We start from the raw sequence: 119,725 nt of genomic DNA on the forward strand, positions 1-119,725 counted from the left end.
CTAAAACAACTGTAGTTCCCCCAAAATATAATGTCTGTTTGTAACAATGGAAACAATGAACAAATTTGATTGGTTGGGCAAAACACATTCACTGTCAGCTGACAATGATGGGATACTTGAGGAACTCCCTAATCTCCGAGCTCTGATTGGTAAAAATTATAACTGTAACTTGGCCTAGGGCCTTGCAGTTTATATGCTTATAAACCCTGCTCAGGGCTGCTAGAAGAAATGAAGTTCCCAAGTCCCTGTTTGGCAGTTCTGCTCTATTAGGGACTTCACTTGTGGGGTGTGAATAATACAAGATTTTGTTATTTCACAAGCCCACTGGTGTATCCTCTCCTCTTCCTCACGGTATATGGACTGAGAATTGCACTTGTGTCTCAGGATTGATCCTGGGACAATCAGAAGAGGACACTAGTGTAGGGTGTTCTGGTTTGCCCTGGAGCTATCTGTATTTTGATGCTAATTCCGCTGCCCCAAGGACAGCTGCCTAGTCCTGTACTCAGAACTCAGGTGACTTCACCAGAACCTCCTCCCCATTTAATTTGTAAAATACAGGTGAGGGCAGGTACAGGCTAGAAGGAGGCCTGTCATTGGATGAGAAGGAAGGATGGGCGGGAGAGAAGTTTGAAGGAAGAGGAGGAGACAGGAATGGAAAGGGGAAGAGACAAGAGGGATAGAGAGAGAAGCTGCAGCAGGACAATGTGGAAGCTGACGTTAAGATTCCATGCTATAGGGGCTGGGGATTTGGCTCAGTGGTAGAGCGCTTGCCTAGGAAGCGCAAGGCCCTGGGTTCGGTCCCCAGCTCCGAAAAAAAGAACCAAAAAAAAAAAAATTTCCATGCTGTACTTTTATGAATGTTCTTAAGGGATGGATGTGTACAGCTTTGAATGTTTAGGTGGGCAATTATATCTTATCAATTGGATCAAAGGTTATTGTGTTGTGTGTTCTTTCATGTGTAGATTTAAGTGTAAGAAACTGTGTGGCAGCTAGAGACACTGGGCTACTGCAGAATTGGGATGTGTGCTTCTGGCAAGGTATCTACCAGATACCTTGGGGCACTGCGGTGACAGACCTAGTGGGGCATAAAAAGACTGGTTTAGGGCTGGGGATTTAGCTCAGTGGTAGAGCGCTTGCCTAGTAAGCGCAAGGCCCTGGGTTCAGTCCCCAGCTCCGAAGAAAAGAAAAAAAAAGACTGGTTTATTTTTTATATTTTTACAACAACAGTAGGGTTCTATTCTGAGAGAGGGTAATTAAATGCATTTTGGAAGCACTTATCATATTTCAGAAACACAATTTTTCCTCCAAAAATTGTTGTGAACTCCTTGTCCTCCTTGGAATCTAGTCATCCATAGTACTATTTTCCATGATACACAGAGGAGTCAGCCATACTGGGATTAAAGGCACATGCCGCCACTCCTGGCCCAGAAGGGTTTTAGAAAGAATTATTGCAAATCCTAAAAGACCACAATTGCCAATGACGTTTAGTACACCCAACAAAGCAATTTGTCATAATTAAAGGAGAACGAAATTTTTTGGCAAAGAGAAGAAGCATGAGTCTGGAGAGGTGGCTCAGTGGGGAAAGATACTTGTTATTCTTGAAGAAGACTTGGGTCCACTTCCTAGCCCATGTCGTGGGGCTGTCTCTGCAAACATCACAGGCAGCAGAGTGTCCATCTGTGAGGGCCAAGAAGTCAGTGCAATTTGACACTCCTCAGTAGCCAGTGTTTGTTCAAACACACACACACACACACACACACACACACACACACACACACACACATATGTGTGTGTGTGTGTGTGTGTGTGTGTCCAAAACACTCAGAAACTTTTTCCTTTTTTCTTTTTTTTTTTTCTTGTTTTTTCTTGGAGCTGGGGACTGAACCCAGGGCCTTGCACTTGCTAGGCAAGCGCTCTACCACTGAGCTAAATCCCCAACCCCCTGAGCTAAATCCCCAACCCCTCAGAAACTTTTTAAAAGGAGAAAATGCAAGTATGTAAATTAGACATGATGCAGACATGAACAAAATTCAGAAAATTGTGAGAGCATGTGTAGCTTGTCTTGGGTTACTTCGTGGGTTCTTCTTTCTTCCACCCTTCTCCAGTTTTCTTCCATTTCAACCCCTAACACTAGATAAGAGAAAGGAAAAAGGATAGAGAAGAACGGAAAGAGACCCCTCCCAATGAAGTCAGGGGTCAGAAAGGGGCAACATTGTAGCTAGAATACTCCCTGCTGATTAGGGGCAAGTCTAATCTTTGCTCTCAGGTTATCTAGTTTCTGCCTGTTGTTTCGCCTTTGAACATGAATCCTTAACGAAACCCACCGAAAACCAGACAGCAACCTACCACCTCTTGGGACCCTAGCGTTTTTTAGACCCTCTAAAAAGTCTCCACAATTCCAAATGTCAATTGCAGAAACTATCTGCAGCTACCAAAATACCCCCTGCTAGAGAAGGACACGAACTACAGTCATCTACAGTGGAAAATCTGAAGCAGCCTCAAATCCCAAACACGGCATGAAAATAACAGCACGTTCTTATATTTCTGTGTTTCTTTTTTTAAGATTTATTCATTTATTTTATATATAAGTACACTGTAGCTGTCTTCAGACACACCAGAAGAGGGCATCGGATCTCTTTACAGATGGTTGTGAGCCACCATGTGGTTGCTGGGAATTGACCTCAGGACCTCTGGAAGAGTAGTTGGGTGCTCTTAACTGCTGAGCCATCTCTCCAGCCACTATTTCTGTGTTTCTTAATGAACCCAAAATTACAAAATTTTCACTACATTTCCCCTTTTCTGTTTTAGGCCGCTAATTGTGCTGGGTGTAGCAAGAATTATGAACAGCGACATTTTCAACGAAGTAAGTGCTTGGAAAAGTCTAAGCAGGGAGGTGATGGGAGAATAGGGAAGAGGAAGAGGGAGGATGAAGGGTTAATCAAAACCAAGGATATATAGAAATGACATATGGAAATCCACTGTTTTATAAACTTACCAAACAATGTAACCAAAAAGACAGAGGGTGAGTGTGGCGATTTGAATGAAATTGTTTCCCATAAGCTCAGAGAGAGTGGCAGTATTAGGAGGTGTGGCCTTGTGGGAGTGGGTGTGGCCTTGTTGGAGTAGGTGTGGCTTTGTTGGATGAAGTGTGACACAGGGAGTGAGCTTTGAGGTTTCAAATGCTCAAACCAGGCCCAATGTTGCTTTCTATCCCTGTGGCTTCTGATATGAACGTAGATCTTTCAGCTACCTCTCACCATATCTGCCTGTGTGCCACCATGCTTCTCTCCATGAATATAATAGACTAAACCTGTGAAATGTAAGCCAGCTCTAATTAAGTGCTTTCCTTTATAAGAATTGCTGTGGTTACCAAAGGGCTCTCCTCTGGGCCCAAGCATGCCAAACATTGCTGACAGGTTTTGCCCCTTAAACTTGTCCCCTTGCTAAAAGCCATTAGATTACATTCCTAAAGCCAGTCTCCAAAGTCTATTCCCTTATTTGGTGACTGACTCATTCCTGAGACTAAGCACCAAGGCTCAACAGACAAAATTCCTTGTTTGGGTAACATGTTCAGTCAGGATTTACCAACTCACCCTAGCACTGACCCTCCTCCCTTTTTCTACATAAAACCCCATTCCTGCAGGGAAACTCTATGCTGCTGCTCCTGCTGCTGCTGCTGCTGCTGCTTGCTGTCTGCCTTTGCAGCGTCCCTGTGCCCCCTCCTTGCCTGTCTGTGAACTCTCCTTTGTGCTTCGGTATTTGGATGTGTCACGTACCAACTCCAGTGTCAGGATCGTGGTAGCAGGGATGGGGTGGGGTCTCCCTTACAGTCATAGTTTCTCTTCACAGCAATAGAACATCGAATAAGACAGTGGGGTAGAGAGAGTTTGAAGATATCCTCCCTGGATAGATTCTCCTCCCAGAAGCCATAGGTCATTCAACAAACATCCTAGTATCAGCTGTGAACAACTCCGTATGAGTTGGTCACAGAGGTCCTCTGGGTCCCCCCAAACAACACAAGCTATCCCACCATTTGTTTGCCTGGCAGAACTTGATGGGAAGAGCCCGTCTTTTACTGAAGATATCACACATACTCAGGTCATAGAGCATGGAGAAATCCAACTGGCACTGGACTGGACAATTCTCACTTGCTTTTCATAGTGCCTGAGAATACAGACGGGGCTGCTGTGGAGGAGGGAATAATCGGCAGGATTGCTCATCTGTGAATATGCCTCAGGATTGTGGCATGGCTGTTAAGGGGGTAAAAAACTACTCTCAGGTCAGATGGGAGGCTCTCCCAAGACAGGAGGGCGTTCCTGTTTCTATTACTCAAATCAAGATTGTTCCCTGACCTTAAAAAAAAAAAAACAAACCTCAAGATCAATTAAGAGTGTGTTTCTCTGAACTTTAAATTGTCCCATAACATCTACATCAGAGCCACTACCAAAAACATCTTAACCTCGTTTCACTAACAATTTATTTTTCCAAATTCTTTGTAAGCATGCTGGTCATTGCTGACAATCTACGTCTCTAAGTTCTTTCCTAGGACGGGAATTGAATCATTAATCTGCGATGATTAGTCTGCAATCTCCCGCGGCAATGCCTGATCAGGCACCACTGTTGTGAGTGCCAGAGATACTGCCCAGAGTAGACACTTCCCTGCAGTACCAGTGGCAGTCAGCGGTTGCTCTGGAAGAGGGTGTGATGCCTTGAATGAGGGTGTCCCCCATAGGCTCCAGAATTTAAACATTTGATCTTCAGTTTCTGGCAATGTTTGGGGAGATCCACAAAGTGTGGCCTTGCTGGAGAAGTATGCCTCTGGGAGCAGGCTTTGCGAGTTTAAAGACTCAGGTCACTTTTTTAATCTGCTTACTCTGCTTTGTACTTACAATTCAAGGTGTGACCTTTCAATTCCCTGTCCCTGCCATTATGCCTGACACTTGTTGCCATGTCTCTGCTCCCTCATCATAGAATCTTCTCCTCTGGAACTGCAAGCTCAAAGAAACTTCCTTCCGTAAATTGCCTTGTGTGTGTGGTGTTTTATTGCAGCCACAGAAAAGTAGCTAATGTAAACACAAGGTTACATTGTATTCCGTGGTGTAGCCACTGACAAATGAAATCAGCTACAAAGTCTAGTACATTTCTTAAAAATCACCTTTTTTTTTTTGATAGTAGGATTTTCCTTCAAAAGAAAATCATACAATCGGGATTAAGTAGCAGTTTCAGATGTAACATTGATAGGTCCAAAATAGAACCAGTGTGGTTTTTTCCATAGAATGACGAATAAATGCATCATATCAGATATAGATCCTTGGAAAAACCATTAATGACTCATAACTTCTAAAACAATCTTTGGAATCCTATTCTTAGAACCTCAATACTCCATCGTCGCTTCCACTTCAATCTGGAGGGAACTCCCATTGGAGGTCTCCATACAAGGCTGTTTAGGTTTCAAATACCAACTTCCCCCTTAATAGCCATATCACTCCATGCTGTGCAGTGTGGCTATGTGGTGAACAGCAGAGGCAGTGAGAGAAGTCGCAGCACACATTCCAAGGAATCCTGGAGCTTTTCATTGCCATCCCTGAACCCTCTCCTCCCTCCCGGGGTAAGAGACACCTTAATGTATTCTCTGAATTACCCATGGGAAAGACCTTGTGTGCAGACTGAACAAGAACGCAACAGAGGCCACCCCTCGCGTTATTCGACGGGCACAAGAAGATGGCCTGCACATAAATCTCAGCCTAGGATTGACAAAATGAAATCCTACCAAACCCAAACGAAGTCAAAAGGGTTGGGCGCTACATCGGTCCCATTAGTATTAATGCATAGTGCTGTTACAAGATCAGTTGGTCGCAGTAAGGGATGGCAAACCGCCTGGTCCTGTTCAGTCACCAAAACCTAATCAGAGTCAGTTTCAGAGCTCTCCTCTGGGCACACCCCATACTGACGCAGCCACGCACTCTGGCGCGCGGCCACAGACCCTCGCGAGCAGCTGACTCCCACCGGCGGCAGCCAAGGGGACGCTGGTGCAAGCGCAGGGACGAGGGAGAGGCGCGCAACAACTAACGGGTCGCCCCGGAGGCTCCTGGGAGAGCGAGCCCCTGGCGAGTGTGCGCAGGCGCAGACGGCTGAGCCGCGGCTGGGCGGTGAGAGGCGTTAGGAGAAGCTGAGGACCGCAGTGGATGCTCCCCATCTCCGGGGCGACGGAGAGAGCGAATCCAGATGGGGAGACCTGGAAGGAAACCGAAAGGCCGATTCGGGCCTGGTAATTTTAAGAGGCTGGGCGGACGGAGAGGGGAGAAGAATGTTAAAGAAGCAGGATCTGGACACTCTATGGTAGCACCGGGCCTCAGGCGTGGCCCGTAGGCGTGACCCTGACGACGACTGCCGGTGACCTGAGGGCACAAGGGTAGTTTTCATGCTAAGTGCGAGGAAGCTCTGTGGCTGGGAGCAGGTCCCTGGTCATCACAGCGTTGCTTGTGAGAATGTGGGGTGCATGTTGGGATTTGGCCCCCTCAACTCATCCTGATTATTTGGGGGGGAGGGGGCAGATCGATAACTGGATTGCTATCTCCTTGGATGTGAAAGACGGATGGTGGGGTTTTGCTTAGGGTTACTGCGGCATGGGTCTATTTTTAGATAAGGTGTGACTCCACTATTGGAGACAGGAGAATTGAAAGTGATTTGTGGATGTGATGGTGAGTGACTTTGCCTGGAATTCTGTCTTTTTCTGTCGTCGTGAATGACATGAAGCAATAGGTTGGTTTTCTGAAGGATGTTTGAAAGATTATGGCTAAGCACATGTGGTTGTTCTGTTATTCCTCATGATTTTGTGTCTGTATGTTTTTGGATCCCTCCCCCCAAAACAGGGTTTCTCTGTGTAGCCCTGGCTGTCCTGGAACTCGATTTGTAGACCAGGCTGGCCTCGAACTTAGAGATCTGCCTGTCCTTGCCCCTTGCCCTCTGGCCATGCCCTCTGCCCCCTGCCCCCTGCTGTGATTAAAGGCGCGTACCATGACCACCTGGCTTGTAGTACGGGTAATATTTAAATGACTGAGGTATGCTGCATGATCACGTCTGTGTAATTTTTTTAGACAGGTTCAAGTTGCCTCTGAACTCATTCATGGCCCAGGATGGCCTAAAACTTGTCAGTGATCCCCATGCTTTAACCTCCCAACTGCTGGGATTCCATGTGGTGTGTGCACATTTGATTATCAGATTAGTACCAGCAAGCCTACTTGGAAAAAAAAAGATACTAATGTTGAAATGGAGTAGATAATGTTTTCATAATTCCCAATGGTGAGGCCAATAACCTCGAAGCAGGATGTTAAATAAAAAGTTTGGAAATGAAAGGCGTTGCATGGGAGCCTGCAGGAAGAGTAGCACTTGCAACCCATAAATATCATGTTCACATCTACGGAAGTGGATTTTTCTGTTCCTAAAATTATGAAAAAGAGGGTGCTGGAGAGATGGCTCAACGGTTAAGAGCACTGACTGCTCTTCCAGAGGTCCTGAGTTCAAATCCCAGCAACCAATGGTGGCTCACAACCATCTGTAAAGAGATCCAATGCCCTCTTCTGGTGTGTATATATAATAAATAAATAAATCTTTAAAAAAAATTATGAAAAAGAAAAGTACACTTTCACTTCTTTTTTTTTTTTTTTTTCTTTTTTTTCGGAGCTGGGGACCGAACCCAGGGCCTTGCGCTTGCTAGGCAAGCGCTCTACCACTGAGCTAAATCCCCAACCCCACACTTTCACTTCTAAGACCAGTCTCATTCTTGGTAATTAAAATAACCATGGCAACCAGAATATCCACTGTAGCAGTCAGCACTTCATTTGTACGTAACCAAATGGGAATCCCTCAATGTACATCGGGTGACGGTGTGAGTCAGTGGAAAGAGCACGAAGAAGCCCTGGTTTGGGCAGTGCTAAGCACAGTGCCCAGAGTCTTGCTTATGCTAGCAAATGCTGTGCCCCTGAGTCACATGCTCAGAACTGTCCTGTCAACTTGAACCCATGGGGAATTTAAGAGAGCAAAACAAAATGTTGCGTTTGCAAGCTACAGCAGGTTCCACGGAATCCATCCTAGCTCAGCAAGGCACTGGGCCTCTGGTTTTTGTCTTGTTTCCACACAAACTCTCGCCCTGGGTGTAGGCATGTGCAGAAAGGGAGGGAGGGTCTGCAGATCTAATTGAGCTATCCAAGAGACCTGATTTGAGCATGTTCTTCCTGGCTCCTTCTGTCCTCCGTCTCTCCCTTTATAGGACTCTTCCCGTTTCCAGAAGAGGAGCCCAGACGACGACGAGGCTCGTCTCTCGCACATGTCAGAGCCATGTCTAAGGTGAGGTACTATTCGATGTCTTTCCTTTCAGGAAACAGGAATGTTTGCTTAGCAGTGTTCCTTCAGAGGCCTGGATAGTGGGATCTGCTTCCACGATACGGTTTTCAGATCAGGGCCAGGGTCTCTAAGCCAGGCTGGACCAGTGACACTGAGCTATAATATTAAGGGAGGCTCCGCCCCAGTTTTTCTCTCATATAAGGCGCCTGCCTCACTGATTGCAGCCCCAGTACCTAACAGACAGATTGCAGCCTTCCCCAGCTTTGCCTTCTACTTATGGCCATTTTCACACAGTGACCTCTTACATTGTTCGTCGTCTTCTCTCCTCTTCTTCCGGGATTACTGCTGTATTGGAAATGCTTTGTCTTGATTCAAAGAGAAATAAATTATTGATTGCACTTCAATGAATCCAGTTTGTCTTGACACTGATTTGAGATCTAAGTTGTGAGTGCTCAAGGAGCAGACATGGGTAGGAGCGTAAATTACTAGGTCCTGGGATTAGCTTGTGGGAAGCATCGTCCAGGCTGTGAGGTTCTCATTTGAATACGAACTAGTACAGAAAACTGAGGTTGTGGAGCTGGCCCTGGTGGCGATGCACACCTGGAATCCCAGAGTCTGGGGGACGGGGAAAAGGATCCTGATTTGATGCGAGGGTTACAAAGTGAGACCTTGTCTCAGAAACAATAGGAAACAGATTGTGTGTGCCTCCTCTCTGATTCTTAAAGTTTTTTTTTGTTTTGTTTTGTTTAGATTTATTTATGTGTGTGGATGGTGTGTGTGTGGAGGGGTGGCATCTGTTGAAGCCAGACGAGGTCAGCAAATTCCCTGGACCTGATGCTCATGGCTGACTATAGTCTTGTGCAAGAGAAGCGAACGCCCTTAGCTGCTGACCCCAGATAGCAGTGAATAAATTGGAAATGTAATCAGTTCGTTTTTAATTATTAAAATTTTTTGTTAGATTTGTTTTTGAGCCAGGATCTTTCTATGTAGCCGCGGCTGTGCTGGAACTCACTATGTAGACCAGACTGGCTTACACACACACATCCACCTACCTTGGCCTGCCAGTGCTAGGATTAAAGGCGTGTGCCACAATGCCCCACCCGGTCCATTTTTTAAACTGTGTTATTTTTATTATTTATGTATATGTGTATGTGCATGTTTGAGCGGCACATGTGTGCGCCGTATGGGTATGGGTACTGTTGGAGGAAGAGAAAGGTATTGTAGGTCAGGAACTATAGTTAGGCAGCCGTGCACGGGAGCTGGGAACCAAGCCCAGCACTTCTGAAACAGCACTGAGTACTCTTCACCCCTAAGCCGACCTTCTCTCCAGGCCCTGTCAGTTCATCTGTAAGAGCAGTGCTTCAAGGGGAAACGTTCAGAGTTTAGAGTCCGTGCCGCGCTCACTGGCTGCCTTTGTAGCCCTTGCTTCTTTGCTCTCAGAGAGCATTTCCCAGCATGCTCTGCCTTTGGCTGTTTCTTGAATTTACTAAGTGGTTTTCCTCCCATGAACTTTTACTTACTTGAATTTTATTTACTTTTTTATTTTATTGAGACAGTCTGACGATGTAGCCTTGGCTGGCTTGGCGCTCACTCTGTAGACCAGGCTGACTTTGAACTCACAGACCCATCTGCCTCTGCCTTCTGAGTGCTAAGATTAAAGATGGCCCACGAGGGGCTGGAGAGATAAGGGCACTGACTGCTCTTCCAGAGGTCCTGAGTTCAATTCCTAGGAACACATGGTGGGATCCGATGCCCTCTTCCGGTGTGTCTGAAGACAGAGGCAGTGTGCTCATAGAAATAAAATAAATAAGTAAATCTTTGAAAAAAGAACAAGCTGTCCCATGAATTTTTAAAAGCCAGTGCCCTTTCTTCCTACTGTGCAGATTTATTCTAAGTTCAAAGCCTTGTATCTTCAATGACGCTTCAGGCTACAGAATGAAAGTGGTCTTTGTTTCGTGATGCATTTCCTGCACATCCGTCCCTCACTGTGTCCATGGTCCATGCAGTGAATACTTCCATATGCCTCTCCCCAGAACTGCTCATGAGAACAGTCTTTCACTTTGGCCCAGCAGTCAACCGTCTGCATTCAGGACAGAACTGTGTGCTCTAAGATCATTTAGCATGAGATTACAGAGTAAATGCTCCTGGGTGTACTTTTAGAATGTGTGTGTGTGTGTGTGTGTGTGTGTGTGTGTGTGTGTGTAGCAGAAATAGCACAGTTAAGGGACTGGAGACGTGGCTCGGTGATAGTACTAGTTGCTAATGTCACAGTAGTGACATTAATCCTTTAATCCCAATGACCTTTAATTCCAATGCTCAGAGGCAGAGGCAGGGCCAGCCTGGTCTACATGGTGAGTTCCAAGACAGCCAGAGCTACATAGAGACCCAGCCTCAACCCTCCTCCCTGGCAGAAAGACCACTGGCTGCTCTTGCAGAGGACTTAGTTTAGTTCCCAGCACCCACATCGGGGCTCCCAACTGCCTACAACTGGAGTTCCAGGGGACCTGACACCCTCTTCTGGCCTCAGACACTGCATCCATGTGGTGCACAGACTCTCCAGGTGAATCCTTACCCACATAAAATATTTTTTAAAAATCTTTTTAAGGGTTCGGTCCCCGGGGCTGGAGAGATGGCTCAGAAGTTAAGAGCACTGACTGCTCTTCCAGAGGTCCTGAGTTCAATTCCCAGCAACCACATGGTGGCTCACAACCATCTGTAATGGGCTCCGATGCCCTCTTCTGGTGTGTCTGAAGACAGTGACAGTGTATTCATATATATAAATAAATAAATCTTTAAAAAAAAAAAAAAGGGTTCGGTCCCCGGCTCCAAAAAAAAAATCTTTTTAAAAGACAAAATTATAAAAGTATAAAAGTTAGTTCAGTCACTGATCGTTGCCAGATTCGTCTCCAACATTTAGTTCTAACCCGTTTCCAATAACTTCAGGATGAACTGCCACAGTGTGCCCTTACAGGGACCAGTGTCATTCAAGGACGTGACTGTGGACTTCACCCAGGAGGAGTGGCAGCGATTGGACCCTGCCCAGAAGGCCCTCTACAGGGACGTGATGCTGGAAAACTACTGTCATTTCATCTCGGTGGGTAAGTGTCACTATGCCCTCCCGAGGGTCCTGGAACCAGCCTCTCGTGTTTGTCCAGTGTTACATATGACAGGGTCTTTCTATGTTAACCTATCTATGCCGGGGCTTGCTATGTAGACCAGGCTAGCCTTGAACTCATGTAGATGTTCCTGCCTCTGTCTCAAGAGTGCTAGGATTAAAGGTGTGCACTATTGACCCTGGTCCAGTATGAGTTTTTAAAGATTTATTTAATATATATGGGTGTTTTGCCTGTACATATGTATATATGTACGTGTGTGTGTGTGTGTGTGTGTGTGTGTGTGTGTGTGTATGAATCACATGTGTGTTTGATGTCTGCAGAGGCCAGAGTGGGTATTGGATCCCTAGAACTGGAGTTACAGATGGTTGTGCATGGCCATGTGATGCTAGGAATTGAACCTGGGTCCTCTGGAAGAGCAACGTGTTTTTAACTGCTGTGCTCTCTCTCCAGCCCCAGAGTGTGTGATTATTGGCATTAATTTGTCCCATCTACCACAGTGAAGTTGTGTCTATCTCAGTACTTTGGAGTCCCAGCATCTTAAAACAAGTCTCTCCTTCCTCTCCCTCCCTCCCTCCTTCCTTCCTTCCTTCTCTCCTTCCTTCCTTCCTTCCTCATTTTCTTTATCAGGATTTCACATAACAAAACCTGACATGATCCGCAAGTTGGAGCAAGGAGAGGAGCTGTGGACAGAGCGAATGTTCCCAAGTCAGAGCTATCTGGGTAAGTCATAGCTATAAAGGTGGGGGAGGCTGGGGACGGCTCAGGGATGGAGCACATGACACAGGCAAGGGCTCTACTGCTTCATAAGAAGACGAAAGTCCAATGGGGCTGCGGAGTGGGTAGCTCACAGCCGTTAAAGCCCAAAGTAAAAAAATCCTCTGGGTGTTGGGTCTCAGGTGTCTGACAGTGTTGAATATTTAGGGCATGTTTTTTAGAATTGGCGTAAAGTAATTTACCGGCTTTAATGTTTAGAGTTCAGTGTATAGTTCAGAGGTCACATTTTTGTGCAGCCATCACCGCTGTCCAGGCTCCAAAACACTTCACATTTCAAATCTGAATCCCTGCCTGGTGAGGGGACCCACGCCTTTGATCCCAGCACTCAGAGCAGAAGCAGGCAGATGTCTGTGAGTTCGAGGTCTGCCTAGTCTACATGGAGAGTTCCAGGATAGCCAGGGCTACACAGAGGAAACCCTATCTCAAAAGGAAAACAAACAAACACCCTTGCACCCTTTTAACAGCAACGTGAAATTACCCACGCTCCCCGGCATCCGTCATTGTAGCTTCTCTCTCTGTGATTTATCTCATTAGGACTTGTGTGGCAATGGATCACATGGTGTGTATCCCTCTTGTGTCTGTGGTATTTCATCTCATGCCTGTTCTCTGTGCTCATGTATGTTGCAGCATCTCAGAGTTCCTTGTTTTAAGGCCGATTAATACGATACGAGTCCGTTTTGGCTCCTCCTCAGACTCCTCCTTGGGCTCCTGCTTTGGTCTTTGGGTTATTGGCATCTTTGGCTTCTGTGAGTGACGCTGCCGTGTGCACGGCTGCACACACATCAGCTTTTGACTGCTTTGGGTGTACTCAGTTAGACTTGCTGGCTCGTGTAGTAACTTCACATTTAGTTTCTGAGAGATCTGTCGCCAAGCTGTTGTCACACAGCAGCACCGTTTGCCATTCCCTCCACAGTGCACAGTGCTTCCGGGTTCTGCGTGCTTTTACTAGGACGTATTGTGGTCTGCATTTTCCCGTAGTGTATACAAACTTCTGTTTGCTTGTTTGTTAGCTTGGCGAGACAGTGTCTCACTGTGTAGCCCTGGCTGTCCTAGAACTCACTATATAGGCCAGACTGGTCTCCGACTCCCAGAGGTCCGCCTGCCTCTGCCTCCAGAATGCTGGGTCAAAGGCCTGAACAGCACAGCTGGCTCACAAGTGAATATTTAAAAGTCTGAGATCTGTGGTTGCGTTTCATACATTTAAAATCTGAATCTTCGTTTTGAGTATCACTTTCCAGTCAGTCTTTTCCTTGTTTGCCCAGTGTTTATAGAGATGCTGCCTTCTATTACCTTACTGTGAACCTCCTTCAGGCTTTCTGGATATGGGGGACATAGAGGTCTGACACACTGCGCTCAGATTCTGACAACTGTATAAACCCATGCCTTCCTCATCCCAGTCAAGACAAAGAGCATGTCCATAACTCAGTTCCCCTAAGTCTCTTCCAAGACATCGCCTCCCACTAGGTGACCGACTGTTACTGGGATTACCATTGTCATGTGTCCCGCGCGCGACTTTTCGCTGGCAAGAAGCACGCGGACATTTAGAAATCCTTACTGTGACCACTTTATTAATCTTAGAAGAGGAAAAGCCACGCCGCGCCAACATGGCGCGCTTATAAAACCCTAGTGTGGCGCACCCACACCTGATTGGTTGTTACCCATGATCTCATAGGGCACGCCCCGGAGTGGGCAAAGACCTGGCACGAAGGCACTCTTGTACATGTGCACAGTTAACTTCCTGAAAGGGGGGCCGGCTGGCGCGGCGAAGGCTGGCGCCATCTAGTAATGGCGGAGGCTATCCTAGCCTACCACGTGGGGCGCAGTGGAAGCCAGCGCCATCTAGTGGTGGCAAATGTTATTGCGGCCCTCTACAGTCATGATTTTTTTCTTCCACCCAACTTCGTAGTCAAGAGATCCATACATGGTTTTAGATGCTGAAGTCATTTGCGGGTTTGTTTTGTTTTGTTTTGTCTGTCTTACAAAATGAGGTGGAGGGCAGTTCAGAAGGGCACCTCTGGCCTCCACCACCCTCGGGTGCATGGCTGTAACACACCCCCACCCCACCCCCATAAAATGTACTTGTGAAGTAGAAAAATTTTACGTCTATATTTGAAATGTGTTTTCATTTCTTCTTGAGTTTGTGTGTCTGTGTGTGCATGTTCATGCATGTGGGCATGATACAGACACAGGCAATCATAGACATACAGACTGGAAACACATCTCTCACAACTTTCATTCTAAGGATGTTAGCCAGGACTCAGTAAAATACAGTAGAACACCCACTTTTCCTGCACAGTGCGTATCTGCTTTGTTATGCGAAAACACTTCTGATGCTATGGATGGAACCCAGAGCACTTTATGTGTGCCAGTGCGTTACCGCTGAAGTTCCTCCTCTGTGTGATCTAGCCAGGTGGATGGATGTCTGAAGAGGCATCTGGTAACCATCAGTTAAAACTGTTCCCTTCCAAAGAGCTTTTTGTTTCTTCACAGCACAGGCGACTCTTTTGGTTCCTGAGTTCTTTAAGTGTCCCCGGTAGGGTCTGGGAGACCTAAGTTACCTGTAGGAGTTGGAGAGGAATGGGAACTTTGTAGCATAGGTGGACAGTGGGATGAAGAGACTGAGAATGGAGGCAGGATACAGCAGCAGGCTCAAGGGAATGGAGGACAAGACAGATGGGGGCAAAGGAAGAAGTGAAATGATGGGGTGGGAGAGGCCCTGCAGGCCAGTGTGCAGTAAAGGGATGGGACGGTGGAGTGCTTCCTTTCACAGCCAAAGTTCCTATGGGAGGAACAGCACCAAAGAGAACAGAGAGAGGCCCGTGACCCCAGCCCGTGAGAGGTGGACCCAGGAGGATCAGTAAATAAAACTCTGGCTGCCAGGCTGCCAGGGCTCCAGGGTGGGAGGAGAGAACCAGTTCCCACACATTGTCCTCTGACCTCTCTATACACATGCGTGTGCACATGTGACGCGTGTGTGTGTGCACACACATATAATTTAAGGCTGTGCTAGATAATCTTGTGTCAGCATGACACAAGCTAGAGTTATGGGGGGGTGGGGATGGGGGACTCAAATAAGAAAATTCCTCTGTAAGATCATGTTGTAGAGAGGCCTGTGAAACATGTTAACTAGTGATTGCTGGGGGAGGGCCTGGCCCATTGTGGTCATTTATTGTTGGCCTGAGAGACTGGGAACTTTTCTGACATTTATATAATGTATCATTATAGAACATAAGATTCAATCTATCCTTTTGGAAACCATAATAATGAGACATCATAGGTTCCTTCAATATCTATATCTACTGCATTTATGTATATATACATCATACACATATATATACTTGGACTATTGCCAGCTAATTATATATATCTAACTTCTCTTCTAGAAGATGAAGAGGTTTTGGTGAAGTTCAGAGACTACCAAGACAAGCCTCCTACATCAATTGTGATCATCAACCACAAGAAGCTAATTAAGGAGAGGAACAATGTTTATGAGAAAACACTAGGCAATAACCATATTATTTCCAAAACACTGTTTGAGTATAAATCTGATGGGAAAGTTTTGAAAAACATCTCAGACTTCATCAGTAGAGATATAAACCCTGTAATGGGGACGCTGGGTGACAGCAGTGAGTGGGAGGAATCAGTCCTGACTTCAGAGCAGGAGAAAACTCATCCTGTCCCAACTCTCTATAAACAAATCGGAAGGAATCTGAGCTCCAGCCTGGAGCTCGCTCAGCACCAGAAGACCCAGATTCCGGAGCAGAGGTTTGAATGTGATGAATGTGACAGCTCCTTCCTCATGACAGAAGTGGCATTTCCACATGACAGAGCTCACAGAGGGGTCAGGGACTTCAACTGCAGTAAAGATGAAATTGCTTTTTTTGAGAAGTCAGACCTTGGTATTCACCCACATAATCTTATGGAAAAGAAATGTTCTACATACAACAAATATGGGAAACTCCTTTGCAGAAAGTCAGTTTTTGTTATGCACCCCAGATCTCAGGTGGACGAGAGGCCCTTCCAGTGTCCTTACTGTGGGAACAGTTTTAGAAGGAAGTCCTACCTTATCGAGCATCAGAGGATCCACACAGGTGAGAAGCCCTATATTTGCAGTCAGTGCGGGAAAGCTTTCCGTCAGAAGACGGCTCTGACGCTCCATGAAAAAACACACACAGACGGGAAGCCCTACCTCTGTGTGGACTGTGGGAAGTCCTTCCGCCAGAAGGCCACCCTCACCAGGCACCACAAAACGCACACGGGGGAGAAAGCCTACGAATGCACTCAGTGTGGAAGTGCCTTTGGGAAAAAGTCCTACCTCATCGACCATCAGAGGACTCACACAGGGGAGAAACCCTATCAGTGCGCTGAGTGTGGGAAGGCGTTTATCCAGAAGACAACGCTCACAGTGCACCAGAGGACTCACACAGGGGAGAAGCCCTACATGTGCAGCGAGTGTGGGAAGTCCTTCTGCCAGAAGACGACCCTGACCCTCCATCAGCGGATCCACACTGGCGAGAAGCCCTACGTCTGCAGTGACTGTGGGAAGTCCTTCCGCCAGAAGGCTATCCTCACTGTGCACTACAGAATACACACAGGGGAAAAGTCCAACGGCTGTCCCCAGTGTGGTAAAGCCTTCAGTAGGAAGTCAAACCTCATCCGCCACCAGAAAACTCACACGGGAGAAAAACCCTATGAATGTCATGAGTGTGGAAAATTCTTTAGTTGTAAATCGAACCTCGTCGCCCACCAGAAAACTCACAAGGCAGAGACGGTGAGATTTCAGTGAGTGGAGTGCTTTCATTTATTTATTTATTTATTTATTTATTTATTTATTTATTTATTTATATTTTTGAGGCAGGGGTCTCATTATGTAGACTTGGCTGGCCCAGAACTTGGTGCATAGACCAGGCTGGTCTCAAACTTACAGAGATCCACCTGCCTTTGCCTCCCAAGTGCTGGGATTAAAGATACCGGCCACCACAGCTGGCAGATTTGGGGTGGTTTTCTGGTTTTTGGGTTTTTTGATACTGAGTGCTTTCAGGTTCCATTCCTTTCCAGTTCTATTCCTTCCGTTTACTACTTGGTAACACACACACACACACACACACACACACACACACACGCGCGCGCGCGCGCACACGCTCACGCGCACACACACACTACTGCATAAACTCAATGACAACCAAGTATTTGAAAATGAAGGCTTCATGTTTTAATCACTAGATTCAGGAGACTACACTGACCTCTGATTTATGCTGTAAATGTTCAGGTTTGCCTTTCAGTCTCAGGACATAGATTCCTCTGGAATCAGTAATAGACCATTGACCGAATGCAGCTTGTCCATGTGGCATAAAAGTCAGTTGTTGGGCTGGAGAGATGGCTCAGAGGTTAAGAGCACCCGACTGCTCTTCCAGAGGTCATGAGTTCAAGTCCCAGCAACCACATGGTGGCTCACAACCATCTGTAAAGAGATTCGATACCCTCTTCTGGTGTATCTGAAGACAGCTACAGTGTACTTATATATAATAAATAAATAAATCTTTAAAAAAAAAAAGTCAGTTGTTGCCCCCTCAAGTTTAACCACAGCTCCGACTTCTAAAAGTATAAGCCAGGTTCTACACGTTATTATTACCATTGTATTATTAGAAGATTGGAGTGTTTAGCCTATGTCCTTTCATACATAGCTTGTTCCACTCATCGTCTCTGGGACAGTCATGAGTGCGTGGGCAAAAGCCCATTTATCTTCATTTATATAGAATTCCATACAGTCGTATATCTCTCTTACCCATTCTGCTATTATTGGTAGACGTTTACACTGTTTATTGCTTACGGCCATAATAAAAAGGTACATATATACACTTTCCTGTGTATCTTCAAGGAGTGAAGTCACTGAGTGTTAGGGCACATGTGTATTCAGTCAGCTTTAGTAGGTAGAACCACGTAACTCAGAACTTCACATCATGAGATAAGTGTATTCCAAAGAGAAACCACTACAAATATTCCCAGCACGACAGTGTTCAAATGACAGAATTCTGGAGTGGATCAAGAGATGGTTCAGCAGTCAAAGGGAACTCACTGCTCTTGCAGAGGACTTGGGTTTAGTCCCCAACACCCACTTGGTGGCTTACAGCTGGCTGTAATGGCAGTTCCAGGGGACCTAGTCCTGTCCTGTCCTCTGCAAGAACTAGGCATGCATGAGGTTGTGCATACAAACAGTCAAGACTCATTGGCAGACCCGCACAGAAATCCCGTTAGAAGGGACCTCGAGCAATGCTACTGGGGAGATGGGACTGAGAAGAGAATGAATAAACAGGGGTGTTTAGCCACAGCCCAGGTCTTCATATCGTCATGTGACAAACTTGGGACGGCCTTCAGCTGCAGTTAACACCTTATTTGAAAACTATGAGAGAAACAGAAGCACTCAGCAGTTCCTTTGCTCAACACTGGAAAACCTGTAAGATTGTTGAAATTAGAGGTGGGTGGGGAAAATACAACTTTATCCAAGGCCTATAGATCTGACTACTCATACTCAAATGATTGTGTGTGTGTGTGTGTGTGTGTGTGTGTGTGTGTGTGTGTGTGTGTGAGAGAGAGAGGGAGAGAGAGAGAGAGAGGGAGGGAGAGAGATTTGTTTGTATGGTGTGTGTGAGAGTTTGTGCGGTATGTATGAGTATGAATGAGTATGTCAGTGTGTGTGTGTGTGTGTGTGTGTGTGTGTGAGAGAGAGAGAGAGAGAGAGAGAGAGAGAGAGAGAGTTGTTTGTATGGTGTGTGTGAGAGAGTTTGTGCGGTGTGTATGAGTATGAATGAGTATGTCAGTGTGTGTGTGTGTGTGTGTGTGTGTGTGTGTGTGTGTGTGTGTGTGTGAGAGAGAGAGAGAGAGAGTTGTTTGTATGGTGTGTGTGAGAGAGAGTTTGTGCGGTGTGTATGAATATGAATGAGTATGTCAGTGTGAGTGTGAGTGGGTGTGATATGTATCCCAGAGAACAACCTCAGTTCTCAGAAGTTGTCCATCTTGTTTTCTACCGATTGAAGTTCAGCAAGTGTCTGGCTGCCTGTCCAGTGAACCCTATCTTCTGCCTCTGCCTCCCTACCAGTGGGGATATCAGCTTGTGACACCACACTGGGATCTCATATGGTTTCTGGGAGGGAACGAAGGTCCTTAAACCTACCTGCATGGCAAGCACTTTACCAACTGAACTGTCTCCCCAACCCTCAGTATCCCAACTTTGTACAAAGTAAAGCTGGCTACTAAAGCCATGCCATGGTTAACGCAGAGGGAACAAGGCTGTCATGGAGTCCGTGAAGGGAAGCCAGATCAAATGACACAGTCCAGGGGCAGAGAGCACAAACCCGTCCTTCTCAGACACACTTTTGAATGTGTTAGAGAAAGTCTGGGTGGACTTTATAAGGCCGTCATAACTGTTAGCGCGCAGGCTGCTTGGGAGAGCTGATGCCGGTTTTGAGTCCCACCGTGAGGCGATGCTGTAGTTTGAATCTAAAGTGTCTGCCAAAGGCTCATGTGGTAAAGGTGTGGCTGCCAGCTAATGAGCTTTTGGGAAGTGATTAGCGCCTGGGGCACTCTAGCCTCATCAGTGGGTTACAAGCCTTGATGAAACCAATAGTAGGGTCATATTTGGAGGAAGTAGGCCACTGGAGGTTGATAGGAGAAGGCGTCGAGATGGGTGCTTTCCATAGGCCTATAGCATGGCATGCTGCTAAGAAATTATGCCAAGTAACACATCTAGTGTACGAGGTTGAGAGAGAGAGAGAGAATGAACAAGACAGATGGAGGGAGGCAGAGCAATCAGGTGGCACCTGGTGATGACAGTGGCAGATAATGACATAAGCTGTTGCTAGGCCCCTGAGGACAGTCCCTGGTAAAACACCTTGACTCTGGCCCCTTCTTCTGTCCGCCATCTTTCTACTCTGTCCACTGTGCGATGCGGAGCTGTCAGAGAGGTCTGTCCAGAAGCAGTGGAACCGCATGGCCCTCACCTGAAACTGTCAGCCAAAGTGTTCCCCCCAAAGTGTTCCTTTGTGCATTTTCTTTCTTTTTAAAATTGGATTTGTTGACGTCATTAAAAATACCTCAAAGTATGCCAGGCTGTGTGCCACGCACAGCCTGGCAGTGCTCTGCTTGGGGATTGATGATGGCCTGTGCAGTTGAGAGCGCTACTTATTTATTTATTTATTTATTTTTGCATTGATTTTTAGAGATTTTCGCCTTAAATAAATGCAAGGAGATTTTTTACTTGGATTAGTTGCTCCATTGTGTTGGTTGGGCAGCGGTGATATATGAAGCTGGTTCTAGAACCCATGCCCACTTCCCTACAGTCTTTGCAGGTTTTAGACACCTAACAGAGTGTTTGTGTGTCGCAGGACAATGAGCAGGGCATGAGATGGCCGAGATTTTATAACCAGGAAGTAGTTGTTCTTCCGTAGGTTAGAACCTGAAAGCTAGAGGGACCTCGATATCACAAGGCTGAGACTTTTATACGTTTCTGGCCTTCGTGCTGTGTCTGGTTTCATTCATTGTGATTGAGTATATAGAACTACTGATCAGTGATGGTTCCAGTGAGAGGGAGGGGAAGGCAGGTCTTCACACTCGAAGGCATGTAGCTTATGTAAATACCTAGCTGGACATTGGCCAGCCTACATGGTCATGCCTGATTTTTCTTTCAGTCCTCTAGCCCCGACCCCCAACATGCTGTTTCAAACAGGATGTCATATAGCCCAGGCTGGCTTCCATCTCACTATGTCATATAGTTCAGGGTGTTCTCGAACTCCTAATTCTCCTGCTGTCTCTCCCAAGTCTTGTGATTACAGATGTGTCACCATACTCAGCTTATAAGGTCATTCAGCCTTCGTGAGGATCTGCTCCATGGTGGCTGGAATAGGAACGGCCCCCATAGACTCCTGTGTTTGAATGCTTGGCCACGGGGAGGTGCACTACAAGAGGGGTGGCCTTGTCGGAGGAAATGTGTCACTGTGGAGGCATCTTTGAGGTCCCTCGTGCTCAAGCTACACGTCTTGTGGCACACGGTCTCCTGCTGCCTGCAGATGAAGATGCAGCTCGATCTCCAGCACCACGTGTGCATGGACACGCACGCCGTGCTTCCCGCATGACGGCAACGGACTGAAGCTCTGAACCGTAAGCCAGCCCTAATTCAGCGTTTCCTTTATCAGAGTCATGGCGTCTGCTCACAGCAGTAAACTCTAAGACAGGCTGCTATCATTTGAAGACTCATAAGACCCCCACCGAACACACCCTCATCACACTTATGGGGAGGGAGCTGCATATCATGCGGACGCAAGCTGCCTGCCGTCCTTAGCACTCAGGACAGCTCCACATGCTGCTGTCTCCAGTGCGAATGCGCAGGAAGTTTTGCTTGGTGAATGCTCCAAGCAGAAGCTCTCTGCAAGAACCCTCAGCCCACGAATCCATGTCAAGCCAGGCTAGTGGTGGTGATTTGAGATGCACCGATAAGCAGACTGGTTTGGGTGGTGGTGGGCCTTCCAGCCTGAAGATATGAGAGCTTTGCAGCCCAACTATACATTAACTCCATCTTTGATTATGGGTTCCTGGTGATATGTGTGAACAGATGTGCCCCTTTACTCTGTGTCCCCGTCTGTTAATGAACAGTGCGTCTTAGGCGTGACCTGTCTTGTGAGATGTTCTCCCAGTACTATCTGAGGTAACCAGGCTTCCACTGCCACACTTCACAAGAAATAAGAAACAGCACATATTTCTGGCCTCAGCTTTTGTCTCCAACATCTACCTCTGGGATGTTCAACCACTTGAAATAGTTAGCAGTTGATGGTCCTGAACTTTCCACCACCCTGGTGTATGAACAAGAGGAGATGCTCACTGGCTCTGCACAACCTCCTCCATATTGCTAAACGAGCTGCAAAGTGCCTCAGCCACCCTGGAAAACAAGTCGTCAATCTCTTAAAAAGTTAAAACAGTCATGGGCACTGTAGAGCCATGGCAGCTTCTAGGTAGGGGAGGAGCAAAACTTCTCCGGCCTCGTCACAGCCTAGGACAGCTGATCATTAAGAGAACAGATGGGACAGAAGAAATGGCTCAGCGGTTAAGAGCACTAACTGTTCTTCCAGAGGACCTGAGTTCAAATCTCAGTGATCACATAGTGGTTCCAGGACAGCCAGGGCTACACAGAGAAGCCCTGTCTTTGGAAAAAAAAAAAACTTTAAAAGTAAAAATTTCAATGGAAAAAACCAACCAAAGGATAAAACACACACTTCCCATGTGACCTGAAATTTCACTTGTATTTTCCATCCCTTGGATAAGTGAAAACATCTTCACCAGAGAGAATGCTAATGGGCAATGCCACAGATAGTTCCTCAAAATCTGAAAGGAGCCAAGAGCTCTTCGAGGGGTAAGTGTGCATACTGTGTCACACGAGCAAGATGGGCTGGCACCGCGAGACTATTGGAGTTCTCCAGTGTTCAACTCTGCTAATAAACTTCAAATGAATTAAGCTACAAGCAGAAGCTGTCTAAAGGTTACAAGTTGTGTGATTCCACTTACATGACATTCTGAAAACGGCAAAAACATCACAGGATTGGTGAGAGTTCACTGAGTATTTGGTGTGGGGAGGATCTTGGGGCAGAAGCAATGCATGAGGGTGTCCTTTGAGGTGTTGGAGTGCTTTCATGTTCTCACTGTGGTCAGATACAAAAATTTACACATGTATAAAATTACAAATAGAAGTGCAAAAATAAATTGCATTGTTTGTAAGTTTTCTAAAACAAATTCGAGATCTTTCCTATAGCCCCACAGCCACAGGACCTTGTGTCCCCACACACTCATGCTCTGCCAAAAAAAAAAAAGTAATTTCTGAATGGTTTGTTGTTTTCTCTGAAACAAGTTCTCTGTGAAGCCTTGGGTGAGCTGGGATTTTCCATGTAGCCCAAGCTAGACTTGAACTTGTGGTGATTGATCCTCCTGCCATGGCCTTGGGAGGATTGGGATATGGGTATGGGCACAATGGGCCTTGGACTCATGAATTATACATGCTGTGCATGCATGAAACATACTAGCCTTACCCATGTGATCTGATAGTCACTTTTTGTCTTAGTCACTATTCTGTTGCTGTGAAGACACACCAGACCTGAGAAACCCTGGAAAGGATTGGGGCTGGCTTACAGTTTCAGAGTGAGTCCATTTTCATCATGGTGGGGAGCATGGCAGCAGGCCACGATGCTGTGGAACTAGCAAAGAGCTACATCTGGGATCTGCAAGCAGAGAGTGGGGGAAGGTAGGGAAAGAGAGAGAGACAGACAGACACCTGGCTTCAAAAGCCCACCACCAATGACACACTTTCTCCAACAAGGCCATACCTCCTAATCCTCAAATAGCACCACTATGTGGTGACAAGAGAAATTGTGAACTATGCAAGTATTCTAATTCAAACCTCCACATTTTTCTTTGAATCAATTCAATCACACTGCAAGGAAGACATTGCATTTGGCCCTAGCTGCAACACCTGTCCATCTAATACGCCTTGAATGGTGGGCTTCATATCTGGGTTAGAGAGCACACCTGTGTGAGGTCATATACTAGGCCGTGGGGCAGTCTTTAAAAGAGAGCAGAGTGGTTGACCAAAGGCGTGCTCATTAGTGTACATGCAATCATTGGGAATGACATTGGGGGACAACCTGGTTTTGCCCTTGGTTTTGAGCAGTATTACTTGTGACATGAGTTACATGAATGAATTTGGGGGACAGGGAGATGGTTTTACTATCAAGCCTGAAGACCTGAGTTGGATTCCTGGGAACTGTACGATGGATGGAGAGAGCTGATCCATGCATGTTGTCCTCTTGACTTCCAGGAACATGCCCACACGCACATGCACCCACATACACAAGTATAGTTAAAATTCTTTTTTTTTTAAAAAGTCTGGTTAGTCAGGCATGGTGGCATACACAGCCCCCAGCACTCAGGAAGCAGAGGCAGGTGGATCTTAGTCAATTCAAGGCCAGCCTGGTCTACAAAGTGAGTTCCAGGACAGAGAAACCCCATCTTGGAACAAGAAAAAGTGTAGGGGTATTCTGCATTCTTGAGGATCATATTCTCTCCTGCAGCACATATCTTCTGAGAGTCTTTTAATGTACTTTGAGGCAAGGGCTCTCTCAGCAGCCCAGGCTGCCTTCAAAATAGTTATCCTTTTGCCTCAGGGTCTCAAGTTATGGTTTGAATATAAATGTCCTGACAGGTCCCTGGGTCTGCACACTAAGTTTCCACCATTTGCTGCATTTGGGACAGGGGGTTGTGGAACACTGAAGAGGGAACTAAGGAGAAGAGAGAAACGGTCTTCAGGGAGCATGCCACCATTTCTCAGCAAGAGTGAGACTAAACAGATCCACCACATCTCTCATTCTACAAAAGTTTACCGTTGCAGCTAGCCAAGGAACATTCACAGAGCCAGGGTTCAAGACTGCAGGACAAAGAAGGAAGGCAGCAAAAGACTAGGTTTCTGTGTGGCCCTCGGGATCCTGTTACGAACTCAGTAGACCAAGCCAGACTTACTGGCAGCCTTTTAAAAAATGCACAGGTAGACAATAAAAGGCCAGGTGTGGTGATTCATTTAATCCCGGTACTTCAGAGGCAGAGGGGTGTGCATCTCTATGAGTCTGAGTCCTGTTTGGTCTCCATAGGGAGTTCCAGGACAACCAGAACTATATAATTAAGAGACCAGTCTCAAAACCAAACAAAAATCAAGAATCAGTGTCTAGCCTGGCATTCATTCTACTGATACCTGGCGCATTTACTCAGGCACCGCAGACCAGGAGTCCCGAGGAAGACAAGCAATCCGTGTTCATTGGAAGTTGACTGTTTAGGCACCATTTTTAGTCTTCAGAGGCAAAAGCTGACTCCCCAACAGACTCCAAGCAAACTGGAAGTGCAGAAGTTCTGCCCCATGAACCCAGGCAGTATAAATACTAAGTCAAGGCAGCAGCATCCTATGTCGGAGGATCTCAAATCCATCACAGCCCACTTCACAAGTCATCGCGTCACTCCAAAGGCCCCTCATCAGAGCAGGTACCCAAGCCCAGCCACGCACTTAATCATGGTCTCGCCACACAATCGCACGCAAGTAGGCACACACAAACGCGAACTCCAGAATGGCGTTCCACTCTGGTAAGACCTCTGGGAACTCACGCCAGACTCAGACCCAAAATCAGCAGTTTGAACGTGGCCCTGTGGTCTGTGGGAAATGTAGTGCAAGGTCCGCAAAACCCGGCTGTCGGGAAGACGCGTATGGCCAGCGGTCCCGGGGACATTGCAGAGCCCCCTGGGATAGGTCGAACGCGCCACAACGCGCAGGCGCGCACATTAAATCAGGCTTCGAAGGTGAACCCGCGGGTCTTGTGCTTGTGAAGTGGGCCGGTAATGGAGCCTGGCTGGGAAAGCTGAAGGGGAAGGCTGGGTTAGGACAGACAAGGAAGGAAAACCCCGGGAGTATAGCGAGAGAGAGCCCAGGCCGTAGAGACAGCGAGCAGGGAGAATGTAGCGAGGGCGGGAGCCAAGGGCGCGTCTCCGGGAGGGAGGGAGGCGATCCCTGGGAGCGCTGGACTTAAGGTTTTTTGTTTTGTTTTGTTTTTTCTGGATTCTTCCCAAGGAGATTCCACTGTGTGTCTTTTTGAGCCTGTCCTTTATAGACAGTGTTTTAGAAAACGATTGTTAACCAAAATGGTAAGGGGGAAATGCGTGCGCCTCCGTTTTAAAGTGAGTCGATTTGTTTGACTGTTGTAGAGCTCTGAAGAAAAAGAGGGCTGGAGAAATGACTCAGCAGTGAAGAGCACTGACTGCTCTTCCAGAGATCCTGAGTTCAATTCCCAGCAACCACATGGTGGCTCACAACCATCTGTAATGGAATTTGATGCCCTCTTCTGGTGTGTCTGAAGATAGCTACAGTGTACTTATATAAATAAAATAAATAAATCTTTGGGGGGGGGGCGCGGCAGTTGGCATCTGGAGAGTTGGCTCCACTGTTAAGGGTACATACATGTTGCTCTTGCAGAGGACCTGGGTTCTGTTCCTGGAATCTACATGGCAGGTCACAGCTGTCTTTAATCTTCTGTCCTCTAAAGGTAATAATGCGAGGGCTTGCGTACATAGAGCACACAAACTACTCATGCGCATAATGTAAATAAATTTTAAAAGGAGGCAGTTGGATCAGGGCAAGTCATCCTCATCTACATAACAATTTTGAGGCTATCTTGGGCTGTATAAAACTATAACTCAAAAAGCAAAGAACTAATACCCATCTAGAAAATAAAATTAACCCCTACAGTAGGCAAATATAATAAATATAAAAGCTTATTTACAGACAAGAAACTAGGTGTTTTTTGTTTGTTTGTTTGTTTGTTTGTTTAAGATTATCTTCTCTGGGACATAGTGAACTAAAAACTAGAATCAGAATCGATGCCTCTTAAGAGATTATCACCAGATGTTCCCATATATTGTCATATATGGTGTGGTCTAATTAGGGAGCAGTCTGGAGGCTTATATTTTTTTAAAACCTACTTTAATAAGGGTTCTTAAACACTTCAACCTCCCTTACAGACCATTGGCCAAAGGTAGAGGAGGAAAATGGCTAAAAGGGCAAGAGGGATGTGGACCTGTTTAGAAGTAGTTCCTTGGGGCCATTCCAATTTTCTTCACCTGCAGTCGAGTCTATAAGCAAAACACCAGCAGCGTGAGGCTCAGCTAATTGGCATGAGTCCGCCAAATCGGCAAGAACCAGCTGGAACACCACCAGAAGTTCTGTGGTTTGTTTCTCTCTATGAAGTCACGACAGGTGAAGATCAGTGAGGAAAGCAGTGTAAACCAATGTAATATCATTGTCGTCATCAGTTTAGACCAGTGTCAGTGAAGACCAGCACGGAGTCGCAAGGTGAACCAATGCCAGACTGTTGACCATTGTCTATTGGGTTATTCTCTCTCCAAACATCACGTCCTTCACAAGTGTCTGCTCCAGAAGAATATCACATGACACAACTTGAGTCTCCAGTGAAACCAGAAATTCTCACTTCAGCTTCATAATCACAGTTTGTTTGGAGAGGGGGTGCAGCTTACCCTAGATCCATCAGGTTCTAAAAGCCTGCATCCTTGGATGTGGGAATGAAATAGCTCATGAGCACCCATTATTATACTTCTTTGGGATGTAAAAAGGAGACAAGAACTGTGGCCTTTAGTTCAGCTGTGAGCCGTGGAAGTTAGCCGTAAAGTGAGTGAGTTCTCACACACCCGCCTTCGCCCCTTCTTGGCTTTGCGGTTGTAGGTACTACCCTCCCCCTTTGCTGAAGACAGACTGGTTGTCTCTAGTTGCTCATTATATCCTGGTTTTAGATAGAGCATGATGGAAAGCAATGTGTGGCTTCCTGTTGTCGTCTGCTGTAGGCTTTTTCTTTTTCTTTATTTTGCTTTGTAACTGGGAAGTGGTTGGCTCTCGGTCTGCATGGCACACTGTTTTATAATTTTTGTTATTCTTTCCTAGAAGAAAAATGGAACTCAAGAGAGCTATTAATGAAGTTGAAGGAACAGGAAGATAGGTATTCGAGATCATCTGTACGCATTAACCACAGACAAGACATTTACCCTAGTGAACAGTCCTGTTAATTCCAAAGATCTACCCCCTAAACACGACACTCATGGAAATGTTGTAGAAAATGTCTCAGAATTAATCAACTGTAATCTAAACCCCGCAAGAAAGAGATTCGGTGAGTATGACGACTATGGGAAGTCACACCCGAATTCCATGCAAGACGTGGGACATCCTGACGTCAAACCCCACACTCAGATGGCGAGTGCTGCAGTCACCACGATGCACTTGTGCAGCCTAAGGAGCCTGTGACTGCAGCACAGGCATCTGAGCATAAGGTCTGCGAGAAGTAGACAGGGAAGCTCAGTGACACTCAGTAGACTGTACAGAGAAGAAAAGCCATCGATATATAACAAAGAGAAAATGGTGGCAAGTACTGAAAAACACATAATGCACTGAATGTGGGAAATCCTTCTGCAGGAAGTCAGTGTTGACTCTGCATGTGGCGGGTACACAGAGGAAAAGCCCTACCAATGTCATCAGTGTGGAAACGCATTTAGAAGGAAGTCCTATCTCATCAGCCATCAGAAAACTCACACGGGAGAAAAGCCCTTTGTTTGTAATGAGTGTGTCAAGTCCTTCTGCCTAATGACAGCCCTCACAGATCATCAGAGAACACACACAGGGGAAAAGTCGTATGAATGTCCACAGTGTCAGAATGCATTCCGACCGAAATCACCTTATTCGTCATCAGAGAACTCACACAGGAGAACAACCTGATGGCTATAATCACTGTGGCAAACCTTTCTGCCAAAAGACAATTATCTCCCTCTATCAGAGAATTCATACATGGGAGAAACCCTACATTTGTAAAGCATGTGGGAAATCTTTCCACCAAAAAGCGAACCTCAGTGTCCACCAGAGGACTCATACAGGGGAGAAGCCCTATGTGTGTAATGAATGTGGGACGTCCTTCTGCCAGAAAACAACTCTTGTGACACATCAGAGGACACATACAGGGGAGAAGTCTTACAAATGTCCTCATTGTGGGAAGGCCTTTAGGAACAAATCCTACCTCGCTGATCACCACAGAACCCACACAGGAAAGAAACCATATGAATGTAGTAAGTGTGGGAAATCATTCAGCCAGGAAAGAAAACCAAACAAACAAACACCTCTCAGTCTACACCAGAGGATTCATACTGGGGAGAAACCCTGTGTGTAACAAGTGTGGGAAGTCCTTTTGCCAAAAGGCAGCCCTCACTGTCCATTAGAAAATCCACACAGGGTGGAAGTCCTACAAGTGTCCTCAGTGTGGGAAAGCTCTTAGGAAGAAGTCCTACATCATCTGTCATCAGAGAACTCACACAGAGAGAAACCCTGTAAATGCAGTGAGTGTGCAAAGTGCTTCGGCCAGAGGACCAGTCTCATTGCTCATCCGAGAACTCACACTGGAGAGAAGCCCTATGCATGTAACAACTGTGGCAAGCCCTTTAGTTATAAGAGGAACCTCATTATCCTGAAAGGATTCATAGATAAAATATGGAAATACAATAAAAGAGAAAAGTGGTGTCTTTGTGAAGCCTTTACAATTACTGTAAATCTTTAGTATCATAAGAACATGCTTCCACACGTCGTAAGTTATTAAAGCCCCATGCCACTGCTTCCTAGTATCTGAAATAGTCATGGTCATTGCTGTTTTTGACTCTTCTGCCAGCTCTGCATATTTATTTACAAATGCTTCCAACTGGGCAGGATAGAGCAGACTTAACGCCAGCACTTGGACGGCAAAGACAGGAGGGTCACAAGGGTCACAGTTACAGAGCAGCTGACCTACATACCAGCTTTCAGGCCAGTTCAGACCTCATACATGAGCGAGACGTACGCAGAACAACAACAACAAAAAGGTATAACACATGTAGGAACAAGCTACAAAATGATTACCTGCATTACTTTCCATAAGAGAATAAAAGTGAACCTTGAGGCTCATTGCAGTCTATATTAGTAAGAGAAACTTGTTACTTTCCCTCTAAGTGCTTTTGCATACTCTTATATCTTAAGCATGTTTTATCATACATCCTGGTTTTTAACATTGTTTCACATTTTAAAGATGTGTCAGGGCATTCTTTTTAACATTCCATTTTAAGAATACATTTCAATCTTCTCTAATGGTGGATATGTTTAATGATATTGTCATAAAAATACCACTCTGCTCTGGTATATGCCTTTTGGTGTTTGTATATATGTATGCATTTCTGATTATTTAATACCAAACACTGAAATTTTTCTTCCCAATATATAGGCCTTTTTAGTTATGGGACATTTTGCAATGTATATCAGACCTTTCCCAAAATGATTTCATTCTTTTTTTTTTTTTTTCCGGTTCTTTTTTTCGGAGCTGGGGACCGAACCCAGGGCCTTGCGCTTCCTAGGCAAGCGCTCTACCACTGAGCTAAATCCCCAACCCCAAATGATTTCATTCTTAAGAGAGCTAAATATAAATCAATGTGAATCAAACCAAATCCAAACAGAAAAAAAATATTTTTGAGACAAAAAAAGAAATCTCATTACATGGTGCTGGCTGCCCTGGAGCTCTGTAGATCAAGCTGGCCTCAAACTCAGATCTGCCTGTCTCTGCCTCCCGAGTGCCGGGATTAAGAGTATATAGATCACAGGTTAAGAACACTGGGCTGCTCTTCAGAAGTCTTCAATTCCCAGCAACTGCATGGTGGCTTATAACCATCTGTCATGTTTGGTGCTGTCTTCTGGCCTGTAGGCACACATGCAGGCAGAACTCTAAATACATAATAAATCTTTACCAAAAAAAAAAAAAAAAAAAAGAGTGTATCCGTATGCCTAGCTCCAAACAGAATTCATTAACATCCATTCAAACTGGAAAATGTTCCATCCCAGCTCCCTCCCCTCCATCCCTTCCCCCACCCCCCACTTCCCCTCAGAAAATAGTAGTGCCACTGACACTGTCCAAAACGACATGTGTTCAGCTTCGGCTGCACCGCAGATTTATTGAGCTGGGGTATAAAAAAGCTACATCCCTGATTTTTTGCTACCTTAGGCAAATGAGGCATCTGACTACACATCACAGCCCTGTTCTGTCTTCCGGGCTTCTTCAGTCCCTTTTTTTTTTTTTTTTTTTTTTTTTTTTGGTTCTTTTTTTCGGAGCTGGGGACAGAAAGCAGGGCCTTGCGCTTCCTAGGTAAGCGCTCTACCACTGAGCTAAATCCCCAGCCCCCTCTTCAGTCCCTTTTAGCACATATCAAGGCGCTGGGCTCTTCTGGCCCAAAATTTCCAGACTGTTCCAGCACAGCTGCCTCCCTCCAACTCTGTAGCTACTTTGTTTTCTTAAAAGCAGCCCCGACCCCACCCCTTCGGTGTCTCTCTCTGCTCCAGCATCTTTGGGCATTCCCAATCATATCTGGCTGCTCTCGCTCTACCCTGAGAGACTTGACAGTTTCATATTTTCAGTAAACTTTCCTTCTTTATATCCATGGAGTGATGCATGAGTGGCTTCACCATACCTTCTTGTCGAGATAACATTTGCTGAAAATAAACTTTACAGGCGAGTCATGGTGGCACAAGCCTGAGGTTCCAAAAGTTGAGAAGTTGATGCAAAAGACTGCCCTGAGCTGGCCAGTTACATAGTATCTTGGTTTTGAGGCCCAGCTCAGAGGCTATTTTTGGTCTATGTAAATGCATAGTTTTGTTCAAGACCAGCATGGTCTTCAGAGTGAGTTCTAGAACAGTCAGGGCTATTCAAGAAAACCCTGTCTCAAACAAAACAAGAAAAAGTAAAAAACAAAAAGATGAAAAGATTTACAGTATTGTCTAGTTGTTTACAATTTCAAAAACAAAATCTGTGTCAGAACCTAACAATGAAAACTGCCTTGCAGATTTATACTTTCTAGTGAATTTAACTGTTTATATAATTGAATTAAACGCAGGTCTTCTAGGTGAAAGACGGTTTATGAATACAAAGTTACAAATCATAACAGCTTTGCCCATGAGACTGCAGTTATAGCAGGCTACACCAAGGCAAACCCTCTCTGCATTCCAACACACTTGGCTAAACGGTCCTGGGGACAGTGGAAATACATATCCTTGATCTTTTAAATTCAAGACAAAACTGTGAAAACATTGTAAGATTTCTGGGAAAGCCATACTTAGGTATATTTGGAACTCCATTTGCAGTTGACATTTATGTTACCTGCCAGTTTTCAAGTGTGACAGCCGCAACCTGACACTTCTCCTTAAAATATTTTGTATCTCTTCCCTCCTTACCTGAATGGAAGGAAATGTGTATGTGTGTGCCCATTCTTTCCTGAGTGTATATAGAGGCCTGATAGCCGTGAATGCTATATACATAGTTTTATCAGGATTGTTCCCAGAGCCTGGGCTGGCCAGTGAGCACTGAAATCCTGCCACCTTGACCTCCCAGTGTTGGGATCAGAAGTGTGTTCTACCACAAGCAGGCTTTTCTGTGAGTTCTGGGGATCTGGTCGCCAGGCTCGCACAGCTAACCTTTACCCTCCAGGCCAAACCAGAAATGGATATATTACACAAATGATATCAAATAGCCCACTAAACTTACATTCTCTTACAAATACTTTCTCCAATTATATCCGTATATATGTACATATACATGTACCAGTGTCTGCAACGGTCAAAGGCCTTTGACTTCCCTGGAGCTATAGTTAGAGGAGGCTGTGAGCTCCCAATGTGGGTGCCCAATATGGAGGCAGGTAACCAACCTCCATCCCGACTTCTGGAAGAGCAAAGCACTCTTTCTTTCTTTCTTTCCTTCCTTCTTTCTTTCTTTCTTTCTTTCTTTATTTGGAGCTGGGGACCGAACCCAGGGCCTTGCGCTTGCTAGAGCAAAGCACTCTTTATTTATTTATTTATTTATTTATTTATTTATTTATTTATTTATTTATTTATTTATTTGGAGCTGGGGACCGAACCCAGGGCCTTGCGCTTGCTAGGCAAGCATTCTACCACTGAGCTAAATCCCCAACCCCTGAGCAAAGCACTCTTAACCACCCAGCAATCCTACCACTGCTTTCTCTACCAGCAACTGCACACGAGGATCCTGTCCAACAATTTAAAAAGATTCTGTTTCTCTAGACCCAGTGACAGGCCACTGTTGGGAGATCACAGGCCTTGACAGGAAAGCCACTGTTGTTTTGTTGATGGACATGTGTCTGTCAAATACCCATACCGCTATCAGCTGTGGTCTGAGAAGCCTCTTTCTACAATAGTGCTGACTTCAGAGACTTAATAACTACTCGAAAATCTTAGACCAAATGCTGAATGCAAGATTCAGGGAGTGTTGTGTAACAGGGAGAACGTATGAGTTAAATTCCTACCCAATTCTATACTCGGCTCACCTCATCCACACAGAATCAACTGCTGGCCAGAGAACCAGCAAGACGGCTTAGCAAGCACCAGTTCTGGGTGCTAAGCAGGAAGCTCTCAATTCCCAGAGACCCATACGGTGGCAGGTAAGACCCCACCCCTCCAAGTTGTCCTCTAATCTCTACAAGGGCCATGTGTCCATACACATGCACACGAATGGTAAATGTGCTTTTAAATGTGTTTTTTTTTCTTCCCCCAATTTGGGGGGAGGCTGAAGAGACAGCTAAGCAGTCAAAGTGCCAATGTAGACCGTTCCCAGCTGCCGAAAACTCCAGCTCAATGTCTTCCCAACTCTCTGGGCACATGCACACAGAGGCACATTTCTACCAGACATATACACACAATACATGTGTAATTAGGAAATTTCAAAAAGTATTAAATTGTAGTGGCCGGAAGAAACACAGTCATGCAAACTCAGTGGCAGGTGTGAGATCACATGACCTTTCATAATAACCCCATGTCACCCAAGTGGCACATCACATATACATCCTCCAAACCCTGTCCCAACCCTGTTCCCTCGCTGTCTTCCTGATTCATGTCCAGTAGATCATGTCTTAGCCAAACATTTAAGTCCAAACTTCATGCTGGGTCACCTCTAGGCTTCTAGCAAAGTATTTCTCTTATCTTTTTTTTTTTTTTTTTCCGGAGCTGAGGACCGAACCCAGGGCCTTGCACTTGCTAGGCAAGTGCTCTACCACTGAGCTAAATCCCCAACCCCCTTCTCTTATCTTTAATATCAATTTATATTTTTAAAAAGTATGTGTGTCTGTGTGTGGACATTTGCAACTTGGGTATAGACACCAGAAGAGGGCATTGGAGGCCGCATTAACATTTAGTCGCGTGCTGATCAGCTGATATGCAGTGTTTCATCCTTCCATTTTAACAGACACTTTCTTTTGCCAAGTCTTGGTGGGGTCAGTGCCTCAGACCTTCTGGGCCTTCCTGAAGGTTTTAAAATTCATCTTTCATTACAATGTTGATTTGCCTGATTCGGGTCCTCTTCAGGAGCCTTAACTAGGCCAGAGCCTTCCCATCTTGAATTCACTTTTTCAACAGCTGCAAATGTTTCCTGAACAGTGACTGTGTAATATACAGCCAAACACTGCTTAAGACTTACATACTCGGGGCTGGGGATTTAGCTCAGTGGTAGAGCGCTTACCTAGGAAGCACAAGGCCCTGGGTTCGGTCCCCAGCTCCGAAAAAAAGAACCAAAAAAAAAAAAAGACTTACATACTCAACCAGGCCTTTGGATTGAGGTACCGGAGACAGAAAAGGTGACACTGGGCACTCATCTTCTGAGTCCATCTAAGTAGCACTGGTATCCTGGAACTTGCTATGTAGACCACGATGGCCTTGAACACACTTTTCAGCTCTTCGACAGTGTAATCATACAGCTATGATTACACATTTTTGTCCTCTTGGTTTCTCTGCAAACTATAAATCTCCAGCCTCTTTAACACTGGAGACACCCGCTTCTTCCTCACGCACTCACACAGCACAATGGACCACCTTTTTTACAATATGCTTGCCTGAACCTCTTCCCGGCCTCTAGTTTCAACTTAATCTCAGACGAGAGCCTCAAAGTTCTTACCAGGGCAATGATTCCTTTTGGATTCTTAGTTTTGTTGATAAAATTATTTAGAAACCAGACAAGTGAGGTAGCTCAGCAGGTAAAGGCCTTTGCCACGAGTCTTGGTGGCTTAAATTGGATCTCTAGGATCTCCCGTGGTGGAGTAGAACCAATCCGCACAAGTTGTCAGCTCCACCTAAGACCTCGTGTGCTGGTCAGGGACTCTGCCGCAGTTCCTCAGTACTACACTCACTTCCTCGGTACTACACTCACTTCCTCAGTCCTACACTCACTTCCACAGTCCTACACTCACTTCCTCAGTCCTACACTCACTTCCTCAGTACTACACTCACTTCCTCGGTACTACACTCACTTCCTCAGTCCTACACTCACTTCCACAGTCCTACACTCACTTCCTCAGTCCTACACTCACTTCCACAGTACTACACTCACTTCCACAGTACTACACTCACTTCCTCAGTACTACACTTCCACAGTACTACACTCACTTCCACAGTACTACACTCACTTCCACAGTACTACACTCACTTCCTCAGTCCTACACTCACTTCCACAGTACTACACTCACTTCCACAGTACTACACTCACTTCCTCAGTCCTACACTCACTTCCACAGTACTACACTCACTTCCACAGTACTACACTCACTTCCTGGGTACTACACTCACTTCCTCAGTACTACACTCACTTCCTCAGTACTACACTCACTTCCACAGTACTACACTCACTTCCTCAGTACTACACTCACTTCCTCAGTCCTACACTCACTTCCACAGTACTACACTCACTTCCACAGTACTACACTCACTTCCTCAGTCCTACACTCACTTCCACAGTACTACACTCACTTCCACAGTACTACACTCACTTCCTGGGTACTACACTCACTTCCTCAGTACTACACTCACTTCCTCAGTACTACACTCACTTCCACAGTACTACACTCACTTCCTCAGTACTACACTCACTTCCTCAGTACTACACTCACTTCCTCGGTACTACACTCACTTCCTCAGTCCTACACTCACTTCCACAGTCCTACACTCACTTCCTCAGTCCTACACTCACTTCCACAGTACTACACTCACTTCCACAGTACTACACTCACTTCCTCAGTACTACACTTCCACAGTACTACACTCACTTCCACAGTACTACACTCACTTCCACAGTACTACACTCACTTCCTCAGTCCTACACTCACTTCCACAGTACTACACTCACTTCCACAGTACTACACTCACTTCCTCAGTCCTACACTCACTTCCACAGTACTACACTCACTTCCACAGTACTACACTCACTTCCTGGGTACTACACTCACTTCCTCAGTACTACACTCACTTCCTCAGTACTACACTCACTTCCACAGTACTACACTCACTTCCTCAGTACTACACTCACTTCCTCAGTCCTACACTCACTTCCACAGTACTACACTCACTTCCACAGTACTACACTCACTTCCTCAGTACTACACTCACTTCCACAGTACTACACTCACTTCCTCAGTCCTACACTCACTTCCACAGTACTACACTCACTTCCACAGTACTACACTCACTTCCTGGGTACTACACTCACTTCCTCAGTACTACACTCACTTCCTCAGTACTACACTCACTTCCACAGTACTACACTCACTTCCTCAGTACTACACTCACTTCCTCAGTACTACACTCACTTCCTCGGTACTACACTCACTTCCTCAGTCCTACACTCACTTCCACAGTCCTACACTCACTTCCTCAGTCCTACACTCACTTCCACAGTACTACACTCACTTCCACAGTACTACACTCACTTCCTCAGTACTACACTTCCACAGTACTACACTCACTTCCACAGTACTACACTCACTTCCACAGTACTACACTCACTTCCTCAGTCCTACACTCACTTCCACAGTACTACACTCACTTCCACAGTACTACACTCACTTCCTCAGTCCTACACTCACTTCCACAGTACTACACTCACTTCCACAGTACTACACTCACTTCCTGGGTACTACACTCACTTCCTCAGTACTACACTCACTTCCTCAGTACTACACTCACTTCCACAGTACTACACTCACTTCCTCAGTACTACACTCACTTCCTCAGTACTACACTCACTTCCTCAGTACTACACTCACTTCCTCAGTACTACACTCACTTCCTCAGTACTACACTCACTTCCTCAGTACTACACTCACTTCCTCAGTACTACACTCACTTCCTCAGTACTACACTCACTTCCTCAGTACTACACTCACTTCCTCAGTACTACACTCACTTCCTCAGTACTACACTCACTTCCTCAGTACTACACTCACTTCCTCAGTACTACACTCACTTCCTCAGTACTACACTCACTTCCACAGTACTACACTCACTTCCTCAGTACTACACTCACTTCCACAGTACTACACTCACTTCCACAGTACTACACTCACTTCCTCAGTACTACACTCACTTCCTCAGTACTACACTCACTTCCTGGGTACTACACTCACTTCCTGGGTACTACACTCACTTCCTGGGTACTACACTCACTTCCTCAGTACTACACTCACTTCCTGGGTACTACACTCACTTCCTGGGTACTACACTCACTTCCTCAGTACTACACTCACTTCCACAGTACTACACTCACTTCCACAGTACTACACTCACTTCCACAGTACTACACTCACTTTCTCAGTACTACACTCACTTCCCCGGTACTACACTCACTTCCTCGGTACTACACTCACTGCAGGTAGACGCGGAGAACTGAACTCAAGACGTCCCCCTCACCTGACACCCACCACACCAACTCCCACCACAAAATGTAAAAAGCTCCAACAGCTATGCCTGGCTGAGGAGGCTGAGACAGGAAGACCCCTAGGGCCTGCTGTCAGTCAGGCATAGTTCCAGGTCGGTGAGATGTGCAGAGCCCAAGCAACACTATATGAGGTTGTGTTCTGGCTTCCATAATACACACATCTGCATGTAATCACACACACACACACACACACACACACACACACACACACACACACAACTTAATATTCTATAACAAATCACATCATAATGAAATACTAATTTTAAAAATCTTCAGGAAGGCCTGCCTTGGGAAAAGGAAACAGCGTCTGTAAAAAACGGGGGAAGAGTGAAACACTGCATGTCAACTGATCCCCATGCAACTGAACTTTAAGCTCTTTAAAGTTCCTACATTTACACGATCTTGCAAAATATTAGAACTATAAGAACGAGACCATATGCAACATAGTATAAAATAAAGTTGAAAGATTTAAGAATATGCTGTCATTTTAAACTTTAATAAAATAGATAATTTCATTACACAGAGTGCCAAGTCCATCCACTCACTGTCATGTTAAAGTTTTAGAAATATCTCTATAAAAGCTCAGTATTTGATTGGGAATTAAACAACTATAACAGCTCTACAGGTGCAGAGTTCCCACCATTACCTCCATTCTTATTTTGAAAAATACAGAAAAGTACAAAAAATAAGACATGATATTCATATAACACAACTGAAAATTAGCCAATATCTTCATATATTTACCTGCGTCTTTAAGAGAATGAATGCTTGTATGAAAGCTGAAGCCTGCCCTCCCCCTCCCGCTTCCCTTCCTCACTCTCAGCAGTTGGTCCGCATCCTTCTGATGCATCTCATTTACATACATGTGCATATATGCCGTGACAGGAGCTCAGAGGAGGAGATTTAACTTGGGAGTCACTGTACTGTATGCATCCTCCTGTAAACTGAGTCTCCCCACAGCACTTTCCGTCCCTCCAGTCACTCACACCCCATCTCCTGCACCTGCCAATGTCTGCGAAGGAGTCCCGAGTGCTTCCTCATCCAGGCCAAACCGGCAGTTGAGTGCTAACACTGGGCTGCTCTAAACTAAAGTCATGGTAAATTTCCTGGTGCCTCACCTCCGGAGCATAAATACTCATGAGACTTCCCAAGTATTTTCAAATGTTACAAGGAATGTTTTCCCTCTCCAAAGTCAACCTTGTATGATGTACAGCATTTCTATATTTCTACTTTCAATATCCATATATTTTACTTTTACTATCAGGTTATAGTTTGTGGTGTGCAGGTTTGCTCCTCAGAGAATAATTTACCTCCAAACATAGTCTTGGTGTTCAGCTGAAGCAATTATTTTCATATTCTAAGTCCTGGTAAATGTAGTTAGCATTCTCTAATGTCTGTCCTCACTAACTGTGAAGACCTGCAGATCTACGCTGACAGCCGTCAGCAGGACCTGTTTGCCAGTCTCCATTGTAGACGACCGTGTTCACGGTTCAGCACTGCTTTTCTTTTCTGCTGCTTTGCCGAGTGCAGGCTTTTGATCACACACACTTCTTTCCCTTCAGTAGGAGTTCTCCGGTGTTCACAGCATCGTACATTAAATGTTTGGCTAATTTATGGTGCTCAGCCTCAGAATGACCAAATGATGTACCATGAGGTGTAGACTGCTAATGAACACTTCCCCGTACTGAAGACATTCACAGAGCGTTTAGTGAGTATGGATTTTCTGGTGTCTGATGTGATGGGACTTCTGGCTGAAGGCCTTCCCACACTCACTGCACTGATAAGGCTTCTTACCTGTGTGGATTCTCAGATGCAGGGCCAGGGTTGAGAACTGAGAAAAGGCCTTCCCACATTCATTGCAGCCATAGGGTTTCTCACCCGTGTGGCTCCTCACATGCACGGTTAGAGATGAACTCTGAGAGAAGGCTTTCCCACATACATTGCATTCGTACGGCTTATCGCCTGAATGAATTCTCACGTGCACAATGAGTGACGTTCGCTGAGAGAAGGCCTTTCCGCACTCATTGCACTCATACGGTTTCTCTCCGGTGTGGATGTTCTGATGCTTTATCAGGTACTTCTTCTGGCCGAACGCTGTTCCACACTCACTACACTTAAAGGGTTTCTCACCAATATGAATCTTCTCGTGCTCAGTAAGATTTGATTTGCCGCTAAAGGTTTTCCCACACTCCTTACATATGAAGGGCTTCTCTCCCGTGTGAGTTCTCTGATGTCTGATGAGGTTTGACTTCTGAATGAAAGCTTTCCCACAGTCTTTGCACTCAAAAGGCTTCTCTCCAGTGTGAATCTTCTGATGGGTAAGCAAGTTTTCCTTCTGGCTAAAGGATTTCCCACAATCATTACACTCGAAGAGCTTCTCTCCGGTGTGAGTGTTCTGATGCTTAATGACATACTGCTTCTGGCTAAAGGCTTTCCCACACTCGTTACATTCAAAAGGCTTCTCTCTATTATGAAAATGCTCGTGCTCTGTAAGATTCGACTTGTGGCTAAAGAGTTTTCCACATACCTTACAGGCAAAGGGGCTTCCCCCACTTAAAATCCTCTGCTGACTGAGGTGTGACATCTGAATAGAAGCTTTATCACATTCACAGCGTTTATCTCCAATACGAAAGTTTGGATGAAGGAGGGTTTGCTCCTGACTGAGGATGTCTCCACATTTCTTACAGTTCTAAGGCTTCTCTCTGGGTCTGACTATTCATTCAAATGCGGAGCAGGGGAGAAAGTTTAAGAGAACTTTATTGGTATAAACCTTTCTTCCAAGGGTAAGTTTTACTAATAGTCAATGGTGTTTTTGCAAAGTTCACTTGTTTTCCTCCAGCAAGGCTGAGAAAGCCGTCATCTAGCTAAAGGCTTTTCAATATTTCTTAGAGACACAGGGCTTCCTCTCAGCATGACTTCTCTGTCCAGGGCGGAGGACACTTAGGCAAATGCTTCCCTTAGGTAAATGCTTCCGGCCTTCAGGAAACTCAGAGGCTTTCCTCTGGTCTGTGCAGTCCACTAACAAAGTGCAGGCATCTCCACGCTGCTCTCTTATAAGAGGCTCCTACCAGCAGGAGGTCGTCATAGAGGATTCCCAAACCATATGTAGCAGAGGATTCATCCCATACAACTCTCTGTTTAAATCTAAATTATGTTTCAAGCGCAAAGCTTTAAGCTTTAAAAAATGTTTCGCCTTTTAAAACTTGATGTCTGTTCCGAAAGAAAAGAAATGAAGTCTGTGAGCACAGGAAGCAGTGTTCCAATTCTTGCCTTCCACTCTCCTTGGTGGATAAACTGCTGTCCCAGTGTCGGCGTTGCTCTATGTGCTTGGCATTCCTCAGCCGCTTCTACAACAGATCACGAAGAACCATTTAAAGGAACATGGCTGAAATACAGTAAGCACTCAACAAACACTACCATTAATATTACTTAAATATTCCCTGCTACCTGAGGACTCGCTTTCATAGTATTAGAATGTGTTGTGGGCTGGAGAGATGGCTCAGCGGTTAAGAGCGTCCGACCGCTCTTCCAGAGGTCATGAGTTCAATTCCCAGCAACCACATGGTGGCTCACAACCATCTGTAAAGAGATCTGATGCCCTCTTCTGGTGTATCTGAAGACAGCTACAGTGTACTTATATATAATAAATAAATAAATCTAAAAAAAAAAAAAAAGAAAGAAAAGAATGTGTTGTACAAGTTTCCTAGAGAGGGAAGCAACCAGCATGACACCTATGAAGCATAGCAGCAGCACATGCGAGCTCTGAGGGCGCACGCATACCTTGGTGGTGACCATCAGCTGTCTAATTGCACTTAAGGCATGCGCAACAGGAGGGAAATCATGTCTGGTCCGGGAAACCTAGGCCACTACCTGGGGCTAGTGAGGTTATGGACCTAAAAGGAATCCATACCACTGCCACCTTACTAAACCAGCCCAATTTCTAACTACACTTTAAATACGTGTATATATCCTTATATCCAGTTAATTGTGGCTCTCACCCCTCATCGAAAAAGCTTCTCTTTACAATAGATGGAGGCCATGACAGGAAAGCACATCTGGTCAAAATGCAGAGCACAACTGACTGGGGTGCCCAGCCCTGACAGGCACAGCACATGCACCTAAGGCTTCGGGAATGTCAGAGAAGACGGGGTGGAAAGACAGTAAGAACTAGAGGAGACTGTGTCTTCTCGAACTGACAGGGAAGCTTTGCCTTTGATACTCAACAACAGGGCTGCCTAAACAGGACATGAGCAGGTCCAACACCAACAGACACAACATCAAAGGGAGACATCTTCAGGCCCCACACAGAAACAAAGAACTATCAGCAGCAACTAAGGAATGCTGAGAAGAGAAAGAACAGGCTTCCTCAGAGATAAGCCCTCTCATTGGTTATCCAGTTCCAATTAGTCATGCCTGAAATCATATACATACCCGTAATACTAAATGAACTGAGCACATACATATATACATTTTAAGAGAGGCCATGAATCTGAAAGGAGCAGAGGAGAGGAAATGAAAGGGCTCAAGGAAAGGGAGAATTATGCAATTACACTTTAATTCCAAATATATGTATTATACAGCATATCATTCATATATATATATATACATATATACATATATATCTCCATCCCACTATGAGGAATGTATGTATGTGTGTATGTATATACATTTAACAACTTGTGTTCTTAAGCTTGGTGACAAGTGCCTTTACATATATATGTATACATACATATATACATATATGTGCATGTGTGTGTCAGATTAGACTTCCAAGTCAGCAGGGCTATATGAAACTGTTTCCAAAACAGGCAATGGAGAGGGTAAGGACTAGAGTTGAGCCATGATGCACACCTTTAGCCCCAGCACGGTGGGGGACACAGGTAAGTGGAGTTCAAGGCCAGCCAGCTCCACAGAGAAACCCTGTGTGTGTGTTGGGGGCAGGGGAGAGAACTGAACTGATGATAAAAGGCAGATGACATAGATTATATTATAAGTGCTCAAGAACAGGATCTTTTTATTCAAAATGGATTTTACCTGGCACTTGCCATTTGCTGGTAGAAGTTTAATAACAAAACCATAGTATATACCAAGGAAATACAGCAGTGGAGTTAAAAAAAAAAAAATCTCAAACTGGCTGCTCTGAAAAGCCATCTTTGCATTGTTCCTGGGTCGTGCTCCGCGCTCACTGCAGCTACCTTTGCCGCCCACCACCTCCTCCAACGCGGACTCCGGCAGCTTTCTCACCAAAGTCCTCAAAACTTGACTAACTCCTTACTCACAGCATCGGACCACCAGCCTGCGCCACCATGTCAGACGCGGCAGTGGACAGCAGCTCCGAGATCACCAAGGACTTGAAGGAGAAGAAGTAAGCTGTGGAGGAGGAGAGAGTGGAAGAGACGCGCCTGCCCATGGGAACGCTCAAAATGAGGAAAATGGGGAGCAGGAGGCTGACAGTGAGGTAGATGAAGAAGAGGAAGAAGGTGGGGAGGAGGAGGAGAAAGAGGAAGAAGGTGATGGTGAGGAAGAGGATGGAGATGAAGGTGAGGAAGCTGAGGCTCTTACAGGCAAGCAGGTAGCTGAGATGATGAGAACGATGATATTGACAACAAGGAGCAGAAGGCTGATGAGGATGACCAGACAGCAAAAGGAAAAGCTAACCCTAAGCACCAGGACCCACTCACCCTCCACTTCCCGTCTCATAATTTAAACATGATCGCCTTCCAGTAGAGAAGCAGGCCCCGCCCACCCACAGCAGGCCCCGCCCACCCACAGATGACGTGCGCTCCCCACCACCCCACCAAAACCACATGAATTGGCAACATGGGAGGAGAAAAGAACCAGAACTTCCCAGGTTTTTCCTTCCTTTTTTTTCTTAAAAATACTTTAAAAGGGAGAATGTGTTTGTATTTTGTATTTACATTTTGTTTTTGTACATATAGTTAGGGGTCAGCCACTTTTTTTTTCTTTTTCTTTTTTTCGGAGCTGGGGACCGAACCCAGGGCCTTGTGCTTGCTAGGCAAGCGCTCTACCACTGAGCTAAATCCCCAACCCCCCCCTCCCCCGTCAGCCATTTTTAATGATAATGGGTGACCAAACCAGCCTTCAGAGAGTTTTCTGTCCTACTTCAGACTTTACTTGTGGTGTGACCATGTTCATTATACTCTCAAAGGAGGAGAAAAACCTTGTAAAACAAAAACAAAAACAAAAACAACAAAAAACAATCTTATTCCAGTAACTTTTTTGGGTATGTACCTAGCTGTACTATTAGTTGGTTTGTATGAGATGGTTAAAAAGGTCAAAGATAAAAAGATTTTTTTTGGGTTGGGGATTTAGCTCAGTGGTAGAGCGCTTGCCTAGAAAGCACAAGGTCCTGGGTTCGGTCCTCAGCTCTGGGGAAAAACAAAAACAAAAACAAAAAAAAAAAAAAAAAAAAAAAAACAAAAAAAAAAGATTTTTTTTCCTTTTTTTGTCTATGAAATTGCTGTTTTGTTTTGGGTTTTTTTGGTCAGTTTGATGTATGTGTGAAACAATGTCCAACAATAAATATTTTGCTGAGTTGTTCTAACAAAAAAATTCTCAAAATAATAAAAATGGGGGTGGATATAAAACTGATTAAAGAAAATACTCAAAGAACAAAAACTATATTTTTCGCTTTTTATTTTTTATTCTGAGACACGGTCTTGGCTATGTAGTTATGACTGATGCAGGACTCTCTGTGTAGACCACAGTGGTCTTCAAGTTACAAGGATACTCTTGCCTTTGCCTCACATTCTGGCATATAGGATGTGTCATCACAACCAGCATTTTTTGGAAGGGGAGAGGAAGCAGATCCTTAGTAGCCAGGCTTGACCTCAGTCGTGCTATGTAGCTGGGGCTGACCCTGACCTCTGGGTCCCTCTGCCCTTGCCTTCCCAATACAGGTGCCCAACACTGTATCTAGCTTGAAAGGGCCTATTTGTCAACTGATCAATCAGTGAGCTCAACACATAATAGCTTGTGACTGTGCTCTTTTTAAAAGAGTTATATTTGGGATCTGTTGACAAAGTGTCTCATGGGCTGGACTTGAACTCCTGATTCTCTGGCTTCTATGACATTTTTCACAATCATGTAACATGCTGTCATTGAATAAACTAAAACTCAAAATGACATGAAATAACCAAGAAAGGATGCAGGCTGGTGAGATGGGTCAGTGGGTAAAGGGACCTGCAGCCAAACCTGATGACCTGAGTTTGTTCCCATGGACCTACACTGTAGTGGGAGAGAACCAGCTCCATCAAATTGTCCCCTGACCTCCATATGCATGCTGTGGTGCACACAATTGCACAATCACACACAGAACAGCAGAACACATACTAGAGGACTGAAGTGACAGCTCAGCAGTTGAGAGCAATTGTTGCTCTTGCAAATGCTGGAGGTGTGTCACTGGGGGTGGACTGAGGCCCAGTGTGTGTGTGTGTGTGTGTGTATACACGCATCTCTCTCTCTCTCTCTGCCTACATCTTGTGAATAAGATATAGCTCTGAGCTTCAGCTCCAGCACCGGGCCTGCCTGTGGACACACTCCCCACCATGATGGTCATAGACTCACACTGTGAAACTATAAGCAAGCCTCCAAGTAAATCCTTCTTTAGTGAGCTGCCTTGGTCATGGCATCTCTTCGAAGCAATAGAAATGTAACTACGACACACATCATAATCCACACAGGACAAGAAAAGCCTGTATCTTGCCTAATATAAAAGCACTGGTGGCTACTGATGTGGCTCAATAATAGTGTGTGGCCTAGCGGCTCTATACAGTCAATCCCTACCATCATCACCATCATCACCACCACCACTACCATCATCATCATCACCACCATCACCACCATCATCACCACCACCATCATCACCACCATCATCACCACCACCATCATCACCACCACCACCACCATCATCACCACCATCACTACCATCATCACCACCACCATCACTACCATCATCACCACCACCATCACTACCATCATCATCACCACCACCATCATCACCACCACCACCATCACCATCATCACCACCACTACCATCACCATCACCACCACCACCACCATCATCACCACCACCACCACCATCATCACCACCATCTTCACCACCACCACTACCATCATCATTATCACCACCATCACCACCATCATCACCACCACCATCATCATCACCACCACCACCATCACCTCCACCATCACCACTACCATCATCACCATCACCACCACCATCACTACCATCATCACCACCACCACTACCATCATCATTATCACCACCATCACCACCATCATCACCACCACTACCATCACCACCACCATCATCACCACTACCATCATCACCATCATCATCACCACCACCATCATCACCACCACCATCATCACCACCACTACCATCACCATCACCACCATCATCACCATCATCACCACCATCAATGGCATATAGGAGCTATTTATATTAAATTCTAAATAAACACAAGGGTGTCCCCATATCAATATTATGACACAGTAATCTATGCTAAAAAAGTAAAAAACTGAAAAGCTTCATACATTCTAATAACTATAACTACATTCACTGTAGCACTCAGAAGGAAAAATGAGATAAATATTGCAAGATGTTTGTTGAATACTTAAAACCTGTATGATCTAGAGCCTGAAGCAGGAAGAGGATAAGTTCAGAGTTGCCTGGGATATATTTATTGAGACTGTCTCAAATAACAACAATAACAATAATAGAATAAAACCTCTATGAAAGCACTGAGAGCTGCTGAGATGGCCCGCTGTGCAAGCCTGACAACGTGCGGTCAGAATGTAAGGGGAGGCCCAATCTTACAGAGCTGTCTTCTGACACTCCTCACACATGCACCCGCGCACCTTGGCGCCCACCTATGCACCCTGCACTCACAATAATGTTAGGGTTTTTTGATGTAAGCTTTTAAGGCTCCAAATACTATCTGAACAAAGCATGTGCTCATGGACAGATGTTGCTGACATTATAAAAATGCTGCTTTCCTCTAAATCATTTTATAAATTTAATACCATTGCAATAGAAAGCATTAGGGGAACATTCTCCCTCCCACAAAACCCGACAAGCCAATCCTACAATTTATATGGAAAAAAAAAAAAAGAAAGAAAGAAAGAGAAAGAAAGAAGACAGTGAGAAAGAGAAAAGCTAAGTCTATAATCCTAGCTACTCATGGTCCGAAGCAGGAAGAGCCTGAGAGTGTCAGCACGCCATGATCATTACCTGAATGCTGGAGATCTGAAGAAGGCCCTCATGCCAGCATGGCAGGCACTTTACTGAAGTGAACCAGCTATCCGGACCCCCCCACCCATAGTTCTATGCTAATAACAAGGAGCCAACCTTAAGGCCTGAATATACATAACATTCCCTGGGAATCTTAAATCAGACTGTTAACTTGTTTACGGAAAAGCTATCCTAAGTTCCTGTGGCCCTGTGAGGGGATTTTATTTTATCGTCTGTAACCCCACCAGGTACACCTCAATACCCTGTGATGCTCCTCAGCGGCCCTCTGAAGACACTAGCCCCAATTCTGAGGTAGTCCACGTGACTCCTGCAGGGACAGTAGTGTCACTCTTCTCTGACAAGCCCACGCACGCACGTGCTTTGGGATGTGCCTCCTTCCTGTGTGCCCTCAGTCCTCCTTAACCCTTATGGCTTTAAATCCGTGTGCCTTGAGGATGAGGACGTGTGCCTCAGCCAGAAGACTGCTTGCCTAGCGTTCAGGAAGATCTGGTTCAATCACCCCTGTAATTCTGCAGCTCTGGGGGTAGAGACAGATCAGCCCCAGCTACTACGCACCCAGCTCAAAGTCATCAAATAATACCCTGCCCCTAAAATGTTTAATAAACTCCAAGGCAAGATGGCTCCTCTGGTAGAGGTGAGTACTGGAACACTGAGAACCCGCCCCTTCTAGTTGTCCTGACTGCCATATGCAGGTGCGTCTGTCACTCAAGAGAGCACACATGAAAGGGAAGGGAGAGATGTAATTAAAATACAATCTCAAAGACAGCAGAATATTTTTAAGTTGAGTCATGGCTCCTAAACCGTTAAGGAACTCCTCAGGCTGCTGCAGGGGACTGTGGGGCTCCGCCTCTATACCTGCATCAGCTGACACGGTGAACCAGTTATGCTTCCTTTTAAGAAAACAGCCCAGGAAACGGGCGAAGACGGCTGAGCCTGGTGGCACAACCTGTAATCTAAGCACCCAGGAGGCAGAGGTGCAAGGATTGCAACAAGTTCAAGGCCAATCTGTGTGCAAAGGAAAGCCATACAGGGTAACTAGGATCAGAGAGTCAGCTGATCTCAGAACAAGATAAACTAGTGCAAGTGAAAATATGGTGAATCCACACTCGGCAGCTAAGTGTAATGGAGTAGTACAAAACCGGCAGCATAGCTGACTAGAGCATCCTGTAATTGGTGGACTGAGAATAGCCTTCATGGGCTCACGTATTTGAGTAACTGGTCCCCTGTTGGTAGAAGTAAATGGGAGGAATTTACCATTTACAGGGTATGGTCTTGTTAGAGGAGGTGTGCCACTACGGGAGGGTTTTGAGGTTTCAAGACACTGCTAGTGCCCAAACTTCCACAGGCTCAAACATAAATAATTAAGACACTGACTTTACAATATATACTACCCTCCTATGTCTACGTTATGATGTAAATAGAGTTACTGGCCTTTGGCCTGTTCTAGTATTCCCACTCCCACAGTAGTAGTTATTTTGAAAAGTTTAAGTATCTTTTGAGGGGTTCCACCCCCAATAGAATACAAAGATAGCTTATTCCTGACAAGTCTATATTCTGAACCTCGTTCTAATAAGTCTGAATCCTTTCAGTGTCTACATAAAGCTCCTTCCTCAATCTTTTGCACAACTGTGCGTTTTACTGGATAAGTTTACTATCATGGATCAACTAAACCATCCTCTAAATGGATGAGCATGAACTGTTTCTAATATTTTTCTAGGCTAAACTTTGCTGTCATAAGCAAACTTCTGCCTATACTGTTTAACTCAAATACACATTTGTAACATTAATTTCCGGAACTGTGGGCTAGGGATACAGCTTAGTGGAGAGCCAATACACAGCACTTTTAAACAACAAACTCTCATTCTACTTCCTGGTTGGTTTTTTTTTTTTTGGGGGGGGGGTGTCTTTCTTTGTTTTGTTTCCGTTTTTCAAGACAGCCTCAGCTCCCAAATGCTGGGATTAAAGGAGTGTGTGTGTGTGTGTGTGCGTGTGCGTGTGTGCGTGTGTGTGCGTGTGTGCGTGTCCAACTTCAGTGCTATTTAAAATACTAGTTTTGGGGTTGGGGATTTGGCTCAGTGGTAGCGCGCTTGCCTAGCAAGCGCAAGGCCCTGGGTTCGGTCCCCAGCTCCGGAAAAAAAAAAAAAAACAAAACACTTAAAATACTAGTTTTGTTTTTACGATTTTTTTTTTACAATCAACCAGTGGCACCTATTCATAAATTTGAAGGCTACTGATTTGCAAATCTTAATTAGATACTGGATTGCTTAACTTTTCCCATTAAAAGAAGGACAAAGCTGACCATATCTTTAATGACTGCAACAGCAGGGAGAAGTAATGTTTTACATACGCCACACAATTCACACAGACTCATGAAGGAGTTATGCCATCTATGATTTAGCACAGCAGTCACTACATTTTCTTCAAAAAACGAGGAACATGAGCCAGCAAGATAGCTCAGGGTGCAAAGGTACTTGCTTCCAAGGCTGACAACCTGAACTCGCCCCAAAACCCACAGGGTGGAAGACAGAACAGATTCCAAAGGCCTTATTGTGTGCGTTGTGCCAAGCATGCTCACACAAATAAATGTAAATAAAATTATTTTAAATGAGGAATTGTGATTAACCTAAATCTAAATTAGATTCCTTAATCATGGGTTTTCAGTGAAATGACGCTATTCAAAATGAAACCCGAATTTGCCTAACAGCTCTATTAAAGTACCTCAAAAATCAGAAATAGAGTCTAAGACTGGCACCCCCGAGACCAACAATTCCAAACCAAATGTTTTTTTAACTAAGCATGTCAGAGTAACCTGTATTCTACTTCCACTCATAAGCAACCACGTTTTAGTATAAAGATCGTCTTTTAAAATCTAAACATGTCTATTAAGGCTTACTGCATCGTATCACAAAATCCAACTGCCTGGCAAATAAAACTCACCATCAATAAATACAGTTTTAAAATTATTTACTCCTTAGCTTCGCCCCACCTTTCAAGTATTCAAATAAAACGGATGCTCTTCGGGAAGATGGCCCCGTTGTAATTATCAGCACTTTGGACACGGGAACTACGGCGCAGACGTGATATTTTAACATGGGTCTCCAGACTGCCTCACACAATCCTCCACCCAGCCACCCACAATCCTCCACCCAGCTCCCCATCCACTCAATAATTCCAAATAGTGGGTCAAACTTTGCAGTCAAATTCGGTCTCAAATGCTCAAGCGTTCCTTAGAGGCCCCCACCTCCTCCCCTCACCAAGGCCCGATGCTCTTCAGCTCACTCCTTGACCCCCCGCGCTACACCACCAAGGATCGTAAACACTCCCCTCCAACCTCCCCGGCCCCACCGACCCAGGACGTCCAGATCCCACCTCCTACTTTGGCGCCACGTGGACCCGACCGCCGTGCTGACCCGCGGACAAAGACCAAAATGTCCACTCGCTGCCCTGCGTCTGCGCACTCAGGGAGCGAGAGAGCACTCCCAGAAGTCTCCGCGACACCTCCGGGCTTGTTCACTAAAGCCCAGCAAGGCTGTTGTCTATTATCAGCAATACTGTTTTTCCGACTTCGGACTACACTTCCCACAAGGCATTGCGGGTCTCTTATCTTCCCACGCTCAAACCTGGCCGCCTTTTCTTCTGATTTGGGGTTTCTTAGAGTAGATTGTTGCCACTTGGATCCAAATAAGCTCATGCCTGGTGGGATGTTTGGAGTGGGGGCTTCCTCTTTGATACTTCACGGGCGGCGTCTCAAAAATACACTGAGCCCCAGACACCAAGGTGAGAGGACACCATCTTTGTCAATGGCTGATGTGACTGTGGACTACGTTTCCCAGAGTTCATAGCGAGCTGACATTGCACCTCAACTTGGTGAAATCTTTAGCTTTGGCTGACTCGGACGCGCGCGCCTTCTACAGAGACCGAAGGTGAATGGTCTGGTAGTTCTGGGCGGGGACCAGGCGTGTCCCGAATCTTGGGGCTGCGCACGCGGGAGAAGGACCGGGGTGCGGGATTCTAATTGTGGTTTTGATTGTGGTGGTGACTGGTTGTGAATACTTATAAGTGTGCTGTTGTAATCACCTGTCGCCAAGGTGTATATCTGACGGTTGCTGTGCAAACACATGTGATGTTATGTATTCCGGGATCTTGTGATTGTGGAAGTGGTATCCCGTCGTCCTGTAGTGTGTTATACGCCCAATAACCTTTATTTTTGGGGGCTGTGAATACAGTTGTAACTGTGACTGTGTTTGTATCTCTGGGTTAAGTGACCTTGTGTAGTACTGTGTGCTGTGTTCCGTGTCCGTGGCTCTGCGTCGGCACTGCATAGGTATCCTTGTGTTCGTGGAGAGAAGAGGGAGGGAGGGGAAAGGACTTTGTGACAGTGTATAATGCTGTGTGTATGCGGGTGTGGACTATCTTTGCTAATGAGTGAGTGGCTTGCGAGTGAATTTTCAGTTATGGCTGTGGATGATGCAGAGTACTGTGCCTTCTGCGTGCCACCATATGTGATTGTGACTATGTAGGTAGGGCTTTTAGGGATGTTAGGGAAGTGACAGTATCACAATGGCATGCAAACTGACTGGCGTGTATGGAGATATTTACCTGTGACTGTGTCTTCGTGTGTCTCAGTGATGCTAATCACTGTGGTATATAATCCTGTAGAGGGTGTTCGAGAGATGCCTAAGTGGGTAAAGTTCTTGTGGCACAAATCAGTTGCCATAATGTGTTTGTATTCAGTAATCCGAGATCCTACAGAATTCAGAGACAAGAGTTTCCAAAAGCTCTCAGATAATCTAGCCCGGAGTATGTAACAGTGATCAGACCACAAGGTAGAAGTCTAGAACCAACACCCAAGACTCTACACTGCCCTACACATAAGTGGCATTGCACACGCATACCTGAATATGTGCACACACACAAAGATAAAAAATTATTTCTAGGGCTGGAGAGATGGCTCAGTGATTAAGAGGACTGGCTACTCTTCCAGAGGACCAGGTTCAATTTCTAGCACCCACATGGCAGCTTTTCTTTTCTATTTTTCGGAGCTGGGGACCGAACCCAGGGCCTTGCGCTTGGTAGGCAAGCGCTCTACCACTGAGCTAAATCCCCAACCCCCCTGTCTGTAACTCTTGTTCCGGGGGATCGGACTCCCTCACGCAGACATACATGCAGGCAAAACACCAATGCACATAAAATAAAATAAGTTATTAAAAAATTATTTCTAGGGCTGGAGAGATGGCTCAGCAATTAATTTCTAGGGGCTGGAGATATGCCTCAGTGGTTTAGAGCACTGACTGCTCTTCCAGAGGTCATGAGTTCAATTCCCAACAACCACATGGTGGCTCACAACCATCTGTAATGGGATCTGATGCCCTTTTCTGATGTGTCTGATGACAGCTACAGTGTACTCATATGAATAATATAAATAAATTTTTAAAAAGTTATTTCTAAAGAGTGAAGAGTTGCTATGTGGATATTTTCGTGTGACATATCTTGCAGCACCCAAGTGTGTCAATGAGATATGTCTATGACTACTGTTCTGGCCCCAGCAGATGCTGTGAATGGCAGATTGTGACCCTGGACTGTAGTGACATCAGCTTTACAAGGTGACCCTGAGCTTGGACTGAATGTCCAGCCCTCTCTGACCTCCATCCCATGTACATAGGACAGAAGGACAGCTATCCAAAAGTACCCTGATCACTCATGATTTCTTTCTTCTAACCATTTTCAAAGAACGTGATGCTGAGCTGAGACTATAGCTCAGTGGTTAGCTATTGAGCATCTCCAAAGCCAAGTTCAAAAAACATCAGGTTTTAGTCTCCTTTCCCTGAACCCCTGCCCCCCTTTTTGGAGGGTTTTTCATGACACGGTGTCTTCGTGTTTTTCTGCTGTGAACAGACACCATGACCAATACAACTCTTATAAGGACACCATTTAATTGGGGCTGGCTTACAGGTTCAGAGGTTCAGTCCATTATCATCAAGGTGGGAGCATGGCAGCATCCAGGCAGGCACAGTGCAGGAGGAGCTGAGAGTTCTACATCTTCATCTGAAGGCTGCTAGGAGAAGACTGACTTCCAGGCAGCTAGGATGAGGGTCTTAAAGCCCACACCCACAGCACAGCGACACACCTACTCCAACAAGGCCACACCTCCAAATGTCACTCCCTGGGCTCAACATATTCAAACCACCACACTGGATCTCTCTGTGTAGCCCTGGCTGTCATGGAACTAGCTCTGTAGACCAGGCTGGCCTCGACCTGACAGAACTAACTGCCTCTGTGTGCGTGTGCGTGAATGCCTGCGTGTGTGTGTGTGTCTATCTTTGAGCCTCTGTAATAAAGTCCTAGCGTTCCCTCTGTTACTGAAGATCATTATTTATTCCATGGATTTCCGTCTGGACCCATTTCCACCTGTATCTCTTGTTCTTTCATTTTCTTTGCATGGGGATTGGGATAGGGGAGGCGAGCACAGGACTCCTGCTGTTTTGCAGGCCTCAGCCTTCAGAGCTCTGGGCCTGAACTTGTCTGTCAGAGTATGGGGGGCTTTACTCCTCTGTGTTCTCCCTTCTCAGGACTCTTCATGTATCCGGAAGGAGAAATCAGAGTAGGTCAGGTTGTCCTGAATGCCATGGTCCTTCAGGTAGGTTGAAAGTTTCGTTTATGTGTTTGTTTGTTTGTTTTGGCTTTTGAGACAGGGTTTCTCTGTGTAGAGACTGCTATCCTGGAACTCACAGAGATCCACCTGCCTCTGCCTCCCAAGTGTTGGGATTAGAGGGGTGGTGCACCACTGCCTGGACTTTGTTTACAGCTAGTTAGTTAGTTAGTTAGTTAGTTAGTTAGTTAGTAAGTTAGTGGTGGTGTGTTATGCAAGCTGCTGTACTGTGTGGAGGTCGGAGAACCATAGTAGGAGTCAGCTCTCTCCTTACATCATGCGGGCTCCAGGATCAGATTTTGCAGCAGGTGCCTTACCTGCCCAGCCATCCCCTCAGCCCTGTAATTCCTTCTAACCCTTCAGAACATAGGAACACCTGTGTTCTTCATGTCAAAATGCCTGCTCCCGGGGAGCAAGTGATGGGGCCCCACCTCCCTCAGTAGCTCCTTCTTCTTGGCACCATATACAGTGCTCTCACAGAGGAGCAGAGGAAAGGAATACCTTCTCTTGAAAAAGATGGTAGCTTACTAATAACCATTATTGGGACTGAAGAGGAGATGGTCTTTTCCAGTGACTTTCCTATACTGATATATGTCACTCCCTCTTGTTTTGTTTTGTTTTGTTTTGTTTTGTTTTGTTTAAAAGGAGCCTATTTCATGGTGCTGGAGAGATGACTCCATGCTTGAGAACTGGTTGCACTTCCAGAGGATCTGGATTCATTTCCCACACCCACATGTTGGCTTGCAACCATCTAACTGCAGGTCCAGGGGATCAGAAGCCCTGTTCTGACTTCCTTAGGTATCAGGTCCACACATGGTGCACAGACATACATGCAGATCACCCAGACACATAAACTACAACCCATATTTCATGCCATTGGAAACTGGATAGAAAACATGTCCGTCACACATATAAAACCATGTCTCCCATAAGCTGGTTGTCATGCACACTCCATTGATCCCAGCACTTGGAAGGCAGAAGCAGGCAGATCTCCGAGTTCATTCAAGGCCAGCCTGGTCTATAGAGTTCCAGCACAGCCAGGGCTTCACAGGGAAACCCTGTCTCGAAATACCCCTCCCTCCCCACACAGAAACCAAACCAACAAACAAAACCCCACATGTCTACCACATGCATATGGATGAAAAAATAAACATCAATGTATCCGTTACCCAAATGTGTCGTCCAAACGTCCTTATGAGTGGAGCGACTGCTTTTCATTTGCATGCAGGCTTTGATACCTTTTTTTGGGGGGGAGGGTGTTGTTTTAAGATTGGTAACTGAGGCTGCTCACAAAACCAGCTTGTTTGTAACGAAAGATGACTTTGAACTCCTGAGCCTCTGGCCTACACCCTACTCTGCCGAGTACTAGGATAATAGGCCTACTTCACCACACCTGGTCATGGTCTCGATAATTTATGAGACCCTGCTCAGCTAGATCTTGTTTATTTTCCAGTCTGAATGAGAGACAGGAGAGTCCTGCTCCTCAGAAGAGGATATTGACCGATCTCGACTCATGTACTCTGTGACACGGACTGAAAACTATAGTGTCCCACATCCCATAGTGCTTTTCTTCACCTCCACATCTTTTTTTAGCACACTTTTTAAAATTTATTTTATGTATGTGAGTACACTGTTGCTGTCTTCAGACACACCAGAAGAGGGCATCGGATCCCATTGCAGATGGTTGTGAGCCACCATGTGGTTGCTGGGAATTGAACTCAGGATCTCTGGAAGAGCAGTCAGTGCTCTTAACCACTGAGCCATCTCTCCAGCCCCCTCACCTCCACATCTTGAAGTCATTTTCCTGAATGGATTGGCTTGGGGAAACCTGAACCTTTCATCAGTTATAGTCTCAATGGAGATGCAACAACTGGCCCACCTCCAGAGGCAGAGGCAGGAGGATCTCTGTGTCTACATAGTGAGTTCTGGGTCAGTCAGAGTAACACAGTATAACCCTATCTCAAAGAAAAAAGAAAGAAAAGGAAGGAGACACATATTGTTTGTTTGTTTTGTTGGGTTTTTGTTTTTTGTTTTTTGTTTTTTCCCGGAGCTGAGGACCGAACCCAGGGCCTTGCTGAGCTAAATCCCCAACCCCTGTTGGGTTTTTTTAAAGATTTATTTGTTTATTTTATTTCTATGAGCACACTGTCTCTGTCATCAGACACACCAGAAGAAGGAATCAGACCCCACCATGTATTCCTAGGAATTGAACTCAGGACCTCTGGAAGAGCAGTCAGTGCTCCTAACTGCTAAGCCATTGCTCCAGCCCGAGACACATTTTTATCATCCCTTACTCTTAGTTTTTGGGAGATAGAGGCAGGAGGACCAAGAGTACAAGGTCATTCTCAGCTGTAGAATGTGAAATAGGCCTGAGCTCCTAAGACCCTGTCTCAAAAAGCAACAACAAAAGGAAAATAAAAGCATATAACTCGGTTGGGGATTTGGCTCAGTGGTAGACCGCTTGCTTAGCAAGCACAAGGGTTCGGTCCCCAGCTCCGGAAAAAAAGAAAAAGAAAAAAAAAAAAAGCATATAACCCGTTAGGTACTAAAGACGTCGAGTGCTGTGGATGCGGAATTAGGTTGTAGATGAAAGAGGGAAGAGAGGACTGGTGTAGTGGGGCTTGCCTAGCATGTGTGAGGTACCAGCTTGGGTCGCCAGCACTCAAAAAGAAAGAGAATGGGAAAGAACAGATCCAAACAGGAGATTAATCTCATGATTATGCAAGCAGAGTGCTAGGCCACTGGCATTATTACACTCCTTTCTTTTTTTTGTTGTTTTGTTTCACAAGATACAGTTTCTCTGTGCAGCCCTGACTATCCTAGAACCCACTCCGTAGACCAGGCTGATCACAGAGATCTGACTGCCTCTGCCTCCCTAGTGCTGGGATCAAAGGCGTGTGCCACTGTGCCCAGCCACTATGTACATTCAAGCATTTTACAAGATTGTTTTTTTATGTGTACATGTATACAGGGGCTTTTGGAGGTCAGAAGAGGGCATCTGATACCCTGGAGCTGGAGTTACATGTGGTCCTGAACTGCCAATAGGGGTGCTGGGAACCAAACTTGGATCTTCTGGAAGACCAGCAAGTGCTCTTAACTAACCACTGAACCATCTCTCCAGACTGCTACTTTCACATATTTAGGAAATTGTCAGTTAAAAAAAAGAATGAGGGGTTGGGGATTTAGCTCAGTGGTAGAGCGCTTGCCTAGGAAGCGCAAGGCCCTGGGTTCGGTCCCCAGCTCCGGAAAAAAAAAAAAAGAACCACAAAAAAAAAAAAAAAGAATGAAAGAAAGAAAGGAAGTAAGAGAATCAGACATGATGACACACATCTTCAATCCCAGAACTCAAGGAGAGAGGCAGGCAGATCTCTGTGAGTTCAAGTCCAGCCTGGTCTAAGGAGTGAGCCCCACTGTACAGCCCAGTACAGTGAGACCCTGTGTAGAAAACTACAGAAAAGAAACAATTGATTCACTAATACTGTGTAAGCGCATTGTTTCAGCGAACAGTGGCCTTCGGGGATGTGGCTGTAGAGCTCTCTGAGAAAGAGTGGAAGTTCATGGAGCCTGCCCAGAGGGACTTGTACAGAAATATGACTTTAGAGAATTTCAGTCATCTGGCTCACTAGGTAAGGCCTGTAGCACCCAGGGCCACATAGGAAATGGGACGCCCTGGGGCCAAAGCAAATGAAAGTTTGCTGAGCTATCTGTCCCTTGTAAGATGAAGGCAGGCTGGTCCACCACAGGCCTTGCCAGACATATGCAATTAATATTAATAATAATAAGCATTGTTTTGATTCCTTGGTGTTGGAGGTGATGGCATAGGTGCACTACTGAATGCGTCTTGAGGTGAGGGGACATCTTTCGGGATTTGGTTCTCTCTTTGCACCATGTGGATCCTGGGAATCAAACAGGTTGTCAGGCTTGGCAGTGCTTTACCCTGCTCCGCTGTCCTACCAGCCCCAGAGTTTGAATTTCATTTTAATCTTCGTTTTTGGACTTGTTTGTTTTGAGACAGGGTCTCTATATATAGCCCTGGCTGTCATGGAACTCACTCTGTAGACCAGGCTGGCCTCAAACTCACAGAGATCCACCTGCCTCTGCCTCCCTCCCCAGTGCTGTGATTAAAGACATGTGCCACCATGACTGGCCAGAGTTTGAAATTTAATGTTTGTTGTTGTTTCGCCTGTATGGTGTGTCTTTTTTTTTTTTTTCTTTTTTTCGGAGCTGGGGACCAAACCCAGGGACTGAGCTAAATCCCCAACCCCATGGTGTGTCTTTATGAGGCTGTTGGATCTCCTGCAGCTGGAGTTACTGTTGTGAGCTGCCATGTGGGTGCTGGGAATTGAACCTGGGTACTCTGGAATAGCAGCCAGTGCTTTAAATCACGGAGGAGCCATCTCTCTAGTCCCAGGAGTTTGGCATTTAAACATTCTGTTCATGCTTCATTTCTTTTCCCATAAACAGGACTTGTCATTTCTTTTTTTTTTTTTTTTTTTGTTCTTTTTTTCGGAGCTGGGGACCGAACCCAGGGCCTTGCGCTTCCTAGGTAAGCGCTCTACCACTGAGCTAAATCCCCAGCCCCAGGACTTGTCATTTCTAAGCCTGATGTCATCTTCTTACTGGAGCAAGGGAGAGAGCCATAGATGGTTACAAATTATATGACAGGTTCTTGGCACTCAGGTAAGTAAGACCTGGTCTTGTTGGGTCTAACAGGATAGTGTGGTAACTACAGCTCACAGCTGTAACCTGAGTGCTTGTCAGGAAGCCCTCAAAGCCTGCTGCAGAATAAAGGCCCGAGTTAAGGAGAAGAGCAAGGACTCTGTCAGCACTGGCCAAGCACACAAAATAAAAATAAGTCAAAACATTCTGTATTAGATGGTATTTCTTCCACTGCCTTCTATCTTCTGAATCGGGCAGCTATAATTTTGGAAAATATTCCATGCACATTTATTGTTTTATTTTACTTTAAGTGTGTGGGTGTTTTGCCTACATGTGTGTCTGCACCATATATACATGTGTGGCTCCTCAAGGAGGCAAGAAGAGAGCATCTGATCCCTTGGAACTGGAGTTGCACATGGTTGAGCTACCACATGGGTACCAGGAACTGAACCCGGGTCCTTTGGAAGAGCAGCCAGTGCTCCTAACCAGTGAGCCACCTCTCCAACCCCTCCTCTTTCCCACCCCCCACCTCCAGGATGTATGCATTTATTCACAAAGGTTGCTTATATACGGATGTAAGAACACAGTCCATGAGAATAAGAAAAACTGGGGGCTGGAGAGTGGCTCAGTGGTAAAGAGCACTGGCTGCTCTTCCAGAGGTCCGGAGTTCAAATCCCAGCAACCACATGGTGGCTCACAAGAGAAGGCTGCTTCCGGTGTTTTCCCCTTTGTGTCTAAAACCCCTTCCTCCTCAAGAGTCAGCCTCCACTGTTCCATGTGTCCCGACAACATCATTGATCCTTGTTTTGCTGGTACAACCCAGGAAAGTCTCCACCTCCAGTCTCAGGGCACAGTGCTTCTCAGTGCCTTCTCAAGCTCAGACAGAACTTATGCCAAGAGCCAGTAGTAGTGTGGACAGCAGGCAGCCCCAGCTCATACCTCTTCTTCTTCTCGTAGTAGTTTCCGTTGGTCCCCAGTGTCTTGTGCCAGTTGTCCCAAAAGATGCCCATCATGTGTTGCTACCTATAAAGAACTTTATTTGGGGCTGGAGAGATGGTTCAGCGGTTAAGAATACTGACTGCTCTTCCAGAGGTCCTGAGTTCAATTCCCAGCAACCACATGGTGGCTCACCACCATCTGTAATGAGATCTGATGCCCTCTTCTGGTGTCTGAAGACAGCGAAAACAATGAAATCATATACTAAAGAGAGAGAGAGAGAGCTTTATTTGTTTGGTTTGGTTTTGTAGTTTGGTTTTTTTGTTTGTTTGTTTAGTTTTTTTGGGGGGGATTGTTTGTTTGGTTTTTGGTTTTTTGAGACAGGGTTTTTCTGTGTTGCCCTGGCTGTCCTGGAACTTGCTGTGTAGACCAGGAACTCAGAGATTCTCCTGCCTCTGGCTCTTGAGTGCTGGGATTAAAGGTGTCGTACTCCAACCAGCTCTTACACAATTTTACAGTTAGTATGTCTGTTCCCTCATCACCCTCATTTCCAGCTGTTCCTGCTTTGCTTCTAAACACACACACACACACACACACACACACACACACACACACACACACACATATACACACACATACACACACCAGGAGGACACTTGGACATTTGTATTAATAATTCGTTTTCTGGGTAACTGATCAATTTCAAGATTGAGAACCTCAGGCTTCATTCTTTTGGTTTTTTTGGGTTTTTTTTTTTTGTTTGTTTTTTGCCAATTATAGCATCATGGGCACTTCTACCAAATTTGTGCTTTCTGGAAATTGCTCAGTATTTGAGACATCTTTTTTTTTTTTTTTTTTTTTTTAAGATTTTATAAGTACACTGTGGCTATCTTCAGACACACCAGAAGAGGGCATCGGATCCCATTACAGACGGTTGTGAGCTACCATGTGGTTGCTGGGAATTGAACTCAGGACCTCTGGAAGAGCAGTCAGTGCTCTTAACCGCTGAGTCATCTCTCCAGCCCCCTCGTCTCGTCTGTTATCAGAAAACACAATACCAGGAGAAAGACCCATTATTGCGGAAACGCCTTTTTCCTCCCACTGGTTACTAAGCAGCATCGAACCTGTGCTGAAAGTAACTTGATATGAATGTAGGAAAGGCCTTTATTATATGTCAAAATACGTTCAGTTTCTGAGAATCCCGCATGGGTGGTGATCCTGATTAAAACATTGGTTCGGTGTGTTTCGAGGGATGAGTGTGCCTTTGGGTGGGCGTGGCTTAAAACTGATTTCGTTCTTGAAAGATAAAAGTTTTTTGTTTTTGTTTTTGTTTTTGTTTTTGTTTTTTTTTGGTTCTTTTTTTCGGAGCTGGGGACCAAACCCAGGGCCTTGCGCTTCCTAGGTAAGCGCTCTACCACTGAGCTAAATCCCCAGCCCCGAAAGATAAAAGTTTTAAAGTTGCCCCCCTAGACACAAAGTTTAGAGCAGAAAAAAAAAGAAACAAAAAAAACAAACAAACAGGTTAGGCCCCAGAATTGTATGTTCCAAGAAGCCTCTCCTAGGGCTATAGAATGGATAATTACATTGGCCAGCTCAACAGATTTCTCCCAGAAACTAGCTGACCATAAATCTTAGAGAACAATCTTGAGAAGCAGGAAACAACTTCTCCTAGGAACTAGCGGACCATGAAGTTAAACAATCTGAGAAGTAGGAGACAGCTTCTCCTAGGAAACAATCTTGGGGGACAGAGTTCTTCCTTGTGATTTTTCACTGTTATTCTATGACGCCATCCCTGCCCCCTCGGGTTGCGGTTTCTCCCTTTATTTATTTATTTATTTATTTATTTATTTATTTATTTATTTATTTTTTGAGCTGGGGACCGAACCCAGGGCTTTGCGCTTCCTAGGTAAGCGCTCTACCACTGAGCTAAATCCCCAGCCCCGGTTTCTCCCTTTAAATACCTCTTCTCCCAGCCTCTCGGGGTCGAACTCCACTGCCCCTGCATGGGATACGAGTCTCGACCCCAGTGCACTGGTTGCTCTCGATAAACCTCATGTGATTATAACAAGGACGGTCTTGTGTGAGTTCTTGGGGGGTCGCGTCATCCCGAGACTTGAGTGAGGGTCTCCCCACTCCGGGGGTCTTTCAGTTCTCAACCCCATCTGGTTACTGATGTCACAGAACATATTGTGCAATTTTGTCCTTCTTCGTCCTCTACTTCTTTTTACTCGTTGGTTGGTATTTATTTTGTTTTTAAGGGACAATCTCATGTAACCTCAGCTGGTCTCAAAATTGTAGCTGAAGATGACTTCGAACTCCTGATCCTCCTGCCTGAGCCTCCCAAATTCTGGAATTACAGGCTCGCATGACCACACCCAGCAAACGTCTTAGGTTTTTCATTTTGTTTCATTTAGTTTTGGGGGTTGGGGCTTTGTTAGAAGAAACTGTCCTAACTTGTAGAAAACCTCCAAGTTATAATTTAGCATGCATCTCTCTCTGTGGCATTTCCTGCAGTCAGTAGTGAAGAGTTAGAGATCAGTGGTCGCACAGGTCCCTTAGTCCTAGCACTCTGGAGGCAGAAGCAAGTGGTCCAGACCAGCCAAGGCGAGACCCTGCCTCAGAAGGGGAGGGGCGCCCATTAAGAGCTCTTGTTGCTTCTTACAGAAGACCCGAGTTTGGTTTCCAGCCTTGTGGCTCACAACCATTCATAACTCCAGTTTCAGGGGATCCAGGACCCACTTCTGGCCTCTGCAGGCACCAGCATGTACATGGTGCACATAAATTTTATAGGGTTTCCTTTTTCAAAAAAATTAAATCCAAAATGAATATGGAAGGTACTTTCTGCTTACTGTGGGAGTTGGGAAAGGGAACAAGTCAGATTCTGCTGCAGCCCAGGCTGGCGTTAGAGTTCCTCCACAGCCAAGGATAAAGTTGAACTAGTCCTCCTGACTCCAGCTCCCAAGTGCCACAGTTTTAAATATTTACTTATAAGGCCAAAACTCAGGGACTCAGAGAGAGAGAGAGAGGAGGGATGCATAGGGGGGATGGGGACTGGAGCTCTGTGCTCTCAGATCTGCCAGGCCCCTTTTTGTTTTTCAACACCGCAGGTTCTCTATGTAACCCTGTCTGTCCTGGCACTCACTCTGTAGACCAGGCTGGCCTCGAACTCAAGGATCTGCCTGCCTCTGCCTCCTGAGTGCTAGGATTGAAGTCACGTACCACTGCCCAGGCATCATCTTCTTCCTAATCCTTTAATAAAGTCACAGTCCTGGAGCCTGCCGAAGGGCAATTTAACTACAAATTGAGGTGTTTAATTATTGATAATAAGTGATTCCATCATCTCCAAATAGCCCCCCACCCCTTCCCTAAAGGCCCAAGGATGTTGAGAGCTGGATGTCAATTCTTTCTTTAGCCTATTTGGAGGCCACCACGTTAGCACATAAGTGACAGTGTCAATCATTCTAATGTTTCAAAGAATTTCAGGAGCTGCAAACTAGAACTGGAGTCAAGACCAGAGATGTATTTTCTGTTATGCAACTGGTACCTTCATTCAAACAGAAATACTAATGGGTTTTGTTTTGTGGCAGAGTTCCTCTATATAGCCTCGGCTACCCTAGAACTCAAAATTATCCAGCCTCAGTCTCCCACAAGGTTTATAGGTGTGAACTTATGGCATACCTTAAAGCACTGTGGGGCCGTTTGCTTTCCAACGTTGATTTTTTTTTCGGAGCTGGGGACCGAACCCAGGGCCTTGCGCTTGCTAGGCAAGCACTCTACCACTGAGCTAAATCCCCAACCCCTCCAACGTTGACTTTTAAAATGACGATTGTAAGCCTGGTTTTGTGGTACTTGCCTCAGATTGTAATAGCCAGCAGAGTGAAGTGTGAGGATCCCAAGTTCCAGAAAGGCCTGAATTATGTGGCAAGACCCTGTCTGGGGAACAAAGAGGGGTGTGTGGCAGAATGAGATTCAAAAGTAAGTCCTAGGGGTTGGGGATTTAGCTCAGTGGTAGAGCGCTTGCCTAGCAAGCACAAGGCCCTGGGTTCGGTCCTCAGCTCCGGAAAAAAAAAGAAAAAAAGAAGAGGAAAAAAAAAAAAAAGTCAATCCTAAATTGTCAGAGACATGGAAGGAGTCAGGTTGGAAAGGCAGTTGAACGTTGTCGCCACAAGATGGCAGCACAGTGCTACCAAACAGGTTTCGCAATCGGGGACACTCTAGCCAGCCAGTTCCTTTTAGTTTATTTATCCTCTCAGAAATCTGCATGTCACAGCAGAACATCAGGTCACCGCAGAGCTACTCCTTTGTCTTTTTGCCAGCACCAGCATTGGCCTTCGCAGTCCCGCTGACCGTCTTCATTCTGTTCTTGCGTTCCTTTCTCTGTTTGCGGGAGGTCTTTTCCTTCTCACAAAAGCCATGTCTTGCAAGTCTGTGTTGAGGCTCATTCTTCTTTGCATCATCTAAAGAACCATAGATCACGCTGAAGCCGGTTGTCTTGCCACCACCGACCGAAGTGGGTTCTGAATCCAAATACAAAGACGATATCTGGTGTACATCTTGGCCAGCTTTCCCCCGAATTTCTATCTTTGGTACTATTGCCTTTCCAGGATGAAGGACATCAGTGACCATCTGTTTCCTCTGAACTTCCTGGTCCGGATGGTTACCGTGTCATTCGTGATGGCTACGGTGCCGGAGCTGTAGAGGAGGAAAAGGGCGCCAGCCAGTTCCTACGCCTGCCTTCCACCACAAGCAACTTTCCGTTCCTTTGCTTGCTGTTTTGTTTTGCTTTGTTTGGGGCAGGGCATCAATATGCAGCCCTGGCTGTCCTGGAAGTCACTCTGTGGACTAGGTAGACTCCTTAGGCTCACAGAGATCTGTCTGCCTCTGCGTCCTGAGTCCTGGAATGAGAGCCATGCACTACCACTCCAGGGGCTTGCTTGCTTTTTTAATAAAAGAGCTCACATAATGGCCTTGAACTCCACAGTAACCAAGGTTAGCCTTGTACTCCTAATTTTTCTTGTCTCTATATCCTAAATCCTGGGATTATAGGTATGGGCTGCCATGCGGGGAGTGGGGAAGTAGGAGGGGGGTTGCATACAAACCTGCACAGGGCTCCGTGTATGTGGAGGCCAAAAGCTGATGACAGGGTGTCTCAGTCAGAGTTTCAATTCCTGCACAAACACCATGACCAAGAAGCAAGTTGGGGAAGAAAGGATTTATTCAGCTTACACTTCCTCATTGCTGTTCATCACCGAAGGAAGTCAGGACTGGAACTCAAGCAGGCCAGGAAGCAGGAGCTGATGCAGAGGCCATGGAGAGATGTTGCTTACTGGCTTGCTTCCCCAGGCTTGCTCAGTTTGCTTTCTTACAGAACCCAAGACCACCAGCCTGGGGACAGCACCACCCACAATGGGCTGGACCCTCCCCTCTTGATCACTAATTGAGAAAATGCCTTACAGCTGGGTCTCATGAAGACATTTCCACAACTGAGGCTCCTTTTTCTGTGATAACTCCAGCTTGTGTCAACTTGACACACAAAACCAGCCAGGACACAGGATCTTTCTTGGTTACTATTTATTTAGTGAGGCTCTCTAAATGCAGGGCTCTTCGATTCCAGAGAGTGTAGCTGGACAGCAGTTAAGATTGTAGTATCACGGGCTGGAGAGATGGCTCAGAGGTTAAGAGCACCCGACTGCTCTTCCAGAGGTCCTGAGTTCAATTCCCAGCAACCACATGGTGGCTCACAACCATCTGTAAAGAGATCCGATGCCCTCTTCTGGTGTATCTGAAGACAGTTACAGTGTACTTATATATAATAAATAAATAAATCTTTAAAAAAAAAAAGATTGTAGTATCATATTATCCCAATGGCCAGGCAGCCTAGTTAGTGGCACATGGTGGATTACTTAAAGGAAAGACTGCTGGCCTGTGATCTACTTTGAAATACAACTAGAAATAACAGGGACTGGTGGGTGGGCAGAGCAGAGATGATAAATCATGTGTAGGGAAGCGAGTGATTGCTGAGAACCTTTACTTTTTTTTTTTTCTTTTGTTCTTTTTTTTGGAGCTGGTGACCGAACCCAGGGCCTTGCGCTTCCTAGGCAAGCGCTCTACCACTGAGCTAAATCCCCAACCCCGAACCTTTACTTTTTATGTGTTATTGAAATTTTTCATGATAAAATATTGAGAAGCCAACCACTGGTCAAATTTACAGTTGTTTTAAAAGTATTTTTTTTAAATATTTCATTTCAAGGTCCGCATAGAAAGCTAAGTGTGGTGGCTTTAATCTCAGCACTTGGGAGGCAGAGGCAGCTGTGAGTCTGAGGCCAGCCTGGTCCACAGAGCAAGTTTCAGACCAGGCAGGGATACATTATGAGTCTCTGTCTCTAATTAATTAATTAGTTAATTATAGTAAATTATGGTGGTGGAAGCATGGGGGTGAGGGGAGGTTGAGGGGAGGGCTCGGGTGGTTAAGCAGTTGGATAAGGAACTCAAGGCCATCCTTAGTTACATAGCAAGCTTGAGGCTGGCCTGGGCCACTTGAAAGCCTGTCTCAGGTTGTGCATGGTAGCATGCATCTCCCTGAGTTCAAGGCCAGCCTGATCTACAGATCAAGTTCCAGGAGGGCCAGATCTTTACAGAGAAACCCTGTCTCAAAAAAAAAAAAAAAAAAAAACAAAAGAAAGAAAGAGAGAGAGAGAGAGAAGAGAAGAGACGAGAAGAGAAGAGAAGAGAAAGACTTTGCCTCAAAAAGCAATTAGGCTAAGGAGATGGCTTCATGGTTGAGAATACTGGCTGCTCTTGCAAGGGACCTGGGTTCAGTTCCCAGCACCTACACTGGGCATTAATAATCACATTAATTCCAGATCCAGGGGTTCTGTCACCCCTTCTGGAGTCCAAAGGCACCCAATTACATGTGCACATACACACACACAGTGACCCATAAATAATAATGTAAATTTTTGAAAACCCTTCACATAGGATCTAGAGGGATAGCTCAGTGGTTAAGAGTACTGGCTGCTCTTTCAGAGGTTCTGAGTTTAATTCCCAGAACTACATGGTGGCTCACAATCATCTCTAACCGTAGTCTCACGGGATTCAATGCCCTTTCCTGGTATGAAAACACTTACAGACAAAACACCCATGTGAGAAGAAGAAGAAGAAGAAGAAGAAGAAGAAGAGGAAGAAGAAGAAGAAGAAGAAGAAGAAGAAGAAGAAGAAGAAGAAGAAGAAGAAGAAGAAGAAGAAGAAGAAGAAGAAGAAGAAGAAGAAGAAGAAGAAGCAGCAGCAGCAGAGGGCAGTGGAGGTGCACACCTATGATCCCAGCACTCAGGAGGCAAAGGCAGGCAGATCTCTGTGAGGTCTGCAGGATGAGTTCCAGGACAGCCAGGACTGTACAGAGAAACCCTGTATCAAAAAAAAAAAAAAAATTACAGTTGGGACTAAAGATATGACTCAGGTTAAGAACACTGGCTACGGGGGTTGGGGATTTAGCTCAGTGGTAGAGCGCTTGCCTAGGAAGCGCAAGGCCCTGGGTTCGGTCCCCAGCTCCGGGGGGGGGTGGGGGGGGGAACACTGGCTACTCTTGCAGAAGAGCTCTGACACCTCTTCTGGCTTCTATGACACAAGGCAGGCATGGTGCACCTACATGCAGGTAAAACACCCTTACACATAAAGCACCAAAACTGTACACATCATCATTGAGAATGGCTAATAGGCGTTCTCTCACATTTTTCGGTTTTTAGCTTTATTCGTACAGACTTTTTGTTTGTTTGTTTGTTTGTTTGCATGCCTGTTGGCAAGGAGCTGAGGGCAGCCATGGGAGAAAGGAGGAACTTCACATTTAGTACACCTTGCAGGCCTATGGAGCCCACAGGTGCCTCAAATGTGAAATTCTCCTATCTAGGCCTGAGTTCAGAATTAGAAGCAGAAGCCACGGGTTGCTTTTCTGATGGTTCCCACTTCGGACTAGGGACTTTATCCAGGGCTTTGCATAAGCTAAGCAAGAGATCGACACCTCCCCCCCCCCCCCCAGCCCCGGCCTTGTCCCCTAGGCAGCAGGGCCTACCGTCTGCCACTAAGCTGCATCCTTGTTCTTCAGTGCTTAATGTTTTACGTAGGCAAGGATGGGTGTCTGTGTGTGTGTGTGTGTGTGTGTGTGTGTGTATGAGTGTGTGTGTGTATGAGTGTATGTGTGTGTGTATGTGTATGTGTGTAGGCACATATTTGTGTTGTTCATATGGTGTAATATGTGTGACTGCACATAGATGTAACTTCATTTTTTCAAAACCTATTTTTTTTAAGATTTATTTATTTTATCTATATGTTACTACACTGTAGTTCTCTTCAGACACTTCAGAAGAGAGCATCCCATTACAGATGGTTGTGAGCCACCATGCGGTTGCTGGGAATTGAACTCAGGACCTCTGAAAGAGCAGTCAGTGCTCTTTTTTTTTTTTTTTTTTTTTAAAGATTTATTTATTATATAGAAGTACACTTAGCTGTCTTCAGACACCAGAAGAGGGCATCAGATCTCCTTACAGATGGTTATGAGCCACCATGTGGTTGCTGGGACTTGAACTCAGGATCTCTGGAAGAGCAGTCAGTGCTCTTAACTGCTGAGCCATCTCTCCAGCCCCCAGTCAGTGCTCTTAACCGCTGAGCCATCTCTCCAGCCCAAAATACTTGAGTATTTCCTTTTTTTTTTTTTTTTTCCCGGAGCTGGGGACCGGAGCTAAATCCCCAACCCCTCAAAACCTATTTTTAATGATGGTTCTCAAGCGCTTTAACCTCCCTCTTAGCCAACACCCACCAGAGGTAGTGGAAAAGAAAGGAGACGGGGAGGGGGTGTGCGCGGGGGGGGGGGGGAAGTGGACCTGTTTAGAAATGGTTCTTTGGAGCAGCTCCCCTCTGTGTTGTCAGGAAATCGGCAGTTCCGTTCACAGGTCAGCAGCAGCAGCTCCATCCCCTTGCAAACGGAGTCCAGTGAAGTAGAGTGGGATAGCAGACACAAGTCAGCAGTGAAGGGAAGATCAGTGAAGATGAGAGACCAACAAGCAAGTAAGCCAAGCCTAGCTTTGCTCCCATCACTATCCGGCAAGTCCTATTTATATCCCTCCAAACATCAGTGTCCTCCGCGTGTGTCTTCCCTCAGTATGTGTGTCTGTCTCAGCGGACATCACTCTACCAATCAGCCGGAGTCCACAGGAGTGGCAGGAAGCCGCGGCACACCACCGGAAGTGTTTGGTGTGTTTCTCTCTATGGAGTCGCAACAAATTGAGCTCAACTACGCAATGTAAGGCAAACCGATACACGTGTGTCTTAGCAAAGAATCCTTCATCGTGTGTCCTTTCACGAGCTTGCTTTAGTAAAACATCCTCTCGGGCTGGGGATTTAGCTCAGTGGTAGAGCGCTTACCTAGGAAGCGCAAGGCCCTGGGTTCGGTCCCCAGCTCCGAAAAAAAGAACCAAAAAAAAAAAAAAAATCCTCTCTCCTGTGTCTGCTTCAGCGAAATGTTCCTTTGCCTGTTTACCCCAGCAAAACACAACACAACTGACTTTCCAAAGAACCCTTAAGTCTCCACTTCATACGGGTGAAAGTAAACGTAATGCAAAAATATGTGACTCTCAAGTCATAGCTTTCCCATTGCGGACTAGGGCGTGGCTTCAGGGCGGCCTGCTTGCCTAACATAAGTTGAGGTTAGGTTTGATCCTGCGCAAAAAATAGATATGCAGATGTTCCCACTAGAAACAGTGGCTTTTGTTTGATTTTTCTCGAAATTCACACTAGTTTATTTCTTCTTTTTTCTTCTCTTCCTTCCCCCCCCCCTCTCCACCCCCAGGCTTTCCTGTACAGACAAGGTCTCAGGTAGCTTTAGCTAGCCTGGAACTTTCTGTAGTCAAGGCTAGCCTTGAACTCCTGCTCCTGGAACCTCCACTCCTCCCCGCCAAGTGTCTTTCTTTTTGCTGTATTTTATTAATTTTACTATTTGCTATGGCGGGAGGGTCCACCTGTGCCACAGGATGGACCGGCAAGAGGCTTGACCACAGAGCTGGCTCACTGCCTGTGTTTTGATTCAACTGTGCTAACCGAATTATGTCGTGAGCTCACTTTATTGCCTCAATAAACTTCTCGTTATAGAGACAAATTAAAAGCGAAATGACCCACTCACTAGCAGTCAGACCTCGTGGCTTAGGGGGGTCCATCTACAATTAAGCCTGACTCCTAACTCCTAGGGCCCCACCCAAATGGCTGGTTTCACAGAGGAAAAAAAAATGGTGGGTTGTCACCTTCACCTCTGTTCAGGCTCGATCGCAAAGAAAAGATCTAGGAAGCTTAACTTCAGCTAAAAACAAACGAACAAAAAGCAAAACAAGGGGTTGGGGATTTAGCTCAGTGGTAGAGCGCTTGCCTAGCAAGCGCAAGGCCCTGGGTTCGGTCCCCAGCTCTGAAAAAAAGAAAAGAGAAAAAAAAAAAAAAAAGCAAAACAAAACCCCCACACTTTTTCTCTAAGAGAACACCTCTTTCTCCCCTGCTCTTTCCATCTCCCTCCTCCTCCTCCCTCCTTCTTCCTCCTCCCTCCTTCTTCCTCCTCCCTCCTTCCCTCCTTCCCTCCTCTCCTCCACACTGGAACTAACGTGTAGACCAGTGTGCCTCAGAAGCGCTGGAATTAAAGGTCTGAGTCACCACGGCTCGCTTTTTTTTTTTTTTTCCTTAAATCAGTTCTGGCCTGGTAAATATCTTTATCTGTATCGGGGTGCCTCCTCGTTTCCTCGAGAACCCTGGGGAAGAACCTGACTTGGCCCTCAGGAAACAAATATGGAAACTAAGACTCCCAGGTGCAACGATCTCTCATTCTGTAGACAGAACAAGTTTATCTTTGTCCTCACTGGCTCCCAGATACTAACTAGCAGGGTAACCCTAGATAAAAACCAGGGAGTGGCACATCTCCTGAGTCAACGTCGCAGCCAACACACATTCTGCTGGAGTCAACTCAAATGAGGAAATGATGACTGACAAGTTGGAACACTTTCTCTCTGACCCTATTGGACAAATCTTATCTGGCCACGCCCCCATCAGGCATGGGAATCAGTGGGCGTGGTTGGGATTCTCTTAGGGTAACTTGCTGCTCGTCCTTGGGCAAAGAGGGGAGGTGACTCGAGCAGCTGAGGACGCAAAATGAGGGCCTTACGGGTGAGGCCCCCCATGGGCTGTGTCGGGGTGGAGGGGAACCCCACAACCCAGATGCCTACCCTAAACATCCAGGATCCGGAGTCTTGGATCAGGTGTAGCCTTCAGAGTCTGGGATTTCCTCCCTGACAGCCTGAGCTTCCAGACAGCACTATCCTTAAGACGGTCCAGGACCCTGGGTTTAAACCTCCGTTTACCCGAGTCCCTCTTAACATCCCAGAGAGTCCCAATACCAACTCTCATGGAACTTCCAAGCCAGTCTTGACATCCCTGGAACCTGATTTTCTCGTGTTAATCCAGCCCCCTCCCTCAATACCGAAGCACCTATTTCACATTCCCAACACTGGAGTCTCCGAGACCCTCTCACAGCCTGCAAAGCTCCAAGCTGAATCTAGGCCCGGATTCCCCATTTTTGTTTGACACGGGGTCTCACGTAGCCTAGGCTGGCCTCTAACTTATTATGCAGCTGAATATGTCCTTGACCTCCCGATCCTCCTGCCTCCACCTCCCAGCTGTAATAACATATGTGTGACACCTCCCCTCATTTTCTAAATGCTTACCAAGTAACTCAGGCTAACCCTGAACTCCTGCTTTCCTCTTGAATGCTGGGATAATAGGCTTCCTACCAATCTGTTCTTGACAGGAGTCCCTTCCCCGCTCTCACTGGCGACTATCTTGCCTTAAGATATCTTGCCTAGCTGTTTCCCAGAAACATAATTCCCATATCCTGGTGGCAAAGCAGCCCCTTCCTGCCAGATCCCCTCGAGGGCAGTTCTCCAGGTGCTGCTGATCTACCCATCTCCTATCCCTCCAGGTCTCCCAGGCTCTGATCCGGTCTTTTACCTCATCTACCAGGAGCCACTTAGAAAACCGAGTGGCACAGAAGCAGAAGCTCTTCCAGGTAGGCAGGACAAAGTCTCTGGACCCAATGAGGGGTGGGTGTAGCTGGGCAGGTGGAGGTCTGTGCAGCAACCAGCAACCCTGTTCTCATCCCTCAAACTCAGGCAGACAACGACCTCCCGGTGCACTTGAAGGGCGGGGGAATGGACAACATCCTGTACAGACTGACCATGACGCTGACGCTCGGGGGTGAGTGCGGGGCCCACTGGCTTGCTCCCCTTGTAGGAATAGCCAGGGTCTGGGTCGGCTGGTGCTTCAGAAGGGGTGGGTCCTGAGTTGACAAGGCCTGAGGACCCACAGTGCTTAGGAAGGGAGCAATGGGTTACCTATAGCCCTGAGGAAGCTGGGCTAGCAATCGGTAATGCCCACCCCAGCCCAAAACAAGCTCCTGGGATGGTTCAAATCCAAACGGGTGGAGGTGGGGGTTCCCCGTGAGGAATCCGGTTTGGGAGGAAGATGCCAGCTGAATCAGAGCTGTGTGACCCGAGCTGTGGAACTGAGGGAACCTGAGGGGCTTTCAGAGGCCTCGCCAGATGTTGAGAGGGAAGTAGGGTCTCATTTGATATCCAACTCCTCCCTCCTAGGCACTGCCTACTGTTTATACTGCTTGGGCTGGGCCTCCTTCCCCCACAAGAAGTGATTCCAAGAAGCTCAGAGGACTTGGGCAAACATCAATAAATATGCTAACCTCTTGAGAACCCAACCCAACTCCAGCCTGTGTGTGTGTCCTAACCCACCTTCCCACAATCTGGGCTGTCTACTCAGTGGAAAGCAAGTTACCCCTGATCTTGTTCCCGATGCTGGACCAGCACTGTACCTAGGACAGTGTGCTTTGTGGATGCCTGCTGGGCGGCAGGGCGGAGGACCTCAAGTGGTGATGGGAATGGAGCAGCAGCAGCGGTATATTATAAACTGGAATGGAATCCCCTCCCCTTGCAGAGGCCCAAAGGGGAGGAACGGCGAGGGGCCAGTTCCAGGGAAGTCAGGGCTATATTACCGACAGAGCCTGTGGCAAAAAGGAGATGGCTGACCGTGATCTATGAACCTAGGGAGGACAAAGGTTGGTGCCAACTGAAACTCACTGGTGATATGGCTGAGTGCAAGGGCACAGAATCCACCAGCAAATGTGGGTGTGAGCATGTGTGGGTGTGGTGTGTGTATATATCTGTGAGAGTGTAGGGTATGTGTGATGTCTGAGTGTGAGTGTGTATGTCATGTGTGAGTGTGGTAAATGTGTGTGGTATGTTTGTGTGAGTGTGTGAGGTATGTAGCTTAAGTGTTTGTGTGGGGGGGTATGGTGTGTGTATGTGTGAGAATGTATGATACGTGTGTGTTATAAGTATTGGGGGTATGGTGTGTGTGTATGTGTAAGAGGGAGAATGTGTGGTGTAGGTATGTGTGGGGTGGTGTTAGAGCACGTACATGTGTAAAAGCCCTGGGTTCCATCCTCAGCACCAATCAATCAGTCGGAGGACCTAAAAGAACAAAGCTCGGAGAGCTACAAACCTGACCCCAAGAGACAGAGGGTCGCTGAGCTCTCCTAACCGCTTGGGAACCTGCGAGGAGATCACTGGGGACTCAGAGTCCCATTCTCAGCCTGCGTGGGACCCAGGTGAAGCAGCAAAACCAGGCCAAGCCTCAACTTGGAAGCAAAGACGCAGAGCAGAAAGCGCACGGATCCAGCCGCAGTGACTGGCGCCCCAGACCGCCTGTGGGGCTGGAGAGAGGGTGCTGTGCAGAGGACCGGGTTCACCCCAGGACCCCAGTGGTGGCACACACAGAGTGCACATATGTACACGCACATTATACACATACGCATTAAATTAATAACCAAGTCACTCTACAGAGCTCTCCTTCCTGGACTCAGCGCCCCCTCTCCGCACTCAGAGTCTGAAGGAAGCAGCGAATGGAGAGTTTATTTCCTCTTGGGCCCGACAGCTGTGCAGGGGGAAAACAGTGCAGGCATAGGCACTAGGGTGTGTGGCACTGGATGGCCTGGAGTTTATTTGGCTGCCTGGGAGGTAACTGTGTGAGTGTGTAACAAGGTGTGTAGGGACAGGCGTGATCCTCCCAGAACTGAGACAGGGCCCTTGGGACATGGAAGCAATAGGAGTGCTAGGCTTGGCACACAGACAGGATGGAGGTCACAGAGGGTGCGGACTGGGTGTGCTGGGGTGGGGTGACACTTCGGCAGAGCAAGCTAGCTTGTCTCAGAGCCAGGGGAACTCAGGGTGCAGCAAGCTGGGGCACGTTGAGCTCTGGCTGCCGACTGGGAAGCTGGGTACCAGCATAGGGAAAAGGAAGGCCTCTGGGTAGCAGGACATGACCGTAAAAACGTGGCTGCAGACAGGATCAGGTTCAAGGCTCCACAGTGAGCAGTGAGGCGGCAGGTCTGTGACTTCCACTCAGGAATACATAGTCAGCTGCAACCACTAAAGGAGGGAGGCACAGGTGAGCAAAGGACCCTGGAGAACCAGACACCTCACCCAGGGCCTGCTGGGCAAACCGGATGGTAGGGGATAGACCTCACCGCTGAGCGCCACCCCCAAGAGAAGCCGTCTCACCTCCTGGATGTTCACTTGGATCTGTCCAGTGCCATTTTTGTCAAGAGATCTGAAAGCACCTGGAGGAGAAAAGAAGGTTGGAAACTTCTAGAACGCTAATATAATCTCTCTCACACACACACACCCTTTGTTGTTGTTTTATTCCACTCTGTTTTTAGGCAGGGTCTCACTAAGTACCCTTTGGTTGGCCTCAGACTCACAGAGAGCTCCCTGCTTCTGCCTCTAGAGTGCTGGGATCAAAGGCACGGGCCACCCTGACTGGCTATAGGATAACGATGTTGTCGATGATGACAGTGCTCTACAGAACGTTGAAAGCACGTGGTGGGGGTTGGGGATTTAGCTCAGTGGTAGAGCACTTGCCTAGCAAGCGAAAGGCCCTGGGTTCGGTCCCCAGCTCAGAAAAAAAAAAAGTAAAAAAAAAAAAAAAAAGTTAAAAAAAAAAAAGCACGTGGTGGTGATACACGCTTGAAATCCTAGCACTAGGTGGGTTATGGTAGGACGTTCTTGAGTTCAATATTACTCTTAGCTACATGTGGGAGTTAATGGTTAGTCAGGCTACATGAGACTCTGGTGGTGGTGGTGGTGGTGGTGGTGGCGGCGGCGGTGGTGGTAGTAGTAATAGTAGTAGGAATAGTAGTAATAGAAAAGAAGAAGGGGGGTTGGGGATTTAGCTCAGTGGTAGAGCGCTTGCCTAGCAAGCGAAAGGCCCTGGGTTCGGTCCCTATCTCCAAAAAAAAAGAAAGAAAAAAAAAAAAAAAAAAAAGAAGAGGAAGAAAGTTAAATCACTTAAATGTCAGAATTCGGGTATTAAAACACAATGATAAAGTATTTACTCTTTAAGCTTGAGGCAGGGGATTTAATCCCTGGCGCCTCAATAAGTAAACAGACAGAGTGACATGTCCTGTCTTGTTGCAGGTCACTCGACAAGACAGGACAGAAAACTGACTGGAGGCCAGGCGCATCCTTCCTGACACCCGTGCTACACCCTCTCCAGCTGTAACCAACACCGGCCCTGAAGGAGGTGACCTGCCAATCTTGGCCTTAGATTTAGGCCACTCCTGCCCTGGAACTTGAATCCATGCCTTCCGCCCACAGCCAAACCAAGCCAGAGTTGCCCACACTACTATGTCTGTTCCTTCCCATACCAAGGCTGAGTCTCCACTTTCAGGTGGCCAAATACAGTGTCCTTGGTGCCACTGGTGCCCCGGCTACCACAGCTGAGAGGACATTTCTCCTTACATTCCTTATCTTTCTGCCTCATCGCCTGGGTGCCGGATTATGGGTGTGGGTATTCAGGTTAATGAGCGCCTGCTCTCAAACCCAGGGCTTCATGTATGGGAGGCAAGCCCTCTCCCAACTAAGCTGGATTCTAGCCCTTTTCACTAAGTAACTAATGAACTAACCTTGCTTTGAGATGGGTCTAACAAAACCCAGGCTTGACTGAAACTTGCCAGGTAGTCAAGGATGACCTTGAAGTCCTGATCATCCTGTGTCCACACACCATCACATCCAACTTCTGTTTTCACTCTTCCCCCCCCCCACCCCTCAAAAGTTTGAGTCCGCTGTCGGCTGTCTTCAGACACCAGAAGAGGGCATCGGATCCCATTACAGATGGCTGTGAGCCACCATGTAACCTTGCTGGGAATTGAACTCAGGACCTCTGGAAGAGCAGACAGTGCTCTTAACCACTGAGCCATCTCTCCAGCCCCTGTTTTCACTCTTAATGCATCATCTTCCCTCAGCTGCCAGATGAAAGGAGCTTTGTAAGCCACGGCTGACTCCGCCCCTCCCTTGCCGTGGCTCCACAATGCCACGATTGTCGGAGCACCCCTGACCTTGGTATCCACAGCTGCACAGCACACATCACTCCTGCTTCTTCTCATTGCTCAGTTAAGTTCTCAGGCAAACACAGAGTCAAAAATTCTGACTCTCCATCTTCCTGGCTGAGTAGTGGCGAGGAGCAAGTGCTTTGCTTTCCCGAGTGTTGGGTTCCACCATGACAGGACAATAGTTGCCATTTTGGAGGTAGTCTTAGGGCTCTTATGTCAATCCTAATAAAAGCTCTCACCTCAGAGTCAAAAGTTTAAGGCTACCCTCAGCTTCAAATCAAGTCTCAAGGCAGCCTGAACTACGTGAAAACCAGTCTCAAAAACAAAAACAAAAACAAAAAAACAGGGGGCTGGAGAGATGGCTCAGTGGTTAAGAGCACTGACTGCTCTTCCTGAGGTCCTGAGTTCAAATCCCAGCAACCACATGGTGGCTCACAACCATCTGTAATGGGATCCGATGCCCTCTTCTGGTGTCTGAAGACAGCTGACAGTGTACTCACATACTTGAAATAAATAAATAAATTAAACAAAACAAAACAAAACAGGTAAGACGGGGCTGGAGAAATGGCTCAGCGGTTAAGAGCGCCTACTGCTCTTGCAGGGGTCCTGAGTTCAATTCCCAGTTTCCACATGGTGGCTCACAACCATCTGTAGCTCCAGTTCCAGGGGTTCTGACACTCGTTGGCATCAGGCAAGCATCTGTTGCACGGGCATCCATGCCACACAGGCAAAACTTCATATACATAAAATATATATCATAAATAAATAGGAAGCTAGCCTAGGCATAATAGCATATGCCTTTAGCATAAGAGAGAGAGAGAATAATTACTCCTGCAAGTTATCCTCTGAGCTCCACAACTTTCATTAATAAATAAATAAACCTAAAAACGGCAACAGAAGCGCTACCTCTTTCCTCTCTTCCTCGATCTCTCTCTGTTCATTCCTCCTCCACCGTGTCCCAGTTCACACGTGCCTTCCTCCAAGCAGTCCTCCCTCAATCCCTGGGCTACTTCAGATCCCTGCTTGGTCTACACCTCCTCCTGGGCTTCCCTTCAAAGCCTAGGTGGCTCTTACTACCCTATCGGAGGTTAAGAGCACCTACTGCCCTAGCTGAGGATCCTGGGTTCAATTCCCAGTATCCACATGACTGTACAAGTGTTTGAGCCATTCAAGTCCGTTGTTACTGCCTGGGGAGTCCAGCATTGCTCATGTTAAGCTCTGACTTAGAGGAGCCTTCGCCAATGAAGGTTAACAAATCCCCACCCTCACCGAAGATTGACTGTGTCACTCACGGAACATGGCATCCAGCCTGACCAAGCAGCTGATGAAGTTATCGAAATCCATGTTCCCGGTCTCGTCCGAGTAGCGGCGGATGATCATGCTGTAGATATGCTGATTCAGGTGGAATCCTGAAAAACACAAACCGGTTCAGTCTCGGCACCCGCACACAGGCCTTCTCGATCCCCAATAACATGGTGTGAATTTGCTTGCCCCACCCCCTGCCCATCATCGCCCGGCCAGCCCACCTGCTGCCTCAAAGGCCCCTGGGAGTTCATTGCTACCAATGGTCCCTGATCGGTCAGTATCAAAGCGTTTGTATATACCCTAAGGACAGAAAAAACAACAGTCAGACCAAACATCACGGAGCATGGGGTCCCTGTGGTTTGGAAGGGGCCTGGGTGTCCAGATCCTGGGGGTTTCAGAGGCTGCCACTTACCTGCCACTTTTTAATGTTGTTCCAGAGGTACTTGAACTCCTCAAAGCCCAGCTTGCCTGTGGTGTCACTCTAGCAAGAGGTTGTTAAGAACAATGTGACAAAATGCAGTGTGTGTATGTGTTAATGCCATAATGCTAACCTTTCTTTCTTTTTTTCTTTCTTTCTTTTTTTTTTAATTTCAAGACAAGGTTTCTCTACACAGCTCTGGCTGTCCTGGAACTTGCTCTGTAGACCAAGCTGGCCTCCAACTCAGAGATCTGCCTGCCTCTGCCTCCTGAGTGCTGGGTTTAACCCTAATGCTAACCTTGGAAGGTTGACTATCACAACTCTCCAGTTAGGAGCATTTTCTGTTCTTGCTAAGGGACTCGGGTTTGGTTTCCACAACCCAAATCATGCAGCCACAACCACCTGGAATTCCATCTCCAGGGGAACCAATGTCCTTGGGCCCCTGAGAGCACGTGCATGCACACACACACACACACACACACACACACACACACACACACGCCCGCGGAAAAAAGTAAAACAAGCCAAGCCAGGCATGGCAGCACAAGCCTACAACTCTAGCACCTGAGAGGACGATCAGGGGTTTGGCTACACCCCGACTCCAAGACCAGCCTCGGCCTCCCGAGACCCACCTCAGAGGATCCAAATTTACAGTACCACGAAATAAAAGAAACTGGATGAGGTAGGATGCACTCTGACCTAGCACTCAGGAAGCGGAGAGGCAGGAGGCTAGACCCAGTTCAAGGTCAGTCTGGGGTATATAGCAAGAGCCTCTCTACATGTAGGTAAAGCAACAAGCTTGAGGTACAGTCCCTGCCTACCACATATGAGTCCTGGTTTAATACCAAGTCTCATACACATTCACACACACACACACACACACACACACACACACACACACACACACACATATACACACACGATAACTAAACCCAGACTGGGTACATGACAATAAACCCAGGGATCTGGCCTAACAGCTCCCATTCAACACTAGAGCATGTCACCAGAGATATGCTTTTAATTATTTGGGGTTTTTCATTTGTTTAACACAAAGTTTGGGCTGGATATGTTGTCACACACCTTTCATCCCAACACCCAGTAGGCAAAGGCAAGCAGATACCTGTGAGTTTGAAACCAGCTTGGCCCACACAGTGAATTCCAGGCCAGCTAGAGTTACACAGTAAGACCCCCCCTTTCTTGGATAGGGTCTTATGTGGTAATCCCAGCACTGAGGAGACAGAGGAAGAAGCATTGGGAGTTTCATGGTAACTTGAGTATACAGAGTATACAGAAAGATCTTACCCCAAAAGACAAAACAAGGTTGGGCTGGGTCTGGTGGTGCAGGCCTTCAGCCCATAGCAGGTAAAAGCAGGCAGAACTCTTGTGCTTTGAAAGACAGCTTGGGGGCTAGAGAGCTGGCCCAGTGGTTAATTGTACTTGCTGGTCTTCCAGAGGACCTGGGTTCAAATCCCAGCACCTAGATGGCAGCTTACAACTGTCTATAACTCCAAGATCTGACACCCTCACACAGACATACATACAGGCAAAGCACCAATACACACAAAATAAAAATAAATTAAAAATAAAAGAAGTTTTAGCTGGGCAGTGGTGGCACTCATCTTTGATCCCACAGAGCCTTGGGGTGGGGGTGGGGCGTAGGAGCTAAGGAGATAGTGAGTAAAGTGTGCTAGATGTATGTGTACACACTCAGGATTCAATACTGCCTGGCCCATGTGCAAATGTTTATGTGAGTTTCTGTACACATTCCTCCATATCCTATACATGTAGTTATGTTCTTGGGATGTATATATGTGAACATATGTACCATGCATGTAGTTATGCCCCTTGAGATAGATATAGATATGGATATGGATATAGATATATAGACTGGAGAGATTAACAGAATAGGTTGCTCTTGAAGAAAGGACCTGGGTTCGATTCCTAGCACCCACATGGCAGCTCATAACTGTCTGTAACACACTTTTTTTTTCGGGGCTGGGGACCGACCCAGGGCCTTGCGCTTGCTAGGCAAGTGCTCTACTACTGAGCTAAATCCCCAACCCCCCTGTAACACACTCTTGAGAGGTTTGATACCCTCTTTTGTCCTCTTCCAACACCAGACATGTATCAGGTGCACATAATTACATTCAGACAAAACACCCAGACACATAAAATAAGTACACCTAAAACTGATAATCTCATGATGGTGGCACACTCCTTTAATTCTGTAACTTGGGAGGCAAAGGTGGGCAGATCTCGGAGTTCGAGGCCAGCCAGGTCTACAGAGTGAATTCCAGGCCGGCCAAGGCAGAGAAACCCGGTCTCAAAAACCAATCAATCAATCAATATCATTTAAAAGTAAATAGAGAAATAAAAGCAGCTTAGATTCTCAAATCGAAACTCCCAAGTCCAAATTCCTAACCTGCCATGTATTCTCCAAATGATTGGTTCTGTTATCTAAGTCTCGAGTAGCCCCAAGATTAGCTTCCAAGATCAGATATTCAAGTCCAGTGAGTTCTGGGTGGGTTGGCCAGAGACAAAACCACTGTGTCTCTCTGAAACTTGTCACCCAATCACCAGCAAGGTGTGCAGAACTGAAGACTTGGCTGCCCTCTGATGAATGGATATTTGATTGTCCCATCCCTTGCTGTTCCAGCTATTCTGCGGGCCCCCAGTCTGTGTGTGTGTGTCCAGGGCCAGAGGGCCACCACTAAGGAGAAACTGCCTTGGATTGAGTTCCCAAATTAAAATCAATGCACCAGGGTGCAATTTTAATTAAAAAAAAAAAAAAAAAAAAAAAAAAAACCACTGTGTCTCTCTGACCCTGTTTCCTTTCCTATTACATTGTCCTTATCTAACAAGGTATCTGTAAAGGTTGGGTCTCCTAATCCAGGTAAAGTTCTGGTGGTGTCATGTAGGTAGGCCTGTGTCCTCAGGTATGAAGGCTTCACCTCGTCTGTCCTCAACATACTCCCAGAAAACACCCTCTTCACCCAAGACATCCTCCAGACTGGCCCCAAAAGGATACATCCATAACAGCCACCATGCTCCGACAAGTGTCAATGCCGAACCCATCAGTTTTCAGATCTGGGTCTGAGGGGGGTTAGATGGGTGGACAGGTTGAAGGTCAGAGGTCAAAGATCATCCCAGCCCATACGCCTCTACACCTTCATCACTCCCTGACCCTGGTCACTTACGTCGGGTCACGACCTTGTTGAGGATATTCATGAGTTCTGTAGCGCTGACCTCCATGTCCTGATGGCAGAAGTTAAGTATGGTTCAAGGGAGATGGAAAGAGGTCTGGATACCATAAAACAAAACGGGGTGGGAACTTCCGGTTTTTCACAGTCAGGTAACACCGTGGAGCAGCCACGCAGTATACTTACGTCTCCAGCCAGCTGGACAAAAAGTTTCCTGAACTGACGTTCCTCTTCACTCTCGTTGGCCTCAATATTAGAGTAATGGCTACGTGGGGGCTGCAGAGAGAAGCGATTTCAGAACAGACGTGGAGAAACACGTCTCTCTCCTCATACCCAAGATCCCAGGGAAAAGTCAGGGAGGGGTGGGCAGTTTGAGGTGAGTGTAGCAAGTAGCGTGGCTGAGACAATAGGGGCCCTCAAAAAGGACATTCTTGCCGGCAGGGGAATTTTCCAAGGAAGGAAGGGGAGCCTTATACATAGGAATGGGTAAGATAATGCGGGCAACAGGCCTAGGGAGGAAGGGTCTCTAGGGCCGCTTACCGGGGGCTCCGGGTTGTACTGCGCAGCAGCCTCGCTGAGGGGAGACAAGGGTGAGTTAGCGCATGGGGGCAGAGCCTCCAACGGGCGGCAGAACGGTCAGTCAACCCCTCAAACTCCAGCCCTCCTCTTCCTTAAGGGGTCCCTCCTCCTCTCGTCTATCTCGTCGTTCTCACCTGGCCCAATCAACAGCTTTCTGCGGCTCCTCCTTTTCCTCCATCAGGCCAACCCCTCCCACCTCCCAAGGGCCCACCCCACGGAAGAATCCTTACCTTGCCCCAGGAACACCCACCAATCACAATGTCAGAAGCATCTTAGCCCCAATCAAAATCCCGAAAACCCACCAAACTTAACAGGGCCCGCCCCTTGAAGAACTCGCTTCTTAAGGGGTCGGTCTGCACCAGTTTCCCCTATGCCTCTATCTTCCTCAGGTCAGGTCTTTGTCCAGAGCCTGACTCCATCGCTCCTTTTGCAGATTATCTAGCTTCCCAACCTCTCCCCCATCAACACCTACTCCTCCCAGGAATCACTGCTTGGATCGCCAAAGATAATCAGGTGTCAGTCACCTGCTCTTACCCCAGCTAGGATTTTTATCCACCAACCCAATCAGCTCCCGACCCCACACAACCTTCTCTGGACCATTTCTTCTTTCGGGGGTTCTGATCTCTCCTATAACAGCAAGCTCCACTTAGGTCAAATCTTAAATCATGGAGCAACTTCAGATCCACTGGCTCCGCCCCCAGTGAAGACTGGATACAGTCTTATAGGATCATACCTTCCCCAAACACAGAAGAGTACCTCCTCCCCACCCCCAAGAAACTGCATCCTATTTATTGACCCACAGAAGCAAGTTTACTAACCCAGTTTTTAAAAAGTGACACCAGTCTCGTTGGGATCCCCTTAGGGCCACTTTTCCAGTTTGGACCAGCCCAACCTAATTAGGATTCCCATGTCGGACCTCTAAGTGAGCTTCTTTATAATTTGGCCCACCCTGCCCCTTTAGGCCCCGCCTTACCTGATGGCGCTAATGACTCCGCCCAGGATACGCATGGCTGTTCCACCGCCTCCGCCACCTCCTCCCAGTCCCATGCCGCCACCGCCGCCTCCACCGCCGCCGCCTCCAGCAGCTCCGCTGATCAGGCCTCCGAGCACATTGCCCAGGCCCCCGCCCAGACCCCCGCCTCCCCCACCGCCACCGCCGCCCTTCAAGAACGAATTCACCAAGAACATGTTTGCAGCAGAGTCCTGTAAAGAAAAGGGGGTGGGTCAGGTAGTCGTCTTGCCAAGAACCCAGCCCTTCCCGCAAAAAGAAAAAAAAAGAAAGCATTTCCGGCAATTAGATTGGGGACAGAACAGAGGCCTCGGGATGGGGGCAGAATCTGGACAGGTGACAGGAAGGTGCGAAACCTCCTAGGGTCTAGCAGGTACCCTGGCCCAGGCTTGACTGCAAACGTGGTCAATGAGGACAGGGGTAGAGCTGGACGAGCGTGGTGGCGCTCAACTGTAATCCCAGAAATTGGGAGGCTGAGGCTGGAGGATCAGTTCAAGGCCAACCTCGGCTACAGCGCCAGCCTGGATTACCCCTGTCTTGAGGCAGCGGGGAAACAGGGGATTCCCCATGTAAGGACCCCCACTCCCCAGTTGGGTAAGGTATACCGGACGTGTCTCAGATCCAGGCCTTCCAGAATTGAGCTCAGGGTAGGGGTGACCCAGGGCTGAGTCCAGGAAGTCCCTAATGTGGATTAGGACATTCAGGTAGTTTCGACAGAGGAACTACACTGTCATTAGGGATCTGTGGGACTCCGGCCTAAAATTATGGCTGTGCGCCCGGAGGATCCCGGATAACGGAGTTCTACACACCGCAAATTGGAACCAGGATCTCGGATCGTGGTTCTAGACGCCCCAGATAATTTATGGGTGCCTCTCTGATCTTTGGGGTTATATTTTTGATCCTGAGTTCCGGGATGGCAAGGAGTGCTCTGGAGGGAATGACCAGCGTCTGACAGGCCTGGTTGTTCGGATCTGAGAACACGGGTCCTAAGACCCCCAAGGCCACGACTTTAGGGTCTCGCCAGATCTGAGGACAGCGGATCCCGGGCAGCGGGGTGCAGGGGTGCTGGACTGAAGCGCCCCGTCTCACTTACGGATCCGGCGGTCCGCGGTCTTGCTCGCCCGCCGCTGGGCCTCCCGCTGTGTCCGGCTCTGGAGGGCGGGGCCGGTGACTCAGGCAGCTCCGGGTTAAAGCCGGCTCGCCACCCAGCCGCGGTCCGCGCGGTCCTAGAGCCGCCATTGCAGACTGCGCCTGCGCAGGAGGCCCCGCCCTACGTAGCGGGCTATGATTGTGTCTCTACCTAGCTCAGCCCTCCCCGTACACACACTGCTGGTAATTCAACGCTCTCCAGATTTAATAGCTATGAGTACGAGTAGACCATTCTAACGCCCAGGCACTGGAGCCTCCAGGAACTAGATCCAGGCTACCTGGTCACCTTTGCAGTATATAGTTGCAAAAAAGGACTTCAGTTATTGTCATTCATTCATTCATCGTGCACTTTGAGATAGAGTTTTGTTCAACACCCTAAGCTGATCTAAAGCCCTGGCTCACCTCAAACTCGAAGCAATCCTCCTGCTTCTGCTTCTCCAATGCTAGGACTCTAAATCTTTAGTTTACCTTCAGTTTGTGCCTCCCACCCAGGTCGCCTTTTGGCTTCTAGTCTGGCTGTCTGGCCGCTCCGTTGGGACTATGTAAACCTTGGTTTGAGCCTGTATTGCTCATCCCTAAAACAGTGACCTGGTGTCTCTGAGTAATGATTTCCTCATCTGTAAGGAGGGAACACAGCCAGGCGTGATGACGCACACCTGTAACACCAGCCCTTGGAGGTGGGGGCGGCTACATGAGACCCTCGAGGACGTTAGACACAGGTTCCCCTGGATGAGCCCCAGAATTAAGTGATAAATACAGGGAAAATGGCAGCTCTCCTGTTAGTCCCCAGGTCACCATATTGTTCCCTCAGCTAGGAGCTCACCCCGATCCCTCAGCTCATTTACTCTTGCCCATCCTTAAGCAATATCGACAAGTAACTGCCAGTTCCTCCGTGCTCTGCGCTCACCAGGTTGTGTGCCCTCGCGGCAGGACTGTGGGACAGACGCTGTTATTGTCCCCATTCTATATATAGGTAAACTGAGGTTAAACAACCAGTCTGCCTTACCTGTTCAAAGAATCTCCAATAATTTAATGTGATCATCAGTCAAATAAGATCTCAACGGACAAAATTGCAATGGCACTAACACCACCTAAGGGCTTGCTGGGAGCAAGCCAGGTTAATTGTTGCTCAGGCCTGTGTGTGTGGGAAGCAAGACTTAACCTTAGCGAAACTGGAAGCTCTGAAAGGCGGGATCACAGAGGGTGGTGACCCAGATCTAAGCCAGAGCGGATAAATGATTTGGTGATGACTAATGTGGATTCCCTCTCTGCCACACCCCTCTGCCACACCCCTCTGCCACACCCCTCTGCCACACTAAGCAGTCTGACCTCAGGCTCAACTCACTGGCACAAGCCCTGCCCTCTGCCTACAAATACTCCTGTGTTTGGATTTGACTGTCTGTGTCCTCCGCTTTGGATGGGAGCTCAGGCGTCTCTCACTTGGGAAGTCCTCTTTGTCCTCACCTTCACCCAGGACTCGGTGAGGCTACCAGCTTGGTGCCCTCAGAACATCAGTAAACGGGATGATACTTGCCCAGGGCCCAGAAGACTAAGGCAGGTGAGCTACACCACAGGGCCCTATCTCAAAACAATTTAAAAATGCTTCAGGGAGCCTATCGCAGACTGCCTTTGATACCAGTAGTCTGGGGGCTGAGGCAGGCTGAACTCTTGAGTCTGAGGCCAGCCTGGTCTACACAGTGAGTTCCAGAGAACAGATGGGGCTACATAGTGAGACCTTGACTCAAACAAAGAAAGATTCACGGGTGCTTTGCTAGGGGATGACTCAGGAATTAAGAGTATGGATTGCTCTTCCAGAGGACCTGGATTCAATTCTGAGCACCCATAGGCAGCTCATAGCTGAAGTCCACTTCTAGGAGATCTAGCACCCTCTTCTGGCTCTAAAGGCACCAACACAAATGTGGTACAAAGACATGCATGCAAGCAAAGCACACATACAAACAAAAATAAAACCCATTTTTCACTACCCATATTGCCCTCTAATTCTGTCTCCCTGACTCCCAATTCCCGGCATCTGTGAGCTCTCCTATCGTTCCTCTGTCAATCCAACTTACCATCTGGTAACTCCCTGAAGTACTTTTCAGTGATTTTTGATCCCCGTGTGTATATTTTGTGAGGTGGTATCATATAGCCCAGGCTAGCCTCAATCTCATTGTTTAACAGAATGTTTTGAACTGATCTTCCTGCCTCCATCCGCTAAGTCCTTGGTGTTACAGGAGTGTGCCTGGTCCCACGCGACTAACATTTCATCTCCAGGTCGCCAACCCCCTACCCCTCTCTTCAACCTGGGCAAGGCCAGGGCACAAGGCTTCTCTGTCTTGCTTTTGCTGCCTGTTTACACTTTCTTTAGGGATGGGGTACATGCCCCTGAGCCATTGCAAGTAGTCCCTTCTTGAGCTTTCGCCCCCACCCGCTCCTTTTTCGTTCACTTGTTTTTGCTTTTGGTTTAGTTTTTTTAGATTTTTTTTTAAAATCTATTCTATGTTTACGCGTGTATGTCTGTGCCTACCATGTATGTTCTGGGATTCAAACCTGAGTCCTCTGCAGGAGCAGCAAGTGCTCTAAGCACTGAGCCCTCTCGCCAGGTACCTGCTGTTTGTTTTTGTCTGAGACAAGCAAGGTCTTTCTGTGTGCCCCAGGCTGGCGTTGAACTCGTGGCAATTTCTGTTTAGCCTCCCTGATGCTCCGGTCACATTACAACCACACTTCACTTGTCTGTCTCCATCTTATCAGCAAATCTAACTGTCTCTGTCTGCGGACTCTCAATGCTACCTCCCTCCCGGCTCATCCCCATCTCCTACCCCCCTTACATCCCCCACCCCCACTCCAGCCCCGCCCCCTGCCAGCCTTAATCCCGCCCCACCTCCAGCCATCTCCAAAGCTTCCTGCCTCCGCTCCGCTCCTCCCTACCACCAGCAAACAGGAAACCTGTTCCGGTGGTGGCTCAGGCCAGGTCCCCTGACTCAGAGCTCTGTTCCTGCTACACTTCATTCCAGAAGAGTCAAAACTCCCTCTCCAGGGAGGGCCGCTCAGTGGTAGAGCACAAGTCAGCGTGCGTGAAGCCCCAAAACTTAAAAACAAAAAGAAAAGTTTTTCACTCAAGCCGCAAAGTCCTTACTGATCAGTCCTTTCACCTCCATTTCCCTCTAAGTCAGCACAAGGCAGCCAGGCATCATGGCGCACTCCTTTTGTCCCAGGAGGCAGAGGCAGGCGGATCTCTGAGCTCGAGGCCAGCCTGATCTGTATAGCAACAACTATATAGTGAGTTCCAGGACCTGGATATTGCCGGCTGAAGCCTTGTGGACAAAACTCCACAGGAAGTTCTGCCAGCGAGCTGTGTCGGGACTTGAAGCTCCATTCCAAGGCCTCTTCTGGTTCTTAGAGCTGCCTGGCAGTGAAGGAGGAGGGTCTTCTCAGATCTCTAATTAACGTCTGTCACACACCACTTTTTTTTTTTTTTTTTATAAAACAAATTCTCAGGCTGGAGAGATGGCTCAGCGGTTAAGAGCACCCGACTGCCCTTCCAGAGGTCCTGAGTTCAATTCTCAGCAACCACATGGTGGCTCACAACCATCTGTAAAGAGATCCGATGCCCTCTTCTGGTGTATCTGAAGACAGCTACAGTGTACTTATATATAATGAATAATCTTTAAAAAATTATATAAAAAAAAAACAAAGTCTCATTGTGTAGCTCTGGCTGGACTCTGCTCTTTCAGAGGCCTGAGTTCGATTCCCAGCACCCCTGCTGGGTGGTCATAACCTCTAAACCTAGTTCCAAGGCATCCAACCCCCTCTTCTGGCCTCCTCGGTGCAGTTGGGAAATGTTAGGGTTCAGGCATTGAAAGAACTCCCTCCCCAGCCCCAACCTCTGCTTATTTTGTTTCCCTTGTGAGTTTTTTCTCATTTTCACACATTTCCGACCATTTCGGATGTGCAAATTAAAACATCACTTATTGAGCTTGCACAGGTGTGCATGTGACACAACCGCTTGTGTGGAGATCAGGGGACAGCTCAGGAGTCAGTTCTCTGCCACCTCCTTTGGAGATCTGGGGATTCCACTCACCTTGTCAGCCTGGCAGCCCTGAGCCATCTGGCTGGTCCCTTCCAAGTGCAAGTTTGTATTCTGCCCATTTTCTACAGGTAGCACTGACCTGGAAGGAGCTGCTGCATTCGCCTGCCGTTCCTCACCCACTTTTCTCCTGGAATGTTTCCAATGACTCTCACAGTCCTTCACATAACAAACCAGACGGCAAGGCTGACTTCAGCTCTCTCAGCTTGCAGGGTCTCTGCCCTCTTTCTCCCCGTCCTGACTGCTGCCTTCCTTAGGAGCAGCAGGAACATAAGTGGAATCTACGTGAGTACCTGGTGGCTTACATCATCCCGGAGTGCTTAAGCTTTGACTATGAATGGTAAAAGTTTAAAATTGCCCCCTAGACAAAAGTTGAAGCCAAAAGAAAGAAAAATAGTCGGGCCCTGGAACTGCCTGTTCCAGGAACTAGCTGATCACAGAAAGAGTAATTGCACCAGCTGGTTCAGCCACTTTGTTCCAGGAACTAGCTAACCATAATAGCAGCTGACAATCATGAGAAACAAGAGGTTCTTCCTTGTGATTTGCTATGGTTTTCCTTTAAATACCCCTTCTCCCAGCCATTCGAGGTCGAACTCCTCTACCCCTGCATGGGATACGAGTCTCGACCCCAGTGCGCTGGTTTCTGTTGTCCCTATATAAACCTCTTGTTGATTGCATCAAGATCGGTCTCTCATGAGTTCTTGGGGGGTCTCGTCATCCCGAGACTTGAGTGAGGGTCTCCCCACTTCAGAGGTCTTTCAACTACTGTGGAAGGAAGGAGTAGAATTCCATTGTAGTGACTCAGCTATCAATCTGAATTCTGTTTTAAGGTATTATTATTATTATTATTATTATTATTATTATTATTATTATTATTATTAATATGCTTCCGTGTTTTGCCTGCATGTATGTCCAGGGTGTCAGATCCCCTGGAACTGGAGTTACAGACAGTTGTGATCTGTCATGTTTTGCTGGGAATTGAACCTGAGTCATTTGGAATAGCAGCCAGTGCTCCTAACTGCCGAGCCTTTTCTCCAGGCCCTAGGATTTATTTTAATTCTTATCTACCCTATAATATATTATTATAATATTGTTCATTGTATACCGTGAACAATTTCCCACAGTCCTAAAAGCATCATTTTCACGGTGTATATAATATTCCATCATCTAAAAACTAGCAGAAGTTTTTTCCTTCCTTCATGCCTTGAACCTGTATGTATTGAGTCCGGAGTAGACAAAGGGATAGATAACAGAGATGCAGGGATGAGCAGAGCCCATTGCTCTAGCTTGCTTTCTGCCGCTGCGGTAAAGGCGGTGACCAAAAGCTATGTAGGAAGGGAAGCTCATTGGTTTGGCCTACAGGTTAGAGCTCATTTTGGGAATCCAAGGCAGAAACCTGGAGGCAGGAACTGAAGCAGAGCCCTGGTGGAACACTGCTCACTAGCGCGCTCTCTCATCGCTTCTCGGCCTTTTGGCTAAGATCAAGTGTAGCGTGGCTTTTCTTTTTTTTCTTTTTTTTTTTTTCTTTTCTTTTTTTCGGAGCTGGGGACAGAACCCAGGGCCTTGCGCTTGCTAGGCAAGCGCTCTACCACTGAGCTAAATCCCCAACCCCTAGCGTGGCTTTTCTATACAATTCAGAACCACCTACCTCCCAGGCCGGGAGCACCGATCACAGTGCACTGGACCCTCCGGAATCATTCGTTAATTAATTAGATGCACCCACCCCCACAGACCTGCGGAAAGGCCAATCTGATGAAAGCACGTCCTCAATTGAGGGTCCCTCTTCCCAGATGTCCCTAGCTTGTGTCAAGGTGACAAGAAAAGCTAGCCAGCACACCCTTGGAGGTTATACCCTCTGGGTAAGTAGATGTAAAAGACAACTAGCGTTGCAGACCGTCCCTATCTTCAGAGCTAGCATGTTCCAAACGCACAGTAGAGATTGGCTAATGTGACCGGAACCGGTAGGAACAGGATTTCCAAACAGCGAGGTGTCGGGTGGGAGGCCGGGGGATGAGAAATAAAAGACAAAAGCAGTAGCTGGGACCAGGAGGCCTTGTATGAGCTGCTGTTTATTAAGCAAGCTTACTAAGAGGTAGAGTATCTAGTATTTGCAAGGAGAAAACAGCCAAGGTCAGCAGAGAGCCAAGTCAGATGATGTTGGCAGAGAGAACACAGGGTACCTCAGACACAGCAGCCTAAGTGGATAACCACAGCCCAGGGAAAATGTCCTGAAGGCCTTGGCCCCAGCCCTGGATCAGCCTTGCCAAGCCCCCTCCTGGACAAGAACACGCAACTAAAGTTGTTTTTATCTTTCCATCAAGGCCTCTGAGAAAGTCTTGGGTCTCTAGCTCCCTACACTAATGATTCACTAGAACTGATTCTCTTTGGGTTTCCAGAGTTAGACTACATTTCCCATCCTCCTTTGCAGCTTCGTATAACCTCGGAACCATGACCTGTGTCTTAGGAGCAGATACTTTGTGTCCAACCTACGACTCTGATCTACTGGGTTGATCCACAGATACTAAGATCAACATGTGGTATAAATGAGGTTTCCAGGATAATAAGAGGAGGGCGAACACAACTGAAGCATAGAAAAGACTCAGATTTGCGCCTTAATACCTTTGAAGTCTGGAGGTGGCTTAACTGTTAAGAGCGTTTATAGTGCTTCTGAGTTCTTTCACAGCGACCACATCATAAGGCTGAACCTCCTCTTGGTCTGACCCTCTCTTCTGGCCTCCAAAGGCTCCTGCACTTACATGACACGCAAATGAAAATATAAGTCTTTTAAACTGCTGAGAGATGGCTCAGTGGTTAAGAGCACTGACTGCTCCTCCAGAGGTCCTGAGTTCAAATCCCAGCAACCACATGGTGGCTCACAGCCATCTGTAATGGGATCTGATGCCCTCTTCCGGTGTGTCTGAAGACAGCTACAGTGTACTCACATACATAGAATAAATAATCTTTAAAAAGAAAGAAAGAAAGGAAGGAAGGAAGAAAGAGAGGAAGGGGCTGGAGAGATGGCTCAGCGGTTAAGAGCACCCGACTGCTCTTCCAGAGGTCATGAGTTCAATTCCCAGCAACCACATGGTGGCTCACAGCCATCTGTAATGGGATCTGATGCCCTCTTCTGGTGTATCTGAAGACAGCTACAGTGTACTTATATATAATAAATGAATAAATTAAAAAAATTAAAAAAAAAAAGAAAGAGAGGAAGAAAGGAAGAAAGAAAGAAAGAAAGAAAGAAAGAAAGAAAGAAAGAAAGAAAGAAAGAAAGAAAATCCTTGGTCCTGGGGAGATAGTTCAAGGATAGACTGCTTCTTTTGCAAGTATGAGGGTCTGGGTTAGAGACAAGCACCATTAAAAAAAAAAAAAAGGAAAATAAAGAAAAATAGGAGGAAAAAGGGAAAAAAAGTGGTTGCTTTTTGTCATTTTATGTTAGGTTGTACTGTGGTTTTGTTTCCTCTTTCTCTCTCTCTCTCTCTCTCTCTCTGTGTGTGTGTGTGTGTGTGTGTGTGTGTGTGTGTGTGTGTGTGTGTGTGGTTTGAGACAGGGTCTCACTTTAGACCTGGCTCACCTAAACCGTTCTCTGTAGCCCAGGGTAGCTAAGAACATGAACCACCCTATTGTTGCTGTAAATTTATTAACATTTATTAACTCTATTAATTCTTTTTTTTTTTTTTTTTGGTTCTTTTTTTCGGAGAACTCTATTAATTCTTAACGTGACCCAGCCAGGCCCCTAATAAACGAGTCAGAGTTTTATTGATTTAGTCAGCTTTAGCAACATTATTGGGTGATTAGCCCTAAACTATGTTCTACTCCCAGTGTGTGTGTGTGTGTGTGTGTGTGTGTGTGTGTGTGCGTGTGTGTGTGTGTGTGTGTGTGTGCCCCACCCCATCCCACCCCCCCACCCCCACCCCCCTGTTTCTTGCTGCTTGAGTCCCCCCTGGGCTGCTTTCCTTCCACCAGCCTGTCCCTAGGGTCCACTTCTGGCCACAGGCTCATGATCCACTTGGTCTCATGGCAGCCTCCTCTCTGTCTCCCTTCTCCTTCTCCTTCTCCTTCTTGTGGTCCCTACTTGTGACCACAAGCCCAGTAACCAAAACTCCATCTTACCTCTGTTCTCCCCAGTAATTGGCTGTAGACACTTTTATTTAATCAGTCAGAGAAGATTGACAAGCAAAGTTTATACAACAACATTTTGCTCTTTGTGGGCAACCAGCTCTTAGGGGCCAGTATTTAGCATTTGAATACATAGCAGCACCAGGCCAACCCCCAACACCCTGTTGCCTCTGCTCCTGTGTGCGGGGAGCTATGTTCTCGGTGTAGAAGTGGGGCTGTTTTAATAACTTGACCGTAGCTGGTTTGGTACAGTAGATGCCAGTAACTGGGAGACAGAAGCAGGAAGATCACAAATTCCAGTATGGACTGTTTCAAGAAATAAAGAAGAGCCTGGTGTGGTGGTATATGCTTTTAGTCTCAGTACTCTAGAGGCAGAGAGGTGGGTCTTTGTGAGTTCAAGGCCAGCCAGAGCTACATAGTAAGACCCTGTCTCAAAATAAGCAAAAACAAGGGGTTGGGGATTTAGCTCAGTGGTAGAGCGCTTGCCTAGCAAGCGCAAGGCCCTGGGTTCGATCCCCAGCTCCGAAAAAAAGAAAAAAAGAAAAAAAAAAAGATCTGTGCAAAATAAGCAAAAACAAAAAGAAAAGAAAGAAAAAAGTGGGGGGGGTCTCTGTGTCCCCTCTTGTATCTGAGTTTTCACATGAGCTCTTTAATCAATGGTACATAGGTGACAAAGTGTAGAGGTGACTGTGTGGAGGTGACTGTATGTGGAGGTGACTATGTGTGGAGGTGACAGTTTGTGAAGGTGATAATGTGTGTAGTTGACAGTGTGGAGGTGTCTGTGTGGAGGTGACAGTGTGGAGGTGACAGTGTGTGTGGAAGGTGACTGTGTGTGTGGAAGGTGACTGTGTGTGTGGAAGGTGACTGTGTGTGGAGGTGACAGTGTGGAGGTGACAGTATGAAGGTGACAGTGTGGAGGTGACAGTATGAAGGTGGCAGTGTGGAGGTGACAGTATGAAGGTGACAGTGTGGAGGTGACAGTGTGTGGAGGTGACTGTGTGTGGAGGTGACAGTGCGGAGGTGACTGTGTGTGGAGGTGACTGTGTGTGGAGGTGACAGTGCGGAGGTGACAGTGTGTGGAGGTGACTGTGTGTGGAGGTGACTGTGTGTGGAGGTGACTGTGTGTGGAGGTGACTGTGTGTGGAGGTGACTGTGTGTGGAGGTGACTGTGTGTGGAGGTAACAGTGTGTGGAGGTGACTGTGTGTGGAGGTGACAGGGTGGAGGTGACAGTGTGGAGGTGACAGTATGAAGGTGACAGTGTGGAGGTGACAGTGTGTGGAGGTGACTGTGTGTGGAGGTGACAGGGTGGAGGTGACAGTGTGGAGGTGACAGGGTGGAGGTGACAGTGTGTGGAGGTGACAGTGTGTGGCTTCTGGAGCTAGGTCAAAATAATTAAAAGCCATGTTTCTGGCTCAGAGCACAGCTGCAGAGAAGGGGGATTTCAAATCAAAAGGCCATCTGCACAGAGGCTCCCTCTCTGGAAAGGCCATGTGAGGTCTCCGTCCCCAGGGTCAGGCCAAGAGCCAGCATAACCTCAGCCAAGTTGGTGAGTCACTTGGACATCCAACCTTGTCTTGATGACAGTCAGAGAGAAGGCTCTGAGAGAAGGAAGAACCAAAGCACTGGTGGAATAGTCGGACATTTCCATTTTTGCTGTGACGGGGTTGGGACCCAGGGCCTTGGACATGCTAAATGAATGTTTTCTACTGCCCCAGCCTTTGGACATTTCATCTTTAATTATATCTATTTTGCGTGTGCGTGTGTGTGTGTGTGTGTGTGTGTGTGTGTGTGTGTTTGGGGCTAGAGTGCCAAATGCATGTGTGGAAGTTGGAGGTCATAGAGCGGCTTGCAAGAGTCATTGCTCGCTAAGATGTGGGTCCTTAGAACAAGCACCTTTGCTCAATGACTTCACTTGCCTTTTGTTCTTTTTGATACAGGGTCTTCTGTGTCCCACACTGGCCCTGAACTCTCTCTGTAGCTGTCGGTGGCCATGACCTCCAGATTCTCCGGTGACTGCTTCCAAATACTGTTCCCTGGGTGCTAGGGATGAAACACAGGGCTTGTGTATGCCATTCAAGCCTTCCACCAACTGGGCTACACTCCAGCCTTCCTTGAATGTAATTTAAACACACACACACACACACACACACACACACACACACACACACACACACACAGAGAGAGAGGCCTTATAAACAGGTTCCAATTCTAACTCTGAAATAGTCAAATATGGAATATGTGTCAGGATTGGGGCTTCATGTAGCACTCCGGAAGCTGAGGCAGAAGGGTTTGGACATGAGTTCAAGTCTAGACTACAGGCCTACCTAGATCCCGTCTCAAACAACAACGACAGCAACAATAACAACAACAACAAAACACCAGACAGACAGACAGACAGAGAGAGTGGATCTCTGTGGGTTTGAGGCCAAGGCAAGGTTACATAGTGAGACTGTCTCAAAAAGGACAAAAACCAAACAAGCGGCTGGGTGTGGTGGTGCAAACCTGAGCTGTGGGCATGTTTACCAGGGGTAAACAAACAATGACTGTTCACCCCAAATAGGGCTTGCCAGCACATTAAAGTAACAATTCCACTCAAGTCTAACTCCTCTGAGCAAGTAGTTATGTAGGGTTGTTCACAGGACTGTGGACAGCCTCTGAGTGCTTGGCCTGCATTTCTTCTCTTTAAAAACTATTTATGGGGGGTTGGGGATTTAGCTCAGTGGTAGAGCGCTTACCTAGGAAGCGCAAGGCCCTGGGTTCGATCCCCAGCTCCGAAAAAAAGAAAAAAAAAACTATTTATGGGGGGTTGGGGATTTAGCTCAGTGGTAGAGCGCTTGCCTAGCAAGCGCAAGGCCCTGGGTTCGGTCCCCAGCTCCGAAAAAAAGAAAAAAAAAACTATTTATGGGTGGGAGAGATGGCTCTGTGGTTAAGAACACTGTATTGTTCTTCCAGAGGTCCTGAGTTCAAATCCCAGCAACCATATGGTGGCCCACAACCATCTGTAATGGGATCTGATGCCCTCTTCTGAGCCAAATGAAGACAGTGACAGTGTACTCACATGCATCTTAAATATATAAATAAATGTTATTATTACTGGGGCATATACATATGGAAGGCAGAAGGCTGTGGAATCAGTTTCTTCTACTTTTATGTGGGTCACAGGGATTGAACTTAGGTCCTTCTGCTTAGCAGCAAGCTCTGTTAGCTACCGAGTGTTCTCACCAGCCAGGTTTGTATTTTCTCTCCATCTGTCTGTCCCCGTCTCCTTTTCTGCTGAAGATCAAACCCAGGGACCTCATTCGGAATTCACCCTCCTTTTAAAAACAAGTCTCCACATGTACCCCAGATGGACTTTGAACTTACAACTCTCCTGCCTCGGCCTCCCTAGAGCTGAGATTGCAAGCATCGGCCACCAAGGTCAGATCTTTTTAATAAACTGTTTTAAATTTTATTTTATGTGTATGGTTGTTTTGCCCACATGTGTGTCTTTGTATGTTTGTGCATGGTGCCTTGAGGTCAGAAGAGGACATTAGACGATCTGTAACTAGAGATTGTGAGCTGCCATGGGATCCCTGGTCCTCTGGAAGGGGAGCCTTTGCCATTCTGGTATCTCTCCAGGCCCAGCCAGGATTGGATTTTAACATCACAAAGACACCAAATCTAGGGGTGGTACCTCTGTACCTTAAAGAAACAAAGTTCCAAAGCCTGAAGTTACAAAATCTCTAACTTCAGTGCTTACAGCAAGGTCAAGGACAGCCTGAACTACAGAAGGAGAACCTGTCTCCCAAGAAGGGACAAGGAAGCAAGGCCGGAATCTAATTCTGGAAGAATTCAACACTACCCATAAAATAGCATTTACTCTAAAATACCATTACTCCAGAATAGTATTATTCACTTCCAAATTGGATATTGTTACAGCCTTTCAATCTATCTATTTACAGAAGACTAACTGGAAATTGAAGAACATCTCAGGGCTGGTGTGATTGCTCAGGGGCCAAGGCTTGATCACCTGAGCTCCATCCCCGGTGACTATAATTGGTGGCACCCACTGCCTGGAAGGAGAGAACTGCCTCCTGCTAGTTGCCCTTTGACCTCTATAGACTCACCCAGGCACGCGCGCGCGCGCGTATACCACATATTGAGGGGTTGGGGATTTAGCTCAGTGGTAGAGTGCTTGCCTAGCAAGCGCAAGGCCCTGGGTTTGGTCCCCAGCTCCGGAAAAAAAAAAAAAAAAAAAAAAAAGACATATTGAAAGGCAGCATCAAGAGATGCAACTGGCTAAATAAGACTGGGAAATCCCAGAATGAGCGGGAGGCAGACTGTTGTAGAATACGAAAGCTATCCAGACGCAGCGTTCAAAGGTGGGGTCCTAGATTTTGATTTGTATAAATCAGTGGTTAAAAAAAATAAAGAAACAACCAGAAATTTTTGAATACTGACCGAATATTAAATCATACCTTAAAATTAATGCAACTTCTTTAAAGATTTAATAGAAACCTCTATCTTTTGAAGAATTGCATCTCTGGATGAGAAGTTACACCAAGACAGGCAGGCGTGGTCGCGCATGCCTATAATCCCAGCCACAGCTACACAGCAAGACCCTGTTTCCAAGACACCAAACAAATGACTTCATTAACCAAGACAACAGGAGATGTGTAATAAAGAAAGCAAGATGGCCATATGATGATGATTAATGAAACCGAATCAGGCGTGGCTTGATGGTGCAGGCCTGTAGTCACAATATTCTACACTGGTTGAAGTTCAGGCTAGCCTGGGATACACAGTAGCAGAGTTTTCAATACCAGCGCTTGCCCAGTACCGCCATCCTCACAGTGGCCTGCCAAAATATCCCACCGCACAATTCCCGGTATGTCAGGGACTGGGTGGTGGTGTTGAAGGGGGAGGGGGTGGGTAGGAAGGATCTGGGACGGTGACAACCTCCACTTGGGGACAGAAAGAAGCCGAGATGTCGCGATGCTTTCTGGGAAATGAAGTCCTTTTCATCTGTGGGTAGCGTTGTCTTGCAGGGGGCCGTGGGCTCAGCGGCTGAGCGGCACGCTGCTGCCCTCTGCTGGATGCTGTGCGGTTACGGTCCAGGGTAGAGTCATAGAGATGAGAGAAGAGGGAGGCCAGCCCGGTGCGGACCTGGGGAGGAATGGGAATCTTTTCTGGAAAGAGTAGACAAACCGACAAGAGCGTTAGGGGATGAAAGGGTGATGGGAGAAAAGAAGGCGCAAGGCCGCTCTGAGGGTTGCATGAACCAGAGCGCTCTATTCAAGTCGTATATAAAACCTCAAAGCGCTTCTAGCTAATAATGAGCAAGCGTGTCTTTTTTCTTTTCTTTTTTTAATATGCAACGCTTCACGAATTTGTGTGTCATCCTTTCGCAGGGGCCATGCTAATCTTCTCTGTATCGTTCCAATTTTAGTATATGTGCTGCCAAAGCGAGCACAAGAGCAAGCATTTCTAAGGTCAGTAGACTCACTAACCGTTAGTTTGTGTGCATGTGCGTGTGCGAGTGCGTGTGCGTGTGCATGTGTGTGTGTGTATGCGTGCGCACAAGTGTTATCAGCCCTGCTTCCTAGGAATGAGGCTGCAGCTCACTCATCAGAGTAGCCAGTGTAGGATTTGAAACTGGCTGCCAAGGGTCAAAGTCTGCACTCTATCGCTCACTAATGCTTACTGAGTATAACCTGTTCAAACCACTCCTGTTCAAACGTGACCACCCTTCCTTCCCGCTGACACCCCTGACAGATTTGGCTAATTAGCTTCCTCTTTTTTTTTTTTTTTTTTTTTTTTTTTTTTTTTTTTTTGGTTCTTTTTTTCGGAGCTGGGGATCGAACCCAGGGCCTTGCGCTTCCTAGGTAAGCGCTCTACCACTGAGCTAAATCCCCAGCCCCTTTTTTTTTTTTTTTAAAAAGACATTTATTTATTATATGAGTACACCGTAGCTGTCTTCAGACACACCAGAAGAGGGCCTCAGATCCCATTACAGATGGTTGTGAGCCACCATGTGGTTGCTGGGATTTGAACTCAGGACCTCTGGAAGAGCAGTCAGTGAGTGCTCTTGGGGTTGGGGATTTAGCTCAGTGGTAGAGCACTTGCCTAGGAAGCGCAAGGCCCTGGGTTCGGTCCCCAGCTCCGGAAAAAAAAAAAAAAGAGTGAGTGCTCTTAACCGCTGAGCCACCTCTCCAACCCTAATTAGCTTCCTCTTCACCCATCGCCAGCTCGACTTACCTGGCGAACTCCAAATCCGGCTATGTTGTTAATAATGGAATATTTCAGGAGAGATTTCTCAGGGATTAAGAGCTGTTCTGTGACAGACTTTTCCAGGGAAAATGTGAACAAACTCACCCCAGATAGGAAGCCCATGACAGAACAAAGTACGGATACCACCGAGGTCCAATTTGGTGAAGCAATGAGTTTTACTGGGTCACTTACAGGGGTCTGGTTGAGGGGTTACTTATGGGAGCAGAAGTGACTCAAAGACATGCATCTCCAAAGCCCACTTTAGCCTACGTGACAACTCACAAAGGCTGCGAACCTGTAGCACAGAGCGCAGCCTGCAGGAGTTCAACGGGTTGGAGAACTTTCTTTTCAGGTGGCTAAGTTGGTCTGAGCCTCTTTCGGGAATCTTGGATGGTTTACTGTTTTTTGCAATAGGCTTGTCTTGTCTGAGCGTGACAAGCAGCAGGCTTTACACCTTACATACTTTTGGGAGGAGCCTAGGGAATCAGGTCAGTTTCAGCTGGTATTTTCAATTGTTTCCTTTTTGTCTCAATGAGCGCCCCTGGAGGGTGGAACGTTCACACAAAGGACCAATTATGTTCCCAGCACCAAATGAAGGAGGCTCACATCATCTATAACTCAGTACCAGGGAGTCCAGTGTCCTCTTCCAATCTCTGTAGGTACCAGGCACACACACACACACACACACACACACACACACACACACACACACACACACACACAGAGGCAAAACATCCATACACAGAAAATACAATATTAAAAAAATACTGCATTTGGGGTTGGGGATTTAGCTCAGTGGTAGAGCGCTTGCCTAGGAAGCGCAAGGCCCTGGGTTCGGTCCCCAGCTCCAAAAAGAAAAAAAAGAAAAAGAAAAAAAAAAAAAAAAAGAAAAAAAGAAAGAAAAAAGAAAACAAAAAGAATCAGGTTTAGCAGGGAGTGGTGGTTCATGCCTTTTATCCTAGCACTTGAGAGGCAGAGGCAGGTGAATTTCTGGGAACTCAATACCAGCCTAGTGAGCTAGGACACACAGAATCACAAAACTCATAGCTAGGACTACATATATACAAAGAGAGCCCTCCCCCCACCCAAGCCCTGAAAAAAGAGCTGAACTCAATATCATAAGCCAGTATTTGCAAAGCTTGGTCACAGGGTAAGGCAAGAAAATTAGGAGTTTACAAATCTGCCTTGGCATTCTTAAAATAATAAGCTAACTCACATAACACTCAGAATAGTAAAAAAGTAGGGGTAGAGCCAGGCGGTGATGGCACGCGTCTTTTTTTTTTTTTTTTTTTTTTTTTTTTTTTTTTTTTGGTTCTTTTTTTCGGAGCTGGGGACCGAACCCAGGGCCTTGCGCTTCCTAGGTAAGCGCTCTACCACTGAGCTAAATCCCCAGCCCCCCTTTTTTTTTTTAAAGTGTGTGTTCTTTTTTTTTTTTTTTTTTTTTTTTTTTTTAAGATTTATTTATTTATTATATATAAGTACACTGTAGCTGTCTTCAGATACACCAGAAGAGGGCATCAGAACTCTTTACAGATGGTTGTGAGCCACCATGTGGTTGCTGGGAATTGAACTCGTGACCTCTGGAAGAGCAGTCGGGTGCTCTTAACCGCTGAGCCATCTCTCCAGCCCGGCACGCGTCTTTAATCCCAGCACTCCGGGAGGCAGAGGCATGTGGATCTCTTGAGTTTGAGGCCAGCCTGGCCTACAGAGGGAGTTCCAGGACAGCCAGGGCTACATGGAGAAACCCTGTCTTGAAAAACCAAACAAACAAACAAAGGTAGGGGCTAGAGAGATGGCTCAGCAGCCAAGAGCACTTATGGCTCTGGGTTTGGTTCTTAGTGAGCACACTGGGCAGCCAGCCACTGCCTATAGCCTAGTGTCAGGACATTTGTAGCCTCCAATAGGGCTTGCACTGATGTGCACACACTTACTTCCATACAGAAACACACAGAAACACATCCATAAAAATAATGAAAACACGTTTTAAATTTTTTTTAAGATTTTATTCATTTATTATATATAAGTACACTGTAGCTGACTTCAGACACACCAGAAGAGGGCATCAGATCTCATTACAGATGGTTGTGACCACCATGTGGTTGCTGGGAATTGAACTCAGGACCTCTGGAAGAGCAGTTGGGTGCTCTTAACCGCTGAGCCATCTCTCCAGCCCACGTTTTAAATTTTTAATAGTGGGTTTTTTTTGTTTTTTTTTTTTCAGGGCTGGGGACCGAACCCAGGGCCTTGTGCTTGCTAGGCAAGCGCTCTACCACTAAATCCTCAACTCCACGTTTTAAATTTTTAAACAAAAAACCAAGAAGTTCTAAAAATTTGGTTCAGGGGTAAATATTTGCTTTGAATGCTCAAGGCCTTGGGCTCAATACCCAGCATTGCCAAAACAAACAAACAAACAAACAAACAAACAAAAAAGCCCTAAGTAAACATAAATAAGAAAATCACCAGTCTGGTGCTGGGAGCGTGGCTCCGTGGTACAGTGCGTGACCAGAATCCATCAGTGAGAGAATAGGGCGGTGTTCAGTGGGTGACGGGAGGTACACGAGGGCCTGCGTTGCACCCCCAGACGTGAAATTCACACACACAAAGTATGTTTTCCATTGTCAGTTTACCACTTGACAACTGGGAGCCTTTATTTATTTTTATTCATCTTTAAAGTTATCCTGTCTTGAGATTAAAAGTTGTTTATGTGTTTTGCCACATTTATGTCTGTTCAGCACATGCATGTAATACCCACAGATACTAGAAAAGGGCGCTAGAGTCCTAGGAACTGGGGTTACAAACGTTTGTGTGGGTGCTGGGAATCCAACCTTTAGAAGTCAGTGCCCTTAACCTCTCAACCGCTGAGCCATCTCCCCAGCTCTAAAGGGAGGCTCTTGAAACTCCTGGAAAATTTGTGCTGACGCGTGGTGGATCTTTGTGCGCAGTGACGCAGGCTCCTCCTAGAGCTTATAGTGTGGTTTTGAGTGGTCAGCGCACCAATGGGCAAAAACGTAGTCCTCTTCTTGTCCTCTTAGCCATCAAATGCAAGTGCACTCAGAGGTCGGGTCCTCAGTGCTCCGGGATGAACTGAGGTTAGCATGTGTTACAGTGGAACCTCTAGACGGGAAACTAGTTGAAGGACAAGAGGGCATGGTGGTGCGCGCTTGCAGGGGATGGTGGGATCCTGGCCCCTTTCCGTCTGCTTCCCGGGCTACTGTGAGAGGTGCCACAGGCTCCTTTTGGTGTGAGTTTGTGTCACCACAGGCTGAGATAATAAGAATAACGAAGGACACATAATCACAAGTAGAAATCCTGCAACCAGGAGGAGCTTTCCCCATTTGCCCTATTTACAATGTTTCAGGTCTGGGACCTCAGGATGTTCAGCAACTCTGCTGTCACTGAGCCACGCCCAGGCTCCTTTCCTCTGTGCTTTGTTTCTGGTAGGGCTGCCGGTTAAAGTGCATGCCAAACTGAGATCTGGAATTTGCATGTCCGTCCACTAAATGGCAGGAAGAGGGGGAGGGTGTCTCCAAGCAGCTGTGTGGCAACACTAAGCAGATCAGTGAGCTCTGGGTTTGATTGAGAAACCTGCCTGGATTGGGGGGGGGAGGGGACAGAGAAATCCCCAACATTAACCTCAGATCTCCACATGCATGCCCATATACACAGATGCACACATACCCATGTGTGTCCACGCATGCAAGTATACCTACCTATATGAACTACACACACAGAGAAATGGAAAAAAACTATCTCAGGTATTTGCCACCACAGGAAGCTGACAAATAAGCCGGTGGGAAAGTTGGGGCAATCCTGTAGCTTGTTGAGTTGAGGGCAGCGGCGGTGTGGGGGTGGGAGTGGGGGTGGGAGCGGGGTGGCAGCATGCTCTACGCATGTATTTCCTGTAATGTTTGATGGCACCCAGTGTGTGTAAATCAGCGGGCATTTTCCGCATGCAGTGTCTCCTGTCTGTGTTCCGGGTTGGCTCTGAGTCTCCACCGGTCGAGTCTCTATCAAAGTGAGCCCACGTGCTTTCCGGTGGGATAGGTAACACCGGCTGTGTGCCCAAGGATCCCAAAGCTCTCGGGCACTTTCATTTCCTGCTTACTGTAGCTGCTCACCATGTTACTGCTTCTCCTCCTTCAGAAGTCATAATTAAGCAATTATAACAATTACACCACTTTCCAAAATGTCATTCGACCAAGAATCCCTTCACGGAGCTAATGAGGGTTATAATTTTACAGGCAGGTCCACGCCTCCTGACTCATGCGCCCCAGAACACACGGGCAGCACAGATATCACACACCTGAGGGCACAACGTTCTCTGGCAGGCTATACAGTGGTATTTATCTGCTTCCGGTAGATGCTTTACTTATTTTCTTCTACTTGGGATGGAACCATACGTTAGACAAATAGTCTAGCGCTGAGCAATATTCCAAGAGCTTCTTTTACTTTAGTAAGAGAAGAAAGGATGGCAGGGCGGTGCCACAAGATTCTGTTGGAGGTTGAGTGTATGGGTTTTGGTCCTTCTACTGGGTGAAGGATGCTTGTCATTATAAAGGGGTTGGTTACAAGTTAATGAATGGTCTTGATCAGGGAGAAAACAAGGCACAGAAATTTATACTCAGGGGTTTCTCTCTTTCCTTTTCTTTTTTTTTAACTTTTTTTTTTAAAGATCTATTTATTTATTACATACACAGTGTTCTGCATATATACTATAGATGGCTGTGAGCCACCATGTGGTTGCTGGGAATCGAACTCAGGAACTCTAGAAGAGCAGTCAGTGATCTTAATCGCTGAGCCATCTCTCCAGCCCCCTCTCTTTCCTTTTCTCTATCCTTCTTTCTTATGTAGTGGAGAGTAGTTGAGAAGAAAGAAGGGGAATAAAGATATATGAAAGATAGAAAAAAAAAAGGGGTAGCTTATTGAATCTATTCTTAGGCTGCTTTCTTTCTTTTTTTTTTCCGGAGCTGGGGACCAAACCCAGGGCCTTGCGGTTGCTAGGCAAGCGCTCTACCACTGAGCTAAATCCCCAACCCCTATTGAATCTATTCTTAACTCAAAATTTTATAGCCAATAATCTTATATTGGTATAGATCTTTGTATATTGATACACAATAAGGCTATTTTTGTTATATCATATTATGCATACATGTTTTAAACTCTTATTTGAGGTACTGTACCTAGATGATTCTTAATAATGTAACATGATGTTCTAGTTACTTTTAAAGCTGCTATTGCAGACTGTTTAGGGTAATTAAGAAATACGAATTAATAGTCAAACTCATGGTCATGTTAGATACTAGTCTATCACAAAATACTCTTTCTAGGTTGAACAGATAGTAAATGGTTAAAAACAAAGTTTGCTAATTCAGATGTGCTACAGATAAATAGATGGTCCCCCAAAACCTCAGAGACTTACAGAATATAACATTTAAAGATGATTTTTTAGCCTTTTTGGCTAAAAGTGAGACAGGTCTGCTATTCACAGCAGCCTATTTTTACATCAAAGAGAGTGCTGGGCACGGAAGAACCTCCTTATGGCATCCGCTTCAAGGGGGCCATGCTGCCACTGGGCAAAATCCGTGCTGTTTCAATTGCAGACAGAATTCCAAAATGGACAGACATGGATGAAGGGAAGTTGGCTGCTTTGGAAGCACAAGGTAGGCTAATTCTTCATAATTCCTGCTCCACCAAAATTTCCATCAGACTCTGGGCCAGAAGGCTTTCTTTTAGAGAAAGTCTGGGGAACTGTCCAGACAGTTCCTCCTCTGTGGTTTCTATAGCTCTGGAAGCTGTGTCCCTGCACTTCCTGCATACTCAAGCAATATTCATTCCTTCTCAGGTCTCTGGTAGGGTTGAAGACTAGGGAGTTACAGTCTCGCAATTAAGCCCAAGTTGGTTAGGATTAAGAAGATGTCCTTAGGTCTAAGAAAATGTTTCTAAGTTGGTAATGCAAGTTATAATAACTCAGAACTCACCAAGATAGGATAAATGATCAAGTACTTTATCAAAAGTAGCCAAACACAGAGGGACTGAATTTTCTTTCTTTCTTTCTTTCTTTCTTTCTTTCTTTCTTTCTTTCTTTCTTTCTTTCTTTCCTTCTTTCTTTTAAAGATTTATTTATTTATTAAATACACTGTAGCTGTCTTCACACACACCAGAAGAGGGCATCAGATCTCATTACAGATGGTCGTGAACCACCATGTGGTTGTTGGGATTTGAACTCAGGACCTCTGGAAGAGCAGTCAGTGTTCTTAACCACTGAGCCATCTCTCCAGCCCCTGATGGTAAATCTTTTTTCTTTTCTTTTCTTTTCTTTTTTTTTTCTTTTTTTCTTTTTTGGAGCTGGGGACTGAACCCAGGACCTTGCGCCTGCTAGGCAAGCGCTCTACCACTGAGCCAAATCCCCAACCCCAGTAAATCTTAACTAATAGTTTTCATAAGTATTCTTAGTGTATGTTGCTTATTATTGTAAGAGAAAGAGCCTTTTTATTTAGACAGAAGGGGGGAAGTGTTGGGGGGTTACTCTGGTGCTAAAGTATTCAAATGCTAAATGCTGGCCCCCAAGATTTGTTGCCCAAAATGAACAGATTTTCACACACACCAAATGCTGCTATGTAAACTTTGCTTGCCTTTCTTCTCTGTCTAGTTAAATAAAAAAGGATGACCTCCGAATAGAGAGGAGGAGAATAGAGGTAGGCAGGATTTAGGTTACCAGGCTGGGAGTCAAGGGTAGGGACCACAAGGAGTGAGGAGAGGAAAAAGAGAAAGCAGCTGGAGAGATCAGGGGGTCTGCATTAGATGTGACTGAGTGAATGTCCCCTGAGGACAGGCTGATGGAGCAGAAATAACCTGGGTGAGTCTCCAACAGCAAGTACTGGGGAGCATAGCTGGGAAGTTAGCAGTCGATGCATAGAAAAATAGCTTAGTGCTAATTTGTCCAGTAAAAATCCACAGGACTTTGCCTCCATTATTGGGGGCTGGCCAGGTCATATTAAGAACTAATAAATTTGGGCTGGAGAGATGGTTAAGAGCACTGACTGCTCAAATCCCATCAACCACATGGTGGCTCACAACCATCTGTAATGGGATCTGATGCCCTCTTCTGGTGTGTCTGAAGACAGCTATAGTGTACTCACATGCATAAGATAAATAAATAAATTTTTTTTAATAAGATTTATTTATTTACTTTATATGAGTACACTGTGGTTGTCCTCAGACACACCAGAAGAGGGCATCAGATCCCATTACAGATGGTTGTGAGCCACCATGTGGTTGCTGGGAATTGAACTCAGGACCTCTGGAAGAGCAGTCTGTTCTCTTATCGGCTGAGCCATCTCTCCAGCCCAATAAATAAATCTTAAAAACAAATGAGAAGAAGGAATCGGCCTTCCATCTTCCTTAAGCTCTGATTATTTGGGGCTGTTATAGCAGCAGAATGCTTAATTAAATTATTTTGTATTTTTTAAATAAGTTTTTTAAAGATATATTTATTTATTCTATGTAAGTACACTGTCGCTGTCCTCAGACACACCAGAAGAGGGCATTGGATCCCATTACAGATGGTTGTGAACCACCATGTGGTTGCTGGGATTTGAACTCAGGACCTCTGGAAGAGCAGTCAGTGCTCTTAACCGCTGAGCCATCTCTCCAGCCCTTATTTTGTATTTATTACAAATTTATTTTATTTTATTTTATTTTATTTTATTTTTTGGTTCTTTTTTTCGGAGCTGGGGACCGAACCCAGGGCCTTGCGCTTCCTAGGTAAGCGCTCTACCACTGAGCTAAATCCCCAACCCCTATTTTTTGGTTTTTAAGACAGGGTTTTTCTGTGTAGTCTTGGCTGTCCTAGAACTCATTCTGTAGACCAGGCTAGCCTCAAACTGAACCCAGAGATCTGCCTGCCTCTGCCGGAGTGCTGGAATCAAAGGAGTGCGCCATCACTGTCTGGCTTCGGAATATTTAAATTCTAAAAGAAATGTGTGTGGGTATGAGTGCTGTGTATGCAGGAAGCTGCGGTTACAGCTTTGTGAGGTGTCTGAGGTGAGTCTTGGAATGGACTCTGGTCCTCTGCTGGAGCAGCAAACATCCTTAACCACACGGTCATATCCCAGTGCTCAGGATATTATCTTAGTAAAAGGGACAAAGCCACCTCTGGGAGTCCTCCAGGTGTCACCATTTTGTCCAAATGGTGCCCCCTCCCCCTCCCCTCTGAGGCAGGGTCATTTTATGTGCATCTTGCTCTCTTGGAACTAACTTTGTAGACCAGGCTGACCTTGAACTCACAGAGAGCCATCTGCCTTTGCCTCCCAGTGCCGGAAGAATGCTGGGATGACCACCACCACACACCATCACGAGTATTTTATTATACTCTTCCTGGAATCAAGAGACTTCCACAACCTTCTCGATCTGCTTAATTTAATGCACAAATCTCAGAGGAAAGGTGCCACTGGCATTCAGAGGGGCTGTGTCAGGGATGGGGCCGGAAGGGATAGGGTCACATGTCCATCAGTGTCACATCTCGTCCAATCCGTAATCTTCCTCTGGGAAATCTCCCACCGTGACAGCCGCTGGCTTCACAAAGGCACCGTACTTGGCCTGGCATTCAAAGTAGCGTTTCCCATTCACACTGTGAGCAAGATGGGAGGTAGTGGTGAGGGGAGGCTTACAGTCCACGAGCCGGTGTGCGCAGGCTCAGCCAGCAGCAGAGGTGGACTTCCATGTCCACGCACGAGCATACGCCTCAGCGGCAATACGTTACCTGCCATCGTTTTTTCCTAATGGCTCATCATATCGGACACCAACCCAGTAGCCTGGCTTGAAATCTGTGAGTCCTGTCCGGGAGAGAAATCTCAGTGAAACCTCTCCAGTAAGCTCACTCCTTGTTGGCAATTTCTGGGGGAGCGGGAAAGCCATCATGGAGACAAAACCTTCTACCTCCATTGCTTATACTCATTGGTCAGACAGAGTGTGAAGGCCTAGGGAACTGTCACCTACCCTCTAGCAGGCTACTTTGTGTTGTTACCATATCATAAGGAAACTTTCTCATGTGCCTTACTAGGATGCCTTGTGCTTTGGTGCTCCTGGAAACCCATCCCAGCAGAAGTCAGGTAGTTAGCCACGAGAATCAACTGCCGGGCAGGGGCACTTCTTGTACCTGTGTATGAACCTGTATGGTGTTTAGAAGCTGCCCCTGGGATGGACCCCAACATAAGAGAGACACCTGCACCAATATAAGAAGCTCTTTGGCATGAGACTTCCATTTCAGTGGGGTTCGAGTAAAATTTAAGTTCCCAAGACCTCCCTGGGAACTGACATCCTACTTGACAGAATGAGACATGTATGTGGGCCTGACATCCTGGTTGGCGAGTTAAGACACTAATGTTAGGCAAGGTACATCCCCTACCATAGATAAACACCCCAACCAATGGGAACGGGGTAAGTACACAACAAAGACACGTTCCCAAGGAAGTCCCCATCCCTAAGTCCTGATTAACTTGGCACAGATGTTTGCGATTTTAGGCTTAAAAGAAAAGCCCTGTATGACCTTAACTCGATCACGGTTCAGCTCCTGAGTCTGTCCCATGGCCCTGATTGATCAGCCTTGGGTTGTGGCATTCAATAAACTATCTGACTGAGATTGGAGTTGAGTTTGTGAGGTGACTGCCAGACCCCAAGAGATGGCCGCCTCCTCACTGGAAGACTTGGGTGTGGATCTGTGAGCTTATCTTGCCCCTGGCCCTCTCCTTCCCTGCCGAATACCACCTCCTCCATGATGGTGCGTGAGTCCAACTGGCCATGCTCTGACTCTGGAACCATGAACCAAAGACATCTCTCTTTATACCCTATCACGTTTCCAGTCGCAGGAACAAAAAGACACGTACCTACATACATGACAGTGCCCCTGCGAAGGGACTGGCCGGGTGCCCGCACCTCACAACGGCTCCCCACAGAGATGGCACTGGCTTGGGCCTCCTCCTCACTGAGACGCTGGGCAGCCTCTGCCTCTTGCTGGGCCCGGAGTTCTTCATTGTACGGGCCTAACTTGCTGCGCTTCATGAAGGATCGAACTGTGTCTGTGGGCAGGGAAGGGGTGGAGTCAAACTTGACCTTCAGAACATGTTTTGCATCTCCTAGCAATTCAGAACTGAAGGGATGACGCCTACCCCCAGCCCTCCTCCTCCACACACACACTCTGGCCTGCCCTCTGACCTGTCCTCCTTGCCCTGGCACATGCCCCATGACTACCCTCTCAACACAACCTCAAATAGCCTCAATTCCCCTTCCTTCAAAGCCCCCATCTGCCTGCCTGACCTCACTCCCCTCCTCTCCCAGTATCTATGCCCACCATCAATCCCATCTCACCCTCTTCCGCCCTCCAAGCCCGGGCCCCACTACCCAGGCTGTGACGGCCCTGCCCTGCCTGCCCCACTGTCTGGACCCACAGGTCCTCCCAGCCCCGCCCATGCATTCTGTACTCTGTCTCCGTTCGTAAGCTTCTGGTGAGATCTCGTATTTCTCCACTTTGGACACGTCCTCATATTCTCCGAGCCGGACACCACTGTGGTCAATGACCTGTGGTAAGAGGAGAGGAGTCAGGCCGGGGAGACATGGGATGCTGGCGTGAAGGGACACACCAGCATAGCCTGGAGACTATGGCAGGACAGTCAGGGGCCACTTCCTTTTCTCACGCCATCTTTGCCTTTGGAGATGCATCGGCCCCCAGATGTCCTCCACACACTGGCGTCAACACCACTGATGTGCCCATGTTCCTGAAACCAGCTGCAGAGCTCAAGTCTGCCTCACACCCTTCCTCGCTGGACCCTGTGATGCTCCTGGGTTGACTCCACCCTCCAGAACCAGGATCATCCGGGTCACAGCCTTCTTTCTGGTCTCCCTGTCCTGCCTGTCCTCTGTCTGACTGCCCACCCACCTACATCCCAAGGGTGCCCATGAACACCTGAGGCACAGCAGATCCTCCTGGCTCAGAGCCCTCCCACCTTCCACAGTCCGTCCCCAACAGCTCCAGCAGTTGCTGTGGCCCCTACCACTTGAACATTTTCACATACCATGCCCTTCCCTGCCTCTTCCAACCCTCTTCTTGAGGTGCTCCCAGAGCAAGCACTCCAGGAAATGCTCAAAGATCTCACTGAAGGCTGGCCTCGGGGATGCCAAGCTCTCCTGCGCCATCCTCATCCCCCCAGATTTCCCCTTTAGCTTACACTACCACACACACTGGGTAGGGATAACCTGGGCCTTCTGCGTCATGGCTTGTACCAGGCATTCGATGAACCAGTAACAGAATAATTGAAAGACAGGGAAAGAACCAGTTCTCTGAGGCAGACTTCTGAAGTCAAGGTGGCCCATGTCAAAATTCTAGCAAGAGTTCACTCTTAAGAAAGTAAATTCCAAGGCATGGTGGCAACACACGCCTTTAATTCCAGCACTCGGGAGGCAGAGGCAGATTGATCTCTTGAGTTCGAGGCTAGCTTGGTCTACAGGGCAAGTTCCAGGACAGCCACAGTTACACAGAGAAACCATGTCTTGAAAACCAAAACAATAACAACAACAAAAAAATTAAATTCCAGTGTTGGGAGGGTTGCCCAGGCCTGCAATCTTACCCACTCTGGAAGTGGCAGCAAGATGATTAAGAGTTCAAGGACAGTCTGGAACACACACACAGGAACACACACAAATCGAATTGCATAAAAAAGAACAACAAACAGAAGAAAACAACAACAAAAAACAAATTCCACCCTGAAGATGAAGTTTTTTTCTTCCTCAAATGGAGACAACCCAGCCATGGTCCTATGTTATAGGACCAGCCCCCATGTTATACTGGGGGTTCAACAACTCAGCAGTGACTCAGTGATTCATCGAGGACCCTGTCTGATGACAGAGTAGTGAACTAAATGAGAGAGACGTCTGCCCTCCTGGAATTCTAATCAGGGAGATGGACAAACCAGACCAACGAGAAAATCCATTCTATGCTAGAACATGATGACAGCTAAGAGCAAAGGAAAGTGGAGAAAGAAGCCAGGTGGTGGTGGTGCACACTTTTAATCCCAGCAGTCAGGAGGCAGAGGCAGGTGGATCTCTTGGTGTGAGGCCAGCCTGGTCTACAGAGAGAATTTCAGGACAGCCAAAGAAACCTTGACTCTGGGAAAAAAAAAAGAAAGAAAGAAAGAGAGAAAGACAGATCAAATTTTTATACTAAGCCATAATCCCACTTGGGAGGTAACAGTCAACCTGGGGAATAGAGAGTCAGCCATGGCTATACAGAGTGTTTTGAGACCAATCAGACCAATCAGGGCTACATGAAATTATCTCAAAAAAACAAAAGAGACGCTGGAGAGATAGTGCAACAGTTAAAGAGTAGTATCTGCTCTTGCAGAGGACCCAGGTTTGGTTCTTTGCATCCCAAGGACAGCTCATAAATAACACTTATAATTCCAGTTCCAGGGAATCCAGTGTCCACTCCAGACTCTATGCATATACACGCACACAGGCAAAAAACTGATAACATGCAGCAAATAAAATAAATCTCAAAACAATAAAAACACGGAAGGACAGAAGGACAGCTGTAGCGAGATGGTCAGGGAGACAGAGATGGCAGCTCCTGTACCAAACCTGGAGTTCAATTCATAGGACCCACACAGGGAGTGGAGAAAAACAAGCATGTGGTACCATACCCATGTGTTTGCACCATGGCGCACAATAAATATAAACGAAACAAACAAACGAAAAAGAAACCACTGACTCTTGTAATTTTTTTCTGTGCCGACAATCAAACTTTTTCCTTTGCGTTCTCTCTTCCCTTTACGTGGGTCCAGGAACTGTACTCAGGTTGACAGGCTATCTTTTTCTTTTTTAACAGCGTCCGACTGATTTTCTGCAGCTCACCTCCTAATTCCTCCTGAACACTGAGACTACAGGTGTGCCTCATCACATGCCATGATAGAAGATGACACCTTCAGTAAGTGCTAAGAATGGAGGCAGAGCTCACCCAGACTGTCAAGCAACAGCAGGGCAGGGACTGAGTGGGGGAGGTGGGGAGAGGCTGAGGGCAGAATGACCATCATGAGCTGATACACACAGAGGCCTTCCGTGTTCACCTCAGTTCTTTACAGCTCTATACTTTCTTCCTCTCCATGTACTATCCTCTAGATATCAACTCAAACATCCATTCCTCCAGGAAGCCTCTTCAGATATCCCTAGGTAAAGCCTGGCACCTCTTCTGAATTTCACCACTCCCCTGGGTTCCCCCTAAGCCAGTCTAGACAACTCTGGTCTGTTACTGTCTACTGAACATCTAATTCTTACCAGGCTGAACTGGGGGTTCTATGAGGATAGGGCCTCTACTGGTTATCACACTGGGCAAAAGATAGTATTTGTTGAATAAATAAGTGAATGAATGTGGTGCGGGGTCCCAGGTAGGGTGGCCTCACATGGATTCGGCAGCCATCATCCACAGGATAGGAGCCCAGCAGTGCATCCTCCTGATCCAACTTGCTGTAGAACTGGTCGTCAGCTCCATACAGCTCCAGTTCCATGCAGGAAGCAGGGCTGCCCACCACCAGTTCCAGTTTACACTGTGGCAAGGAGGCAGGATGAGGAGAAAGGCTGTCAGAGGCCTCATCTTCAGACTTGTAACAACAACCACGTTCCAAAAAAGATCCACCTTGGACCAGTTCCTCCTGGACCCGCCCCCTCGGCTCTCAGGAGCGTCTGATGTACCCGGGCCCCGCCCCTACCCTGTAGACTCTGTTCTCTGGGGCTCCCAGGGCTCGGAGGCCGGTCGCCAGGCTCTGAAACCTTACCTCCAGCTCCGCCCACTAGTTTTCAGCCCCTACTCCCTTTTCTTTGCCCCGCCCCTGCGGACCCCGCCCCCATGGCCACACCTTGAACTCTGCGATGGTGAGGCTACGACTGTATCGCTTCTCCGAACGGAAGCTGTTGAGGGAGCTGCTGATGAAAACCGTCACGGTGGGCGCCGATGTCCCCGACACCTCCATCTCGCCGCGCCCTGTAGTGGCCCGCGGTCCGCTTCAGCCGTCTCACACCGGCTCCGCAGTGGCCGCCGCTGCTTCTGGGATATAAGTCCCGCCCTCGTCCCGGAGTTGACCAATGTAAGCTCTCCACCTAACATGACCAGCCAATCGCTGTCGCCCTTTCTCCACGGACAGGCGGATCCTCCGTTGCGTCCAACCAATCCCGAGAGGCCTTCCGTGGCTCTCGGTTCTTCCAATAGCTGCGAGGGAAGCAAGCGAGGCGGGCGGAGGAGGCCGACGCCGGGGAGAATGGCTGGAGTTATCCTGGCCCGCCGAGTATAAGCTCGGCGCATGTGCACTGGCCTTGGGCCAAGAAGAGAGCGGTGGCTTCTCCCGTTTATGCTCAGCGCCTTGTGGATGACGTTGCGCGTCACAGTCCCAGCCCTTGTCCTAAATCCAAACCACTCGGAGTTGTGAAGCAAGGTTCCGAAATAATCGGGAGTAGGTATCAAAGGATAGACGCAAGCCGTCAGCCAGACATCCATAAGATAAGGAGCCCTCACGTGCACGCAGCTCCGCCCCATTTTAGTGCAGCTACGCGATCCGACCCTTCCCGCGGTCCGTAGCGCGGCCGCGCAAGCGCAGAAAGGTAATCAGCCCAGTCGCTATGGAACCTGACGGGACGTACGAGCCTGGCTTCGTCGGTATTCGGTTCTGCCAGGAATGGTGAGGCCCGGGCAGCAGGTGTGGGAAGGCCGTGAGGATTGACTTCAGGGCTGACCTCTGACTTCCCCTCCCCACAGTAATAACATGCTGTACCCCAAGGAGGACAAGGAGAATCGCATTCTGCTGTACGCGGTGAGTGCCGGCAGCCCTCTAGCCAGCGAGTTCGCGCCTTCCCTGCGCGCTCCCTGCTGGCTCCCTACACTTTCGCCTCTTGACTACCCCTCAACACACCCTCTCTCCCATCTTGTCCATCCCCTCCTTGGATCACCCTATCCTCCCGTCCAGTCTTGTTGCGGATCTGATCTGTTTGTGATACTCTCTTCCCGCCACGCTCTCCCGTCTGCAGTGCCGGAATTGCGATTACCAGCAGGAAGCCGACAACAGCTGCATCTACGTCAACAAAATCACGCACGAAGTGGAGTGAGTGGCGGGACCCTGGCTCGGGGTACGGGTAACGTGTTAGGACACCGGGTCTGACCGTAATTACTTCCCCATCCCTGCAGCGAGCTGACCCAGATCATCGCAGACGTGTCCCAGGACCCTACGTTGCCCCGGACCGAGGACCACCCGTGCCAGAAGTGAGTGTACAGCTGGCATAGGGAAAGAGGAGTGGCTGTCCACCGAGGGGTCTTTCACATTTTCAGTAACTGAACCATTCCCTCAGGTGTGGCCACAAGGAGGCAGTGTTCTTCCAGTCACACAGTGCCCGAGCTGAGGTGAGTGGCTAACCTTCTTGGTGGCTGGGTTCGCCCCCTTACCCCCCGGGGGGTGGGGACACCAGTTTTGGGCCGATCCTATGTCCTCGAATCAAGATTGGGAAAGTTCCTTTGATTGTTCTTTTGGGCCTCACACTATGCTCTGGGTCCGGACCCTGACTGAACGTTCTTATTGCCAGGATGCCATGCGCCTGTACTATGTATGCACCGCCCCACACTGCGGCCACCGCTGGACTGAGTGACCGTTCCTTCCTCCATTTGTAATAAATGCCCAGTTTCCACACTAGTGTTTCCGGTGTTTATTTGTCTTGTGGGTAGGAGAGCAGTCAGTATATCAGGTTGTGCTGCGGTGTAGGGTGCGGTGCTGTGCATAAGCCTCAGGCCGAGAGCTGGTGAAGCCACAGTCTTCACATACGTGCAGCTTCTCCCTGCGTTCCCGGTAAGCGTAGCTGGCTGGCTGCCCGTGCACCTTGGCAAGATGAGCTTCAAGGGAGCAGCGTTGTGTGAAAGCTTTCCCACAAGCTCCGCAGCGGAATGGCCGTATTCCTGTTGGGATAAGCAGAGAGAGCAAGGGCCTGGGAGCCCTTCCCTTGCACTCCCCACCCTTAGTCCACTTATGTTTGTGGCCCACTAGCCATCTGCTACCCCTACCTAAGGCAGCAGGAGCTAGGCCGTGTGTCCCCTCCATCCCTCAACAGCAAGTGTCTGTTGAGAGAGGGAGGGGCCTTAGCAGCATGGCGAGTTCCCTTCACTGCTCTGAATCTGCAGCCTGACGATTTATCCATTTATCGGATGGACAAGGTCCCGCAGCGTAGCCCTAGCTGGCCCGGAACTCAGACATGTGCCTTCCTCTGATTCCCAAGTGATTAAAGGCAAGTACCACCAGGCCTGGCTGAATTTTTAATTGCATTTTGGGGTGTGTGTGTGTGTGTGTGTGCGCGCGCGCGCGCGCGTGTGTATGCACAAATGCTATGGTGCAAGTGTGGGGGAGTCAGAAAACAATTTGCAGGAGTCCGTTCTTTCCTTACACCACCTGGATCCTGGGAATTTTCTTTTTTTTTCTTTTTTTCGGAGCTGGGGACCGAACCCAGGGCCTTGCGCTCGCTAGGCAAGCGCTCTACCACTGAGCTAAATCCCCAACCCCAGGATCCTGGGAATTTAACTCAGTATCAGACTTGCCATCAGTGACCTTACCCACTGAGAAGTCTGGCTGACCCCGAACCTGAGTTCTGTAGCCAGCACCCATCTCTACCCTTGCCAGGCCTCTTCCTTGGTGCCACCTTTATACTCACTCCTGTGAGGAACACTGTGTGTCCTGTTGCCTGTGTCCCTGCCGTAAATCCCTGATCCCGGGAAACCCCACATCCCATGTATCTGCCTCTGTCATTCCATCACCATTGCTATCTGGCGTCCCTGCTGTTGCTCACCAGTGTGAGTCCTCATGTGACGCTTGAGATCGAAGGCATCGTGAAAGCCTTTACCACAATAGTGGCACACGTGGCGCCTTGCTGGGCTGTGGCATTTGAGGTGCCGAGTCAGCATGCGTTGCAGCGGGAAGGCCTTGGGGCACAGTGGGCAGCTGAGTGTCCCAGGGCCCTTGGGAACAGAGGTCAGTGTCCCCTGTGAGGACTGCCAGAGGGTGTAGGGTTAGTATGACCAGCTGGATCTTGTCCAGCCGTTGCTGTTCTGCAGTCTGTGGTGTGCCCAGACTGAAGGGCGGCTAGAAGAGGGTCTGTGAGTAGTGGGGGCAGCTGCAGCAACCCTCTCCCCAAAACCTTCCCTAACCAAGTCTATCACTCTGACCGTCATGTCCCTCCATACCCAGAACATACTTGTCTGATAGGAGCTTTCTTAGTTTTATTGACTGCCTCCAGCTCCCACCAGAAAGAAGCTCTGTGAGGAAGTGGACTTCTGTCCCTCCTGCCGGACCCTCAACACCTAATCAGTGCCTGCCTCTCAGATACTCAAGTGACCACACACTGAATTTTGACTCGTATTGTCCCTCCTTCCAAAGCCAGCACAGCTAACCTACTCCTGGGAGGTTAAGGTAACAGAGCCCCCTCCCCTCTGTTTATCGAGTGTTCTACATAGTTTTTGGAATCTTGTTTGCACCCACTGGACACAGACCCCTGGAGCAGGGCCTTACAGCTGCCCATCTACCCTAGGAATAGGGGTCCTAACTGAGACTGGAATGAGCTGGCTGCTGGGAAGGGAGTGATGCCAAGTGAAGAGCCACGATGGGCCGGAGAGCGTGTGTGGGAGACCTGGAGTGAGGGCAGCCAGCTTTCTGTGCGCGAGGGGAGAGCCATCCCTGTCTTACTGCCAGCAGCAGACTCACCGCTGCCCACGTGTCTCTCAGACCAGAAGAGCTGTGTGCTGGTGGCACTGCCGGGCTGCTGCAGTCTGGGAAGAGAAGCCAGATGGTGATACCCCGTGCCTCCCAAGCCCTCGCCTCCAGGCCCAGATAGATGCATACCTGGGACATAGGCATCTCCCCGGAGCTGGTCAGGAAGGTGGCTCCAGTTAGGTGGCTGTGGACGCCGACTCCTCACAAGAAAGACTCGGGGCATTGCTTTCAGGACGGTACTTCACAGAGCTGCCTCCTCTGTCTGCTGCCTGTCAGACCTCTGCCCCAGAACTAGGTGAAATCCAGAGACCCACGGCAGCCTCATTCGTTCTCATGCAAATTTTGGGACAAGCCTGGGGAGCAGCCTTAGCTGGCTCTGGTTACCCCTGCTGGGGCCTGCCATCATGGCTCCTTCTCTAGTCCAGGCTCCCAGGCAACTGTGCCATCTCCAGGGTACAGAGACACTGGAGAACACCCTCCCCTCCCCACCAAGGAGGCTTGAGTGAGAGAAGAGCCTAGGCTGCGCTTCGGGATGGAGATCAAAAAGACACATGGCCCCAGGCCTGGAAGGGCCACAGACTCTAGGGACTGTTTACCAGGCAAATCAGTCCCCTGGACGTCCATCAGCCTGCCTAGTTATTCAAATCACAGCAGCTGTCCGAGGATGCGGGTGGGGGCAGCTGTGATTGTTTTGTGCCACTGGTGTAGGATGACAGCAAACTAGTAGTTAAAGGCAAAAATAAAGATGGGGCTGTGCGTCCTCAAGCTTTCACTCATGCACATGCTCTCTCTCTCTGATCTTTAGATTTCCAAAGATGACATGGCATCATTCTGGCTTAGGGCTGTAAAATGCTGGTTTGTCAACAGCCCAGTTCCTACTGATTGTCGGGGCTCCTCCCATCCATAGTGGGTGGGCAGTTCTGGACTGCTCCTTCTCTGATGTCTGAACTAAGTTCAGAATTGTGAACACTGTCTTCACAGCTACTTTCTCTAGTCTCTCTGACAGTCTTCTGAATGGAGTTCTAGACTAGAAGTCTAACTATAGGCAGACCTTACTTAGTTCAGTACTGAAAATGAGCACAGTGTGTGGGGCCACAAAGGAGAGAGAGCAGTGACACCCAGAATAGTCAATTCATGAAGAACAGAGTAATCCAAGCTGGGATAGGCAAAACTGGGAGAGCAGAATTCTTGGAACCAAAAGAAGATTCTAATCTTGCCTATAGGTTTGTGTGGGGCCCGCCATCCAGCTTGCATCCAAGGGCCTTTACCCCTGAGCCATCTCAGTAGAGGGTCTCATGTAGGCCAAGCTGATCTTACATAGCTGAGGAGGAAAATGAATTCCCCAGTTTCAGCCAGAGGGAATAGTGTTACGAAGGCTTGCTGGGAAGAAAAGGTACATTTACATTTCATTTTTAATGTTTGGTGGTAGTGGTGGTGTGAGGGCATACACAAGAGCCCAAAAGGACAAACCATAGGAATTGGTTCAATTTCCACCTTGTATGTGATGTGCTGGCTGGTTTTATATCAACTTGGCACAAACCAGAGTCACTTGGGAAGAGGAAACTTCGATTGAGAAAATGCCCTCACCAAATTGGTCAGTGGGCAAGCCTCTGGTAAACTTTCTTGATTGATGTGGGCAGGCCCAGATCCCTGGGTGATTGCCACCCGTGGGCAAGTGACCCTGGGTTCTATAAGGAAGAAGGAGGAGTAAGCCAAGGAACAAGCCAGTGAGCAGCACCCCTCTCTGGCTCTGGCGTCAGTTCCTGACTCCCTTGAATGATACTGTGATGCGGAAGTGAAATAAACCCTTTCCTCCCCAGTGGACGCACCGTCTTTGTGACTGTTTTGTTTTGTTTTGTTTTGATTCAATCACACTAACAGAAACCCTAAGACATGAGGATTTAAGGGGTTGAACTCAGGGCACCAGGCTGTGTTGCAGATGCCTTTACTTGCTAAGCCTTCTCGCTCCCTCCCCTTTATAAACAAAATAGAACAGAGAGGGTCTTATGTATCTCAGGCTGGCTTCCACCTTACTATGTAGCCAAGAATGGTACTGAATTAACGATCCTCCTGGCTCCGCCGAAGTGGAAACTTCTGGTTTGTTGGAAAGTTGGTCATTGTCAGATGAGGGTTTGCTGGGACACACAGGTGAAGGCTGTTTGCTATAGCAGAGGGAAAGGCCGTGTGATGGAGTATAGACACCACCCCACAGCCGATGGGAGACACCACCGAGCATTGGTTTGGTTTGCTCCACTTTGATCTTCTTCGCTATGACACGCATGCATTGGTTCACGTTACGTAGCGTAGTTGAGTTGCTCTTGTGGTACCATTCAGCAAGCGTTGCGGTTTCTTCAGGATTGATCGGCAGTTGTGGTTCATGTGTGACGTCTGCCTGCCAAGAGGACTGCACTGCAGCCGCTGAACTGTGTTTGGTGTTTGTTATGGAACTGAGCTGTTGACAAAGGTTGAGCTTGCCTCTGAACTATTGCTAAACAGGTCCACTTCCCACATATCCTAATAACTTCTCTTCCACTGCCTCTGGTGGGCTAGAGGAGAGGTTGAACATTCATTAAAATAGGCTGCAAAAAATGTATGCCCGCTTCTCAAGTGCTGGGATTGCAGGCATGTACCACCATACTCACTCTATGTGGTGCTAGGGCTGGACCCTGGGGGGCTTGGTGTATGCTGGGTCTGCACTCTTTACATCCCCTGCCCAGGAAGGTTTTCTTTGCATTTCCTGTGTTATGAGTATGAAGTGTCCCCCAGAAAGGCTCACATGCTAAAGACTGGTGAATCCAACTGAGAGCTGATTAGCTCATGAGGGTTCCAAGCTCCTCTGCGTGCTGTCCTTTGCCACCAAATCTCTGTAGGACCTGGGCAAAAGCCACTTCTCAATGAGCCTTTGAAACATATTGTGTGTGCACGTGTCCGTGCAAAAGTGCATGTGAGTGTGGGGCCCAGAGGCGCTGGAGCTCCATGAATTCAAAGTGGTTGTGAACCACCCAATGTGGGTGTTAAGAATAAACTCAGAGGGGCTGGGGATTTAGTTCAGTGGTAGAGCGCTTGCCTAGGAAGCTCAAGGCCCTGGGTTCAGTCCCCAGCTCCGAAAAAAAAAAAAAAAAGAAAAAAGAAAAAAAGAGAAGAATAAACTCGGGTCCTCTGGGAGACCAGTGTGTGCTCTTAACCTTGGAGCCAACTCAGCCTGTTGGTTTTTGGTGGAGTCGGATGCAACCCAGGCTGGTCTCAAACTCCTGTGTAGCTGAGGCTGGCCTTGAACTCCTGATCCTCCATCTCTACCTCCCAAGTGCCAGGAAGGACAGAATTGCAGGTGTGCCCCCTGGCAAGTGTGTGTTGATCTCCACTGGCTACACGTGCAGTGTTAGGTCAGCCAAGGGTGCACATGTAAATGGTCCTGAGGTAGCGGCTGGCAGGCTCCAGTGTCAGCTGAGTTAACGGAGAAATGGGGCTGAAGTGGCTCCATCTCAGACACAAATTCATGATTGATGTCCCGGGTGCAGGTTGGTGTCTCACTAAGGAACAGTCCTGGTATCGGGAGCGAAGGGTGGGTCTGGGGCACAGAAATGAGTGGACAGGCTGACACTAATGAGGAGCCCTATGCCTGCTACCATGCCAGCAGACACCTGGAGGCAACCTATTGCGCTGCACGAAGGTCCAACAACAAAGCTGCTTGTTTTTCAAAACAAGTTTCAAATAGCCCTGGTCTCCTGTAGACCAGGCTGACCTTGAAGTCACAAAGACCTGCCCACCTCTGCTTCCTGAGAGCTAGGATTAAAGGTGTGCACCACCACTACCTGGTGGCTGTTAGAGCTACCATGACTACCCCCAGATCAGGCCTGTGGACCTTCATAAGAGTGGATGACATGAAGCTGGGTGTTGGCTCTGTGCAATAGACCTCTCTGCTAGAGTCCCTTTTACAGGGACATGGCAGTGTATGTGGTCATGAGACTGTCCTTCTTAGGAATATACTGCCTGAGGGAACTGGTGTCTCAAGGAACAAGGGTAGACAGTCCTCTCCCTAGTGAAGGCAGCACAGGTCAGCACCTGAGAGGTTTGGGTCTGCTGCCCATCAGTGTTTGTTCAGTGGGTATTGATTTCTGCTCCCTGTTGCAGGAAGGACAACAGCAATGGGACCCTACAGGATCCAGTGTGGACTTAGCTGTGGGCTGGCTGT

The 119,725-nt window shown here is 47.1% G+C and overlaps 7 protein-coding genes, 1 non-coding gene and 3 pseudogenes across 25 annotated transcripts; 5 read left to right on the forward strand and 6 right to left on the reverse strand.

The window, feature by feature from the left end:
- Window positions 1-5,401: 5,401 nt before the first annotated feature.
- Window positions 5,402-29,374, forward strand: Zfp382 (zinc finger protein 382). 13 transcript variants are annotated; one of them, XR_010063130.1, is made up of 7 exons: window positions 6,018-6,268; window positions 8,270-8,346; window positions 11,315-11,441; window positions 12,087-12,179; window positions 15,617-17,015; window positions 21,048-22,821; window positions 23,335-23,411. XR_010063130.1 is itself a non-coding variant. In XM_063280994.1 (6 exons), exons 2-6 carry the CDS (start codon window positions 8,327-8,329, stop codon window positions 21,103-21,105), a joined length of 1,725 nt encoding a protein of 574 aa, XP_063137064.1. In that variant the 5' UTR covers window positions 5,402-5,608; window positions 8,270-8,326; the 3' UTR covers window positions 21,106-23,009. The 13 variants fall into 13 exon arrangements, 12 of the variants coding, with proteins under 12 accessions (XP_063137064.1, XP_063137073.1, XP_063137052.1 ...); XM_063280994.1 differs by lacking the exons at window positions 6,018-6,268; window positions 23,335-23,411 and adding an exon at window positions 5,402-5,608 and having other exon boundaries at window positions 11,287-11,441; window positions 21,048-23,009; XM_063281003.1 differs by lacking the exons at window positions 6,018-6,268; window positions 23,335-23,411 and adding an exon at window positions 5,476-5,608 and having other exon boundaries at window positions 21,048-23,009.
- Window positions 29,375-38,111: 8,737 nt separating this feature from the next.
- On the reverse strand, window positions 38,112-50,373 carry Zfp146 (zinc finger protein 146). Of its 2 annotated transcripts, none has more exons than NM_001420070.1 (2): window positions 50,290-50,373; window positions 38,112-40,983 (listed from the first exon to the last, which is right to left on the reverse strand). In NM_001420070.1, exon 2 carries the CDS (start codon window positions 40,218-40,220, stop codon window positions 39,342-39,344), a length of 879 nt encoding a protein of 292 aa, NP_001406999.1. In that variant the 5' UTR covers window positions 40,221-40,983; window positions 50,290-50,373; the 3' UTR covers window positions 38,112-39,341. The 2 variants fall into 2 exon arrangements, with proteins under 2 accessions (NP_001406999.1, NP_001392288.1); NM_001405359.2 differs by having other exon boundaries at window positions 50,283-50,373.
- Ptma-ps5 (prothymosin alpha, pseudogene 5) lies at window positions 42,943-43,212 on the forward strand (annotated as a pseudogene).
- A 347-nt stretch (window positions 50,374-50,720) lies between the features above and the next one.
- Window positions 50,721-73,388, forward strand: Cox7a1 (cytochrome c oxidase subunit 7A1). 4 transcript variants are annotated; one of them, XM_063274198.1, is made up of 6 exons: window positions 50,721-50,836; window positions 68,077-68,214; window positions 68,309-68,449; window positions 71,159-71,245; window positions 71,349-71,433; window positions 71,829-71,947. In XM_063274198.1, the coding sequence occupies exons 2-6, from the start codon at window positions 68,196-68,198 to the stop codon at window positions 71,920-71,922; spliced, it is 426 nt and encodes a 141-aa protein (XP_063130268.1). In that variant the 5' UTR covers window positions 50,721-50,836; window positions 68,077-68,195; the 3' UTR covers window positions 71,923-71,947. The 4 variants fall into 4 exon arrangements, with proteins under 4 accessions (XP_063130268.1, XP_063130274.1, XP_063130270.1 ...); XM_063274204.1 differs by lacking the exons at window positions 68,077-68,214; window positions 68,309-68,449 and adding an exon at window positions 53,483-53,550 and having other exon boundaries at window positions 50,752-50,836; XM_063274200.1 differs by lacking the exons at window positions 50,721-50,836; window positions 68,077-68,214; window positions 68,309-68,449; window positions 71,829-71,947 and adding exons at window positions 68,513-70,347; window positions 72,184-73,388.
- On the reverse strand, window positions 63,288-67,242 carry Rps24-ps2 (ribosomal protein S24, pseudogene 2; annotated as a pseudogene).
- Window positions 73,141-83,390, reverse strand: Capns1 (calpain, small subunit 1). Of its 2 annotated transcripts, none has more exons than XR_005500363.2 (11): window positions 83,242-83,390; window positions 82,113-82,342; window positions 81,101-81,134; window positions 80,747-80,836; window positions 80,558-80,615; window positions 80,389-80,453; window positions 77,355-77,423; window positions 77,164-77,242; window positions 76,907-77,046; window positions 73,809-73,867; window positions 73,141-73,676 (listed from the first exon to the last, which is right to left on the reverse strand). XR_005500363.2 is itself a non-coding variant. In NM_017118.1 (11 exons), exons 2-11 carry the CDS (start codon window positions 82,325-82,327, stop codon window positions 73,650-73,652), a joined length of 813 nt encoding a protein of 270 aa, NP_058814.1. In that variant the 5' UTR covers window positions 82,328-82,342; window positions 83,242-83,279; the 3' UTR covers window positions 73,141-73,649. The 2 variants fall into 2 exon arrangements, 1 of the variants encoding a protein (NP_058814.1); NM_017118.1 differs by having other exon boundaries at window positions 76,930-77,046; window positions 83,242-83,279.
- Window positions 83,391-88,839: 5,449 nt separating this feature from the next.
- LOC120100431 (U2 spliceosomal RNA) lies at window positions 88,840-88,978 on the forward strand (annotated as a pseudogene).
- A 7,871-nt stretch (window positions 88,979-96,849) lies between these two features.
- Window positions 96,850-96,956, reverse strand: Rnu6-826 (RNA, U6 small nuclear 826). Its single transcript, XR_005499934.1, has one exon. It is a non-coding gene; the product is annotated as a U6 spliceosomal RNA (small nuclear RNA).
- A 9,201-nt stretch (window positions 96,957-106,157) lies between these two features.
- Window positions 106,158-112,007, reverse strand: Tbcb (tubulin folding cofactor B). Its single transcript, NM_001040180.1, has 6 exons — window positions 111,655-112,007; window positions 111,202-111,345; window positions 108,232-108,328; window positions 107,638-107,829; window positions 106,515-106,587; window positions 106,158-106,382 (listed from the first exon to the last, which is right to left on the reverse strand). Exons 1-6 carry the CDS (start codon window positions 111,766-111,768, stop codon window positions 106,268-106,270), a joined length of 735 nt encoding a protein of 244 aa, NP_001035270.1. The 5' UTR covers window positions 111,769-112,007; the 3' UTR covers window positions 106,158-106,267.
- Window positions 112,008-112,033: 26 nt separating this feature from the next.
- Polr2i (RNA polymerase II subunit I) lies at window positions 112,034-113,471 on the forward strand. Its single transcript, NM_001106244.1, has 6 exons — window positions 112,034-112,470; window positions 112,548-112,602; window positions 112,817-112,890; window positions 112,974-113,048; window positions 113,135-113,186; window positions 113,366-113,471. The coding sequence occupies exons 1-6, from the start codon at window positions 112,412-112,414 to the stop codon at window positions 113,426-113,428; spliced, it is 378 nt and encodes a 125-aa protein (NP_001099714.1). The 5' UTR covers window positions 112,034-112,411; the 3' UTR covers window positions 113,429-113,471.
- A 3-nt stretch (window positions 113,472-113,474) lies between these two features.
- On the reverse strand, window positions 113,475-117,111 carry Ovol3 (ovo-like zinc finger 3). Its single transcript, NM_001289820.2, has 4 exons — window positions 115,663-117,111; window positions 115,525-115,589; window positions 114,614-114,815; window positions 113,475-113,732 (listed from the first exon to the last, which is right to left on the reverse strand). The coding sequence occupies exons 1-4, from the start codon at window positions 115,754-115,756 to the stop codon at window positions 113,521-113,523; spliced, it is 573 nt and encodes a 190-aa protein (NP_001276749.1). The 5' UTR covers window positions 115,757-117,111; the 3' UTR covers window positions 113,475-113,520.
- Window positions 117,112-119,725: the final 2,614 nt, after the last annotated feature.

Source organism: Rattus norvegicus, chromosome 1, assembly GCF_036323735.1.
Source record: "Rattus norvegicus strain BN/NHsdMcwi chromosome 1, GRCr8, whole genome shotgun sequence".
In the NCBI taxonomy this organism is placed as follows: Eukaryota; Metazoa; Chordata; class Mammalia; order Rodentia; family Muridae; genus Rattus; species Rattus norvegicus.

Excerpts from the sequence above, each read along its gene's own strand:
- Zfp146 (NM_001420070.1), bottom strand. The coding sequence starts at position 40,220 with ATGTCACACCTCAGTCAGCAGAGGATTTTAAGTGGGGGAAGCCCCTTT.
- Polr2i (NM_001106244.1), top strand. The coding sequence starts at position 112,412 with ATGGAACCTGACGGGACGTACGAGCCTGGCTTCGTCGGTATTCGGTTC. Across the intron at positions 112,471-112,547 it reads ATTCGGTTCTGCCAGGAATG|TAATAACATGCTGTACCCCA; the intron begins GTGAGGCCCGGG and ends CCCTCCCCACAG. Across the intron at positions 112,603-112,816 it reads ATCGCATTCTGCTGTACGCG|TGCCGGAATTGCGATTACCA; the intron begins GTGAGTGCCGGC and ends TCCCGTCTGCAG.
- Zfp382 (XM_063280977.1), top strand. The coding sequence starts at position 6,226 with ATGGGGAGACCTGGAAGGAAACCGAAAGGCCGATTCGGGCCTG. Across the intron at positions 6,269-8,269 it reads GAAAGGCCGATTCGGGCCTG|GACTCTTCCCGTTTCCAGAA; the intron begins GTAATTTTAAGA and ends CTCCCTTTATAG. Across the intron at positions 17,016-21,047 it reads GCAGAGACGGTGAGATTTCA|TCTTGTGATTACAGATGTGT; the intron begins GTGAGTGGAGTG and ends GTCTCTCCCAAG.
- Cox7a1 (XM_063274198.1), top strand. Across the intron at positions 68,450-71,158 it reads ATTGAGCTCAACTACGCAAT|GTCTCCCAGGCTCTGATCCG; the intron begins GTAAGGCAAACC and ends CTATCCCTCCAG. Across the intron at positions 71,246-71,348 it reads AGAAGCAGAAGCTCTTCCAG|GCAGACAACGACCTCCCGGT; the intron begins GTAGGCAGGACA and ends CCTCAAACTCAG.
- Tbcb (NM_001040180.1), bottom strand. The coding sequence starts at position 111,768 with ATGGAGGTGTCGGGGACATCGGCGCCCACCGTGACGGTTTTCATCAGC. Across the intron at positions 107,830-108,231 it reads AGCTTACGAACGGAGACAGA|ACACAGTTCGATCCTTCATG; the intron begins GTACAGAATGCA and ends CCCTGCCCACAG. Across the intron at positions 106,588-107,637 it reads GGGCACTGTCATGTATGTAG|GACTCACAGATTTCAAGCCA; the intron begins GTACGTGTCTTT and ends TCTCCCGGACAG.
- Capns1 (NM_017118.1), bottom strand. The coding sequence starts at position 82,327 with ATGTTCTTGGTGAATTCGTTCTTGAAGGGCGGCGGTGGCGGTGGGGGA. Across the intron at positions 80,616-80,746 it reads TTGTCCAGCTGGCTGGAGAC|GACATGGAGGTCAGCGCTAC; the intron begins GTAAGTATACTG and ends TTCTGCCATCAG. Across the intron at positions 77,243-77,354 it reads ACAACATTAAAAAGTGGCAG|GGTATATACAAACGCTTTGA; the intron begins GTAAGTGGCAGC and ends TTCTGTCCTTAG.
- Ovol3 (NM_001289820.2), bottom strand. The coding sequence starts at position 115,756 with ATGCCCCGAGTCTTTCTTGTGAGGAGTCGGCGTCCACAGCCACCTAAC. Across the intron at positions 114,816-115,524 it reads TGAGAGACACGTGGGCAGCG|TCCTCACAGGGGACACTGAC; the intron begins GTGAGTCTGCTG and ends ACCCTCTGGCAG. Across the intron at positions 113,733-114,613 it reads TCACATGAGGACTCACACTG|GAATACGGCCATTCCGCTGC; the intron begins GTGAGCAACAGC and ends TTATCCCAACAG.